Source organism: Pyrus communis, chromosome 5 (assembly GCF_041283825.1).
Source record: "Pyrus communis isolate YQ-2024b chromosome 5, ASM4128382v1, whole genome shotgun sequence".
NCBI classification, from domain to species: Eukaryota; Viridiplantae; Streptophyta; class Magnoliopsida; order Rosales; family Rosaceae; genus Pyrus; species Pyrus communis.
The window spans coordinates 15139852-15280978 of NC_142569.1; the positions used below are offsets into that span (position 1 = coordinate 15139852).

The 141127-nt window shown below is 37.2% G+C and overlaps 7 protein-coding genes, 2 long non-coding RNA genes and 1 pseudogene across 14 annotated transcripts; 2 read left to right on the forward strand and 8 right to left on the reverse strand.

The window, feature by feature from the left end:
- Positions 1-22077: 22077 nt before the first annotated feature.
- Positions 22078-23718, reverse strand: LOC148696857 (uncharacterized). Its single transcript, XR_015962031.1, has 4 exons — positions 23560-23718; positions 23298-23459; positions 23123-23196; positions 22078-22264 (listed from the first exon to the last, which is right to left on the reverse strand). It is a non-coding gene; the product is annotated as an uncharacterized LOC148696857 (long non-coding RNA).
- A 4772-nt stretch (positions 23719-28490) lies between these two features.
- LOC148696858 (uncharacterized) lies at positions 28491-30251 on the reverse strand. Its single transcript, XR_015962032.1, has 4 exons — positions 30093-30251; positions 29831-29992; positions 29656-29729; positions 28491-28797 (listed from the first exon to the last, which is right to left on the reverse strand). It is a non-coding gene; the product is annotated as an uncharacterized LOC148696858 (long non-coding RNA).
- Positions 30252-43612: 13361 nt separating this feature from the next.
- LOC137726999 (putative flavin-containing monooxygenase 1) lies at positions 43613-46139 on the forward strand. The gene is made up of 5 exons (XM_068465954.2): positions 43613-44218; positions 44334-44571; positions 44685-44860; positions 45094-45455; positions 45674-46139. The coding sequence occupies exons 1-5, from the start codon at positions 43781-43783 to the stop codon at positions 46014-46016; spliced, it is 1557 nt and encodes a 518-aa protein (XP_068322055.1). The 5' UTR covers positions 43613-43780; the 3' UTR covers positions 46017-46139.
- A 30446-nt stretch (positions 46140-76585) lies between these two features.
- LOC137724390 (putative flavin-containing monooxygenase 1) lies at positions 76586-79497 on the forward strand. Its single transcript, XM_068463136.2, has 5 exons — positions 76586-77121; positions 77801-78038; positions 78169-78344; positions 78431-78792; positions 78975-79497. Exons 1-5 carry the CDS (start codon positions 76684-76686, stop codon positions 79318-79320), a joined length of 1560 nt encoding a protein of 519 aa, XP_068319237.1. The 5' UTR covers positions 76586-76683; the 3' UTR covers positions 79321-79497.
- A 1170-nt stretch (positions 79498-80667) lies between these two features.
- On the reverse strand, positions 80668-89517 carry LOC137724852 (protein DETOXIFICATION 45, chloroplastic-like; annotated as a pseudogene). The gene is made up of 13 exons (XR_015962144.1): positions 89198-89517; positions 88434-88552; positions 88193-88336; positions 87872-88053; positions 87443-87582; positions 86905-86966; positions 82796-82820; positions 82606-82706; positions 82162-82325; positions 81910-81981; positions 81693-81809; positions 81539-81597; positions 80668-81471 (listed from the first exon to the last, which is right to left on the reverse strand). The product of XR_015962144.1 is annotated as a protein DETOXIFICATION 45, chloroplastic-like (transcript).
- A 7420-nt stretch (positions 89518-96937) lies between these two features.
- LOC137727001 (putative flavin-containing monooxygenase 1) lies at positions 96938-99376 on the reverse strand. The gene is made up of 5 exons (XM_068465956.2): positions 98910-99376; positions 98557-98794; positions 98265-98440; positions 97665-98026; positions 96938-97446 (listed from the first exon to the last, which is right to left on the reverse strand). The coding sequence occupies exons 1-5, from the start codon at positions 99345-99347 to the stop codon at positions 97104-97106; spliced, it is 1557 nt and encodes a 518-aa protein (XP_068322057.1). The 5' UTR covers positions 99348-99376; the 3' UTR covers positions 96938-97103.
- Positions 99377-106900: 7524 nt separating this feature from the next.
- LOC137728344 (uncharacterized) lies at positions 106901-108549 on the reverse strand. The gene is made up of 2 exons (XM_068467156.2): positions 107502-108549; positions 106901-107184 (listed from the first exon to the last, which is right to left on the reverse strand). Exons 1-2 carry the CDS (start codon positions 108547-108549, stop codon positions 107141-107143), a joined length of 1092 nt encoding a protein of 363 aa, XP_068323257.2. The 3' UTR covers positions 106901-107140.
- Positions 108550-114735: 6186 nt separating this feature from the next.
- Positions 114736-120390, reverse strand: LOC137725949 (protein DETOXIFICATION 45, chloroplastic). 3 transcript variants are annotated; one of them, XM_068464794.2, is made up of 15 exons: positions 120173-120390; positions 119483-119865; positions 118700-118818; positions 118459-118602; positions 118129-118310; positions 117696-117831; positions 117149-117245; positions 116960-117060; positions 116508-116671; positions 116247-116318; positions 116016-116132; positions 115830-115925; positions 115591-115712; positions 115258-115315; positions 114736-115006 (listed from the first exon to the last, which is right to left on the reverse strand). In XM_068464794.2, exons 2-15 carry the CDS (start codon positions 119842-119844, stop codon positions 114995-114997), a joined length of 1782 nt encoding a protein of 593 aa, XP_068320895.1. In that variant the 5' UTR covers positions 119845-119865; positions 120173-120390; the 3' UTR covers positions 114736-114994. The 3 variants fall into 3 exon arrangements, with proteins under 3 accessions (XP_068320895.1, XP_068320896.1, XP_088550670.1); XM_068464795.2 differs by having other exon boundaries at positions 114736-115051; XM_088694544.1 differs by having other exon boundaries at positions 114736-115051; positions 119483-119855; positions 120173-120312.
- A 2889-nt stretch (positions 120391-123279) lies between these two features.
- LYM2 (lysm domain GPI-anchored protein 2 precursor) lies at positions 123280-126819 on the reverse strand. Its single transcript, XM_068465019.2, has 4 exons — positions 125957-126819; positions 124263-124383; positions 123975-124165; positions 123280-123673 (listed from the first exon to the last, which is right to left on the reverse strand). The coding sequence occupies exons 1-4, from the start codon at positions 126615-126617 to the stop codon at positions 123570-123572; spliced, it is 1077 nt and encodes a 358-aa protein (XP_068321120.1). The 5' UTR covers positions 126618-126819; the 3' UTR covers positions 123280-123569.
- A 3324-nt stretch (positions 126820-130143) lies between these two features.
- On the reverse strand, positions 130144-134859 carry LOC137726013 (glycerol-3-phosphate acyltransferase 9). 3 transcript variants are annotated; one of them, XM_068464864.2, is made up of 12 exons: positions 134529-134859; positions 134365-134422; positions 133917-134035; positions 133605-133704; positions 132505-132600; positions 132157-132253; positions 131471-131558; positions 131268-131364; positions 131064-131149; positions 130675-130794; positions 130477-130575; positions 130144-130338 (listed from the first exon to the last, which is right to left on the reverse strand). In XM_068464864.2, exons 1-12 carry the CDS (start codon positions 134648-134650, stop codon positions 130290-130292), a joined length of 1131 nt encoding a protein of 376 aa, XP_068320965.1. In that variant the 5' UTR covers positions 134651-134859; the 3' UTR covers positions 130144-130289. The 3 variants fall into 3 exon arrangements, with proteins under 3 accessions (XP_068320965.1, XP_068320964.1, XP_068320966.1); XM_068464863.2 differs by having other exon boundaries at positions 131268-131379; positions 134529-134812; XM_068464865.2 differs by having other exon boundaries at positions 131268-131379; positions 133605-133651; positions 134529-134808.
- Between the last annotated feature and the right edge of the window lie 6268 nt (positions 134860-141127).

The window sequence follows — 141127 nt, forward strand, 5'->3', positions numbered from 1 at the left end:
AAAACGCGTGGAGTTCACTATTCCAACTACCACAATTTTACCGATAAGCGTGGGTGACAAAGCCGCACCCGCACCACTATCTGCTATTAAAATCCCTATATATGTCAACATTCATGGCAAGGCATACATCCAAAACGCCTGACTCTTCTTCCTTGCCAAGAATGCAGCTGCAACCAAACCTCTCAATATACTCAGTTTTCTTCTTCCTTGAAAACACCTATTCAACCAAGTCTTCAAAAGTAAACGTATCTCATATCATTAGGGTCGAAAGCAAGAGTATCTCATAGCATGCCTTTTCCACGTCATTTCCTTTGTTCTTGTTCTTCCCTGCAAGACAAAGAGAAAGAGAGCGATCAGTCGACACTTGGAATCAAGCTTCCCGTCTGGAACCGACTGTCTGGAACCGACTGCCTGGAACCCTTTCCCTGATTGCTTACCCAACACTGCTCTCAAGTACTCATCTTCAACTGTTGATGTACCCCCAAAGAAGATACTAGACGCCTGGAGAACGGATGAGGCAAGAGAAACCGCTACATCATCCGCTACTTCTTATATCATGCTTTTTCCCTGTTTTTTCCTTTGCCCTTGCTCTTGCCTGCAAGACAAGGAGAAAGAAAGCAATCAGTCAGAACCCGAAATCAAACTTCCAATCTGGAACTGATTGCCCAGAACCTTTGCCTGGTTGCTTACCTAGCGTTGCTTTCGAGTGCTCGTCTTCAATTGTTGGTGAGTCTCGAATTCACTCAGCGAATACTTCAAGACAGGTGACATGATGTCGGCTTTTTACATTGAAGCTGCCAAGCATAGATGAATCGCTAAGAAGTGTTGCTTTGAAAGCTCTCAAGAAAAGGCAAAGGGTTGCGCACCACCTCGGCTATGCAAAAAGAAACAAGCAGAGAAGAATGCAGTACAAGTAGCTGGAACAAATCACTGTAGCACGACGCCCTCCCCTGCAGAACCGCATAATCCAGATGAAGGAGTTTAAGTCAAATCCAAGCTCGACATCGTTGTTTTAATCAAAGAGCTCAAGAAGCCTCAACAACCTTCCGCTGGCATCGTCGCCAAAGAACAAAACCTCGCCGCGCGACGCCATCAAATCGCCAGTACTTCTTCAAAAGTAAAAGTATCTCATATCATTAAGGTTGAAAGCAAGAGTATCTCATATCATGCTTTCTCCATGTCATTTCCTTTGTCCTTGTTCTTACCTGTAGGGCAAGGAGAAAGAGAGCAATCAACCGGCACTCGGAATCAGCCTTCCGATCTGGAACCGACTGCCTGTAACCTTTTCCCTGATTGCTTACTTAGCGTTGCTCTCGAGTAGTCGTCTTCAACGGTTGATTCACTTCCAGAGAAGATACCACATTTGCTTGGAGAACAGATAAGACGAGTGATAATGAAACATCAATCTTGTGGATCGTCAGCAAACGCAGCAACTGCACATGCTGATTCATCCCCTAACCCTCTTAAATATGAATTGGAAAGATTGAACAAAGAAACAGGCCATCACCTCCACCTCATGCTTGCTTGCCGTGTGTCTGAATCATGAAACCGCTCGTGGTCCTATTTTCATTCAAGATCAAGCCTTGATGGCCCTTGAAGAAATCACAAGTCCGATTCAAAATCAAATGTTCACCATCCTTGAATCAAATTCAACTCCAGATAAAAGGAGTAAGTTTAGACCTTCGGAGGAGACCAAAAAACCCTCTAGCCTAGTTTAAGATTAAGCCTGTGGAAAATTAACGATTGGAGGAAATTAGAAAATCTTCCAGTCGAATTCAAGATCAAGCCCCGATGGCCCTTGAAGAAATTTCCAGCCCAATTCAATAACAAGCCTCGACAGCCCTTAGATCAACATCTACATTAAGGGACTTCAAAACGCATCTTCTACACGTGACAAACACATGTATACGACGCGCCTTGAAGTGGGGGCATTTGTAGACATTGAAATTTCAGTGAAATAAATGTTGACCAATGTATTAAAAGTACAACCTTTATTCATTTCACCAACCTCACATATTTATTTCACCTACATCACACATTCATTTCACCTACAACTTCCACTTACTTCACCAACCTCACACACTTATTTCACCTACATCACACACTTACTTCACCTACCAACTCCATTTATTTCACCTACAACATCCACTCACTTCACCAAAAAAATGGATGGTGGTGATTCACTCTCAAAGCCTATAAATAGGCTTCTCCATCAAGAGAAAAAAGGGGAAAGGAATTTACATCACACCAAAACCTTGAAGCTTTGGAGCTCTAAAGCTCTCAAGCAAATCCCGAAGGATCAAGAAAGCTCTCTTCGTTCTTCATCAACTCCTCCTTTAAGATCAAGCCCCGACGGCCCTTGAAGAACTTCCACCAACTCAAGATCAAGCCCCAACGGCCCTTTGGATCAACAACCTCAACAAATCCACACATCCAATCGTTCTTCAAGATTAAGCCCAAAAGCCCTTGAAGGTCCGCTCATCCATCAACCTTCAAGATCAAGCCCAAAAGCCCCCTTGAAAATCCATTCATCAACTGTTCATCCCTAGATCAAGCACCGACGACCCTTAGGATCAACATCTCATCCACAAACCCACACTTTACGAAGATAGAATCAGAGGACCAAATTACAAAGAGATTGTAACCCCAAAATCATTAATATAAAATATTATTTTTGTACACATATTCTTGTTTCATGAAAGTTCGTGTTTACACTTCTCATTACCTGCAGGAGTTCCATTGCCATTAGCACCCTTTTTAGTATTCATTGAGCTAATTCCTCATTGTTTTCGCGCATTAAGCTCAGGAATACGTTTATTTGCTAATATGATGGCCGGTCATAGTTCAGTAAAGATTTTAAGTCCACGATTTCATCTTTATCGAATCTTATTATCAGAATAGCTTATATAGTCATGATTCAATTCAAATCTGCTGCATTACTTTTGATTGATTTCTCATTTTTCGGATCTGATTGGAATCGATGACTTACGCCTATTTCTTAGGGCGTTTAAAGAGCGCAACTCTACCCCTTAGTTAAAAATGTCTATTTGATTCAATTCATGAATGGACTATGAGTTTACTGTATTTGCATTTATAAATATATTAAATTATAGATTTTTTATGATAATTATTTATCGTCTTAAAGATGTGAATATATATATATATATATATATATATAGTTAGTTAGTTAGTTAATAGTTTCACGTGGGAGGTTCAGGGTTCGATCTTCAAGTTGGTGAGTCTGCTTGATTATGGTCATGGGCAGGGTGAAACTCCCCATAGTCTCTCTAAGCCCGGAAGGAATGAATAACTGTGACTTACCACCAGTTGTCCCCCTTTTATAAAAAAAAAAGAAAAAGAAAAAAGAAATAGTTTCATTACATTTGAAACCCATATAGAGACCCATGTTTTGCACATAGATCAAACAGTACTCGACCCATTTCTCTATTTTCAATTCAATCATTTATTTTTGTTAAGACCCAATTCTTACATTAATTATTGGGTAAATTACATAAAATTACTTTAACCATGGGTCGAACCACAATCTCATACCTCATGTTTTAAACATTGCAATGTCATACCTCAACTTATGAATTTATTGCAATGTCAAACCTCTGTTAAATTTTCTGTCAATTTCGTTGTTAAGTGATGACGTGGCAGGCCTAGGGCCCACTCTTCACCTAACTAAATTTAAAAAATCAATTAAATATTAATAAATTATGAATTTTTTTATTTAGTAATTAAAACTAATTTAAAAATAAACTCTTACCCTCATTTCTCTCCAAAACGCCTCCTTTCTCTCTAGAATGCCAGTTGTCCATTCTTCCTCCCCTCACTCCCACTTGCCATTATCACCCCCACACTTGCCAAATTGTCACCCTAACTCCCAAACTCGGAAAATCATACTAACCCAAACCAAATCCACAAAATCATACCATCCCATCCTGACCCCAGAAAATAAAATCATACCACATCCCCATCCTCACCATCTCATCTACCTATTCTCTCCAGCCAATTCCGCCATCCTCACCTCACTCTCTCAATCCCAAATCTGATTGGACTCTCATGCTCATTGTTGTTGAAAAGGGCTTTCGTCGATTCTACAATCACAACAGCTATTGAAACTACGCAATCACCAGGAAAGGTGACGAACTCCAACGGCAGGCTCAAAGTGTGATGGTGGTGAAACGTGTTGGATGTTGGATCATAATCTAATGACTATTAGGTCTACACAGTTAATCTAAGAATGGCTTGGAATATAAATAAGATTATGATTTAGTTAATAGCTATAGCTTGTACCACAAGTAAAGTTAATATATTCCGAATTTCCTTGGGAAATAAGGGCTCCTAATTCTATCCTATATGGAATGAGATTTGGTGTATCAATTATCTTTTACTGCAAGGAATCCTAATGACATTATTATGGGAGGATTCATTAGGGTTAAGTCATTTAAATACAAGGCTAAGTTCTCTGCTCATAATACACAGAAACTCAGATGAACGCCCCATTAGTTCGAGTTTAAAAGAGTGTTGAGTGTGCAGAAGACTTTGGTTAACTAACATATTATTTTCATGATTACAATAAGTTATCTGTTATATGAAGAAGTCTGCATATGGTTCATTCTATTCCGCACGGCTCTGTCAAAGATGGTTCATCTTTACTAAATGCCATGTCGACTTCAAGTACTTTATTAATCGTGTATCATCTATGGATTCTTCTAAGTTAGTGTTTTTAGTTGTTTATGAAATATATAAAGTCTAACAGTTGGTATCAGAGCATGTCATACTACAACTAAAGATCTACTCGGTAAACCCTAAAAGTTTAGGTCTTGAATTGATAACATGTTTTAAGTTTTGCTCAATTTTCAAACTCATGTTTCACGGCAAAAGAAATTGGTTTTCAACATGAATTGTGTTCTAACCTAATTCATATTGAAATCTGAGATAGCTATATATATTAAAACTTGTCCTTTGACTGAAGGAATATTACAACCTATTAATTGATATTTCATCCTATTTCGATTTCATTGTCCTATTGGATTTATACATGTTTATTAGCTTTATCACAACTACCTTAATTGAGTCTCCTATATGGTTGTAGACATATAATTTGAGATGTTAAATTAAAAAGTTATGAAAAAGACATTAAGTATATTCGTCATGATCTTGAACTTCTTGAAGTTGACATATATATATATATATATTAAATAGCATGATGACAAACCTTTTTTGCCACATACATATTTCGGCAAAAGGGGTAAAGATGGTTCTTAAACCTATTAATTTTCCTTTTTTATTTTTATTTTGTTGACATACAAAATTTCAAGAATGTAAATGAGCATATATATATATATATATGTATGTGTGTGTGTGTGTGTGTAGGTGTCTCGCAACTCAATATTTAGTTTATTTAACATATGGTTCAATTTGACTTGAGTTCCTTGTTCAAGTTTTTTGATAAATTACTTTTTGGAGATTCTCGGTACTATTAATGCATTGTGTTTCAGGTTATTAGTTTATTCACATACATTGTAAGTCCTGATATGTGTATAAATATATGAAAAATTTGATAGCATCAAAGTGGTAATTTAAAGTGATTTTGATTACCTCTTATTCATTTAAGTTATGTTATATGCTATCATTGGTACTTACAGTCTTACAATTCATATGCACATATGTAAATCTCATGTTTGTCTTTAGTGATATACATAATTTTTCAAGCATGATAAGTCTGGAATGCATTCGGTGAGGTATGCATATGTTTAATCCATGTCTATTTCAATGGATTTTAATTTAAAGGTCATAGCCATGTATGGCTTATTTTTTAGCTTTAACTAGTGATACTTTATGACCTTGAATATATATATATATATATATAATATTGCTTATGTTATGGCCCATGCTTTGGTACTATGAGATTAATTAACTATTGTAACAATAATATGCAGACTATATTATTAACTTAATATCATGAATATAGTATGCAGACTACATTCATTTATTGGAAAATTATACATCTCTTAACATACTTTGCAACATCCCATTTCATCCCATACCAATAGTAGAACGGGCGAATAGTGTGATACAACTTAGTACTTCCCAGGTGCATGGCATACACCGAAATGTGAACTTCATCAATGTCACATCCTAGTCTCGACTCCGTCGTAGCATGATATTGTCCACTTTGGGCTTACCATTCCTTCACGGTTTTGTTTTTGGGAACTCAGACGAGAACTTCCCAGTGGGTCACCCATCCTAGGAATGCTCTAGCCCAAACTCGCTTAACTTTGGAGTCACTTTGCCGTTCGGTGCGGATGTGCCGGTGAGGATGCTGGGTTCCCCTTAAGTAGGGTGGATTGTAAGATTCCACATCGACCAACGACGAGGGGGTGATGTGCCTTATATATAGATGCTCCCTTCCTTATAGCACGAGGCATTTTGGGAACTCACTGACTTCAAATTCCATTGGAACTCCGAAGTTAAGCGAGTTTGGGCGAGAGCATTCTTAGGATGAGTGACCCACTGGGAAGTTCTCGTGCTGAGTCCCCAAGAACAAAACCGTGAGGGAATGGTAAGCCCAAAGCGAACAATATCGTGCTACGGTGGAGTCGGTCTGGGATGTGACAATCAAGAATTTCCTTTTTCACGACTTCATTGTTTTAGGCATAAATAATCGATTTCCCATCGTTAAAGCTCACCTCTCTGGATCCTCAAATCTCGCCACAAACCATTCGACACCTGTTCTTTCAAGTCTGCATACTGTTGATCGTGCTCTTGAGCTTCCAGAACTAGATCCACCAAAACAAGCATAATTTGGAAGTGTGCCAACAATGCTCCCTGTGGATTTGGCGTCACCGCAACATCGATTCCTCTAAGAGCAAACAATAACAGAACATAGATAATTCGCATAGAATCAAGCTGTCCATAGGATTTCTGGCTAAGAGTGTCCGCTACGACATTTGATTGACCAGGATGATACTCAATAGTGCGATCGTAGTCACTAATGAGTTCCATTCACCTTCTTTGTCTTAAGTTTAACTCATTCTGGGTGAATATGTACTTCAAGCTCTTATGATTCGTAAAGATGCGACACTTCTCACCGTATAAGTAATGTCGCCAGATTTACAAAGAAAAGACTACTGCTCCAAGTTCCAGATAATGAGTGGGGTAATTTTTCTTGTGAGGTTTAAGTTGTTTGGAAGCATAAGCGATGACTTTCCCATGCTGCATCAGAACACAACCCAAGCCTGACAAAGGTGCATCCCTATAGATTTCAAACTCACAACCATCGTCTGGAAGAGCAAGGACAGGGGCATGAGTAAGACAATGTTTAAGCTCCTGGAATTTTCATCCCATTCGAATTTGACTCTCTTCCATGTTAATTTAGTAAAAGGCAAGGCAATCGCTGATAAATCCTGCCAAAGTGTTGGTAATAACCGGTTAGCCCAAGAAAACTCCTAACTTTTGTGACATTCCTCGGTTATTTCCACATAAACACTGCAGAAATCTTCTGGGTGTCCACACAAATTCCCTCAGCGGAAACCACATGCCCGAGGAAACTGATTTGGTCCAACCAAAATTAACACTTACTAAACTTCACATACAACAGATGCTTCCTCAACTTCTCCAACACTAACTTCAAATATTTCGTATGCTCGACATTACCCTTGGAGTAAATCAAGATGTTATCGATAAATACAATCACAAACCAATCAAGATACGTTCTGATCCATGAAACAAAATTCACAGATTTGATGACACAAAATTCGTTAAACCAAAAGGCATGACACAAAATTCATAGTGTCCATACCGAGTGCAAAAAGCTATCTTTGGTACATCCTCATTCTGAATCAACAGTTGATGGTAACTCGAACGAAGATCGATCTTAGGCCAACTCCAACCTATGGCCTAAAACCTATAATTCCCCTTCTATTCCCCCCCAATCCATTACAACCCAAGTTCTAATTTGGACCTAAAACCTAAAACCTAAAAAAAGCCAGATTTAGGCCAAGATTAGTGGTGGAGCTCCCACCCACATAGGTGTGTCTCCCACTTGTCTGCCAATAAAATTGAGTCCAACGACTCTTTTGGTTGATCAACGACTCACATTTAAATGGAATGTTGGTTATCCAACAGTCCACATTTAATTTAGTTAACATTTTTGTTTTATATTTATAAATTTATTTAATCCAACGACTGAGATCGAATATAATCAAATCTAATGGTTAAAAAAAAAAAAAAAAAAATCTAACAGCCCAAATTTAAATTCAACTGTTAAAATAATTACAAAAAATTATTTAACTCAAAATTCACCCAAAAACTCTATAAACACCTATATATTTGGTGAAACATCCACACAAAACTCACTTTTCTCCTACAATTCTTCCAATTTTTCTTTCTACCATCTTCCAAAACCATGCTTTTGCTCATGTGTGTTTATAAGCATCTCTATCATGTGTTTCATATTCTTCTATAGTGTTTCATGAGTTTCATTTGTTGGTTTAGTGATTTTTCAATGTTTATCGGAATTTAAATATTTTTGGGTTAAAATGTCCATAAAATTAATTTAGGATAGTCTACATTTTTTTTAAAGTTAATTAAAAAAAAAATTAGCCTAAGTTCGTTCTTTAATAATCTGGGGCTAAAATTTTAGGTTAGAAAAGTTGGAGCAGAAAAGTTGTTTCTAGGTTAGAACCTAAGAGCCTGTTTGGTATCTTATTTGAAATTTTTTATCATTTCTCAAAATATTTCTTAAGAACATTTCTTGAAAACAATTTTCTTTAAAACTCAAAAACTTGAATAGTTTGCGATTTAAAATTTGTATATCTTACGACTTAAACTAGACAAAGAGATCTAAAAAGAGGGGGGGCACAAGAGAGGGAGAAAGAGGAGAGAGGAGGAAAGAAAGTAGGAGATGATTGAAGGAAAGAGAAAGAAGAGAGATGATTGGACGAGATAGAGAGGAAGAGGAGTGAGAGAAAGAACCGAGAGAATGAGGAAAGCGGATTGGAGGAGAGATGAAAAAGGTAAAAAGAAAAAAGAAAAAAGGAGAGAGAAAGAAGAAAAAAGAGAGAGATTTAGAGTGAGAGGGGATGAGGGAAAGAAAAGAAATGAGAGAGTTTAAGTTTAAAAACTCTAAAAAACTTACTTCTTATGTTTTTAGAGAATAGACTATATTTTTGAGTTAGTCTTGAGTTCAATTTTTGAAAATAGTCCTACCAAATAAGTTTTTAAGGCCTAAAACTTGAAAATTGTTTTTGAGTTTAAAAATTTGGATTCAAGTAGAGTACCAAACAAGCCCTAAATTTTCTAGGCTAAAAATTTTAGGTTTTAGGCCAATGGTTGGAGATGGTCTTAGAGAATAGCCAAGCAACCCTCAATTGATCAAACAAGTCATCAATACAATGTAGGGGATGACGGTTCTTCACATCACTCGATTACGTTGTTTATAGACGATGCAGAGTCTTATTGACCCATCATTCTTCCTTACAAATAGTACATGAGCACTCCAGGGAGACATACTGGGTTGGACATAGCCTTTATCCATAAGCTCCTGAAGTTGAATCTTCAACTTCCTCGATTCAGTTGATGTCATTTGATGTGGTGCTAAAGAAATAGGGTTAGTACTTGGAATTAAGTCTATGGTGAATTCAACTTCCCTTGCAGGTGGTAACCTTTGCAAATCTTCAGGAAAGACATTGGTGAATTCTTTCACCACTGGCACATCCTCAGCACATGGAGAAGGTTTACCTTAGGCGACCACATGAGCCAAGAATCCCTCACAACTCTTCAGTAATAACTTCGTCGTCCTGATGGCAGAAATAATACTATTTTGAAGAATCCTTTATTCACCTTGAAATGTGATTGCTGGTCGTCTAGGCTAATCAAATATCACCAATTTATCTATATAACCGACATCTGTATTGTGCTTGGATAACCAATCCATTCCCAAAATGATATCGAACTCCACTAGTTTAAAAGGAATCAAATTGGCATCCATAAGTTTTCCTTTGACAATAATTAGGCAATCCCTAAATTCCCATTGTGCACAAAATAAATATTCAGAGGCAATTGTATAAACATATCAAACCCAAGTGATGTAGGTTGCGGGTTCACAACTTGTGCAAATTATGGAGATATGAAAGAATATGTAGCACCCGAATTAATCTGAACATGAGCCCAATACCAAAAACAAGTAACGTACCCATGATAACTTTGGGATCCTGCTCTGCTTCCCACTGAGTCATAGCATTGATACGTCCGTGGGCCTATCGTCCTGAACCACCATTACGACCTCCATGAGTCCTAGCACCCTAAGTATTGCGGCCTACTCGGTACCCTGAGTACAACTGCCAGAAGTTGCACCAGAATACTGCGATTGTCTCTGAACAGGATTCTAAGTTCTTGAACTACTACTTCCACCATAACCTGAACTAGAAGTAAGATTCTCAAGTGAGCACGTAGTAGTGCAATTACGGGCAATGTGTATAGTGCCACCACACCTGAAACATGTGCCTGCATTTGTAATAAATTCTCCTCGATGACGCCTACCACAACGCGCACAAATCGTGACAGCTAGATTAAAGTGACTGAAAGATTATCTCGTCATCTCATTACCAGATCCCTCATTGGAAGATCCCGAACCTTGACCACAGCGTTTAAATGAAAATGAGAGTGTCTAGGGCTGAAAAAGAAGAAAAAAATGAAAGGCTCCCTTGTGCTTCGAGATCTGAAACCTCAACCCCGCTGATTCTGATTTCGAGGCTGATTCTAGGTAACTCTGTTTTAACGCGACTATTCAATCTTTAAAGCTACCTGAATTGTTTCTTCATAGGATGCATAAGTTTGTGGTGCCAAGAGTTCACATATGTTATCATTCAGAGCAATTTTAAGTTGTACCATCATCTCTCGAGGGTTCCTATAGACCAAAAGGTGGTGTCTCGCCAATCGTCAAAAAGTATTATCCAACCTCGTAATCGTTAAGTTGCCCTGGCAAAAACTTAAGAATTCCCTCTTTCTCAACTAGTATTCGGGGCTCAAAAAGTGTTTACTAAAGAGTCTCTTGAAAGTAGCCCAAGTTATCATCGAGTTAGGTGGCTGAGAGTCCTTCACAGATTTCCACCAAAATCTCGCATTACCATTGAGAAAGTAACCTGTTGCCTTCGCCCACTCAGCCATTGGGCAGGACATACCCTCCAAAGTGTCCTCCATTTTCTCGAACCAATCTTCGACCTTTTCACAAGCACTAACTACATTTAGCTTAGTAACACCGTGGCTCCGAGCAATTTCCATGTAAGTATGACTCTGCCGGCTATTCCTAGGGAAATCATGTTGCAGGGCAGAGGTCAATTGCTGAATTCCACCCATCAAACCATAATGAGGCACATTCCCACCACAAGTATCCATGATTCTGATAAGAGGCAAAAAAGATTTAGAAAGATGAAAAATTGTGGTTGCGTGAAGGATTATGACTACTAAGTGATGCGAGAATTATACGCACACAAATTAAACCCTCTTGTGACAATTGTAGTATAGATATAAGTAGGGATCGTTCTTAACTGGGGATTAGGAGGGATTGCAAAATCACTTGGAAACTGACTCAAAAACGTAAAATAAAGTTTAAAACACTTAACTTACTTAAAGAAAACTCAAAAGAAGTTCACAAGACTCCAAATACTTAAAAACATAAAATAAGATAGATTTGAATGACTAAGACTTAACAAAATATGGGGGGGGGGGGAATTGAGTTTTTGACGAGATTAAATTAAATGGACAGATTATAATTAAGGGCAAAATGTAAATATGAATGCGATGAAAATATGGATGGAATGCTAGCTAGAAGGTTCTTCTCCAAACATGTTACACTTGCATACAAGATTGATTTTTAGTTGGTCTTTCGATAAATTATGAAACTCAACACCCCGGGTTAATTAGGTCCGCTTAAATTAACCGTCAAGTTCTCCTTTAAGTTAATGAATTGGATGGGTTTGCGCAACGCAATTCACAACATTCTCCAAAAGTCCTTTACGTGAAAAACACAATAAAGATACAATCAAAGATCATTAAGCATCATGAAAACTATAAGTGTTGACGAGGCATTCATTACTATGATGAGCATGAAACTAGTGCCAAGAATTCATTTAACGCGATTGTTTATAAGCAACCTCCACTACTTGTGAATATAAGTTCATAACGATTAGGTGAAACTCACTTATATTCTAGCGTCATATTCATGCATGAAAATTAAGCGTGCACTCTCAATAAACATACATAAATAAGTTATCAATCAAACGGCTAAACAAATTGAATCCACAACTTATGAAATTCCAACCAAAGGTAATCAATTCATATTGCAAGCATAAACATGGTTTCGAATCACCCCCTAGCTAAAGGGGGTTTAGTTCCTCATACTTACAAGACAAAGAGAATTGAAATTAAACATTGAAATCAAAGAAACACCTAAACATTCCAACAACTCAAACTTGAATTGTATGAACGTTTAGGCCCTCTTCTCTTCCTCTTTGTTGTGGCACAAGGTCTAAGGAAATGTTTAGGGCTTTAGGTGTATGGAGGAATGGATGTGTGGTGGTAGGATAGTGTTTGCAATGAAGAGAAAATATGCAGAAAATGGAAGGGATATGCACGGCAAAGAATGTGTTTGTGATGGTGTGTTGTGTGATTGATTTGTGGTGAATGGAATGGTTTGTATGAATGCATTGCATGGTTTTATAGGGAGAGAATGGATGGGAGAACATGTGAATGGCAGCTAGGAATGATTAAAGAAGGGAATGCATGTGGAATGACAACTAGGTTGGTTGGTGGAAAGCTGAAAATGCAAATGGGAATGCTGGAAATGCAAGGGATGCACGGCAAGGTGTGTTTGTGATGCATGTGGCTGAATTGTTTGTTGGGAAAGCTTATGAGTGAATGATTAAAGATGCATGTGGATGAATTATACAATGGGAAAGCATGTGATTGACAACTAGGGTGAATGGTGGCTGCAATGATGAAGTGTGATGGCTGAAATTGCAAGGGAGGTGCACGGCATAGAATGTGTTTTGTGGAAATGCAAGGTAGGGTGAATGATGATGAATGCATGTGGATTAAAGAAGAATATGGAAGTGAATAAATTAGAATAGGGCTGCAAGGTTAAAGGGCTAGGGTTTAAGTACATAGAATGGGCCTAAAATATGGTGGTTTGCATGGCAAGGGAAGGGAAATATGGTTAAGCCCATGGCAAGGTTGTGTAATTGGGTTAGGGCCATTGTTTTGTGTCCTCAAGTGCATACAAGGCCTTCAATTTCATCCAACACTTTGGCTCCAAGCATAAGCTATCCATCCTTAGCCCAATAGTGCTCCAAAAGGCTCCAAAATGCATCTTTTTGCTTCCTTAGCCATATGAACCTAAAAACACACGAAAATGGCTTAAACTACTAAAATTACTAAGTACTAGCAACATAAATGCAAGAAAACAAGCAACTAAGGCGCATAAATATGCTCCTATCACTAAGCGGAAAGAATGACATCCTAAGTATGTTCTGATACCAATCTAACACGCTCCGATCCCAGTGTTCAAAGGACAATGGGATTGCCATGTGCTGGTCGACACCCGAGGGTGATGCAAGCCATTTTATGAATGCATATGCTGAGAACATGTGAAACATGCATAATAATTTTGCATCTAACTACGCAATATAATATTCAAGTACAAACCTTAATAAAATATAATATTCAACTGCCAATAATTTAAAAGTATAATGCATGACATGTTAAAAGCATACTACTAATTCGAATACAAGCGAAAGGAATATTAGAAAGTGCGATTACAAGAGATGTCCTACGCATAGAGGAAGACACAAATTCATTGATATGGGAATGCCTCGTAGCTCGAGTCGTATGCCTCATTCCTAGGTCCTGAGGGGACAAAAAACAAAGTATGAGTGGACAAAGTTTATAAATAAGTAATACTAAAACAATTACTCTTCAAATGTACTAACCCCCAGTTTTAGAAAAACTCATATAGCTAATAAGTAATAGGTTTTTTGAAAATCCTATTATGTCGTAAAACCTTCATAAAACATATATCGTATATAGTGTGCTTCGAAGTGGTATCATAATCGCCCGAAGGCATATATAAATCTTCCGCCCAAAAGCCTTACATCGCCTGCTTGAAGGTATATATATCTAAATATCCACTAAGCATAGAAAATTATAAACATAATAATTCCAAAATATATCTCATCAGAGCTCAATATCTCAAACATCATATCATAAATCATAATCTTAAATATCTCAATAACGTAAATTTGATATAAAGCATGATATTTCATAAAGCGTAAAACCGATAACTTAATAAATGTTTCATAGAACGTAGTCATAAAATCATGCTTGTCTTGTATGCATTTCTAGTAATGAAATCATGCATTTTGGAAAGGGTCCACTCACAAATACTTCATCGCCGAAGAGTCGTTCGAACTAGGGAGGATGGAAAAGCCACTAACAAATGCACCTAAGCATATAAAGGGACCAATTAATAAAACTCTACTAACACGATTGAACTTGGGAAAACGGACATTGTAATCAGATTCAGAACGTCAAAAAACCTAAGGGGGGACCTCGGTTTCCCCCACGCGCCGCCATAGGGTGGTGGCCCGAGAGGCCATGCTCCTAGATGGGTCGCCAGAAAAGTTGTCGAAAAATTCGCCGGCGTTGCAGTAATTGCTGCCGTGGATGGTGACAGAGCATAGTACCTCCGGCAAAGATGCGTGTGCACTACGCGCTGGCCATGGCAGCCCTCTACGCGCACCCATGCTCGGCCTACGCGCCACCTTCGAAACTCTAGGAATTTCTAAAAATTTTCTCCTAACTTCAAGAGCCTATTCCGAGCTCGATACAAGTCCAAATCGAGTGATTCAAAAGCCAAAATGTAATTAGGAATGTGGAGAAGATATTTTTAGCAAGTTGGGATAGAATGGTGGCTAGATTTGGCCGGAAAAATGGCTAGAAGATGGCCAAATGACCAAGGCTTAGAAAATTCCAGATTTGCATAGTGACTTTCTTTGAGCATTTCTGTGTTTGTACACCACCAAAACCACCCAAAAACTTACTAATCGGGAACCTAGACATGATCTACAATAATAGGGACCAATTTTGATCGTCAGAGATGCCGAGAAATCGTCGAAGAAGTTCCTTGCACAGTAAATGCACTGTGCAACACGGGGAGAGTTTTCGAATGGTTTTTTCTTCTATTTTCTAGTTTAAAAATTTGTAGGGACTACAAGGGAGAGTGGTGGTGTAGGCATGGTTGTTTTTGTGTGCTTTTGGTACCCTCAGGGAGGGCTGGTTTGAGAGAGAAATGAGGGGGCCGAGAGAGAACTTAGAGTAAGAGGGATATTTTCAAAAAATAATAAAAGGAAAAGAGGGTCATAGGGAAAAGGGAGGGGATTAGGAGACAAGAATCTATTGTGGGCCCCAATGGCTCACACATTAAGGTCACTAAAGACAAAACATGAAATATTCGAAAAACATTCGACGTTTTGTAACGTAGAATCTTCATTATAACTCCAAATTCGAATCCGTTCACACCCACGTGTTCGTGGTAATGAGTATAATAAGAATAAACTAAGAAAATTAGTAATCCACGTCACAACTATATGGTCAACGAAAGTCAACGTTCATGCCTTAAGGGCAATTTGGTAATTTCATACGTTTGATAAAATAAAATACGACAAATTTAGGATGAGGTATCACAACCTTCATTTGGCAATTAGTTGTCGCAGGCTTCACATAATCCATACTTTACACTAAGCCACTAGTAATCAAACCAGTAAGACTAGTTGCACTGTTGTTTGGGGATATAGTCATATTGTTATGACTTCTAATGCAATTCATAGCAGCCCTTAAATCAATAGAAAGGATTTGTTGTGTCCTATTCACCCAAGAACATCTCAAAAACATTGATCTTATCATAACTTTTTGCATGTCTTAATAATAAAATTTTCTATCCAAGAGCATGCTTATTTAGTAAAGTTAGAGAAAACATACAATTTTCCATTTTAATTAGACGCCGTGTTTTAAAACTTGTGAAACTAAATTCATCTAGGATCTTAACCATGCATTAGTTCTATATATGCATGATACGAAAAATAGCTGCTATAGAATTGAAATACTGAAAGCAATTCTAGCATGATTTATGCAAAATATTAGGCAACAAAAATATTGATATATTGTTAGACTACGTGTGAATGACAATAAGATAACAACTAGATTTCTTGGATTACACATAAACTCATTGTGCGAGTTGTGTGGTTGAAGGAATCTGAGATCCTTGATATAATGGGAGTTGTGGAGTTTAATTATTGTGCAGCCAATCTAAAGGGAGTACTTATCAAGTATTTATTGAGAGATAAAAATCACGATGGGACTTGAATTTGTTATGAGGATAGAGTTTATCACTACTACTGATAATAGGCCGGTATTAGTGGAACTTTGATAGGATAATTTAGTATATATATACATATTGAAGAAGTCCCTGCTTCCACACAATAAGACTCTCAAGAACTAAACCCTATTTACTAGTAAAGGTCATCGCTGTGTGCTGGAAATAGAAGACTGATTCACTGTTCATTCAATGGCAGCAACATCAGGTAAGTCGCTTTTGCATATTGCATATAGGGTTATGTATTGAGGTTGTTCGTGGATGTAATCCTATCACTACGTTGATTGAGTTGATGGTTTGTGTGTGCATATTAATTCTTACATGTGGTACCAGAGCCACTCAACGTGGCTAGGGTTCTTCACTCTCATTAAAGACTATGATATAGTTTTGATAAATACAAAACCATGTATGATCCTGGAAAAATATCGCTTCTACCATATGTTCTTGCGTTATCAATTTGTGGCTTAATTATCAATTAAAATATAATGATAAGCTACCTAGTTTTCCTTGAGTAGTTGTTTTCTATGTTTTGCAAGTAACCTATTTCATGCAGATGAGGACAACGCTGGAAAAACCAGCAATAACAGAAGACCTTTTGGGTTCATAATATGCTTGTTAATACTGAACTGACAAACATAATATGAATTATAAACAAGGATTACGACATCTAATCTGCTCAAAAGTGTTTGGATTGTTGTTTTTGGCTTGTTGATCAACTAAATATATACGTGGTTTATTTGTATTAAGTGAATAATAATTTGCTCAAAAGTGTTTATTTATTCAAGTCAAACAAGTAAATCAATGTATAATGAGTCATTAAACTGACAAGATTGCACTCTTCATCTGCTCGAAAGAGTTGAAGTTGTGTAAATTGCCCTTGTGTTTAATGACTCAGTTATACAAACATAATACAAATGGTTTCTGTCTAAAGATGATACCATGTTTATATGACTTTGGATTGGGAAATATTGTAACAATAGTTTTCCATGTTTGATAAACTAGCTACTGAATAATATTGTTTTCGTGATCTTTTTCAACACCTCACATGATGTCTCTCAACTTCAATAATATAGAGACTTTGACTAGCTCCAACTTCAAGAAATGGAAGGAGGATGTCGAGACTGTGCTCGGTCTCATGGATCTTAATCTGGCACTAAGGGAAGAAAAGCCTGAAGCCATCACTGCCGAGAGTACTGCAGATGAAAAGATAAAGCTTGAAAAATAGGAGAGGGTGAATCGAATGTCCATGATGATCATGAAGAAAGCAATGGCTCAGTCAGTCAAAGGGGGAATTCCTAAGACTTACAATGCAAGGGAATTCTTGGTTGTCGTAGGGGAGAAGTTCAAGGAGTCAGAAAAGGCAAAAAATGAGACCTTCCTTACACAAATAACATCAATGAAGTACGATGGTGTGGGAAGTGTCAGAGAGCACATATTGAAGATGGTCGATCTTGCCCAGAAATTGAAGGATCTTGAGGTACCTATGACTGACCAATTTTTAGTCCACATGGCTTTAAATTCCTTACCTTCTAAATATGGGCAACTCAAAGTCTCATACAACACTCAAAAGGATAAATAGGGTATCGATGAACTGATTTCAATGTGTGCTCAAGAAGAGGATCGGCTCAAAAAGGACAAGGTTGTGGATGTGATTTTCGTGCAAGCTAAAAAATGCAAAAGAGACTCTACTTTTGGTTCAACCATACCTGCTGGTAAGAAGAAGAAGAAAGAAAACTTTTCTTCATTTAAAAGTACTAACCCCTTTAAAGGATCTCACAAAATTAAGCCTGTTAATGCCGAGATTGAGAAAGAAAAAGAATGTTATTTTTGCAAAGAGACAGGTCACTTAAGAAAGAATTGCAGTGGATTAAAAAATTGGCTTGTCACTAAAGGTAAAATCATAAATGTTTTTGTATGTGTTGAGTCAAATTTAGTTTTATTCCCCCTCAAAGTTGGTGATTTGACACTGGGTGCTCCATTCATATAACTAATTCCTTGTAGGGATTCTCAAAAACCAGGGAGATAAACAATGAAGTCTACAATGTTTATGTAGGAAATGGGAGCAAAGTTGCTGTTGAATCCATAGGGCGAGTCGAATTAGTCATTTCATCTGGTTTTGTTTTAGAATTGAGTCAGTACTTTATGTACCTTCCATAAGAAGGAATTTCATTTCTGCATCTAAGCTGGTTAAGTCAGGTTTTATCTTTGTTGGTGATAAGCATTGTGTGAAGTTTTACCATTTGAATGATATTAATAAATTGATCGGGAAAGCTTATCTTGAAATCGATATGTGGCAACTAGACTGTTCATATAAAAATGAATGCCTTAGTGTTCAAGCTGTCGGTTCAAAGTTATCGTCCATTTCTGAAAAATCCTCAATGCTTTGGCATAAAAGGTTGGGACACATATCTAAAGAAAGAATCATCACCTTGTCAAAACAAAACATGTTGCCACAACTTGATTTTAGTGATTTCAAAGAATGTGTCGATTGTTTTAAAGGAAAACTCACCAACACTAGAAAGTTAGGTTCAAATCATAGTAAATCCCTATTAGAAATCATACATACTGACATATGTGGACCTTTTCCAAACAAAACCATTTGTGGAAAATCTTATTTCATATCCTTTATTGATGATTTTTCACGTTATGCATATGTTTATCTCATCTCGGAAAAATCTGAAGCCTTGGAGTGTTTTAAATCTTTTCATTTAGAAGTCGAAAAACAACTTGAAAAACAAATTAAAATTGTGAGATCCGATAGAGGTGGTGAGTATTTTGGCAAGTACACTGAGGTTGGACAACACAAGGGGCCTTTTGCAACTTATCTAGAACAAAATGGCATCGTAGCACAATATACCACTCCAGGGACCCCTCAACAGAACGGGGTGGCAGAAAGAATAAATCGTACTCTCAAGGATATGATAAGGTCTATGTTTGCACACTCACATCTTCCTATTTTTCTCTGGGGAGAGGCATTGAAAACTGCAACATATATTTTGAACCAAGTGCCGAGCAAGTCGGTTAACTTGGTGCCATTTGAAGCATGGACTGGAAGAAAATCGAGTTTCAACCATTTCTATGTTTGGGGATGTAAAGCCGAGGCAAGATTCTACAATCCAATGGAAAAAAAAAAACTTGATCCAAGAACTACAAGTTGTAGGTTTATTGGATACTCCGAAAAATTAAAAGGGTTTAAGTTTTATCGCCTTAACAGTCATTCCAGAATTATGGAGACACACAATGCTAAGTTTCTCGAGCATTTGGATGGAGATGATGACAACTCTTCACATTCAATACTATCAAATTTTGAAGAACTGCCACAAGAAGGTAAGTTGCTTGAGTAGTAAGCAATTGTCGTGTGCATTCCTTTCGAGCCATAAACATTTTCTAGACTTGATAGTCTCCCTGAGCAGCAAGTAGATGGAATGATGAATGATCACCAAATTCCCCATGATGAAGAGCAAGGTCCTAACATTGTAGACGTAGAAGATAATAATATTGATGATCACATACATGGCATAGCTGCTGCACTGATTCGGGCACCAGTCAGAAAGTCACAGCGAGTTCGCAAGGCTGTTACGTTACGAGATTTTGTATATCTTAATGAGGCAGAATATAACGTAAGGGGTGATGATGATCCTACATCCTATCATCAAGCAATCTCAAGTACAAGATCAAGGTTATGGAATGAAGCCATGCATGAAGAATTACAATCTATGGAAAAGAATAGAGTGTGGACCTTAGTACCAAAACCGACGAGGGTTCACAAACTCGTTTGCAAGTGGGTCTTTAAAACAAAGAAAGACTCGGAAGGTAAAATTGACAAACATAAAGCAAGACTAGTGGCAAAATGCTTTACACAAAGAGAAGGAGTCGATTACAACGAGACATTTTCTCCTATCTCAACCAAAGACTCCATGAGAATAATACTAGCCTTCACAGCTCATTTTGATTTAGAGCTTCATCAGATGGACGTTAAAACAACCTTTCTTAATGGGGATCTTGAAGAAGACATATACATGAGTCTACCACCAGGATTTGTTGAAATGGGGAAAAAATTAATGGTTTGTAAGCTGAACAAATCGATCTATAGGCTGAAATAGGCTTCGAGGCAATGGAACAAAAAGTTTGATAGTGTGATGGAGAAGTCAGGTTTTTAAGAGAATAAACTGGATGAGTGTGTGTACTTTAAAGTCTGTGGTACCAAGGTAATATTCTTGGTATTGTATGTAGACGACATATTAATGGCGAGCTCAGATATGTTTTTATTGCAGTCGACCAAGGGCATGTTAGCTCAGAACTTTGATATGAAAGACTTAGGAGAGGCTCGGTTTGTTTTGGGAATATAAATCATTAGGGATCGTGCCAAGAGATCCCTTGGTCTTTCACAAAGACAATATATTGATAGGGTGACTAAAAGATTTAACATGGATAAATATTCAAATGGAGAGCTACCTATTGGACAAGGAGACAAGTTGACTTATAAGCAATGTCCCAAGAATGATCTGGAGAAATAAGGAATGAAAGACAAGATGTATGCATCTTTAGTAGGGAGCTTGATGTATGCACAAGTATGTACAAGACCGGATTTTGCCTTTGCAGTGAGTGTATTAGGCAGGTTTCAATCAAATCCTGGTGTATCTCATTGGGTTGCAGCCAAAAAGGTCTTAAGGTATCTTAAAAGAACCAGGGATTTTATGTTGACATATAGTCATGTGGACAAACTTGAGTTGGTGGCATTCTCCGACTCTGACTTTGCAGGATGTATAGATGATAGGAGGTCAACTAACGGTTATATCTTCCTGCTAGCTAATGGGGCAGTTTCATGGAAGAGTTCAAAGCAAAAGAGTATTGCATCTTCTACAATGGAGGCTGAATACATGGGCTGTTATGCATCAACTCAACAAGCCATTTGGCTTAAAAATATGATGAAAGGATTGGTGATTATTGACAACATTGAAAGGCCTCTTAAACTTTATTGTGATAATAAAGCTGCAATCTTCTTTTCGAAGAATAATAAGAGGTCTTATGCGAGCAGGTTAATGGACATAAAGTTTCTGAAAGTGAGAGATGAAGTGAAGAAGAGGATTATTGATGTTGAGTATATCAACACGAGTTTGATGGTTGCTGATCCAATGACAAAGGCCTTACCAGTGGGAGTCTTCAAGAGGCATGTTTTTAACATGGGAGTAAGAGAGTCCTTTGATTCAGTTAATGAGTGGGAGTAAACACTCTAAATACTGTGTTGAACTTGTTTTTATTTGGTTGTTTCTTTTGATGTCAGTAACTAGTTGCAGAACAATGCTATGATTTATTATTGTTTTGACAATCTATGCAATTTGTCATTTCAAACAGTTTTGGTACTAAAAGTAAATTTCAGTTTGTTTTGAGGAATCAGCGTATTGTTTGTCGATTCTCGACATCGTGATTCTGGTAGTAACATAGTGTTTCATGATAAATGTGTATGTAATTATAGAGTATCAAGTACAGGTTATTCGTACTTGGGATTTCTATGGTTCTGCATTTTCTTGGAATGACAGGTTACTAACTAGAGTGGCAGCAAGCTTTTGTAAACTCAATGATCATCATGATTTATGTTGTATTGAGGAATATCATTGACATTCAAGTGGGTGAATGACACACCCCGTCCCGAAGGAGGGCATGCTGGCCGTCACGTGAGAGTGACGTAACCATTTACACAGTTCGGAAGCTTTAAAATATACAACTTCTAAGATGAAACACCCGAAGGTGAGTCCTCATTTGGTCCATTCTGTCAGAACACCGTTGAACTTCCTCGTAGTCACCACACATTTGCAATTCTTGAACCTGGAGGGGTGCAAAACAAAGTTGAGTGGGTCAGCAAAACAATTCTTTTCCAAATCCAAACACTTCTCAAAACTTTGTAACCCCTCGCCGTAAAACAAGTATAGTTTCCCAGAAAATAACATATATACGTATGTATGGATATGCCAACATGCTCAAGGGTATATCATTCATGCTCAAGAATATGCCATTCATGCTCGAGAATATGCCACATCAATAGAGCTCCACGCTCAATAAATGCTCAAGCGTAATCCACATCAATAGAGCTCCACGCTCAATAAATGCTCAAGCGTAATTCACATCAATAGAGCTCCACGCTCAATAAATGCTCAAGCGTAATTCACATCAATAGAGCTCCACGCTCAATAAATGCTTAAGCGTAATTCACAACAATAGAGCTCCACGCTCAATAAATGCTTAAGCGTAATTCACATCAATAGAGCTCCACGCTCAATAAATGCTTAAGCGTAATTCACATCAATAGAGCTCCACGCTCAATAAATGCTTAAGCGTAATTCACATCAATAGAGCTCCACGCTCAATAAATGCTCAAGCTACTACTGAATACAAACATGAATACCACTTACCTGGCACTTACCTGTGCGTCCACAGCACCAAATACACATATATAAATGTATACTACTACTAATGCATGTGATGATGTATTTCATACGTATATCAAATGTATTTCAAATGTAGCTTACCTGGGCCTCCTCAGCACCATGCAACAATATGCATAATTATGGTAATGCACATATTAAAATATGATGCATATATGACAGGATATTTAATTCGTATTTCTTTTAAAATACGTCAAGCATACGTATATATATATATACTGAAAAATAACTGCCCACTCACATATCACATCGACGTCTCGTAGGTCCCTGAGCCTCCCCTAGATTGGTTACACTCTTCTTTTGTATAATTTTCACCTATACAAAAAGTAACCAAATTGACGTTATTTAACGCACATACACCAAACATTCGTCCATAACTTTCTCATACGTTATTCAATTTGGGTGTATGAATATACCACGGTGATCTACACGACGTCACGAACGCGTGACAATTTTTAGAACTCAATTTGGAGCTCTCACGCGCCCCCACGCGCACTGTTCACGCGCTGCCCACGCGCGCGTCTTCTTCCTCGCGTCGCCGGACTGGTTTCGCCGGAAATAGTGTTTTGCCGGAATTTCTGGGTAAATTTCAAAGTGTCATAACTTCTTCATTTCTTAACCATTTTCAACGTACTATATATCAAATTGAAGGTATTGACGAGACGAACACATCCATACCTGTCTCGACCCCTAACTCGCCGTGGTTTCACCGGAAAAAGCCCCGACAGTTCCGGCCAAACTTTGAACTTGTCGTTCTCCGTGTTCCTACGTCCATTTTTCACGTAATTTATACCAAAATGAAGCCCTAATCATAATCTACCACGTTGGACTAGTTTTATGGCCTAAAAACAACGGAATCAAACTTTTCCAAAAATACGAAAATTCGGCCAAACTTACAGTTCGTGATCCCGATGTCCAAATCCTTCAAACGAAGCACTCCGAGCTTCCTTAGGACCTCACCAAGCTTCCTACAAGCTTCAAAATCCCAGAAAACATCAAGTTTTACGTGTGCATGAACAGTGCACACGCACAGTGAAATTGAAATCCAGGTTTTCCGAAGTGAAACTCACCTGAAATTGGTACCATCGTGTTCGTGTGGTCTTCAGGAGTACGATGGTGGTCTTAGATCCTTCGTTGGTATAATTTTGGGGTGGTTTGTGGGTGGTCTGTGTGAGTTCGAAGGAGAGAGAGAGAACTCTCAGAGAATGAGAGATTTGTGAGGGAGGAGAGAGAGAGAGACAAGGCACGGGAATGAGGGAGAGATTTGAGGGAGGTGGGATCCTACCCAATCCCCAACTCATCAAGTTACAACATATTTTACGCCCCTTAGTCCCGTTTAAGGGCATTTTCATAACTTCACGTCCTCGGAATTAAAATTCCGGGACGGGTTGTGACAACCTTCCCTCCTTATAGAATTTCGTCCCCGAAATTCCAACAACCAACTTAATCATCTAAACTCATACAATAGCTTCGGGTAAATCTCTCTCAATACATTCTTTTTCCAATCCAAAGTCGTCCTTGGTTCCTCAACCAGTTTAATCCGGATTAATTCTCAACAGTTGCACCGGAACTCCATGTGACGAATCTGCCACCTAGTGACAACACATCGAAATATAATACATTATGCACCTTAGCCAATTTTGAAGACATCACCACTTGTATGCAACTTCATCGATTCCTTTAGTGGTCAAAAACGGTCTGATGTGTTTAAGACTTATTTTGTCTCCTTTCCAAATCTCACTATTTCTTTTCGTGATGAAATTTCTAAAAATGTTGAATCATGAAACACATCATGCTCTTACAATAACTCTGGAAGTAAATCAAGCAACTTCACTTACTCTTCGATGATCACATAAGGTCCGAGGTACTTAGGACTTAATTTGCTTTCCTTTCCAAGCCGTATCATACTTTTCTAAAGTGAAAACTTCAAAATTATAAGATCATCTACGTTAAACACTCGATTAGTGACATGTTCAACTATTAATCTCTTTTGCCATTCCTGGCTACTCTCAGGTTAAACTTAATCACCTGAATACTTTGAGAAGACTCATCCATAGTTTCAGGGCCTACCAAAACTCTTTCGTGATCGAATCTTCTCTATCCAGAAGTATTTCTTCCACAATTCAACAAAAATCGACACATTTCACGGTCCTTATGGCGTTACTTTGGAAACTGTGCAACCAACATACTTAAGAAACTCAGCAGTTCCGTAACTCAAATCTCTTCTCCATAAAACTTATAAGTACTGTTGTACTGTGGTTGTTACTCAACACTGGAGTAAATGTACTAATTTGGTACATTGATCAACTATCACCTCAAGTTCAATCATAACCATCCTATTCTCGAACTCAGCAATCTTTCTTTTTCCCTTCTTTCTTTACCTTGGTTAATTCTTAATTTTCTTCGTTAACCATTTGAGTCTTGAGTACGACCTTACTAAAAAGACTTAACTTGAAAATTAGTAATTACAACTTCTTCTCAATCTTCCATTCTCAACTTTACTTCAGTTGATTTCCAATCCACAAGAAGACAATCTTGGCAAGCGTGCCAGACATCAACTCTTATCACCGTCTTTTCACCAAGTGCATCAGCTAGAACAATTTTACGATCACCCTGGTCGTACAATCATGTTCATTAAACAATTCAATCCACCTTCGCTGCCTTATATCAAAATCCTTCCAAGTAATGGATATTGGAGACTTTTTTTTTTTTTTTTTTTTTTTTTTTTTTTTTGATTCGTAAAAATCTTGCATTCTTACCAAATATAATGTCTTCATAACTTCACAGCAAGAATGGTAATCATGACTTCCAAATCACCAGTAGGGTAATTCATTTCACGAGGTTCCTTTTGTCGTGAAACGTATGTAATCACCCTAACATTTGCATCAACATGCATCCAATACCATTCAAGAAACATCACTAAAAATTTATGATTACCACTATTCTCTGGGAATACTAAATTACGTGCATGAGTGAGGAAATGCTTCAGTTGTTGAATCCTTTACTCACAATTTCCTTCCCACTCATACGTAACCTCTTTTCTCAACCATCTCGTCAATGACAAAGCAATGACTGAAAAATCTTTCACGAACCGTCCATGATAGCTTGTTAAGCTAGGATAACTCCGAATCCCAATCACGATTCGTGGTTGTTCTAAATTCTCAATTTCTGCTACCTTTTATGAATTCACTTGAATACCTGAAGCAGATGTAACATATCTCAAAAATACTACTTGATTCATCCAACATTGGCATTTGCTAAACTTAGCATACAATCGACGTTCCTTCGATCTTTGCAATACCAATTTAAGATGTTTAGCATACTTTGCTCTAGTCTTATCAACCCTTTCAATAGCAACAACAACAAATCGGTCTAGATATCATTGGAATACTTTATTCGTCAAATTCATAAAGTAGTAGATGCATTCGTCACTCCGAATGGCATCACCAAAACTTGAAATGACCTTAACGAGTCCTGAAAGTTATCATAAGGGCATCCTCACCGATAATCTTCAACTAATAATATCCAGACCTCAAGTCAAACTTAGAAAATACACAAATACTTCTGAGCTGATTCATTAAACATCAGTACACCATCATGGATCACGGTTCTCAATCGTTACCCGATTCCATGGTCTATAATCAATGGATAGTCTTTAAAGTCCATTTTCTTTCTCACCAATAAACTGGGGTTCCCCCAACGTAATGTACTAGGTTGAATAAAAACCTTTATCAACCAATTTCCAATTCTCTTAGTTCAAAAGGCACATTCTATAATATATGGTTTGTACCTGGAGACAAATCCATAGTGAACTCTACATCTTTGACTGGTGGCAATCCAGGTAAATTCTCAGGGAAAACGTCAGGTAAATGTTTGACTACTCCCACTTCTTCCACACTACTAGAAGTGACATCACTTAGCACCACATGATATAAATATCCTTGGCAGCCTTTTGATAATAATCTCTTTGCTCTCACAGCATAAATAACGGCCTGCCTCACTCCACTTTGCATACTTACAAAAGTAATCTCTAGTCATCCAGACCGATGGAAAATAACTGGTTTCCCGTAGTAATCTATCTTGTCATGATTATAAAGTAACCAATCTATGTCTAGAATAACATCGAATCTACAATCTAATGGAACAAAAGTAGCTAGCAACAATACATACTCTACTAATACTGAGCACTCTGAATAAGTACGATACTAACATAGGATAACCTACCGGTTTACTTGCTTAACGAATCCACGAATAAGTTATTAATATTACGGTCTGCAGCCCGCAATACTGATAAATCATCGTTGTCTCGATAAGTAAGCAACAACTCTTGAGGGTGTAATATTACTATTTTGCCACTCATTAGGAAATACATACCCACGTCTCAACCGCGTTTATTTACTACCTTCAAGGCAATAACATTAATAACGTAAAATTTCTACATTATTAACAAATAGACTCTAGCTAAGTCATTAAGAATAATTATCGTACCCCTAATCAAATCCAAATAATTCTGAGTATCTTGCAGTGATGTGTGGTTAACACATCCCTGGACTTGTTGTTGTCTCCCACAACCTCTATTAGTGTAAATACTTCTTTCATGTACACCACGACATAACTGACCATAATTAATAGATCCAGGAACTTGCTGGATCGGCGCCAGTTGTGGCAAAGAAAACTGCTAGGGCTTCTGTTGGCTTTGGACATAATTTGCAGTTCTATGTCCCATCTATCCACTTGTAAAGCGTCCACTGCTTCCTCGCCTACATTCTCAAAGGTGTCCATTATTGTACCTACAGCCCAAAGGTACATTTCTTTTACCAAAATCACCTTGTCTCTGAGATCTGGGATTACCAATACATCTATCACTTCGCCTCTGGTCAATGGCATTAAAACCTTTGCCAAAAGAACTAGAATTAGCTTCACTTCTTTTGAAGTTCCGAATCTTTCTATATTCTTGATATGACGAATCATTAACTTTATCGTCCTCTTTTGATTCCCATTCTTTTATCATTCTTCTTTACTCTCGCTGAACATGTTCTCAGAGTCCTTAAGGCTCAACAACATCTTGTATACTCCTGATAAGAATTACAATGGATAGTGGTCACCCAAAATACCATTGCCTTATGCCACCCAGCCTAAAACAATATAACACTTCAATCAAAATAGCAGCAATATTCAAGTGGGACGAGGCAAGTCTGAGAACTTTCTATAATACTCATTGATCGTCAGCTTTCCTTATCTCACATTTACAAACTCTTGCTTTCTACCATCATAAGATGCCAAAGGAAATAATTCTTTTCTTTAAACAAGTCCTTAAACAATTCTCAATCGGCTGTTTCCTTCGGTGACAACGAATTATACTCCTGTTTCCACCAGGATACAAGTTCATAACTCAAACCAGGTAGTCGTCTCAACCCTTCTGTCAAAAGGAAGATTCCTTTGACTTGCATAATCTAAAACATATTTTCCAATTGGTTAATCCATCACTTTGCTCCCTCAGGTTCATCATTTCATAAGGTGATTCAAACTCAACTCATAACCCATCTTAAAATGTCCCTTTTTGATAATATACTGAATCACCAAAATAATAATTTCCCCCAACAGCTAAATCAGGGAGACTAAGTTCCTCTAACTACGTGGTTTGCTACGAGGCGGTGTAGTTCTGACAGAATTCACTAGAACTTCTCAAGATGTCCAAGATTGAAACTTAGGCTCTGATACCAACTGACACACCCCGTCCCGAAGGAGGGCATGCTGGCCGTCACGTGAGAGTGACGTAACCATTTACACAGTTCGGAAGCTTTAAAATATACAACTTCTAAGATGAAACACCCGAAGGTGAGTCCTCATTTGGTCCATTCTGTCAGAACACCGTTGAACTTCCTCGTAGTCACCACACATTTGCAATTCTTGAACCTGGAGGGGTGCAAAACAAAGTTGAGTGGGTCAGCAAAACAATTCTTTTCCAAATCCAAACACTTCTCAAAACTTTGTAACCCCTCGCCGTAAAACAAGTATAGTTTCCCAGAAAATAACATATATACGTATGTATGGATATGCCAACATGCTCAAGGGTATATCATTCATGCTCAAGAATATGCCATTCATGCTCGAGAATATGCCACATCAATAGAGCTCCACGCTCAATAAATGCTCAAGCGTAATCCACATCAATAGAGCTCCATGCTCAATAAATGCTCAAGCGTAATTCACATCAATAGAGCTCCACGCTCAATAAATGCTCAAGCGTAATTCACATCAATAGAGCTCCACGCTCAATAAATGCTTAAGCGTAATTCACAACAATAGAGCTCCACGCTCAATAAATGCTTAAGCGTAATTCACATCAATAGAGCTCCACGCTCAATAAATGCTTAAGCGTAATTCACATCAATAGAGCTCCACGCTCAATAAATGCTTAAGCGTAATTCACATCAATAGAGCTCCACGCTCAATAAATGCTCAAGCTACTACTGAATACAAACATGAATACCACTTACCTGGCACTTACCTGTGCGTCCACAGCACCAAATACACATATATAAATGTATACTACTACTAATGCATGTGATGATGTATTTCATACGTATATCAAATGTATTTCAAATGTAGCTTACCTGGGCCTCCTCAGCACCATGCAACAATATGCATAATTATGGTAATGCACATATTAAAATATGATGCATATATGACAGGATATTTAATTCGTATTTCTTTTAAAATACGTCAAGCATACGTATATATATATATACTGAAAAATAACTGCCCACTCACATATCACATCGACGTCTCGTAGGTCCCTGAGCCTCCCCTAGATTGGTTACACTCTTCTTTTGTATAATTTTCACCTATACAAAAAGTAACCAAATTGACGTTATTTAACGCACATACACCAAACATTCGTCCATAACTTTCTCATACGTTATTCAATTTGGGTGTATGAATATACCACGGTGATCTACACGACGTCACGAACGCGTGACAATTTTTAGAACTCAATTTGGAGCTCTCACGCGCCCCCACGCGCACTGTTCACGCGCTGCCCACGCGCGCGTCTTCTTCCTCGCGTCGCCGGACTGGTTTCGCCGGAAATAGTGTTTTGCCGGAATTTCTGGGTAAATTTCAAAGTGTCATAACTTCTTCATTTCTTAACCATTTTCAACGTACTATATATCAAATTGAAGGTATTGACGAGACGAACACATCCATACCTGTCTCGACCCCTAACTCGCCGTGGTTTCACCGGAAAAAGCCCCGACAGTTCCGGCCAAACTTTGAACTTGTCGTTCTCCGTGTTCCTACGTCCATTTTTCACGTAATTTATACCAAAATGAAGCCCTAATCATAATCTACCACGTTGGACTAGTTTTATGGCCTAAAAACAACGGAATCAAACTTTTCCAAAAATACGAAAATTCGGCCAAACTTACAGTTCGTGATCCCGATGTCCAAATCCTTCAAACGAAGCACTCCGAGCTTCCTTAGGACCTCACCAAGCTTCCTACAAGCTTCAAAATCCCAGAAAACATCAAGTTTTACGTGTGCATGAACAGTGCACACGCACAGTGAAATTGAAATCCAGGTTTTCCGAAGTGAAACTCACCTGAAATTGGTACCATCGTGTTCGTGTGGTCTTCAGGAGTACGATGGTGGTCTTAGATCCTTCGTTGGTATAATTTTGGGGTGGTTTGTGGGTGGTCTGTGTGAGTTCGAAGGAGAGAGAGAGAACTCTCAGAGAATGAGAGATTTGTGAGGGAGGAGAGAGAGAGAGACAAGGCACGGGAATGAGGGAGAGATTTGAGGGAGGTGGGATCCTACCCAATCCCCAACTCATCAAGTTACAACATATTTTACGCCCCTTAGTCCCGTTTAAGGGCATTTTCATAACTTCACGTCCTCGGAATTAAAATTCCGGGACGGGTTGTGACAGTGAATGTTAGACTACTTGTGAATGACAATGAGATAACAACTAGATTTCTTGAATTACACGTAAACTCATTATGCGAGTTGTGTGGTTGAAGGAATATGAGATCCTTGATATAATAGGAGTTGTGGAGTTTAATTATTGTGCAGCCAATCTAAAGGGAGTACTTATCAAGTATTTACTGACAGATAAGAATCACAATGGGTCTTGAATTTGTTATGAGGATAGAGTTTATCACTACTACTAATAATATGCCAGTATTAGTGGAACTTTGATAGGATAATTTGGTATATATATACATATTGCAGAAGTCCCTGCTTCCACACAATAAGACTCTCGAGAACTAAACCCTATTTACTAGTAAAGGTCATCACTATGTGCTGGAAGTAAAAGACTGATTCACTTGTTCATTCAATGGCAGCAACATCAGGTAAGTCGCTTTTGCAGATTGCATATAGGGTTATGTATTGAGGTTGTTCGTGAATGTAATCCTATCACTACGTTGATTGAGTTGATGGTTTGTGTGTGCATATTAATTCTTACATATATAAGAATAGTTTTTCTAGTTTTAGTTATTTATATCAATTGTTTTCGGTTTCATCATATATATTAAATTGAAACTGTTAACCAGTCCTAATATAGATTGAGTGTGCAGTAGCATGTCATTTTATAAAACAAATTGCAAACAAAAATCTGGGTAGCAGATTAAAAACCTGATACATGTCTTATTTCATATATAACTTATGAGTTTAATACGATATATCCCTTGATTGTGCAAGGTATCTTTTAACATGCATTTAGTCATATGTCTCAACTAGCACGTTAATACAACGATAATAGATATCCATGAAACAAATGTGATTTAGACACGTTGCAGGGATGTACTTACATTTAAAACTTGTCGGAGAACTTGTGTGTACAGTTATTTGGGGGCTTATTCGTTACCTTGAGACTATTTCAGCAGTATTGACATTATTTTTCAGTTTACTTGCACAGTATCCTGCGGTTTTACAAGAGTTGACGGTAAGTTCTCATCTTATGCATCAATTTCATTAATCTTCCTAACTCCTCTCTGTCATTATAATTAATTATCATCAGGCTGAGCATGAGGCACTGCTAAAAAATAGAGAAAATCCAAATTCTGCACTTACGTGGGACGAATATAAATCAATGACTTTTACCCACCAAGTTAGTTCTCTTAACTCGTGTTTTTTTCTACCTTGAGCATTAGTATAGAATAAATGTTATAACTTGCTGGACTTTGGGAAAATATAGGTTATCAATGAAACTCTTAGGCTGAGTAATGCTAGCCCAGGCTTGTTTCGTACAGCATTGAAAGATATCCCGGTAAATGGTAAGTCCTCAATTAAAATTGGTTAGGCCCCTTGTTGGTTCCTACTTAAAAATACTAGTTTAGTTAGTCAATAAAATGTTTGTAAATGCTTTCAAGGATACAAAATACCAGCTGGGTGGACGATTTTGCTTGTTACCACTGCTCTTCATTTAACTTCCGACACGTTCAAAGGATCACTTGGAGTTCAATCCATGGCGTTGGAAGGTACATGTCTGTCTTTGAAAATTGAGTATCTGATCACAATCACAAAACTATCTCACAACGCTAACTTTGTTTGCGTATTTATGTTCTGTATGTTATTAGGACCTTGATTCCCTTGTTATATCTAAGAACTTCATGCCGTTTGGTGACGGATTAAGGCAATGTGTTGGGGCTGAGTACACCAAAGCGTTCTTGTCCACCTTTCTTTCATGTTTCAGAATCCTTGGATACACTTGCATCTAATGCCTCAGAGTTTATTCCTTCCCCTACACAGATCTTACATGTTAATCCTGACTCCTCTACACAGTATCCCATTCCTGTGGATCCTGATTTTCAACAAGAGAACCTGCAAGTTCTAATACACATTCCTATGAATATTCACCCTATGCAAGCAAGGTCCAAAAAGTGGTATCTTCAAACGCAAGGTTCTTTCTGCCTCTCTAAGCTCCTCTCAGGCATCCATCACATAACCAAAAACTTTCAAGGCAGCTTCAAATATATTAGAATGGCAAAAGGCTATGAAAGAAGAAATTAGTGCTTTGCATACACAACAGACTTGGTCTCTGGTTCCGTTGCCACCTAACAAGAACCTCGTTGGTTGCAAATGGGTATATAGGATTAAAAGGGATGCATGGTTGTATTGCTCGATATAAGGCACGTCTTGTTGCCAAATGATATAGCCAGGAAGAAGGAATTGACTATGGCGAGACTTTCAGTCCTGTGGTGAAGCCTACTACCATAAGATTGATCCTTGCATTAGCTGCACAATTCAATTGGCCTCTCAGACAAATGGATGTCAAAAATGTTTTTTTGCATGGCATTCTCCAAGGAAGTGTATATGGCACAACCTCCAGGATTTCAAAGTACAGCACATCCTCCTGATTATGTTTGTAAGTTACAAAAGTCTCTATACGGTCTGAAACGAGCCCCTCGAGCTTGGAATGATCGATTTACATGTTTTTTACCTGGCTTAGGATTCAAAGCTTCCCAAGCTAATCCCTCCTTGTTTGTTCAACACTCATCCAAAGGCACTGTTGTCTTACTCTTATATGTCGATGATGTGATACTCACTGGTAGTAGTTCTGAGTTAATCTCAGCTGTGATTATAGGTCTCACAGACGAATCTGATATGAAAGACTTAGGGCAACTGAATTACTTCTTGGGGTTACAAATCAGTTATACACTAGGAGGTCTGTTTGTTTCCCAAACAAAGTACATTACTGAGTTGGTTGCAAAGGTTGACTTGCAAGATTGTAAACCGTGTGCTACACCTTGTTTACCATGTCATCGATTACTTAAGAACGAGGGAAAACCATATCAGAATCCTGAGCAGTACATAAGCATTGTTGGTGCACTTTAGTATCTCACCTTTACAAGACCAGATATAGCATTCTCAATGAATTAAGCCTGTCAGTTTATGCACAATCCTATAGAGTCTCATGTTATTGCAGTTAAATGGATCATACGATATCTTAAAGGAGCCTTAACCTTTGGCATTCAGTTTCGGCCAAGACCAATCCATTTACAATCCTATAGTGATGTAGATTGGGTCGGGGATCCCAATGATCGCATATCTACTTCAGGTTTTGTTATATTTCTTGGTTCAAATCCGATTTCCTGGTCATCCAAGAAGCAACACATAGTTTCTAGGTCCTCCACGGAGGCTGAGTATCGAGCCTTAGCCATTACAGCTGCAGAATTGGCTTGGATTTGACAGTTGTTTTGTGATTTACATGTTCCTATTCAAAGTCCTCCACTGATCTATTGTGATAACATCTCAGCAATTGCCCTTTCCACGAATCTTGTTTTTCATGCCAAGTCTAAACACATTGAGATCAACTATCATTTTGTAAGGGAATGGGTCATTCGAGGAGATCTTCTAGTTCAACTTGTCTCTTCTGCTGAACAATCAACCGACATACTTACAAAAGGGTTGTCTGCTCCTTTGTTTCAACATCACTGTGGCAATCTCATGCTCAGTTCCCTTGAGCATCCGATTGAGGGGGGATATAAGGATCCAAGTGAAGAAGAAAACAGCTATCCAAGTGAAGAGAAGATCAAGGGTCAAACTAAATGACACTTGTCAATAGATTAAGGAGATAAGTTGTTATAAGTAGTTAAAAGCTCTTAGAATTATAGTTGAGATAAAGAGGTGAAAGATTAGCAGCTAAGGAAAGTGAGAATATGTAACTGAAGTTGTAATCATAACAAATTAACAAGAAATCAATGCATTTCTCTCTCTCTCTTTCAATCTCTCTCTCTTCTTCCTCTACATTCTGTGTAACTCTCAAGGACATATTTGTTGAAGCTTTCTTAATATTTACATATTTCACCACTCCCCTCGTATTTTGCTCTCAGCATTAGACTCCTATGTTGGCATTCGGGGATGGCGCTCACATTAAGTTCTCTGAGAAGAAAAACAACTGAGATGTTATTCTGATTCTGTATGGAAAATATGAAAAATGTAGTTGGAATAATTTAGGGTTGTCCCTAAGCAGGTGGATGCTAAGAGTTTGCATACTAAAGTGCCGTCCTCTAGTTATAGAATGTACTAGAAAATTGTCCTCGCGTTGCTCGGGTTTTGAAACCATAACATAAGACAGGCATGAATAATTTCAACAAAAAGACGGAGGATGTGAAGTTTCTATACTGAAGGTTTCTATTCTTGTACAACCAAACAATAAAATGAAGAAAGAGAAATTCACCAAAAAAATCGAAAACCCTTGCCCAAAAAAACTCACTAAATTCAAAGCATAGCATCTACACTGAGTTACTAACATACACTGCTCAGTTAGGACTATGTTATTCTCATCATCCCTGATCAATATAATCATGTTTCACAGCTACACTCCCCCTTGATATACACTGACATAGCATCTACTTTTTTGCTCACTTTATTTGCTCAGTTAAGCAATAACCAACATACACAATCTGACAATCATAGCAGCTACACCAATCATCCAACTCGAATGTCGTTTGGAACAAATACACCAACCATTCAATTCGTTTGGGGGTTTAGAACAAATACATGCTTAGTTATCTCAAGCTTTACATAAATGGACAAATACATACACACACACAAATTAGAAAGAAGCCCAGTTCCAGTTCTAAGTTCAAACGAACAAAATTGAATTATACAATTTAAAATCCAAACATGAAAGGTTTACAAGGATAAATTAAAAAATGTAAATAACTAATTAGGCTTTGAATAACAATGAGGGTGTATAATTATATACCTCAAAATGGCAAGGAAACAACTTCTTCCTCCAACAATCCAAATTTCTGAAATTTCCAAACAAATCCGTTAGTAAGTCAAAGACTTTCATAATCAATGACCAAATCTAATGGAATTTTAGTTAAAAAAACCAAAGCCACACCAAAAAAAATGAAGAAGAGATTTTAGAAATATTGTTGAATCCAATAAAACTAATTTGGTCTAACGAAAAACATGAAAGCTTAAGGCCTAGGTGAAATGTTCAGTAAACTGCAACGGGCCTTGGCCAAGGCCATAATTGAACATCATGTCATACAACTCACAATTACTTTAATACATTTGGATATGAAGGAAAATTAAATTTATTCAATTTCGTTATAAAGAAAATTACTTAATGCAAGAACTCCATTTGTGCTTAATGGCATGAGAAGTAAATAACCAAGTTTATATACTACAGTTCGGATAACAGAATCATAAACTTCACCTAACCAACATGACATGACATGAAAAATGAGTCCATTACATCAGTTTTAAATAATCTTGTGCCAAACAACTTTTGCTAGTATGCCATCTTATGTTTAAGGAGCAATTGAGAGAAAATAGTTCATGAACATCGCGCTTCTGCTAGTAGCGCAGTGCATCGAGCGGATTTGACTTCACAGCAGTAACAGTCAAAAAATCAAATAATGTAATGGAAGAAAAACAAAGATTAATAACCATACACCAATCCATTTTCTCTTGTAAACAAAATTTGTCATTTGCACCTAATTTAAAATCATGCTTGTTTAGATATAAAATCATTTCAAATGGAAAGACTAAATCCATTGCTAACATCATCAACCATAATTTTCTACTAAAAAGAACTTAGCTCAATAAATACTTAGTAATTAGGATGCCTAAGACAATGATTTAATCTCTTGGAAATCAAATCAAAGCTACAAAGTCATTCGCTTTGAGCGATTGACACATCAGACTCAGTTCGAGTTCACCAGTTGCATTCAGATATATACTCAAAACAATGCATTCACATTCTGTTGTTTTGGCACTTAATCGGCGAAGGATGCCACAATCACTCAACCAGCTCCTAGACAATGTCCGTAAAGTCCATGTGTTTTTTATACCATAGTTAATAGTTTCATTAAATTTGAAACCCATACAGAGAACCATGTTATGCACATAGATCAAACAAGAGTACCCGACCCATTTCTCTATTTTCATTTCGATCATTTATTTTTGTTAGGGCCCAATCTTACATTAGTTATTGGCTTATTTTTAGTTACAGTGCCTGAAACTCAATTTTGATCTCAGTTTGTTCCTTGAAATTCAAAAATCGTCACTTTGCATGAAACTCAATTTTGATCTCACTGTACCCTTTAAAACTCAAAAGTCGTCACTTTACTCCCTAGAACTCTATTTTGATTCCACTTTGCTTATTTAACTCAAAACTCGCTACTTTACTCATTAAAACTCAAAATTCACGTTACATTGCCTTGTTTCCATTTTTTAAAATAAGTTCATCCATACAAAATTTATAATTGGTGATATGCCAAATTTTCAACTGAAATAAATGAATAGTATAGAGGGGGGGGGGGGAAGGCGGTGGTCGAAGAGATGAAATCCAGGAATTGTTTTGCTATTCTTACTTCTTTTAGTATGCTATACAATGTTTGAAAACCATTTTTTGTTTTACTCTATGTGGTACTATTTGATTGGACATGTGAACTTTATACTTGTGTTATGTTAGTGAGGATCTTTAAATCGCATCAGTTTATCGTAAATCGTGCAGTTAAAAATCATTGTAAATTTTTTATTTAAAATTTGAATATAAACAGTACCTGACGAAAACTGACCCACGATGTAAGATGAACGGATGTGATTGGAGGATCCTCGAGACCCTCAATTATGCCACATTAGTAAACTTAATGGTTATGTAATGAATACATGAAACAAGCCAAAAGTGTAGTAAATATTGAGTTTTAGGGAGTAAAGTAGCAATTTTTGAGTTTTAGAGGGCAAAATAATATCAAAATCAAGTTCGAGGGAATAAAATGGCGACTTTTGAGTTTCTTGGGGCAAATGATCAAATCGAGTTCCATGGAGTAAAGTTGCGACTTTTGAATTTCAAGAAGTAAAGTGTGATCGAAATCGAGTTTCAAGAAGCGTACAACCACATAATGTGGTATGCAAATATAATAATAATACGTGGTATTCCTAGCATTTTCTATTGCATTTTTAGTGCAATTCTTCTTGAGCAATAAAATTGCATATAGGACGTGCAAAAGTAACACATTACAAAAACCAAAAGATTTCCACACCCATCAAATTATGATTTTCTACATACAGCGAGCCAAGTATTTTCCATCCATAGAAGTTGAGGCCATGATCGGTATGGCTGATCACCACGTTGCAAATTTCTAATAAGCGAAAAGATAATGTAGGGAGACTAAATTTCTGAATTAAATTTTGTAAAATAAATAATGTTTTTGTTGATTATTAGACTATTAATTAAATGTAAATATACTTATTTCTTATTGTGACATATCATTTAATTTGCAAATTCAATATAAAATTTTAATTTCTCTATCGTTACCCTATTGAAAAAGACAACCTTTTTTTTTTTACTCGCTATAAAAAAGACAGCCTTTTGAAAATGTTTATCTCCATTCATGTATTTGAATCTTCTTAATTTCTTTATCGCAAATCCATCATATCAATCAAGGTTGTTCATGTAGCTTAATCATCTTTTGAATCTTTTCGTAGGTAACAACAATCAAAGGAGTGCATATTGCTCAAAATACTGATTTTGAAATAAATAAATTATTAAAAAAACAAAAAAAAAGAAAAAGAATCATCTTCTCTTTTTACCAGCCACCTTCGTTAAAAACATAAGAACATAAGATATAATGAAATCAATGAAACTGATGATAACTAGGGTGGCTGGAGATCGAGGGAGAAAGGATTTCTGTATAGGCAATTAGTTACAGCCACCACGTTGCAAATTTCTAATAAGCGAAAAGATAATGTAGGGAGATTAAATTTCTGAACTAAATTTTGTAAAATAAATAATGTTGTTGTTGATTATTAGACTATTAATTAAATGTTGATATACTTAATTTTTATTGTGACATATCATTTGATTTGCAAATTCAATATAAAAATTTAATTTCTCTATCTTTACCCTATTGAAAAAGACAACCTTTTTACTTGCTATAAAAAAGACAGCCTTTTGAAAATGTATATCTCCATGCATGTATTTGAATCTTCTTAATTTCTTTATCGCAAATCCATCATATCAATCAAGGTTGTTCATGTAGCTTAATCATCTTTTGAATCTTTTCGTAGGTGACAACAATCAAAGGAGTACACATTGCTCAAAATACTGATTTTGAAATAAATAAATTATTAAAAAAACAAAAAAAAAGAAAAAGAATCATCTTCTCTTTTTACCAGCCACCTTCGTTAAAAACATAAGAACATAAGATATAATGAAATCAATGAAACTAATGATAGCTAGGGTGGTTGGAGATCGAGGGAGAAAGGATTTCTGTATAGGCAATGAGTTACAGCCACCACGTTGCAAATTTCTAATAAGCGAAAAGATAATGTAGGGAGACTAAATTTCTGAACTAAATTTTGTAAAATAAACAATGTTGTTGTTGATTATTAGACTATTAATTAAATGTTAATATACTTATTTCTTATTGTGACATATCATTTAATTTGTAAATTCAATATAAAAATTTAATTTCTCTATCGTTACCCTATTGAAAACGACAACCTTTTTTTTTACTTGCTATAAAAAAGACAGCCTTTTGAAAATGTTTATCTCCATGCATGTATTTGAATCTTCTTAATTTCTTTATCGCAAATCCATCATATCAATCAAGGTTGTTCTTGTAGCTTAATCATCTTTTGAATCTTTTCGTAGGTGACAACAATCAAAGGAGTACACATTGCTCAAAATACTGATTTTGAAATAAATAAATTATAAAAAACAATAAAACAAAAAGAATCATCTTTCTTTTTACCAGCCACCTTCATTAAAAACATAAGAACATAAGATATAATGAAATCAATGAAACTGATGATAGATTCAAAAGATCAAAGGCAATGAGAAAGGATTTCTGTATAGGCAATGAGTTAAAAAAGAGAGAGGAAGAGGGGGAGGGGGTCGTAGAGATGAAATTGAGGAATTGTTTTGTTGTTCTTAACTTTTTTTTTTTTTTTTTTTTTTTTTAAATATGTTATGCAATGTTTGAATTATTATTTTTTAAATCTATGTGGCACCATTTGGATACGTGAGCTTTAAACTTGTGTCATGTCACAGCCATAAGTGATCTTAATTATTCCACAAAAGTAAACCTAATGGTTATTTAACAAAATACATAGAAACAAATCAAAGTGTAATGAAAATTGAGTTTCAAAGATTAAGGTGACAACTTTTGAGTTTTAAGGGAATATGATATCGAATCGAATTCAAGGAGTAATGTGTTGACTTTTGAGTTTCAGGGGGCAAAATGTGATCAAAATTGAGTTCCACTGAGTAAAGTAGCAACTTCTAAATTTCAGAAGGTAAAGTGTGACTAAAATCGAATGATCCCCATTCATAGGTCCGAGATCCACATCTATGAATTGAAAGGTCCGAATGATCAAAGTATCAGCAACAACCGGTTTTATTACAGGACAACTCATGATGTTTATATCGATCTATTATGTGCCTCTGAATCTAGCATTGGGTAGACCTCATACAATAATTGTCCTAGCTTTAACATATCTTTTGTTTCATTTATTCTGGAACAATCACAAACACTTTTTTTTATTATGGATCTACTACCAGAAATTCAATGCGTAATCTTAACATTCAATGGTTATTCCTGAATAATCTCATTTTTCAATTATTCAACCATTTCATTTTACCAAGTTCAGTGTTAGTCAAATTAGTCAACATTTATATGTTTCGATGCAACAACAAGATGTTATTTGTAACAAGTAGTTTTGTTGGTTGGTTAATTGGTCGCATCTCGCCCTTCTTCAGAAGCCTTTGCAAGTCCATCTCAGTAGGCCTCCGGAGGTATTTTGCTGTGTAGATAGATTTGATTGCTCGGCAAAACCTCATCAAGGACTCAAGAATGGTTGATTTCCCCATCCTTGCTATCTCATCCACTTGGTCTGCAGATGCTCCATATGCAAGCATCTGCAAGGTAGCAGTAATTTTTTGCTCAGGAAGGAGACCTATAACACCAAAAACATCATTCTTTTGCACAAAGTAAGAATCATGGTTGCAAACAAAAATCATGATTTTGTTGAACAAATGTTGTTCCATTCTAAAACGACGTCTAAAGTACGTATCAGGGAATGCACTGTTACGGACAAATAATCGTTGCCTGCTTCTATCAATGTTTGCAGAATGGCTGGGCTTGCAGATCTGAGCCACAGCTTGGATGACTCAACGGGAATGTGAGGCTCTTGCCATTCTTGCTTCGTCATCTCTCCTTCTGCGCTCCTCATCCTCTTCCATCTCATTTTGGACCACCTAGAGATTGAACATTCCTTTTGGTTGGTTAAACAATTTTTCCTCTTACTGATCGATTTCCCGCATCATCCTTGAAGAAAAAGACATTGTAAGAAAGAATGAGAAACTATGAATAATGATACAGATTTTGATTTTGGTGAAGAATGAAGCAGAAACTATGAACAATGATAGAGATCTTGAGAAATTTGGTGTGAGATTTCTGTGGATAGATGATGGATTATATGAAGGATTCAAAAAGGATTAGGTTGTAGATAATGCCACGTGGCATGCTATCATTTGTTAAAAATCTGATCGAAATCTATCCTCAAAGATTGTAAACAGATTGTGACACATGACATGACATGATTGGTTAAAAATCTTATCGGAAATCTATGTTTAACGATTCTGAAAAAGGTAACAACACGTGGCACGATGGCATTGGATAAAAATCATATCGAAATCCATCACAAATAATTATCTTTTCGAATAATGACATGTGTCGCAACGAGAACAATTAAAAATCTTATCCGAAATTACAAATAAAATTATTTTGTATTATTTTATAAATAAAAAATACTAATATTTTATTGCCTATTGCCAGAGTTATTCAGTGTAAGGGTGGAAATGCAAATGTCTGTTACTATTCATTAAAAGAAGTTACTGTTTACTGAATGGATTAATAATGAATAGTCTTAGGAGGCCGTAGCAACGATAGAGTTGCTTTCAATGGAAACAAGATGCTTTTTTATTTTTATTTTTTATTATTTTTTTATGCAAAGGGCATGAAGAAGATGAAGTGGCCATTTTAAAATTTGAGATGAAACGATAGCGGCTTAATATTATTCTAATATCCAAATTTGACTAAAGCTGTTTACTATATTTATATTTGTATTATTATCATCCGCAACCCTTGGCTATTAATTCATAAATTTAATTTCATAAGCTGTTGAGTAAAGCTGTTTACTCTATTTATACTTGTTTATTATGATAACGTGACGTTATCATCATCATATTATTATTATTTAAGTTCTTTTTGCAGACCCTATCCATGGGCATTAATTCATAAATTCAATTTAAAATTCTAATCTCTTTATTATCACGAAGAAAACTAACTTTTTTTTACTTGTTTATCTCCATGTATTTGAATCTTCTTTATGGCAAATCCATCATGTCAATCAAGTTATGTGCCACGTATTTTCAATTTGGGGACAACAATGTGATGCCATTACTAAAAGGGCCAAGGATCCTCATCATGGATATTTAAAAGATCAATCAATCGTATATATTCATCGTATGTTGCACTGTTAATTTTCGTTAGGTAATATTTATATTCAATTTTAAATTTTAAATTTTAAATAATTTTTATCCGCATGATATACGATAAACAAACATGATTGATTGATCATCCGGATCCCTACAAAAAGAATTCAAAGAGGATCCTATTCCTATTAAAAGAAATTGTATATAGTATATACATATGAAAAGTCAAATGGCGTGATATGACTATTAATTTGTTGCAGGGCCGTTCTAGAGATATTTTAGGCCCGGGTGACATTGAAAAATGTGCCCTAACTTCACACGTAAAATTTCAATAAAATTATACTTAAAAAACACTTCAAACTCAATAATTAAGAAATATAGAAAATATAATTTATTTTGTTCGAGAGAAGGGAACTAAAAACTGTGGGCTTACAAGTAGATAGATGAGGAGCTTTGTTTTCATTCTATCTAAACTTTACAGTGTTTTTATATAAATCGTGATGTGTCTTTTCTTATTCACTAATCTTGTCAATATGAAACTACAATGACGTTTTCGAGTCTTTAATTGATATGCATAAGCAGTGAATGAACACTAAATTAAACCTATCGGTGGCATGTCATATGATTTGCAAATTTGGTCTATGCATTACTCCTTGTTGAAGGTTAGACTTGAATTGGAACGAATGTTTAAAAATTGCAACCCACATAGCTACTAGCTAGTAATTAAAAAGAAATTAACAACTGAATATAAATTCGTAAAATGTGAAGGGAATAAACATGCATATAGCATTTCGAACTCAAGGACCTCTCGTTAATTTCATACTTAAAAAAAAAAAAAAAAAAAAAAAGTTTTATGAAATAAAATAAAATAACCAAAACAGTACTGAAACCAAAATTGAACAAAACCAAACCGAAAAAAAAAAACCGAACCAAAGTTTCGGTTTAGTTTTGGTTTTGACAAAAAACCGAACCCACCCCTATAACTGGATCCTTTAATCCTATTATTTCATCGTGCATCGTGCAGTTAGAAATTATTTTAAATTATATTATTTAAAATTGAACACAAATAATACCTGATAAAAATTAATGAAAAAATATAAAATAAACGAACATAATTAAAAAATTTCCAAAATTATCACAAACAGAATTTGGGCGAAGATCCTGTCTCAAGTGCGTGGAAATGGAGAGGATGCGGATGTTTTATTTATGGCCCAATCACATCAACAAAGAATTTAAATAGGGACAATACTTGGGTACCAAAGGAGTACCTAGTATACTGACAATCCTATCGAAAACAAACCGTGTCATTTTGAAATTGCACACATCTAAAATTCACGTCGGCAAGAAATTATTTTTAATTACATCCTCCCATTTATTAATGAATACGGTATAAAATCAAAAGCATACGGTGACTGATATCCAACAAGTTCAGAAATGGGAAAGCAGGTGGCCGTTGTAGGAGCTGGGATTAGTGGCCTCCTTGCCTGCAAGTACACACTTTCAAAGGGATTTCAACCTATCGTGTTTGAATCTACGAGCAGCATTGGAGGAGTATGGACCAAAACTGTTGAGTCTACCAAGCTCCAAACTCCTAAACCGGTCTACCAATTCTCAGATTTTCCATGGCCATCTTCAGTGGAAGAGGACTTTCCTAGCCAGCATCAAGTTTTGGATTACATCCAATCATATGCTCAACATTTTGACTTGCTTAAGCACATCAAATTCGACACCAAAGTGTGTGGCATTGAGTATGAAGGTGCATCTGAGGATGAGATGCAAGCTTGGAGTCACTGGGGTGGAACTGGAGAGCCTTTCAGCTCCAAAGGGAAATGGAAAGTTGCAGTAGAAGACAAACATAGCCGTTCAACAGAGGTGCCTTCTTGTTTTTACATGCATAGATCTATGTATACATCTTTTCGAGTTTAATTATGTTATGCTGTTATATTGTCAATTTTTAAGTCATACTGATCTGATCATGCATAAGCAGGTTTACCTTGTGGACTTTGTGATCCTCTGCATCGGGCGGTTTAGTGATGTTCCAAACATTCCTGAATTCCCTTACAACAAGGGCCCAGAAGCATTTGATGGGGAGGTTATACACTCAAAGGATTATGCCGCAATGGATTACGAAAGAGCGCGTAACATCGTGAAAGGAAAGCGTGTAACAGTTGTTGGATTTCAGAAATCTGCACTGGACATTGCAATGGAGTGTTCGAACACAAATGGTAACTAGTTTCGTGAAAATTAATTGATTGTCACATGGCATGTACCCAGAATATTGTGATCATTTTGTTCGTAGTTTGTACCTATTCCTCTTAATTAATCAGTTGGTTTGCAGGGATTGAACATCCATGCACAGTAATTTACAAGACAGAGCATTGGACTGTTCCTGACTATCTTCCATGGGGTGTGCCCCTGGCATACCTATACCTTAATCGCTTCTCGGAGCTGTTGATTCATAAGCCTGGTGAAGGCATTCTACTTGGTCTCCTTGCAACAATTCTTTCACCTCTGGTAAACTTTTTTATATTTATTTTCTATGAATTTTTTATAAGCAATCATGTTAGTAGGTTAAATAGTTGTTAGGGGAGAGGAATCAGTGAGGATCAAACCCTCGCCGTGGTGCATGACATGCTTACTTTCCACCACTCCGGTAAAGCATCATTAGCTTATTTTTTATGAACTTAGTATTAATCAATTTGTAAAAAGAGGAGTTTATTAAGAATATATTTGGTGAATTTTAACAGAGATGGGGATTTTCAAAATTTGTTGAAAGCTACATAGCTAAGAAGCTTGGGTTGGCCAAGTACGGAATGGTACCTAAGCATAGTTTTCTTCAAGAAATCAGTTCTTGTCTGCTCTCAACAATACCAGAAAAGTTCTACGATCGAGTCCAAGAGGGAAGCATCATACTGAAAAAATCCCCCAGCAGCTTCAGCTTCTGCCAGGAAGGCATTTTGGTTGAAGGGGAAGCATCCCCTGTGAAGACAGATTTGGTGATACTCGCTACTGGGTTTAGAGGTGATAAAAAGCTCAAAGACATCTTTGTGTCTCCTACCTTTCAGGATTATATAGCTGGTTCGCCGGAGGCCATATTACCCCTCTACAGGTTAGCTTCTTTGAAAGCACATTGGGGCAAGTTTATGCTAAATATACCATATTTGTTGATCACATCTCTCACATAACTCTAGTCCGAGTCCCATCTATCTAGCTAGGTCTTAATTGTGCGAGACATGTGATCAGTAAATGCGGTGTGCACATGTCGATTTATTTGGTCGTTTTATTAACTGCTGCAACATTTACATATGATGGCTTATTTTCAATCAGGGAATGCATACATGGACGAATTCCACAACTAGCCGTAATTGGATTTTCTGAGAGTGTTTCAAACTTGTACACATCCGAGATGAGATGCAGGTGGGTAGCTGAGCTTCTTGCAGGCACATTTACGTTACCAAGCATAAAAGAGATGGAGAAAGATGTGAACAAATGGGACGGATTTGCAAAGCGATACGCGGGCAAATACTTTCGGAGATCATGCAACGGTACCCTTCATATATGGTACAATGACCAGTTGTGCAAGGACATGGGATGGAACCCTAAAAGAAAGAAGGGACTATTTGCTGAATTATTTGAGCCTTATGGACCATTGGATTATGCTCCATCTTAAAATGTCCATAGTGCTTTGACTTATAATTCTACCTTTTCTTTCCTTTCAGATAAGTGTAACTTAAAAAGTTACATCTGTTGTGCCCTACTATGTAATAATATTCAAGGAGAAGAATTTTTGATATATTTGGTCATAACACTCTTTTTTATTTTGTTGATATTCACCATTCATGCTTTTAGATTTTTGCGGCAGAATCTTTTTACATCTGCTATGATTATTTCTCCCTCCACCAACTCATCCCTATTTCAATTTCGACATAAAACAACATGCATTGAAATAATCTGCCCATTCTGTGAAATGCAGTGGACTGTGCTGTCCCTTTTTATTTGACCTTTTATTATAACTTTCTATTCTATATAAATAATTTATAGTTTACCATTTATTTATAAAATTGTTATTAACATTCTAAAAATCTCATTCTACACTTCTTACAAGTTTATTTTTCATTCTAATAATAGAAAATTTGAAATGTCAAATAAATTTTTTAAAGTTCTAATAATAATTTTCTTTATTTAAAAACATTTTAAACTTTAGTCGGATGTTAGAAGACAGTCAGATATTCAAGTGAGGGCGTAAAAAGAAAAAGGAGTCCATTGATAAAAATTGAGTGTGGTCAAACTTTTATTCTAATTTATTAATAGTTAGCAATTGAGAGCTATTGGGAAAGTTAATTTGTGTGGACCTAAAGACATTGAATCAATGAGCAAGTCTCGGTGTATTTCTAACTAACTGATACGAAAAGTGGTTTTCTTGTCAGAGTTTTTGTTTTTTGTATCATGTGAGTTTGATTATGATGAACAATTAAAGATTGCTTCAAGTACGTAAATAACTATATTATCTTTTAAACGTTATTTGCACAGACATCGATCTCGTGCTTTGTGAATACAACGAAACATAACCTAACGCTTCTTGTTTATAAAAATTTTGCACACTTCTGAGACAAACCTTAAGCGCACAAGAGATAACAATAATGCTCAAGATTGTCTAGAAACTGAACTCCATAAATAAGTTTAATTGAGCATTGCTCTTCTATCATTTTTTCTGTCAAGCCTCGTATGTCTTTTGACATCTCTTCTATCTCTTTGTCGTTCTGCATTACTAACATTAGTACTTTTGGTCAAAGATGGAGGAAGGAAAATTATGCTATTGGTTCTTCATTTTTACAAAAATCTTCCTTATATAGATATTAATGTGACTATACCATTCAAATAGGCCTTCATGCATCTCTTCAAGGAGCATTCAAATAGGCATAAATTTGTTCAAACTTCTTGAATATTTAAAAGCTACATTTTCATTTGACTTACGCCTCTGTAAGAAGTGTCTGTACCTAAAATATGCACAATTTTACTTCATTGGTTTAAAGCTAAAATATGATATCTTGGGGGATTAGTGTGCAAATAGACTAAAAGTTGCATGTGGGAATGTTTCTCTGGATGGTTAGAAGCAGTGGCTTTATTGCAAGTAAAGATGTTGGCAGACTTAGGAGATGGACATGTGGAGAAAAGAAGCCAACTTACTTCTTTTAAATATTAATCCATTGCAAGTGAGATTAATGGACAGATGGTGGAAAACCAACTTACTTCTTTTAATATTATTTCATATGCAAGTTGGCAGTGGAGCTTCTCTGCACAGGTTCAATGTCATCAGCAAATTGGCTCTCTCAGTTCTCTATATAAAGAAGCAGAGGCAAAAGGATTATGGGCACTCAATCAATCAATCAAACAATTCAACTCAGTTCAAGCTATGCACCCTTTTTAATACTTCAATTCAGCAAAAGCCTTATATTTCCTTTTAAAGCTCTACTATTCTTCCGAGTAGTATCAATTTCCTTGTATTCTCATTTACATTTATGTTCCCATTGTATTTACTCATTTCACTTACAGTATTTACGTCTCCAGTGTACTTGCACTTACTTTCTTTACTTTCCTCTACCAGCTACACTTCCAGCAAACTTGTCATTTACATATTGTTATATTTCTCTATATAAGTAAAGTCCTTATCGTTAAGACAAAGAAAAACTTTGATTTGAGCCATTCCCACTCAATAGCGCAATCTCTTGGTTAAAAGTCGAATTTAGGCTCGATCTCAATCATTCAAATCCCGTCTACTGGCGGCAACAAGTAGTGTCACGATCGCAATCACCAGTCTCTTGTTCGAGTAAATTATTGACATGCATGTCCGACCCATGTTTAAATTAGGGGGCGAACAAAAAGGACATCATTTTAATGAACTTAATCTTATTTATGAATATTGCCTACATATATGCACGAAATTCAAATGCATTGGAGTCCAATAATCACTTCATGTTGATTCAATTCTAGTACAAAATTCTAACCCAATGATACGGCCAACCAATTGCCCGGAACAGAAATCCGACCCGTCTCCGTATCATGACCCAACAGTTGCCTTTGTATTTTTATAAACAAAATTTCAACCCTTCCAATCACAATCAGGCTTTCCACTTACCATCACCCACATTACATCTCAATGACCATTGCCACCACCACCCATCACCGCTATTAGGGCCGTCATGCCGATGCCGCTGCCGCTACCACTCCCCACTACCATTGTTATCATATTTGTGGAGTAAAAAATAATCCCAAAAATCATGGAACTGACACGTGAATTATTTTTCAAGAAAAACAAGATTGCCCCTATTAAATGAGCAGTGAGCATTCTCATTCACCATGCGCAACTGAGGTAGAGCAGACAGAGAACCACAACTGCTCAAGGCACCTGTGCCCGTAGGAAAAGTCAAAGATATTTAATATTTATGATAGAATAATTACTTTTTCCTATCATAAATACATTACTAATAAGAGAAGACCTCTTTCAAGTAATTAATCATAATTTCATTTATTTAGGATATTTACCTAATTACTCTAAGATATTATTTACACAAATATCTTAGAATATTCCCACTTAAATACAAACCTAAAGGGCTGACCACCCCCTAAACCTTAGAGGGCCGGCCCCCTCTCCTCTTCTCTCGTATAAATATCCACTTTATCTCCAAAATTTAGAAAGCCTTTCACTATACAGAAAAGCCAAACACTCATTCTCTCAAAATTTGTGACTTGTAAGTGAGAGGTTTAAGTTCAATTCTAGCCAAAGGAAAATTTGAACCACATTATTGCTAGTCCATTGTGAGGCTAATCTCACTCCCTGCTCTTAGTGTAAATAATATCGCTTGTCAAAAAAATAAAAATAAATAAATAAATAAAGCATCGGATGTCCTTTGACCAACCTCTCCCCCCCCCCCCCACTCATCGTGGATGCATGAGGTTTTTGGTATTTGACCAAATGTGTTGATTGTTTTGTAGATGCAATTTCGTCAATCAAGGGAAAGCGAAAATTTGCATCGACAATCTCCACCGCCGTCACTACCATCATCATTGTGGAGCAAAAAAATAATCCAAAAAGTCATGAAGGTGACACGTGGACTTTTCGGTGAAAAAAACAAGATTACCCTTGAGGCACATCGGGATTCCCACGTGCATGCAACAGACAATAACAACTCAATCAAGGAAGAGTCAAAGGTGATCAATAAGATATTTATTCAAATCCCTATCATCACTCCTCATCAATCCCTTATTGATTTTATTCAAAAGGTAAATCCCAAAACTTCTTGCACCTCTCATCACTCCTCATAAACTCCTAAACACATTTTTTTTTCTTCAGAATTCTAACTTTGGCATCAAAGATTCTTTGGCCAAAGCTCCCCTCATTCATCGTCGGCAAGTGAGGCTTTTGGCCTTAATCTTAGATTTATTATTTTGCAGGTGCATTTTGGTCAAAGGAGAAGATAACGGAAATTTGCATCCACAAATTGGTGTTTTCATTGAGAGTTTGATTCACATGCTTGAAGAAGACTCTGGCATTCAAAGTTTCTTATTTCTTGTTTGATCATAAATTTTTCGTACTTTCTTATTCCTAGAATTTTTAATTCTTTGAATACAGGTAAGGGAAAAATATAATGATGGGAAATTCGGAAACCATGACAAACGAAACTTTCTACGTTCAAAGATCCGGATCAAATGATGGAGGACGAGACATAACCCCACCACGACGATCCACGAGGCTTAACACGACTGTAAGAGGAGCAATTTTACCACCACGGAGCACCACCACCATAGTAGTCATAGGGACCACCGTGGTATTGGGGCTCTTTGGCAGCAAGTTCACGGACAACAGGGAGCAACTACGCTAGCAGCTCACGAGCTAGCCCAAGCCTACACGCCTCTATTCAGCGGTCGGCCCAAGCAGCTGCGGCAAATGGAGCAGCCCAGCATTCTCGAGCTTAAGGCCAGTATGAACCCAACGCACTCCAAAGCCGAACGCAGGCTCAGCACCCATATGCACCGCAGCGAGGTAGCCCATGCACGTGGCCTACCTAGCAGCCTAAATAGTCCAAGATCGGTTTAACCATCCCGACTTATGATTTCTGGATTGACGATTGAATGGGGGTATTTTCACCCTATTTCTCCGCAGATTTGACATTTTCTAACTCAAATCTCGCTTCCAGAGTCCATTACACTTCCATTACTCAAGGAGATACATACCATTCCAAGCTCTTCTAACCCAAATGGTGAACAATACTTGTCCCTACAAGTCGTAGAATTGACAAGCGCCATCGCTCAACAAACAACCTTGGTGATAGGAGCATATTTATGCTATTTAGTTGTGTTGTTTCGTTACACTTAGTGAGTTAATTACTATGTATTTCAGTCTTTTAAAGTATTTTCGTGTGTTTTTAGGTCCTAATGGCAAAAGGAGCAAGAAAGTGCATTTTGAGGCTATTTGGAGCATTTTTAGGCATGGAGTGGATAGCTTAATCATGGAGCAAAGAGGATGGACGAAATTGAAGACTAGAAGAGCTAGGAAAGGCTACAAAATCTGGTGGAAGAAGTTCTATTCCAATGAAGATAAGGAAGAAGCAAGAAACAAGGGATCTTATCCAAACCTTATCTTATCCAACCTTATCCATACATTATCCTATCCTATCTCTAACATTATCCTATCCTATCCTATCCAAATCAGATTGGGACCTAAACCTAGCTACTTAGGGAGAATCAATTACACATTTAAACACCTATTCCAGTTTCTAGAAGACTCATCCATACCAATGCCGCAAATCACCATTCCTTGTAGGTTTAGGAATCACAATCCTTTTCCTACTCCTATATCACATGTCCTAGGCCCTTTAGGATTAGGAAATCTGCCTTAAACACAGTTTCTAGAACACCTAATCCTATCCCTACATGTGTGCCGCACCTAGCCTTCTAGAACTCCCTAAATCCTAGCCGAATTCCCTATTCCAAATCCCACTTAATTTCTGCCTTGAGTTAACCTTTTTCCAATGGGATTAGGCAATCCTTTTCCTACACTAAGTGTGCCAAAACTAGCCTCTATAAACAGCCTTGCCGTGCCATTTAATCATCACCACCCCTTCACACAACATTCATACATTCCTTCAGAAAACACCCTTTGCCGTGACCTTGCATACACCCATCCATCATTCCCCTACTTCCATACATCCATCCCAACCTCCATACACCACCATAACCCCTTGCCGCACCACCATATATACCTAAAACCATCAAAAATCCAGAAAATCGTCCACAAACTCACCATAGACCCTTGTGCCGTGACCTAGCAAGGAGGAGGAGAAGGAAGACCAAGCCTTGGGCGTTTGTACATTCAAGTTGGAGTGTTGGACGTGTCTAGGTGTAATCTATCTTTTATTTTCAATGTTTAAATCTATATTGCTTTGTTTTGTCATGAACATGAGAGGCTAAACTCGTTTTAGCCTAGGGATGCTTTGAAACCATGATTACAATTATAATATGATTTGATTAAGTCCAGTTGTGATTTCATAAGTCGTGAACGCAATTTGCTTAACCGTTTGATGGATAACTTATTCTTGTATGTTTATTAGGGAGGCCTACTTAATTTGCATGCTTGAATTTGGGGCTAGAATATAAGGGTGTTTCACATAATCGTCACAAAACTTATATTCACAAGTAGTTAAGGTTGTTTTCACAATCATGTTAAGTAAATTCCTAGCATGCGTATCATGATGTCATAGTTACAAGTGCTTTGTCAATACTTATGATTTCCATTGAACGTAATGATCTTTAACCGTATCTCTATTATGATGTCATGTAGGGGACTTTTTGAAGAATGCTTTGGGTTGTCGTATGATGTCATCCAATCCACTAACTTAAGGGAAATCTGAGGGTTAATTAGTGATGTCACGGTTAATCTGGGGTGTTGAGGTTCATGGTTTATCGGAAAAGCAACTGGAAATCAATTTATGTTAGAAAGTATCATGTGTGGAGAAGTATCCCTTGGCTATCCCATCATCCATTAGTTTTTCTAAAATTCGTCCAAAATCTGTTTTAAAGTTTTAAGTTACTTGTTTTCTTTTAAATTCGTCCAAAATCAAAACCCCCTTTCTTATTTGGTCCAAATCTGTCCAAAAGAGTCTTTTTGAGTCTTTAGAGTCAAAACCAAGTGTATTTTCGTCCAAATTGAGTCCTAAAGTCTAAATTGAGTCTTTTTGGTTGTTTTAAGTTGTTTTGAGTCATACAAGTTAGTAAGAGTGTTTTGAGTTTATTTAAAGTGTTTTAAAGCCTATTTTCACTTCTTTGAGTCAATTTTCATTAGGTTAGCAATCCCTCCTAATCCCCGGCCTAGAACGATCCCTACTTATATCTATACTACAATTGTCAAAAAGAGGGTTTAATTTGTGTGCTTATATAATTCGCATCAAATTTTTGGCGCCGTTGCCGGGGATTAGCAATTTTGCTAATCCCTCGTTGTTTCTTTTTGTTTCTTTTTATTTTCGTTTTGTTTTAGCTACTGACCTAATTTCTTTTGGTGTGAGATTTCTGTGGATAAGACACACTCTGATAATCAACATGAGCAACCTTATAGGCAAAGTGTTCGTTTGCCGCTAGGTCCGCAAGGAACATTATGGACTGAGAGAAGCAATCACTCAATCCAAGTCAAGTTCAACCGACAGCCTACAAGTAATTCGCTCATTTGCTAGGATGTACCACATGCACCGCAGCCGCGACATAGATGAACAGAACACATGGAAGAGCAATCTAGACAAGCAGGTCACGATCAGGGCCAGCTGAGAGCTTCGCTACCCTAACAAAAGAAAATTTTAGGAAAAAGTAGAGAGGCTGTTGACCAAGCGATTGCGCGATTTCTAACGCTACGAGGTTACTAACAAGGTACTACAATGGGACATGACCAACATAAGCAGGTCACTCTTCACGATTGAGATTGAGCAGGCAGAACCTCCATGCAAATTTAGCATGCCACATTTCACATCCTTCAAATGAGATTGAGACCCAGAGATGCACCTAAAGCACTACCAAAGTGCAATGATCCTTTATCGAAAGAACGACGTTCTCATGTGTAAGATATTCGTCGCCACTTTATAAGGCGAGGCGCAAGATTAGTTCCAGACTCTGCTACCACAATCTATCTAGCGTTTCGATGAACTTTCTTTAGTTTTCACCAAAAAGTATTCATCATATCGCTCAATTAAGAAGAAGTCCGACCACTTGTTCAACATCAATAAGAACCCAAAGAAGTCACTCCGCGACTATATGAAGAGGTTCAAAGCAAAGAAGGCTTAGCAATGGCAGCATTCACAAATGGGCTTCCCACGGAGCATCATTTATTCGAAAAATTGATCGTGGAAGAAGAAATGACCTTGTCATCTTCGTATGCTTTGGTGGATAAGCATGCATTATGGGATAAGGCTAAGTAGTCTAGCAGAAATGAGTCAGAAAAAAGGCACATGAACCGTTCCCCGATCAAAGAAGACATAGTGCCCGAAACATTTACCAAGTTCACAGCTTCAATTGGCCAGATTCTCCGTAAGCTCAAGAATGAACCTTGGTTTGCACTGTCGTCACCCTTAAAGGGCGATCTTACTAGCTGGATCAAACAAAGTATTGCACATTCCATCAATGACCAATCCACACTACCAATGGCTGCTTGAAGTGGAAACTATACCTTGAGAAGCTGACAAAAAAGGATTGGTGCACGAGTATCTTGACAAGTCAGCGACACGGCCTACACAAGTAGCGGAAGCCAACACTGAACCCTCATCAAAGACAATGCGGATTAATGGCATCTTTTTCAGGTTTGAGCACTTTCAGGATACGAATAGCTTCGAATAAAGGAAGCATCCGACTTTCATCAAGTAGTAACATGAAGTAGTAACATGATAGAATGCTGGGGAAATGTCTCATCACTCCCTGAACCCCGTTCAAGCTTATCCAAATAAGTTCAAAATCTCAAATAGCTCGACGAACAAGACCTTGCAAGCCAAGGATTATCCAGTTGTTATAAAGTTTCTACTTTCCAACACAGTTGATACATTTCTTTATTCTCAACGAAGATTCAAGAAATTATTCATAAGCTTGGCTCAACTACTGTCTACAACAATAACTCAAACCCATATTTAGGTAAGCTCTCTAGTACGAGAGGGTAAACTAATTGCTCTCTAGTGCGAGAGGGTAAACCAATCACCCGACACCCATATGGGAAAGCTCTCTAGTGTGAGAGGGTAAGCTAATTACTTTTAAGCGCGAAAGGGTAAACCAATCCCCTGATACCCATCTGGGTAAGCTTTCGAGTACGAGAGGGTAGACTAATTGCTCTCCAGTGCAAGAGGGTAAACCAATCCCCTGACACCCATCTGGGTAAGCTCTCCAGCATGAGAGGGTAAACTAATTGCTCTCCAGTGTGAGAGGGTAAACTAATCCCTCGACACCCATCTAGGTAAGCTTTCCAATGTGAGAGGATAAACTAATTGCTCTCCAGTGTGAAAGGGTAAACTAATTCTCCGACACCTATTTAGGTAAGCTCTCTAGTGCGAGAGCATAAACCAAATCTCTAACACCTATATGGGTCTACTCTTCATTGGAAGGGACAAACTTCTCACGAATGTCACACAACTATTCAATTTGATGTGATTAGTTAACGATTTTCATATTCCACAGATCTTTATCATGTTATGATGCAAGTCACACAACTTAAAAGATAGAATAATTGAATACCAGCTAAGCAATAAATGGCTAGAGGACAGCAGTCAACGACAAATTCAACAGCTCAATGCCCCAAGAAGCCAAAACTCACGGCCAAAGTGGCTTTGTGGGATCGTTAACCTTTTTCAAAGCAATGTGCCCAACCGACGGTTCTATGGCTAAAATTTTTGCAAAGTGCTTCAAGCAAGCAAAGTTTCAAGAAAAACAAAGATGGAGTAAAGCTAAAGCAGTTTATTAAATTTCTAAGCATCATGCCTTCATCAGCCACTTCGCACTCAGCAGTTTGCTCACCCGACACTTCATTTTCAGCAGCTCCGATCTTGGCAGCACCATCATTAATTGCTCCATCTACAACAGTTGAAAAATCAAACCCAGGGAGATTCCTCCTTCTTGGCAAGTAGCCCAAACGTGGCAACCCAAGCCGTGGCCCTTGCCACACCAATTCCTTGGCCCATGCCGAGCTGACTCTTAGTCCCTGCCAACCGACGTGTTGCACCACCTCACCGACTGCCCTGTGGAAGCACCACTCAAGAAGAAGATAAAGAAAATTAAGTTTTTGTTACTTTGGTGTGGCACTGAGAAGACAAAGAAATCAACTGAAGATGGTTCTTTGCACAGGCAAGCGAAGAAGAATGTTAGGGGAAGAAGAACAAATATCCCCTAGCTTTCTCTTTTTCTTGTAGGGATAAATAATTGCCCTCCGAAGTTGATTTAATCCCCTACTTAATGTAGGCTTAAATAGGCTTTGGTTGTGATTTATTTCCCTTTCCTAAAAGAATCTAATTTCAAGTTCAAGTGGGAATCTGCATCAAAGTTGAAGATCTCTACACCTACTGCCTTTTCCTGCGAATAGCCCAGTAGGTATAAAGGCGTTTGTGGAGCAAAAAATAATCCAAAAAATCATGGAGGTGACACGTGGACTTTTGAATGAAAAAGACAAGATTACCCTCGACGCACACCAGGATTCCCACATGCACGCAACAAACAATAACAGCTCAATCAAGGAAGAGTCAAAGGTGATCAATATAATATTTATTCAAATCCTTCTCATCACTCCTAATAAATCTCTTGGTGATTTTATTCAAAAGGTAACTCCCAAAACTTCATATTTAATTTAGGAATAATTGCCATGTTAACTGCAAGATATTATTTCATATAATATCTTGCAATTATTCTCCAAATACCACCGTATATGGCTGACTATTCTCCATCTGAAGGGTCGGTCACTCTCCTATAAATACTCCTATTATCTCACTAAAATGCTAAGTCATTTGCCACCCACAAACTCCTGAACACATTCTTCTCAGAATACTAACTTCGGCATCAGAGATTTTTCTACCAAAGCCCCCCTTTTCATTATGGGCGTGTGAGACTTTTGACCTTAATCTTAAATGTTATCATTTTTCAAGTGCATGACGAAGAGATTTACATTCACTATCATTGCTTCCCAAATGCCACCACCCTTACCCCACCATCAGCGTCACCATCTTGAAGTTATATGACCAAAGAAAAACACTACCACCAACCCCAAAGCTACTATCATTTTCTTTTTAGATCTCGTTAATAGACACATTTTCAATATTTTCTTCCACAAACGATCAGTCTCGAATCAAACCATCACAAACGGTCATTCTCATATGATAAAATTGAAGGAAAAAAAAAAAATATATATATATATATATATATTATATATATCAATTTCTTATTTTTGTTTATTTTATAAAATTACCAGAGGCCCTTTATCTTCTTGATAATTTCAATTTGACCTTTATCTTTTTAATAAATTAATTTTCACAAAATGGTAGGATTAGAATTCTTTCATGTCTAATCTTTTCTTACGGGTCAGAATGAAAGCATTTACTTCCACCTTTATACACATTTTGAATTGTATAAATCCAATTCAATTCAAATGTTGTTGAAGACATTGTTGAAACTTATGAAACTTGTGGGATCTTTAGTCCCACATCGTCCATTCTTCTTTTGAAGATCTACTTTATAAGTGTGTTCCCACACTTATGGTTTGAAAGAAATTGAGCTAAACCCGTGGACCTTGGACCTTAGACTTGGAGGATTTGGGTGCATATATTAAATGCCAAAGAAGGCCTTGGGGCTCTTGGACTCTGATAGACGAAAAACACAAGTATCATTTTTATGTTTTTAATTTTTGCATTCAGTTTTTTCTCGGATGGATGAAAAACACAAGTATCATTTTTACGTTTTTTATTTTTGCATTCAGTTTTTTCCGAAAGGATAAAACTGATCACGTGAACAGTTACAACCGTTCTTAAAGATAAACATGAACGGCTATAACTACTTCATTACGCCATTATAAATATGGCCGTAAGATCAGAGACCAAACAACAATTTCATTGCTTCTTTTTCCATACTTCACAAAGAAACACCAAAACCAATTCGCCAAGAATTCAAGTTCGGGTGCAAGAACTTGGATTAGATAGTTGTATCCTGCAAGATAGACATTCGTTGAACTACTGCACTGGTGTAGGGGCGAATTTCTGTCTTAGGAGATTGCTACTGCAAGCCTCTATCTTTCTAACCAAGTCAGTGTTTTGTGATTCGTTATTCAATTTTATTAATTGTTCATATTGTGAGATATATTATATCTTTGTGAAATTTCTATTTGAAATAAACTATGCAATTGTTATATATTATATACTTGACATTTGATTGGTTATAATAGACATAAGAGCCCTATTATATACTTGAGCCCATGAGCCCCACTCTTGGGCTCCGATAGACGAAAAACACAAGTATCATTAAGGAAAAAGCTGATCACGTGAACAGTTAGAACCGAGCTTGGATGGATGAAAAACACAAGTATCATTTTTACGTTTTTGATTTTTTTCATTCAGTTTTTTCCGAAACGATAAAACTGATCATGTGAACAGTTACAACCGTTCTTAAAGATAAACATGAACAGCTATAACTGCTTCATTACGCCATTATAAATATGGCTGTAAGATCAGAAACCAAAAAACAATTCCATTGCTTCTTTTTCCATACTTCACAGAGAAACACCAAAACCAATTCGCCAAGAATCCAAGTTCGAGTGCAAGAACTTGGATTAGATAGTTGTATCCTGCAAGATAGACATCCGTTGAACTACTGCACTGGTGTAGGGGCGAATTTCTGTCTTAGGAGATTGCTACTGCAAGCCTCTATCTTTCTAACCAAGTCAGTGTTTTGTGATTCGTTATTCAATTTTATTAATTGTTCATATTGTGAGATATATTATATCTTTGTGAAATTTCTATTTGAAATAAACTATGCAATTGTTATATATTATATACTTGACATTTGATTGGTTATAACAGACATAAGAGCCCTATTATATACTTGAGCCCAAGAACCCCACTCTTGGGCTCCGATAGACGAAAAACACAAGTATCATTAAGGAAAAAGCTGATCATGTGAACAGTTAGAACCGAGCTCGGATGGATGAAAAACACAAGTATCATTTTTACGTTTTTGATTTTTTTATTCAGTTTTTTCCGAAATGATAAAACTGATCATGTGAACAACAACCGTTCTTAAAGATAAACATGAACAGCTATAACTGCTTCATTACGCCATTATAAATATGGCCGTAAGATCAGAAACCAAACAAAATTCCATTTCTTCTTTTTCCATACTTCACAGAGAAACACCAAAACCAATTCGCCAAGAATCCAAGTTCGAGTGCAAGAACTTGGATTAGATGGTTGTATCCTGCAAGATAGACGTCCGTTGAACTACTGCACTGGTGTAGGGGCGAATTTCTGTCTTAGGAGATTGTTATTGCAAGCCTCTGTCTTTCTAACCAAGTCAGCATTTTGTGATTTATTATTCAATTTTATTAATTGTTCATATTGTGAGATATATAATATCTTTGTGAAATTTCTATTTGAAATAAACTGTGCAATTGTTATATATTATATACTTGACATTTGATTGGTTATAACAGACATAAGAGCCCTATTATATACTTGAGCCCAAGAGCCCCACTCTTGGGCTCCGATAGACAAAAAACACAAGTATCATTTTTACTTTTTTGATCTTTGCATTCAGTTTTTTCCAAAAGGATAAAACTGATCACGTGAACAATTACAACCATTCTTAAAGATAAACATGAATGACTATAACTGCTTCATTACGCCATTATAAATATGGCCGTAAGATTAGAAACCAAACAACAATTCCATCGCTTCTTTTTCCACACTTCACAGAGAAACACCAAAACCAATTCGCCAATAATCCAAGTTCGAGTGCAAGAACTTGGATTAGATAGTTGTATCCTACAAGATAGACGTCCGTTGAACTACTGCACTGGTCTAGAGGCGAATTTCTATCTTAGAAGATTGCTACTGCAAGCCTCTATCTTTCTAACCAAGTCAGTGTTTTGCGATTTATTATTCAATTTTATTAATTGTTCATATTGTGAGATATATAATATCTTTGTAAAATTTCTATTCGAAATAAATTGTGCAATTGTTATGTATTATATACTTGACATTTAATTGGTTATAACACACATAACTCATCATCGGGCTGTCCAGATTTGACTGAATCCATTGCTTGTATTATTATATGTCGTCATCAATCTTGGCTCTCAGTCTATAAAATACACGGCAAAACAGACGTGCCGGTCAGCCCACCTCATCATTTCTGGATATGTACTTCTTAACTGGTATTTTTTTTTTCTTTTTTCTTTTTTGTTTCTTTTTTCTTTTTTGTTGTTGTTGATTAGCAATATTTTGTGGTTAGGCATGTACCACCCCCAGTCTAATTATTTTTTCTTCGTAAAGTTCTAATTTCAGCTACTTAATGGCATTCCTATAATGATAGATAAAGTCTAATGTTGAATTTTGAAAATTGAACAATCATCTTCCTAACTTTACTTTCACTTTGTGGTATTTGGATCCTATGTTTCAGTTTTGAGCTTCCATTCGGAATTTTAGGACTGGACAAGACTAATGTTCATCTCATGCATCTTCTATGTTCTTCTGGATTTTCCTAGCAAACTTTAGATTTCAAGTCATTGTATGAGCGTAATTTGGTTAATGGCTGCCACTTGACCTTTATGATAGGTGAAGATCCGAAGGTTGGATCAGAAGAAAGAATGCTTTTCAATGAATTATTTTATTTCATATCAAAACAAGGTATATATACAACCCTATACAGATATGGGAAAGAATAAGGGAAAGAATAATTACATCCTAAACTAGGAAACCAATTGCAGTAGGAATCCCACAATTATAGGAATCCTAATACAAGTCAACAGGATCGTCATGAAATTATAATATGTTGTTATGTGTTTAATGTGAGGCTCTTAGGAATTTACGAATCACAAATCTTATGACACGCCCCGATCCTGGTATTCGAAGGACAATGAGATGGCCACGTGCTGGTCAACACCCGAGGGTGATGCAAATCATTTAATGAATGCATATGTCGAGAACATGTGAAATATGCATAAAAAAATTCGTGTGTAACTATGCAATGTAAAATTCAAATGCAAACCTAACAAAATAATATAATAAAATTCAACTGCCAACAAAATAATAGTGATAATGCATGACATGTTTAAAGCATACTACTAATTCAGAATACAACGAAAGGTAAAATAGAAGGTGCTATTACAAGAGATGTCCAACGCGAAGAGGAGGACACAAGTTCACTGATATGGGAATGCCTCGTAATTCGGATTGTATGCCTCGTTCCTATGTCCTGAGGGGGGCACAAAACAAAACATGAATGGACCAAGTTTATATATAAGTAATACTAAAACAGTTATATATCAATGTACTAACCCCCTAGTTTAGAAAACTCATATAACATAATAAGTAATAGGTTTTCCGAAAACCCTTGCATGCCATAAAACCTTTGTAAAACATATATCATATAGTGTGCTTTGTAGTGGTATCACAATCACTCAAAGGCACTACATCTCTCGACCGAAGCCATGTATAAGCATCTTCCGCCCGTAGGCACTACAACCCCCTGTCGAAGCCATATATAAATATCATTCGTCTGAAGGCACATAGTATGAAAAACCACTAAGTAAGCACATAAAATCATGAACATAATATTCCCAAAATATATCTCAATCGGAGCTCAATAGCTCAAACATCATATCATAAATCTCAGTAACAATTATTCGATAAAGCATAATATTTCGTAAAGAGTAAATTTGATTACTTCATAAATGTTTCATAAAACGTAGTCATAAAAGCATGCTTTTCATGTATGCATTTCTAATAATAAAATCATGCATTTTAGAAGGGGTCTACTCACAGAGACTCCGTCGTCGAAGAGTCGTACGAACTAGGAAAAACGAAAACGCCACTAACAAATGCACCTAAGCACATAAAGGGGCCAATTAATAAAACTTTACTGAAATAGTTGAATTTCGGAAAACGGATATTATAAATGGATTCAGGACGTTGAAAAACCTATGGGGCAACCTTGGGTACCCCCACACGTTGAGTTGGGTTACCGGAAAGTTGGCCAGAAAAGTCGACGGCACCGCCGTGGACGGCGACGGAGCATAGTACCTCCAGCAGAGGTGCATGTGCTCCACGTGCCTACCAAGACAGGTGCCCACGTGCAAGTCCACATGCGGACCCACACGCTGATTGGAATTTGGGATCCGACTGGGTCGAGTCGGATATTGGTCGAATTTAGGTTCTAGTTTGGGCTTGTTTTTGGGTTGGGCTTGGTTGCATGGCCCAAGGTTTGGGCTGGGTAGTAGTTGGGTTCTAGATCCAGGTTTAAGGGTATCGGTTTGGGTCGACCCAGGTGCCCACGTGCAAGTCCACATGCGGACCTACACGCTGATTGGAATTTGGGATCCGACTGGGTTGAGTCGGATATTGGTCGAATTTAGGTTCTAGTTTGGGCTTGTTTTTGGGTTGGGCTTGGTTGCATGGCCCAAGGTTTGGGCTGGGTAGTAGTTGGGTTCTAGATCCAAGTTTAAGGGTATCAGTTTGGGTCGACCCAATTGGAGGTCGTGGATTGGCCAGTTTCTAGGTAAAACTTCAAAAACTCATAACTTCCATAATACTCAGCCAAATCAAGTGATTCAAAAAAAAAAAATCATAGTTCTCAACGGGATGAAGAGAATGGTACCTTGCACAATGGCTAACTCGCTGTGCTTTGGCCAAAAAATGGCCTGGAAGTCACAAGTTCTCGCTGGAAACTGGGGAAAGCTCACTCCAAGTTATTTCTACGTTTAACAAAAACAAGCATTGTTCTAACCTTAAAACACATCCTAAAGGTTTCTAGGAACTTACCCACGTTGAAAAAATCACAAAAGTCATTGGAGCTCGTTGGAGGAGGGATGCACCGTGACTGACACTGTTGATGTATCAAGTTTTGGCCTGGGGTTTCGAGGTCCTACATCCAAGCGGTGAGTTTTGTGGTTGTTGTTGTGTGAGTGAAGCTTAGAGAGGAGAGGGAGAGTTTGCAAAGAAGAGAGAGCTTGAGGTAGTCTTACGGGAAAAGAGAGAGAAAGTGATAGGGAGAAAGAGAGAGAAAGAGAGAGAGGGGGAGATAGAGAGAGAGAGAGAGAGAGAGAGAGAGAGAGAAAAAGAAAGAAAGGGATAAGAAAATCTAAAAAGGGAAGGGGATGGGGACAAGGATAAGGGGACAATAATCCCCATGTAGGTCCCACAGTTCACAATCTAAGAACACTAAAAACGAAATACCCGAAAAACGTTTGACATTTCGTAACGTAAAATCTTCGTTATAAATCCAAACTTGAATCCATTTGTGCCTACACGTTCATGGCAATAAGTAAAAAAATAATAGACTAAAATAATTAGTAATACGCGTTTGGATGAGATGGCCAACAAAAGTCAACTCAAGGGTAATTTGGTAATTTCATAAGTCTAATAAAACAGAATATGATAAATCAGGGACGGGGTTTCATATTTTATGTGTGGATCTTCCAGATTGATTATGTAGGGTTGTTGGCCCTGCCAATGATTATTTGCGGCACACGTCAATCCTTAGATTTTAAGGACTCCAAAATTATAGGAAATCTGATGGTTCCTTGCTGGATTAGGTTTCCATATCTTGCTGAAAAAGTGTGGTCAATCTCAATGAAATCGTCTGACTTTGCCTCCTAATTTTGGAGCAGGATGATGTTGGCATCACTGCTCCGTTTATGCAACGGAGGCTATTGAGTCCATGATCAAATCTCTGAGGTATGAGTATTCCGATCCGCTTTACTCTGGCCCTGAAAAATCATGGTCCCACAAAGTCTATTTATAATAACTTTTGGAATGATACTTTTCAGTCTACTACATAGATATATTGAATTTATTATATTATGAAAAATAGTGAAACATTGAAATGAAAAACAATAGAGATATGTACAATTAAAATGAATAAGAGATTATATATTAGTATTTAAGATATAGTATTTATGGATGTGTACTTTTTTTTTTCTCTCTATTTTGATAAACAATAATAATTTTCAATTTTTTTAACAGAAAACATTTTTAGTTGAAAACGAGAGATATTAAGTTTGACTCTCACCATGTGACTTAGTTAAACCTCTCACCTCATTGTGTAAAATATAATATTGTTATATAAAAAAGGATCTTATACTCATGTAAAATTGACCCCCCCTCCCCCCACCCGAACACCTCCCATGACAAAATCTATGGCTCCACCATTGACCTTCACACTGATCGGTTAACTGATTTGAGGGCAATCCATGAATCATGCCTTCTTGATTCAATCTCTTCAAACTTTGAAAGTTGATGTGTCCAAGTCTTATGTGCCTTAACCAGCTCAATTCTTATGTGGTAGCTTTCAAATTAATGGCATTCATACACTAAAGAGTTAATGGAAAAACTCAATTGCTCTTCATCTTCACTTTGGTTACCAAGTTTGTGAGATTTTCTGTCATCAAAAATGTCTGCTTCATCTTCTCCAAACAATACCCAGCACCCATTTTCATTTATCCAACATTCAAGAGGTTTTCTTCTTGACAGGATTGTTTGTCATTGTGGCTATCAAGCCGTTCGTAGCTTAATCAACTATTGAAACTGGATTTGAACTGTTGGTTTCAGACAAAATTCTCTGTCAGCAGCTCAAATTCTAGCCATCCATTGGCTTTTAATCAGGACCAAAAGTAATTACCTCCTCCCATTTACATCAAACACAAAGTACTCTATGTCAAACAATTAATTATCAAAAATGGGAAAGACAGTGGCCATTGTAGGAGCTGGGATCAGCGGTCTTCTTTCCTGCAAGTACACACTTTCATAGGGATTTCAGCTCATTGTGCTTGAATCTTCAGGCAACATTAGTGTAGAACTATGACTCCTTAAATTAATCATGTACGATGTTTACAATATTATAGGATTTGAGAAAACTCATATGTGGTAGGAATCCTAAATTAATTACAATTGATATTGCATTCCATGAATCATGGAGATGATTCCAGATTATTTACTTCTATTCTAACTCCCAGCCGCAAATTGAATGATCCTTAGCGGACAAGTTTCGTACAAAATACACCATGAAGTGGTTGATGAAGAGCTTTTGTAAGAAGGTTAGTAGGCTGATTGACAGAAGACATGCAGCAAACGCGAAGACTACCGAGAGCCACATTTTCACCAACAAAATGATAATCAAGTCCAATGTGGCGAATATGAGCATGATGAACTGGAGTAGTAGCAAGATAGGTGGAACTAAGGTTGTCACACTGAAGTAAAACAAGAAAACATAGATAAACCCCAAGCTCACAAAGAAGAAAACAAAGTCTTGTAGTCTTGGCACAAGAATTACCAAGAGACCGGTATTGAGATTCACCACTAGATGGGGCCACTGTCGATTGCTATAGAGCACCAAGAGATGATATTTGTGCTAAGATAAATGAGGTAGGTAGTGGTGGAGTGATGAGTATTTGGATAACCTGCCCAATCAGCATCAAAATAAGTAAATAATTTTGCAGAAGCAAGTTGATGAGTCAAAGTGATGCCAAAATCCATAGTACCTTTGATGTAATGGAGAATCCGTTTGGCAACAATCATGTGAATAGTGTGAAGGGAACTCATAAATTGAGCAACATTATTAACAGCAAAAGATCTGTCAGGGCTAAAGTAAGGTATTGTAAGGAGCGAACTAACTCACAATAAGACATAGGAGAAGCAAGGAAAGACCAAGGTTCTAAACAACGCTAGGTGTTAGTCGAGCGACTGGTTGTGGTCTAACGCCTAGGCGGACTAGGCAAATTTAAGTGAATTTATTATATATTGTATAAACAAGTGCCTATTTATACTTAATAAACACATAATTGTATATATAAATTGCAAAATAAAATGACATATAGATTATAAAGTATCATAAATATTGAAACTATAGGGAACAAGTGTATAACGAGTGTTCATCCAAATGTTCAACAAGTCCCTGACATTTTATTGAAAAAATAAAATGCAAAATGAAGATTACCGATTTTCAATCTAAGTGAGAGTAGCTACGTAGGCAGATGCCTGGACGGGTTTAGGCCAGTTAGGTGGGATAGGTGGATGCCTAAGCAAGTCTAGGTGCACCTTCTTAAGTTTCAAATGCCTAGGGACTAATCAGGAAGCTGACCAGCCGCTTAGCGCCTCGACGACACTAGGCAGGACCTAGGCAGTACTAGGTAGGGATTTTTAGAATAGTGGGAGGGACCCATTAGACGCCGTGAGAAATACCTTAGCAGTAAGAGGCTTGGAAGTAGGTTTCCAGGAAACCATGTCAAATATTTGAGAAAGATCATGAGCATACTTTAGTTGATAGATGTGAAGACCAGTGGAATCACTAGTGACCTAAAGGCCTAAAATATAAGTGAGAGAACCTAAATCTTTGATGTCGAACTACTATCCAAGACGAGCGGTGAACTGAGTGAGAAGCTCTGGAGACTTATAGTGATCACAATATCTCCGACATACAATAATAAATAAATGGTGTAGCTAGGAAGCACATTGATAAATAAAGAGGAAATAATCAACTCAATGTCACATCAATATATGCGGAAACATGTAATTTACGATACCAAATGTAACCACTAACCTGAAGATGATGACATGTTACTAAGATTAGAGTTCTTGTGCAGCTCTCCTCTTCTGTATGCGAAGCCTCAAGAATGGGTTTAGGTTTCTGTAAGCTTGCGTGTTTAGAGAGAGTGCAGGGACCTTAATATATACCATACACAGTGGTAATCAACTAGGACTCTGCCATTAAGTAGTCCTAATTGATCTTAACCTTATCACTGTAAATTCCTTTATTTATATCAGCTAGAAAGACTTCTAGAAATATCATAAGTGTTCAAGCCAATGATTCCTAATATACATATTCCTTATCAGCTCACAAACATTGTCAATGTTGATCTCTACTATTCCCATGTGAATAACAAGTGCTAACCAAGTGTATATGTAACGCCCAGACCCAAAAAAAAAATTATTTTGGAAAATAATTGCGGTGATAGGCCAAATTAAACTCTTGTTTATTTAACTACCATAATTCATAATTCATAATTCTTTATCTAAATTATTAATCACTCACGAAATGTATAACCAAAATTTAAGGGTAAAGTACAAAAAACTACCTCAACTATTGGTGTTACGACACTTTCATATCTCATCTTTTAAAATCAACAATGTCATACCTCATCTTTAGAATTTGGTCCAATGTTATACCTTCCGTTACTTGGCTGTTTACTTTTCAGTTAAATATTGACGTATCTTGATTTGGGGCCCACTTTCTATTAAAATATTATTAAAAACTAAAAAAAATTTATTTAATATTTTTTAAAATAATAAAGAAAAGTAAAAATTAAAAAATCCCTCTTTTTGTCCCTTCCCCTCCTCTCTCCCCATCTTCATCTTCTTTCCTACTTAATCTTCAATCAAAAAAGAAAAAAAAAAATTTTTGAAAAGCCTTCAACCCCCTGAAGAAGAAGAAGGAGAAGGAGAAGGAGGAAGAAGAAGAGGGAAAAAAATGAGAAGGAAGAAGAAGTAGAAGAGGAAAAAAAATAAAAAAATAATCTAACTTAACCCAGTTCGCCCCCCTGTAACCCAGAAAGAAAAAGAAGGAGGAAAAAGAAGAGGAAAAAGAAAAGAAAAAAAAAAAAAAAAACAACCCAACCCAGTTCGCCCCCCCCTTCAACCCGTTGCAACCCAGAAAGAAGAAGAATGAGGAAGAAGAAGAAGAAGAAGAAGAAGAAGAAGAAGAAGAAGAAGAAGAAGAAAAAGAAGAAGAAGAACCCCAACCCAACTAGTTCGTCCCCCCCTCCCCCCCCCCCCCCCCAAACTCAACCCTCTGCCAACCCCAAATCGACCACTCCCATCCATTCTCCACATCATCTTCCGCACCCATCCTCCACCTTCTCCGCGCACCCATCTTCCCACCGATGGGATCTGGGTTTTAGTTATTTATTTATTTTTTTTGGGTTGCATGAGGGAGAAGAGAGGGTGAGGAGGGGGGAAGACAAACCGAGGGTGGGTGTGGGGGGAAGACAAATTGGAAATTTATTTATTTTTTTATTTATTTATTTTTTTGGGATGTTGCAGGTGGGGGGAAGAAGATGAAGATGGGGAGAAGAGAGAGGGGGGAGGGAGGGGGAGGGACGAACGAGGGTTGTTCCCTTTTCTTTTTTTTTCTTTTTCTTTTTCTTTTTTACCTTTTTTTTATTTTAATATTTAAAAATTATTAATTTTTTTTTTTTAGTTTTTAATAATATTTTAATGATTTTTTTAATAAAAAGTGGGCTCTGAATCAAGTCACGTCAGCATTTAACTGAAAAGTAAATGGCCAAGTAACGGAAGGTATAACATTGGACCAAATTCTAAAGATGAGGTATCACATTGTCAATTTTAAAAGATGAGGTATGAAAGTGTCGTGACACCAATAGTTGAGGTAGTTTTTTGTACTTTACCTAAAATTTAATTACCAAAATATAAGATTTAATTTTACAATTAATCACCAAATTTCTTTTCTTAATTCAAATTTCCAACAAAAGATTAATCTTGATTATTTTATGGCTGCATTTAACCTTCTTGTTAGACTGCCTATGTACCCTACGAAGAAATCAAGCTAATCGTAGTTCACATTTCATTTTCAATCCATTTTCAAATATATTCAAATCACTGAAATAACCAACATTAGCTTTAATGACGAAACACATCAAATGGATACCAAATTCATATTTAAAATATTAAAACTTGCACAAAACGGCAGCCCCGACTTGCCAGAAAATTTAACTATTTCCAAAAATTACCAGATTTTGTACAGGAACATTTTTCATACCTGGGCCGAAGTCCAATTCGGCCGAGAAACACCTTAAATCGCCTTCAAACTGTCGGAAACCCTCGAATTAGGTGCTCTTGATTCGACTCCAAAACAACTTCGACACCCCAACTAATGCATGGGCTTTGTTCCAGACCTCAACGGGAGTCTAATGGTGGTGGTAATTAGAGGAAAACATTTCAAAATTTGATAAATCTTCACACAAACCTATCACAACCACTGTGCGGGTTTCATTATTTTAAAACCAAATTCCATCAAATTTGGGGTGAAATGGGTAGAGGGAAGGTCTTAGAGTGTTTCCCAAGTGGTTTGGTGGTTTAGATTGCCAGAAAACCAACGAAAAAGGGCCGGGAAGGAGGCGGTATGGGTCAGGCCCAAGGGTTTATACGAGTCGGCCCATTTCTCCCTTTTTCTTCTTCTCTCATTTCCCCTCATTTCCCTCTTTCTGATTCGTCCTCCCTTTTACTCCCCCCTTCTGATTCGCCCACCCCCACATTTTCTCTCATTTCCTCTCCATCACAGCCACACACGTGGCAGATCCATTGCTCCAGAAAATCTAGAGCCTTCCAGATGAAGGTTAAAATTACAAAAATATCCCTGACTTTCAACATTAATAACTTCTTCGTTATAACTCCGTTTCACGAACGGTTCATGCATACACGTTCGTGAGATCGAGCTCTATTCAAACATATAAATTGTGACCTCAAAGGGTCTACGGATTTTAGATAATTAATTTCCAAGCTTCAAACTTCGTAACTAGTTTAATTTAAAACTCAATTCAAATAAATTAATATAAATTCTCGAAGAATAATATAAAATCTCAATAATACAAATACGTAAATTATACTAATTTCCGGTAACAAAATTTTAAAATTCCTCAATTAAATTTTCATAACCATAAATCGATTTATTTTCGATTTTCTCCACATATTCATAATTATGAATATTCTATTCCATATATTTAAATTTTCAAGGTATTACAATACAGCTCTCTTCAGAACTTACATTCTCCCACTAGAGCTACACTTAGTTAACCATTGTACCTTAATGCGAGATTCTCCTTAAATGGCCACGAGATCAATATTGACACAAATCATGATTCCAGGCCTAGGTCATTAACCAAAATCTGTAAAGGACTACGGGGTAACATATTCTTTAACTTGAATAATATCCCCATAATCACATTTACAAAGCTAACCAACACATTAAACCCCAACAAGATATGAAAATTATTGTATTGAAAAAGTCCGCATATGTATTCATCATCATCTCAATACATGGTCCTCTTTCGAATTGAAAAAACAATTCATCTTAATGGTTATTAACCCTAATAACAATTGCACAGATTGTCATACCATTATGCATATAAAATATATACAAACATTCTCAACTAAACTGCATATTTAAGGGAAAACTTTAACAGCCTCATATATAGTTTCAACTTTATTAGTCAAGAATCCTTAGTAGTCGTTGAATAAGATAAATAAACAAACTTGGCAACTAGAAAACAAGAAAACAAGAAAATTCTTTAAATAATACTTAGCTCCCACTAGTCAGTTGCATTGAATCTTGCCAAAACTCTTATCTTTGTGACATGCTTCTTGAAAACTGAAACCGATATAGTCTTTTTCAAGGGTTCAGTAACATAGCCCTAGTCTCTTTTGTTATTCTTGGTGAAGAATATGGTTGCATTATTGTCACAGAAAAGCTGAATTGGTCTTGAAATTGAATCAAGCACTTTTAGACCTGAGATGAAAATTTTCAATCAAATAGCTTGATCAATGGCTTCACAACAAGAAAGATACTCAGCCACCATGGTTGAAGCTACCATTGTTGCTTGCTTTATAATTCTCTATGAAATAGCACCACTTGCGATTGTGAAAACAAACCTAGATACCCAACGAAGTCTGAGTCACTGTAACCCTCCAATGTAAGATTATATGTGCTTCTATAAACCAATATGTGTTCTTTGGTCTTCAGAAGATATCTTAAAACTTTTTTTGCTGCATTCTAGTGAGCTTCACCCGCACAAGATTGAAATTTGCCAAGTACACTTATTATGAAGGCAAGATCAGGTCGTGTGCACACTTGTGCATACATCAAGCTTCCAACAAGTGAAGCATATGGTCTTTCCTCCATGTTTATCACTATTTGAGATCGGCATTTCTGTGGCTCCACAAGAAGACATGTTGAACCTTTTAAGAACTTTTCGATATATCCTTTTTGTGACAACCTAGTAATCCTCTCCTTCTATCTCTTTTAATTCAATTCCAAGGACATATGTTGCTACCCCAAGGTCCTTCATTTCAAAATTCTTCTACAGAAATGACTTAGTTTCATCTAACAAACATGCAGCATTTGTGGCAAGGAGAATGTCGTCCACATAAGGAACAAGTATAATAAAATTGCTCCCACTGATCTTCATGTAGATGCAACCATCAGACGGGTTTTCAATGAAACCATACTCTTTCACCACCCTCTGAAACTTAAGATACACTGTCTCGATGCTTGCTTGAGACCATAGATAAATTTCTTCAATTTTCCCATTAGTTTCTCCTTTCCTTCTTCTATAAACTCTTCTAACTGTCTCATATATATATTCTCATCTAAATCACCATTTAAGAACGCAGTTTTAATGTCTATTTGGTGTAAAATTAAATCTTAATGAGCACCAATCGCCATCATCACCCAAAATGCATCATTAGTAGACACATGGCTGAATGTTTCCATGTAATCGGCATTTCCATTCGAATCCTTCATCTTGAATACCCACTTACACCTTATTGGTTTCTTTCCTTCCTTTTGTTCTACTAATTCCTATACTTTATTGTCCTTCATCGAAGTTAGCTCAGATTGCATGGGTTTTATCCACTTTTCAGAGTTAACACTTGAAATAGCTTCTTTAAAGGATTTGTCTTAGAAGACCAAGTCTATATCATTCTCCAATTTGATTTCCTCAAAAATAGTGGAAACACACCGACTGATATGGCTGGTGCATCTAGTTGGTGGTCGTTCAAAATGGCTAACTACACGTGCCCAGGATTTATTTCTGTTTGCCGCTGCAGTCTGTCGTCGCTGCCACGCGGGTGCCAATTTTATCAGGTGTCAATTCCATGTACCCTGCATGAATGTTTGCATGTTGTTGCAATCGGTGCAGTCGGTGCTCACTGCTGCTGGCCACGTTTGTTGCTGGCTGTCGGTGATCGCAGCTGCCACTCGCAGTTGCTGAGTCATCATGGTTTGCATGACCATAAGTATGTTGCTCATTGAGCAACAACACATCATCGGTGCTTTGGTGTAACAGTTACATCCCCAGGTATTTGATGGACATTCCATTAAACAAATATAAAATATTAGAACTCAATTTTCGTAATTTAGATGAATTTAATGTAGTTATCTTTTTATTTGTTAGACAAATAAAAAATCTCTCAATAATCCCTGCCCTTAAATAGCTTATTTACAGGCTCACAAAAAAACATAATCATACCAAGTATATTTAAGTTACCAAAAACATTGAAGGAAAACCAAAATTTTCCTTACAACACAAGACTAAAATCAGTTGTTTTTTTTTTTTTGGAAACTGTCTAAAATCAATTGTTTTGACCTATTCTTCAATTTAATCTTGTGATTCTAGTAATTCATTAATTCAGTTTCTAATTCAAGCATAATTTCTACAAAAAAAAAAAAAAAAAAAGTCATTTCAGTTTGAGTATTTCCTTGAACATTTCATTTTTATCAAAAATACTGTATTTGTTTATTTATTTAGTCCATATTAAAATAATTAAATGCTTTTGGCTTAAATGAATTTGCGTATGGATGGTTTTTCAACGAAAACATAAAAATGAACCGTGTAAATCGTAAGATACAATGTAGAGTAAAAACGAATAATTAATACTGTGTTAACTTAGTGCCTAAGCTTTTAAAATGCAAGTATTATCAGGTGAAAAATAATTGTGTTTGTCTCAAGACAATGGACTGAATGGGCTATGCCGCTATAGCCTCACTTTGTCTGTCCTTCGATCCGAAAACAGGATTTCCACTTAGCAATGCGCTTTCACTGTTGATAAGTTTTCGGAGTTGCCATATGTTGAGGTTACAGATGTCACAATCCTGACAGATTAAACACAGAGTGCTGAGGAATGCAGATGGAGTGGCCTGAGGGATGACGATTGTTAGGTTGATATAATAGGTATATTTTTGTATCTCTTTTACCTATTAATTTAGTCATGGTTCGATATAAAACAGTTGGATTTGATGTGTTTTGTGTGAATATTATATGGAATTTATTTTTGGGAGAAAATTGGATTTTTAAGAAGAATTACAAGGAAAGCACGAAAGAAAATCGAAGTGAGGTGCGGTTATGTGAGATTTGTGCTAGTACAAAATTGTCTAACTTGTGTAAATTGGAAAGTCCAGAGTTCTAATCTAAAAGGTGGGCCGGTGCTTATTTAATTTCCGAATTCAAATTGGTTTGCTCTCCTTTGACAAAAGGAATTAGGGTGAATTCCTGGCGGCTAGAGCTTGGGGATAAAAAGGCACGGCATAAATTGAAAGGGGGAATATAAAAAGGCACGGCATAAATTGAAAGGGGCCTCTCCATCATCAGGCACACACATACATGCGACAATTTGGCGAGAACTCCAGAGAGCTCCAAGTTTTTCCCAGCGCATACACACACTTAATTACGAAGTTGAACTTCAAGTTTTATTCCATGTTATCGAATTCATTCATGTTTGTTATTAGTTTGATCATGAATTAAGTCATTTTGCTATAATTAGGGTGTACTCTTATCATGAATATATAATTCTCGTTATTATATATTAACATCAATTATTTTCCATATTGAGTAATTGTTATTGTGCCTTGTCATTATCAAATAACTGGTCATTATTTGTGTAAATAACTAAATTGTGATTGATAGGTTGAGTTTAGTAGATTGCTTCTCATAACAATTACCATAAATTACATAATTGAGTAGACATACTGGTTATGATTTGTGTAGTATCGTATAATTATCTATTGAGCGTAAAAGATTTCGGTTATCTATATATGTGGCTAGACATAGCATGGGTAGATAGTTAGAAACACGGTTAGTATATTCTGACAGGAAATATTGACAAATCAAGGGATAATCGCTAGCAACATGGAAATAATTTGATGTTAATATGAATAAAAGGATTAGATGGGATTGAGAATGAGGAACCTGATGTCCCAGTGCTTCCATATATTAATCTTGCATAATTCATTCACTTTTACTTCGTGTTCAATCAATTATTATTTTTACTTTCGTTTCATTTCTTTGCATATTTAAAGTTGTCATCGTAATCTTTCTTTTATTTAAGTTTAGTTTGAAGCTAATCTCAATAGTAAATTTAAATTAATCCAATTCTTGTTTAAACAACACTATTTATCATTATATTACTTGAATGATACTGTACACTTGCAATTATCAACAGCAATGATGAAGCAACTCATCAAAAACAATATTATCTCCGAGCTGTACAAATTTGACCGGTAACATTACTGTCTTTGTATTATTATCATCATCAATTCATCAATCTCAATGAATATATTTATATATGAGTAGTGTATTTTGTTGGGTGCTAATTAAAAAATTGTTGATGAGTACATACCACCAAAAGTCGAATATGTTTGATAGGGTTTAGAGTTTAGGGTTGATGAGTAATTACCTAATGCTAAAATGTTGCCCAGTTCACATGGGCTGCACATTAACCCAATTCCCAAGCACATTTTAGGAGAAATCCTCATGTTTTACTATAAACTCATTGATCATATTTTTCGCTCAATTAACTTCTCATTATGCCCTTCAGTTGATGGGTTAACTCATATTTAACCCTAATTTGTTTTTAATGTAATTTATGGCCACTTTTATACTAAATATCAAACAAAACCGTAATCCGAATAAATTAGCAAGGTCAATTTTCACACTAAATAGAATGTAAGGGTCATCTTCTTTGTATTTAACTCTTCTCTAACTTGATTCAAATGATGACATGGCTTATCATGTATCAACGTACATATAAAGTCTTCCCTTTATATTTTCTACCTGTTGCAATCCATTTAGCAGGTTTTTATTTTTTTTATTTTTTTAGCACTAACGATATTATTTACACTAAAGGAATGGAAGAGTGTTAAATTTCACAAGGCAAGCCACAATAATCTGGTTCAAATTCGTTTTTAGGAAGAATCGAATTTAAGACATCTTACTTACAAATAAAAAAAATATCGTTATATCGTATTACTAAATGACCTATTTAGCATGTATTTGGTTATTCTCTATTTTCTTTCATTACAATACGTACAAATTATATATAATTGGTATAGGTAGATAATGATGTCAATCTTCTTCATAAGTAAATAATAGTTTATATCACCGTCATAAATATATAATATTTCATTTCTTTTGTCATAATTGATAACAATTAATCTCCTCGTTATAGGTAGACAATTGTATTATATATATCTATGCATGTACCTTTGACAGGTGCGTTGGGGTGATTGAAAGTGTTGTTTACAAAGAAATGATTAAAAATTCAAAAATCAAATTAAAACAACAAAAAATGCGTAAACTAGGAATTCAATTAATTCTTCTTTTATTTTGTCATGTAATATTATGGTTAAATGATATTTCTCTTCACTTGTAAGTGAGAGATTTTAGATTCGATTCTCGCCAAAGACGAAATTGAACCATATTATTATGGACAAGCTCATTATAAAGCTTAGTTCATTTTCTCACCATCATAGTGTAAATACTATCGTTTGTCCAAAAAACTTTTTATTCTTTTAATTTAATTTAGATGCAGAATGCGCATAAACATCACAATTCAAAAACTAGGTTTTTATTTTATTTTGCAGGTTAACTGGTCTATATCAAAAGATCCATATATAGTTTCATGGGGCTGCACACTAATACATAGCTTCTTGCTCTAATTAAACAATACAAAAAACTCATATTGAAAATTTGACAATATGAAATATAATTTACAGGGTCAACTGTCAATTCAATCTCTTAATTATCATTTTAGTGAAAATTAGAATCTTAAATTATTTTTTGGTAACATAAGTCCTTAAACTAATAAAAATCTGCTAATTACATCCCTTAATATTAAATTTGAAGCTACTTTATTCAATTTTCGTCAATTTTAGTCACATTACTTGCATGTAATAAATTTTGGAGCATAAATTGGTAGTTCATAAATTTAAGAACTTATTTTTCTTTTTTAAGAAGTAGTGTATGGAGTTAACTTTGAAGGATCAATGAGACGTTAGATTCGAAATCCATATGAAACGTTAAGGGCTTATATATGAAAAATGACGGTATTACCCTTTAAAATGTGTCATGTGACTTAAGTTGATGAAAAATTGGATAAAATAGCTTTGAATATAATAGTAGGGATTAGCAATTTTTATTGAATTTAGGAACTTATTTTACACAAAAAATTGTTAGAACCTAAATTTTTATGAGGTAATAATTCAAGGACTAAATGAGCAGTTCATCCTAACTTATCATTTGTGGTTCTACCTCTTGTTATACTAAGGACTTTCGTGTAAAATACTCACACAAGGATCCCGTAGAAAATGTTTATTTTATGCCCAGGGTATTAGCCACATGATGTGTTGTGCATGTAGTATGATGCAAGTTAGAGGATATTATTGGTGTCGTTAGTTGTGGGATAGTGATCCATCTTTCTAAAATCTTAGCATGGTATCATAATCCCTTTGTGAGATTGGGTTGGAATTGGTCTTTATCTTGTCTTGCCTAAGGTACCGAGTTTACTTCATTGCCTTGAGTGTGCCCTTGTTCGACTGATGTAGAATTGGTTGCACATTTGGCCGATTATGTAGTGGTCCCATATGAAGGGCATGTAAACAAGACAACAATCTCATATAAAAAAAATTAATCAAATTAAATATGATTTATGTTACTTTGGTTCAACTTCTAGTCACGCCAAAATTTTATATATCGATATGATTAAGTGAAAGATTTTAACCTATTTATGTTCTAATTTTCTCTGAAATCTTAACACATAAGATTAGTAATAAGTAAATAAGTAGTGCGATTTTGTTGAGAATTTTAAAATCGTTGGTGTTCGATTGGATGGATTCCTAGAAAATTGATTCCCCCTACGTAATTAAGGCCAAAGATAATTAGGTATATAGCCTCAAAAGTTCATGTGGGCAAGACATTAATACTTAATCATTTCCTCCCCTTTATATACACGCATAATAGGACTCCATTCATAGAAACAGAAGATCAGAACACTTGTATCTAAATGGGAAAGCAGGTAGCTATTATAGGAGCTGGAATTAGCGGCCTCCTTGCCTGCAAGTACACACTTTCGAAGGGCTTTCATCCTATTGTTTTTGAAAATTCAAGCAGCATTGGGGGAGTGTGGACCAAAACTGTTGAGACTACCAAGATCCAAACCCCTAAAGAATTTTACCAGTTCTCAGATTTTCCATGGCCATCTTCAGTGACAGAAGGTCACCCAGACCAGAATCAGGTTTTGAATTACATCCAATCATATGCTCAACATTTTGACTTGCTAAAGCACATCAAATTCAACAACAAAGTGAGCGGGATTGAGTATGAAGGTCCATCCGGCGATGAGATGCGAGCTTGGAGTCACTGGGGTGGCACCGGAGAACCGTTCAGCTCCGGAGGGAAATGGAAGGTTGTTGTAGAAGACAAACAAAGCCTTTCAACTAAGGTACATACTTGTATGTGCATATATTCTCGGTACTACAAAATAGAGAATGTACAAAGTAAAGTAAAAAATGGACATCAATCTTCACTATATGAAAATGATGAGTACAACAAGAGTAGTCTTACCAAGCCAAAGACGAGGCTTGATGAATACAAGAAAGTATAACACATATTTTCTATCACTCTAAACTTCACTCACACAATGTGTAGTGGAACACTTTCACTCTCACTCTTGGAGTGGAACTCTAGCTTTGGACTTGATCCTTTGCTACTCACACTTGGTTACTTAATTACAACACTACATCCATATTTATAGGTGAGGGCTTGGCATTCTACTAGTTTCTAGTTCCTTCTACAAACTAGAACTAGTTTCTAGTTTCTAGAATATTCTATCAACCTCTAATTTAGATAATTCTAGACTAGCCACAAAATTGTAGCTTCTAGAGCTTTCCATTTGCAACCAAGGAAGCTAGTACTCTCTAGCTTCTTCCATCAACTTAATAACTTGCTAGAATTGTCTAGCATGTTTCAGCCACCTCACTTGCATACTAGAATAATCTAGAACATTCATCATGGACTGGACCATATACCAACAATTTATATACGTATGCTTTCGAGTTTAATTGTATTATGTTGTCAGACTATCAATATTTCAGTTATACTGATCTAGTATGGATGAGCAGATTCATGTGGTGGACTTTGTGATCCTTTGCATCGGGCGATTCAGCGACATTCCAAACATTCCCGAGTTCCCTCCAAACAAGGGACCAGAAGCATTTCATGGAGAGGTTATACACTCCATGAATTATGCCGACATGGATTACGGAAGTGCAGCTAAATTTGTGGAAGGAAAGCAAGTAACTGTTGTGGGATTTCAGAAATTTGCAATGGACATTGCAATGGAGTGCTCAAACGCAAATGGTAATTATACTAAACTGAGAATTTAAATGCCACATTACACAAGTCCAAGAAGTAGCTCAGCATAATTTGACCATTTTTATGGACTGTTCGTGTTGCATTTTCCCTTAATTCAAGAGTTGGTAATATTCAGGGGTTGAAAATCCGGGCACAGTGTTGTACAAGACAGAACACTGGAATCTTCCTGACTATCTTCCATGGGGCTTTCCCATCGCATACTTATACTTCAATCGCTTCTCGGAGCTCTTGGTACACAAGCCCGGTGAAGGCATCCTGCTCAGTCTCCTTGCAACCATTCTTTCACCTGTGGTAAACTTCATTTTTTGCTAACCCTAATTATGCCTTTTGATTGTGATGCTTATAGATAAACTAACAAAATTATTAGGATTGAACAGAGATGGGGATTTTCTAAATTTGTCGAAAGCTATATAAATAAGAAGCTTGGTTTAACCAAGTATGGAATGGTACCTAAGCACAGTTTCCTTCAAGAAATCAGTTCTTGTATGATCGCAACAGTACCGGAAAAGTTCTTTGATCGAGTCCGAGAGGGAAGCATTATACTGAAAAAGTCTCCCGGCGGCTTTGGCTTTTGCCAAGAAGGGATTCTGGTTAATGGTGAAAGCTCCCCTGTGAAGTCAGATTTGGTCATATTGGCTACTGGGTTTAGGGGTGAGAAAAAGCTCAAGGACATGTTTGTGTCTCCCACCTTTCAGGACTACATCATCGGTTCGCCAAAGTCCATATTACCCCTTTACAGGTTAAGCTCCTTTCATAGACCGTACCACATTACTGATCACATATCTTAGATAACAACTTTATTTGAGTCTTAATTTCGAATGACGTGTGATCTGTAAATATGGCACAAATGTTTCTGTAAGTTACCTTTATTAGCTACAACATTTGAATAGGAAATCTTGTGTATGATTTTACTTCAATCAGGGAATGCATACACGGAAGAATTCCACAGCTAGCTGTGATTGGATTCTCTGAGAGTATTTCGAACTTATACACCTCCGAGATGAGATGCAGATGGCTAGCGGAGCTTCTCGGAGGCACATTTAAGCTACCAAGCATAAAAGAGATGGAGAAAGATGTGGAAAAATGGGACGCATACGCGAAGCGATATGCTTCCAGCCAATACTACCGGAGATCATGCATCGGTGCCCTTCATCTGTGGTACAATGACCAGTTGTGCAAGGACATGGGATGGAACCCCAAAAGAAAGAAGGGACTCTTTGCTGAATTGTTTGAGCCTTATGGCCCCATGGATTATGCTTCCTCTTGAAATGGTCAACAGCAACATAATAAAAGATTAGTTTTCCTTGTATTTTGCTGCATAAAAGCTCATGTTTGAACCCGTCTTTGTATTCAGGCGCTTGTATTTTGTTGCATAAAAGTTCATGTTGAACCCGTCGTTGTATTCAGGCAATGTATCTTTAAACTAAGATGACGGTTTTGTTCCTGATTTGCATTTTATATTTCCAACCGAAAAGAAAGCATGCAAATGGGGTTAAATTCTGTCCCCCTTAGTTTGAAGCAACTCAATAAAGGGTTTGTAGTATTAAAACTCCACCTCCAACTTTGGGGATAAAGGTTAAAAATTTAACCCATAAAATTTTAAGCCATAATCCAGAAAACTGCTTTTTTTTACCAATTCTTATTACTTAAAATTTTAGCCCAAAATTATTAAATAATGATTTTCGCCTAATTTTCTTTTCAGTAACTTTTTTTAAAATAAAATTCATGTAGATTATACTAATTATTTTTATGAACATTTTAATCTAAAAATATTTATATTCCGATAAGTAATTAAAAATCATATTAATACATAGGTATTTATAAAGTTTTAAATTAAATTTGATTTAAATAATTTTCTAAAATTATTTTAGATGTCAGATTTATTTTTAGGCCGTCGAATCCTTTTTCTTTGTAATTTTTTGTGTTAGATTTGATCTCATTTCAGCATGACTGTTAGATTATAAGTAAAAAACAAAAAAAAAAAATGTTTGAAATATAACAGTTTGGTAGATCCAAAATAATTTAAGTCAGGCTTAAATCCTGGTGAGAATCTAGCCCAGAAGAGATATATTTTCTCCCCATGGCTTATTTTAGCCGAATGATTAGAGATGGTTTGGGAGGCTTTAAAGTTTATATTTTAAGCTTTATCTCATGAGTTGGAGATAGTCTTAAGGAATTTTGATGTCTTTTTGTTTTATTTTATGTTGTTTCGACAAGTGCGTAGATTTCAATTGAATTCGCTTTCTAGTTACCAAAAAGAAAGTATGTTATACCATGGTCACGGGGTTTTCGAAGTCTTTTTGTTTAGCTAAGAACTTTAGCACCAGCTTCCAACACAGCTTCCGGTGGCTGGAGCGCCCAACGCCAACGGCATGCCTCGTTGTCAAGCGTTGGGGATTTGGGAGGATCGACAACGGAAGGAGTGAATTTGGTGAAGTCAAGGCCAGGAGAGATGTATCCAAGAAGTAGAAGCTACATTGTTTCCAGCAGAACACAATCATGTCCTCATGAAGACTTTAGCCCCTGGGGTCTTCCAACGGAAACATGACTCACCATGTGTTTATTAATAACTTTATCCCCACGAGGATCACATTAAAAGTACGGTAAACTGGAATTTACAAGAATATATACCAAGTAATATTCAGGTCTTTTTTCGTATCCAAAAAATATCAATGAAAATATAAACTGTAATCACATAATACAAATATTGAAACAAACCCGCAATTCGCAGCTGAAACCTCTCTTCGGCTTGTGGCAGATACTCGGCGTATGATGCCATTCAATCGAATTGATTTTGCCAATCTCAATTGGCTAGCTGGAAAAAGAAGTGGATTATGCAGTTTTAGGCACATTCTAAAAGCTGGAAACATGTTCATAGTTCATATCAAATCGTCTCTCTAAATTTTAAATAAGATTTTGAAGGGGAAAAAAGATGCCGCGGTGACAACATTAACTTTAATACAGCTTCATCGGCATATTCCAACTAGTCTGTCCAAAGCCAGAGTGAAAATATTTTGCAGTTTACGAAAAAATAAAACGGAAAAATACAGCATTAGAAGAATTTTGAATGTCCACAGTCCACTAACCTGAGCTGTCTGGATATCATTTTGCCTTTTCTACTAGAAAAATAAGCAAATGGCGTATTCATATTTAAGCAATAGAAGCCTCAGATATATTATCATCAGGGGTTATAAACCAGCCACTTACTTAAAGTTGGATTGGTTATCGAAAAGAGTATATATTCACGACGAATGTTGATAATCAAAATTTGGCATAGCCTGCGACTGCGCGCAAGCCCATGAAGAGAGTCAAACCAACCCAAACTCCATGAAAGCCAAAAATGGAAGGAGCATATAGCTAAAATGCGCAAGATATTGCCCCCACTACCATGTATTAATAATAGAAATTTTGACAACAACAAAAACAGATTACGTGCACTTTGATAAAGTAATAATAAAGACATGACTGAATAACTTCGGCCCTTCTAATGGAGGCCATCGAAAACAAAAGCTAGAGCACTCAACGGCTGACTAGCACTGACAAACTGTGGAAAATTAAACATCATTACCTATGTTCAAGACATCTGTATTTGCATGAATCTAGACTAATATACCGCCAAACATAAATTTGATTACGTACCAATATCCCAGATCTAACAATTGCTAATACTTCAGGATCGTTGGTGAACAACGTAGCTAGAGAACCAAAAGATACTCCCAAAATTACGGACAAGGAAATAACTCTGAACAATCCTATCTGAAAAAAACATTCACGTAAATTTATCGTATTTGAAATCAAGAAACTGCATATGCAGCGTAACAAAACTACACCACAGATAAGTCAATAAAACAAATACCTTTAGCACAGAGTCAGCAACTTCTTTCACAATTTTGTATTCACCTTTTGATAAATAACTTGCAATCAGGGCCTGCAAATAGAGACATTTTAGCTTCATAACTTTGATGCCATATACAAAGACACAATTCTTCAAAAACTCCAAGTCGAGAAGACAAGTATCAGAGAAGTTTAGTGAAACTATACGTAGGCTTCACATGTTGATTCAATAATGGACTAATGGACTACGATGATAAAAAGAGCGAGTCCATACCTGACCAGATGCAGCCATTGCATCAGTTAAAAGGGATACAGCCAACCATACTTGAATACATATCTGATAAGCAGCCATAGCTACTGGACCTTGACGAGCCGCCATTGATGTTCCCAATGTCAAGGTCGTAAGACAAGCAATAGTTAGTCCAAGAAGAAAGCCACCTACAACATCGCAGAGTTGTTACCAAAAGCAATTAGGTGACAAACTTTGAATATGAAGACAAGAGAATTATCGCTGGGGTAATGAAACAAGTTTAACAACCAACACAAAGACAAAAGAAACATTAATATACACTGCCCCGATACATGTGCACTGAATCGGAAGATAAGGTGAATTACTATGATAGTCTAGAAAATCAACGAATCAGAAAGCTGGAAGAAAGCTGTATATATTCAGATAGATGAGAGAGTAAAACGTTCAATAAAAGGAAATAAAACTAACCGGATTTAAGGTATCCACCAAATTGTAGTGATCCAACCTTCGGAGGCAACAGTATAGCTCTCTTATTTAGAAACCAGATCATTAAAAAGGTGACAGTGTATCTGAAAAACAGAAATTCCATAAAGTTCATTTTCTAATTACAGATAAAAAAAGGGTAATATTGACAGAAAGTCTATTGAAAATCACATACTGAGATATAACAGTGGAAATGGCCGTTGGAAAAAAAACTTAAGAGTACACAACTCTAACACAAGCGTTGGAGAGACAATACAAGTAAACAAATTACTTATATTACACAAACAAATATTACAACACTCTCAAAGGACACTCTTAGAAGCAATGACACTCACTTGCTTTCTAGAGACAAACTCTAGAGCACTCACACTCTTACAAGACTATTCTTTCTTCTCACTCTCACTTGCTTGCTTGCTTACAAGCTTGCTTGCTTGCTTACTTGTTGATTTGTTGATACAAATGGTGTGGATGCCTTCTCCTTTTATAGGCATGGATGGAACCTTGGAGAAGCATGGACACACCATGCTAGAGATATCTAGATAATTCCACTAACTTCCTAAGCTAGAATTATCTACACTAATCTTGCATGTTGGTGGAAACCTCACCATTCTTCTAGACTCTTCCACCAACTTAAGAAACAACATTCTAGTCATTTCTACAAAGTACTACTTTAACTTGGATAATCTAGCTAAACAACCTTAGTGAATGTTCTAGAATTCTTTATTCTAGATTTGTGTAGGTCCTTTAATGAGATGGGGTTGATTTCTTTAACACTCCCCCTCAACACCATCTCATTCTTCTCTCCATGCTGAGTTGACGACGAAACTTTTCAAACTTGCCGGTACTCAAACCTTTAGTGAACAAGTCCGCAACTTGTTCATCTGTATTGATTTGTCTCATCTCAATCTCTTCTTGCAAGACCTTTTCTCTAATGAAATGATAATGTACCTCCACATGTTTAGTTCTTGCATGAAAGACCGGATTTTCCGCCAAGCGAATTGCCGATTGGTTATCACAGTACAATGGTACTGGATAATCTACTGGTTGATGTAGATCACTCATCAACTGTACCAGCCATGCATTCTCTTGAGCTGCCATTGCTGCTGCTCTATACTTTGCTTCTGTGGTTGACAAAGACACCGTTGGTTGTCTTTTGCTGCACCACGAAACTACTCCAGAACCAATTCTGAAGACATACCCAGTGGTCGATCTCCTGGTGTCGTGATCTCCTGCAAAATCTGCATCACAATAGCCAACCAACTTACCATCTTCTCCTTTCTTGTACAAGAGACCATAGTCAATTGTACTCTTTACATATCTTAATATTCGTCGAACCGCTTCTAGATGAGGCTTCTTTGGATTTTGCATGTATCGACTCATAACACCAACTGCATAAGAAATGTCAGGTCGAGTCAAAGTCAGATAGATCAGACTACCTACCAATTGTCGATACATTGTTGCATCTTCCAAGTCTCTGCCTTCATAGGCACACATCTTGGCATTAGGTTCCACCGGTGTTGAGATTGGCTTGCATTCAAGCATCCCAAACTTCTGCAACAAGTCTTTTGCATACTTTTGTTGACACAGAAATATGCCTTCTTGTGTGCGATCAACCTCTAATCCAAGAAAGTGCTTGAGTTGTCCAAGCTCTTTCATCTTAAACCGAACTGACAAATTTTCTTTTGTTCGACAAATTTCAACCTCATCATCGCCAGTGATGATTAGGTCATCCACGTACACCAGCACGATAGCTAACTTTCCTCCATTAGCTTTAACAAATAAGCTGCAATCTGCATGCGCCACTGAGTAACCACTTTGCGTTAGAAATTCTGCAATTTTACCATACCACGCCCTTGGTGCTTGTTTTAGACCGTAGAGTGTTTTCCTCAACTTGCACACGTACTCGGGATGAACTTTACTTTCAAAGCCCATTGGTTGCATCATGTAGATCTCCCGATCTAACTCTCTATGCAAGAAAGCATTATTCACATCCATCTGGTATAGATTCCAATTTTTGTTAGCTGCAAGTGCAAGTAGGACTCGTACGGTTGTAAGCTTTGCTACTGGACTAAACGTTTCATCATAGTCTAGTCCATATTGCTGAGAGAAGCCTCGAGCCACCAACCAAGCCTTGTACCTTTCAACTGAACCATCAGGACGACGCTTTATCTTGTACACCCATTTGCAGGATATGGGTTTCACATCCTTTGGCTTTGGCACCAAATCCCAAGTCTGATTCTGCTTAAGCGCAGTGATTTCTTCTTCCATAGCTCTTATCCATTCAGAACTCTATGATGCTTCTTCAAACACCTCAGGTTCTTTTGGTGCTCCATCAGTTATGGCAGCATTAGCATATTTAGGATTTGGCTTTCGTACTCTTGTTGACCTTCTTAGTTGTGATTGTGGAGTTGATACTTCTACTCTACTAGGTCTAACTTCTTGTAGTTGTTGGTACACACTTGTTTGCCAATGACTCTTAGGTACTTCTTGCTCGACATCGTCTCCAGCAAGCAAATCTTCAGGCTCATCTGGACTTGATTGGATTTGGGCAGCTTGGTCTCCCAGTTTCCCTTGCAACGTATCTTCAAACTCTTTTGGGTCAGGTGACGCCTCATTTTCTGAGCACCAACAAGATGATGCTTCTGCGTCCCATTCTTCCTCCACAGCTAGAGACGCAACGACATCACAATCATCTTCACTTTTCTTCTCTGAGTTGGCGACGTTACTTTCTGCAGGCCTTTTGAACCAGCAATCCTTCGCCATGTGGCCATTCTTTCCACAATTGTAACACTTGCCCTCAAATCTTTTATTATTCTGGGACTGACCACGGTTGCCGTGATACTTCGGAGCTCCCCCTGGCCGAGAACTCCCTCCTCCTTGATGACCTTTTTCCTTGTCACCATTTCTTTTAGATCCACCACTAGCACGCTGCTTAAAGCTGCCTTTACTTTTGGTGTAGAGCGTTTCCTCCTCACCTTTTAACGAGACCCCTCCCATTTGCTTTGCCAAAGCTTCTTGATCGGCAAGCAAATTCTCGAACTCAACAAGTGATGGTTGGGTCGGCCATCCTTGTACAGCGGCAACGAAGCCTCGATATTCGGGTCTCAATCCATGGATAATTATTCTTTTTATCCTGGATTCTACAATGGCAGCACTAGGATCTAATTCAGAAATTTCACGGCAAATAGACTTTACCTTGTGGAAATACTGCGCAATCGTCATGTCCCTTTGGGCCACTGATAACAACTCATTCTCGAGAAGCTGCAGTCTTGTATCGTTCTTCTTTGAAAATAGTGTGGCGAAGGTGTCCCATGCTTCTTTTGGTGTCTTGGCCTCCCGTATGTGCTCTAACATGTCATCTTCAACTGTAGTTTTTAAGGCAAACATGGCCTTACCTGACTTGATCTTCCACTTCCTCAAAGCGCCGCTGGTGTCTTCTTCTGGCTGCATAACTTCATTACCACCGACGACATCCCAAAGATCTTGGCCTTGTAGGTAAGACTCCATACACGTCGCCCACGTTTTGTAATTTTTGTTGTTCAACTTCTTGATTGCTCCAACAACTTGAAGATCTCCCATCGTGTCGGCAGAGCTTCGATAAGCTGAACAAGATTAACCAATAATCTTGCGAAGTACTAAACTTCTCACGATTCTCGGAAGCTTCAATAGAGACGGTCCCTGATCGTACCGCTCTGATACCAATTGTTGGAAAAAAAACTTAGAGTACACAACTCTAACACAAGTGTTGGAGAGACAATACAAGTAAACAAATTACTTGTATTACACAATCAAATATTACAACACTCTCAAAGGACACTCTTAGAAGCAATGACACTCACTTACTTTCTGGAGACAAACTCTAGAGCACTCACACTCTTACAAGACTATTCTTTCTTCTCACTCTCACTTGCTTGCTTGCTTACAAGCTTGCTTGGTTGGTTACTTGTTGATTTGTTGATACAAATGGTGTGGATGCCTTCTCCTTTTATAGGTATGGATGGAACCTTGGAGAAGCATGGACACACCATGCTAGAGATATCTAGATAATTCCACTAACTTCCTAAGCTAGAATTATCTACACTAATCTTGCATGTTGGTGGAAACCTCACCATTCTTCTGGACTCTTCCACCAACTTAAGAAACAACATTCTAGTCATTTCTACAAAGTACTACTTTAATTTGGATAATCTAGCTAACCAACCTTAGTGAATGTTCTAGAATTCTTTATTCTAGATTTGTGTACGTCCTTTAATGAGATGGGGTTGATTTCTTTAACAATGGCTGCACCAGTTGCACCCAAACGAAAATAATAAATAAGGAGGGGCAACAAAAACACAGCTACACAGCTAACGAATTACCAGTACCTGCACGAATAACAATACATCAATTAACTCTAAGGACCACTCAAGCTTGACTAGAAACAAATGGAATCAACAAGTTGGAGACATGACTATAAATACACTGTGCAAGAATAATAGACCAATATTATGTGTGTGTTATATGGGTGCTCTGTGTGTGTGTGTGTGTGTGTGTGTGTGTGTGTGTGTGTGTGTGTGTACACCTTATAGAAAACTAGACTTTCCATCCCAAAATTATTTCATATTCAATCAAAAGATGCTAAAGGCTATTTGGACATGTATCACAAATATATAGCGTTGTAGTGGATAAAAAAGTGTTACACCACTTCCCCAGTGCTCTCCCCTCAGCAAGCTGCTGACAACAATAGATTAACCAGGCATTTCAGCAGTCACACAAGACAAATTCATACTGCTGTCTAGAAAGGGATGTCACTTGAACGTTTAAAATATATATAACCAAAAACTTGCCTAGACATAGTACTGGAGTTTTTGTATCCTTAAATCCACGGAAAACTCCTTGAAGAGCCAAAGATGCTACAACTGCGGGGGCACCAAATGCTCTTAGTTGAAGAAATCGTTGTGCTTGAATGCGCATAGGTGAGTCCTGTGATATTCGGGGGGAAAAAAGATCTTCCTTAAATTAAACAGTCAAATATGAGAGGGGAAACCAGAAAACGTATAAGCTCCCCCCCATAACCAAAAATAAAAAAAAAAAATCAAATTAAGTAACCGCACATGCACAAGACCTAGAAACTTGTATAGTAATTGTTCACATATATATAATTTCATTTATGTATACAAAAAAAGAAAGTTTGTATAATTATGTAAAAAGAAATAAGACAAGCAAGACAAACAAATCAGTATGAGAAGTAATTTTAGATCAGGTAACCTACTGATGATACGCCCATCATATTTAGAAACAACCCAGATCCCAAAGACAGGGCCACGGCCTCAAAGATTCCAATCCCAACTGCTAACAATAAAGCTGTAGACACTGAAGATAGCTGCTTTCTCTCAACGACTCCATCAACAGGTTTGGGTTTACCATTAGTATTGCCGTCTAGATAACCATTTTCTGCAAGAAAATCAGCCAAAATCAGATTCCCAAAAAAAAAAGGTTTTAAGTAATCTCTGCTCTAATTTAGACATAAAGACAGACCAAATATGTGTACAACAAAGATGACCAGGGGAGTAAAACAAAAGTTGAACTTCACCTGAAGTAGAACCTTTACTTTCACTCTTAGCAACGTCTTCAGCAACAAAAGATGTAGCAACACTGAGGAGAGGGATATTAAATATCTTTGAGATATAATTAAAGATGTTCATTGAGATACCAGCTGAAGCCAATTCCACGGAACCTATGAAAAAACAAAAGCAAAATAAATAAAGAGCTCCAAATTCAAATCAATCATACAGTTATCAGTCATTGAACACGTTTAAAGGAGTGAAGCAAACCCAAATTGCCAATGTATGCAGTCTCCATTAGTTTTGCTAATGGATCAATGGCCTGACCCAGAATTGCAGGTAAATAAAGCATCAATAGCTCGCGTTTGACATCTGGAGAATATGTTTCACTGATAGAAATGTTATTCAACTCATTAACCCAAAACAAACAAAAAACAATGCTTAACGTAGGTAGCGAAGTTCATACTCCCCATCAACTGAAAACTAAGAATTTCAGAGACTCGCTGAAATAGACAATTCCCGAAAGCTATTGACAGTAATATTTCTCATATAAGCTTCAATATCAAAATTAAGTGAATAAAATCAAAATTAGCTTGCTTGCACTTATAAACCAAACCACATACGAAGGGAGGGACTAGAAGATTAAGGGATTGGGAGGCTTCCATCAAAAGTAGAAAAATTTATCTAAAGCTATCATGCTCAGTCACCAGCCACCCTACAAACTCATAATTTTTTTTTTCAAACGATAAGTTTCTAACAAATTTGAAAGGAAACATATGAATCTCGTTGCAAGTAAAAGGCGCAGTTCAACATAGACAGATCAATACCAAGCATTTTAGAGAAAAGCAATATGCAACTCCATTAACGCGCCTATTTTATGTTCAATTTTAAGAAGAATTATATAAGACTACAAAAGTAAGAGCGTCAATAAAAGCAGCATTTCAAGAAACTAAAGCAATAAAAGCAGCATTTCAAGAAACTAAAGCAACCAAAAATTTAAACATAACAAGGTAATGTAGGCTATAAGGTCTTACAGGTCACCACTCCCTACACCTATGAGAGCTTCCTCTTCCTCCAAACCCAAATTTCCTTCCACCTCAGAGGATCCCACACCCAAATCCGAACTCAATTGATTAGCCACCACCGGGAAACAGGGTCTTCTGCGGCGTGTCACTAGCGGCGTTCACAGTGCTCTTCGTGTAGCATACAGATTGCATCCCCCCACAGCATTGGCATTGCTCAAATCCTTCCTACCACTTCTTGCTACAATATTACAATCTCCCCTTCTGTGCAATGAATTAAACAACCTGGACTTTCGAGTTATCGGGTTGCGGTCCCTGGCTCCGGCGGTTAATCGTTAGAAAGGGCGCCACTTCTGACCTGGGCGGTTAATCCTCAATTAGATTGAGGAGATCACTCTACGAATTGAAACAATCCGGATGGATGTGGTATAACCGTCTAAATAAATATTTGACAAGTCAGGGTTATGTGAACAACGACCTATGCCCATGCGTGTTTATTAAGAGGTCACAATTCTAGATTTGCAATCGCTGCAGTTTATGATGACAAGATGGAAATAGCCGCGCACTTGAAATCGGAATTTAAGATGAAAGATTTTGGGAAAACTCGATATTGCCTCGGCCTAGAGATCGAGCATTGTTTGGATGGAATCCTAGTACATCAATCAAACTACACCCAAAAAGTGTTTCGACATTTTAATGAGGATAAAATAAAGCCTTCGAGTACTCCTATGGTCGTTCAGACTCTAAATGCTAAACGAGATCCCTTCCGTCCAAATGAGGATGAGGAAGAGGTTTTGGAGCATAAAGTTCCATACCATAGTGCAGTTGGTGCTTTATTGTACTTGGCTCAATGCACCAGACCCGACATCTCCTTCGCTGTTAATCTTTTGGCTAGATACAGCAACGCCCCTACACGCAAACACTGGAATGGTGTTAAAGACATTTTCCGCTACCTCAAGGGTACGACGAATTTGGGCTTGTTCTACATTCACGAATCCTTGAGAAGAGCCGCAGCCCCCTCGGTCCTCGGGTTGATTCACGACTCACTGGTGACGCAGATGCTAGCTATATGTCTGACCCACATAAGGCACGTTCTCAAACAGGTTATGTCTTTACCGTTGGAGAGATAGCTATATTTTGGAGGTCCACCAAGCAAACTCTAGTTGCGACTTTTTTCCAGTCCTTGACCTTCCTACGACGATCTTTTGAAGACAATGCAGCATGTATCGAGCAGTTAAAGAATGGATACATCAAGGGAGACAACACCAAGCACATTGCACTGAAGTTCTTTTATTCTCACTAGCAACAATAGAATCAGAACATTGAAGTCAAGCAAATCCGTTCCCAGGACAACATGGCCGATCTCTTCACGAAGTCATTGCCCAAGTCTACTTTTCAAAAGCTCGTCCAAGGAATCGGTATGCGTAAATTATCTTAGTTGAATTGCTTGTAGGTCCTTGGAAGTTATGTCTAACTTAGGGGAAGTATCCTGAAGCATACTCACTTGATCTTAATGTACTATTTTTCCTACAATTAGGAACATTTTTCCTACTGGGTTTTTGCTACCTCACGAGATTTTGATAAGGCACCCATCCTGGGATGATCATACTTTGTTGAGTTCACTATTTTCATCCTGTTTGACGTTTGTTTTAGACATTATGCATACTTCTCACTTTTCTCCTTAGTATATGGATTTTCCCCATGCCTTGGGTTTTACCATAGCGAGGTTTTGTGAGTTTTACTACCAATGCATACTTACTTTCTTATATCTGAGGCTCGCATTCACCCGTTGTACCAACGACTTCATCAATTATTCTACCTAATATGTTGAAGATCTGATGCGATGTTTTGTTTGAGTACTTACACACCCAAGAGGGGGTGTTGCAGTCCTATCGGATTAGGAATGTAACTGTGTAAATCCTAGTGTATCTAGGAGTACCTTGTTTTTTCCTTTAGTAATTTAATTCCTATTAGAGATGTAATCCTATTAGGGTAAGGATTATACATATCCTACTACTATAAATAAAGGCATAAGGGGGTGATACAACACACACCTTAGAATTAAATCTCTCTCTTCTCTCTGTTGCCACTGGCCCCTCTCCCTCTCTATCCTTTATACAGTTCGGTCAAATAGGCCTACAACACACACTTAATTTTTATACACCTTTTTCTTTATACATCCTCACTTGAATTTTTAACTTTCTTCCGACATCCAACTAAAATTTAAAATGTTCCTAAATAAATCCTAAACTAAAATTATTTATGTAGAATAAAAAGTTAAAATAAAATATAAATCAAATAAAAAGGGGCAGCACAGTTCCAGTGCATTTCGCAGAACGAGTAGATTATTTCAATGCATGTTGTTTTATGTAGAAATTGAAATAGGCATGAGTAGGTGGTAAGTAATAGGGCAAATGACAAGTCATCCACTGTAGTTACTGTTAAGTAGTATGATAAAGCTAAATGTAATCAGTTATGTTAGTTACTGTAATTAGTTAAGATAGTTGAGGGTATTCTTGTAATTAGACTAAGGCAGCTAAAGCTATATATATTCACATCTGTGTAACTGATTATTCATTAAATATAATCAGAAAACTTACAGAGGAAGTTTTCTGTTTCTATATGGTATCACGCCATTCTGCTTCCCAGCACTGATCTTCTCTTCCGCTCGACAAATCGATCGTTTCTTGATCGTTTCTCTCTGATTCTTTGCCTTTTTGTCTTCGATCTCTCTTGAATCTTGATCTCTTCAAGATATGGCTGCTCAATTTGACTCACCACCCACTGGATCGTCTTCTCCGATCATCTCTCCTTCTATCCAAAACCCTAATTCTTCCTCTAATCCCAGTCATTTGAACTCGTATACCTCTCTTACGATTCACAATATTGGCAGTATGGTGCCGATCAAGCTGAAACGATCTAATTATCTGCCATGGCGAGCACTGTTTGCTCCCATTTTCCGCCGCTACAAACTTCTTGGTATCATTGATGGCACTGAGATCTGTCCTTCGCCCTTCCTGCCAGTTCGCTCGATGAACCCTGCCTTTGAGGATTGGTATGAAAAGGATCAAAATCTTTTGATTTGGCTTAATTCTACCCTCTCCGAAGAAATCATTCCGTTCACAGTTGGTGTTTCTTCTTCTCGTGAGCTCTGGGTAAAGCTTGAACAGCGCTTTGGTGGTGTTTCGGAGGCTCATATTCACCAATTGCGATCGCGGCTCCAGTCAATTCAGAAAGGCTCTCAATCCATCTCTGATTATCTGCAACAAATCAAGGAAATTGCTGATTCCTTGCAAGCTGCTGGTGCCTCAGTGTCCGATCGTGACCTAATTGCTGCTACACTTCATGGATTGCCTGATGACTTCGAATCCTTTATTGATTCCATTATGTTGCGGTTATCTTCTACCTCCCTTGATGAGCTCCATGGTCTCTTACTCACCAAAGAGTTATCTATGGCTCGTCGCCGGCCTATTATTTCTTCTTCTGCTCCTGAGCCTTTTCAAGTTTTTTCTGTCCACTCTCAACCTCCCCTGCTTCCTACTTCATCTGCTTTTGCTGCTCAACATCAACCTCTTCACTCTGCTTCTAGGTTTAACTCAAACCGTGGTAAGCCATCTCGAGGTCACTTCTCTTCTAATCGCAACAGTCGCAATTTTCACAATTCTCGTGGTACTTTTTCTACAAATCGTGGCAATCGCAATTATCAAGGATCTCGCCAATTTCAAGGTTCTTCCACCTTCAAAGTTCCGTGTCAGATCTGTGGTTTCACCAGTCATGAGGCACTTGACTGTTTTGATCGTATGAATCCGGACATCTGTGGTCGAATCCTTCCAGCCAAACTTGCTGCTATGTGTGCGCACAATTCAGTCAAACCATCTCAGTCTTGGTTAATTGACTCTGGTGCCACTTCCCACATCACCAATGATGTAGCCAATATTTCTTCTCCTACTCCCTACACTGGAGAGGACAAAGTCTACATTGGCGATGGTAAAGGATTGTCTATTCATCATATTGGTTCATCATCTCTGCACACTCCCCATAATTCCTTTCAACTGAGCAATGTTTTGCATGTTCCTTTTATGAAACACAATCTCCTATCTGCATATCAGTTTCTTAAGGATAATAACTGTTCATTGACTCTTGACCCTTATGGATCCACTGTCAAGGATCGCATTTCGGGGAAGATGCTTTTGCACGGCCCTGTTAGGGATGGTTTCTATCCTCTCCAAGGTTCCACAAGTCTTCATCCATCTCCCTCAGCTCTTCTCAGCATCAAAGCACCTGTCACACTATGGCACAAGCGCCTTGGCCATCCTTCCTCCTCCATTTTCCGAAGGGTTATATCTACTAATAATCTTGCACTACAAGGCAAGAAGAGTGTTGATTTTTTCTGCTCAGACTGTGCACTTGCCAAGAACCACAAGCTTCCTTTTGGAGTGGCTTCTTCATCAACAACTCAAAGTCTCCAACTTCTGCATTGTGATCTATGGGGCCCTGCCTCTGTTACATCTAATAGTGGTTTCAAGTATTACCTACTTCTTGTTGATGACTTTAGCAAATATAGTTGGTTTTTTCCATTGAAGTCCAAATCTGATGTATTTTCTACATTTGTTACTTTCAAAAGCTATGTAGAAAATTTCAGTGGCAATAAAATCAAGATTCTGCGCTCAGATTCAGGGGGTGAATTCACCAGTCACTCTCTTGCTTCTTTTCTTCGAACACATGGCATCTTACATCAATTTAGTTGTCCACATACTCCTGAACAAAATGGTTGTGCAGAGAGGAAGCATCGCCATCTTGTTGAGACAGCTCGAACATTACTTGTTGCCTCTCATGTTCCTCAAGTGTTTTGGGTTGAAGCCTTCTCCACTTCCATCTATCTTATTAATAGGCTTCCTATTTCTGGTCTTACACAGTCTCCTTGGGAACTTCTCTTCAAGCAACATCCAGATTACTCTAAACTGAAAGTTTTTGGCTGTCAATGTTATCCCTGGCTTAAGCCTTACGTTCCTAGCAAACTGGATGCTAAAAGCAAAAGTTGTGTGTTTTTGGGGTATAGTCTACAACATAAAGGCTATAGGTGTCTTGATCCCGTGACCAACAGGATCTACATCTCTCGACATGTTGTGTTTGATGAACACTCTTATCCATTCCAGTCCCTGCTGAGTAACAGTTCAACTTCAGAGACTTCCTCTTCAGCCTATTCTCCATCCTTGGATCTTCACTTCCGCAACTATGTCTCAAGTTCTCCTACACCTAGTACCTCTTCAGAATCATCATGTCCATCTACCCCTCCACCTCTACCTCCACCTCCACCTCAGCTCTCACTTTCACCTGCAGTTCCTTCATGCACTCAGTCAGTGGATCATTCTTCTAGTTCTTCCAGTTCTGTCTCTCTCAGTAATTCCTCTTTTGTGCCTCTTCAGCCAAGTCATCCACCAATTTCTAAGAATACACATCCTATGATTACAAGATCTAAGGCTGGAATAAACAAGTCTCGAGCTTATTCAGCCACCAAACATCCACTCCCTATTGATCTTGACCTTGTTCCTAGTACCTATCTGCAAGCATCAAAACATGCTCACTGGAGAGCTGTCATGCAAGCTGAATATAATGCTTTAATCTCCACATGAACCTGGTCTCTTGTTCCTCCTCATCCTTCTCAAAATGTAGTTGGTTGTAAATGGGTTTTCCGGGTTAAGAAAAATCCTGATGGCACTCTTGACAAACACAAAGCCCGCTTGGTGGCAAAAGGATTTCATCAGCAAGAAGGGGTTGATTTTCAAGAAACCTTCAGTCCTGTTGCAAAACCAGTTACCATTCGAATTCTTCTTGCACTTGCTGTCCAATTTAATTGGTTCTTGAATCAGTTAGACATTAGCAATGCCTTTCTTCATGGTGACTTAAAGGAGGATGTTTACATGCAACAGCCTCCAGGTTTTATTGATTCCAATTCTTCCCATTTTGTTTGCAAGCTGAAGAAATCCTTATATGGTCTTAAACAAGCTCCTCGAGCTTGGTTTGATAAGTTGTTTCATGCCCTTCATACCCTTGGGTTTCACCAATCCCAATCTGATGTTTCCTTGTTTGTCCTTCCTGGTCCTCAGCAAGTCATTGTTCTTGTTTATGTGGATGATATCCTAGTCACTGGCCCTGATTCTCAACTCTGTCAACATTTTATCCAGCAACTTAGTAATCTGTTTCCAGTGAAAGATCTTGGCCCTTTACACTATTTCTTGGGATTGGAAGTTCACAGGTCTTCCAATGGCCTCTTTCTTCATCAGACTAAGTACTTACTTGATCTCCTCAAGAAAACAAATATGGAAGGTGCCAAACCTTGTTGCACTCCTCTCGGGTCTCAGAAGCTGGACCACAGTGGGCCTCTCTTATCCAATCCCACTGAATATCATTCTATAGTTGGTGGACTACAATATCTCACTTAGACTCGCCCGGATCTTGCATTTGCTGTTAATCAAATATGTCAGTTTATGCATGCTCCACGAGAACAACACCTTCAAGCAGCAAAAAGGGTTCTCAGATTTCTTAAAGGTTCTCTGTCTCATGGGTTATGGTTTACTAAAGGTACCCTCGCCCTTTCAGCTTACTCTGATGCTGATTGGGCTGGCTGCACTTTTGACAGGCGGTCTACCAGTGGATATTGTGTTTTTCTTGGCTCTAATCTCATCAGCTGGAGTGCAAAGAAACAAAGCACTGTTGCTCGTTCCTCTACAGAAGCTGAATATCGTTCTTTAGCTCATACTGTTGCAGAACTCACTTGGGTTTGCAAAATTCTCAAAGATCTTCATTTCCCTCTTTCTACTCTACCTACCCTATGGTGTGATAATATTTCTGCAATCTCTTTAGCCTCTAATCCTATTTTTCATGCTCGAACCAAGCATGTTGAGATTGACTATCACTATATCCGAGAGTTGGTTCTTGCAAATCTCATCAAAGTTCAATATGTTTGTAGTGAAGACCAATTGGCTGATCTTCACACCAAATCTTTGTCCAAGAACAGGTTCTCTTTTCTCTGTTCCAAGCTTCCAATTGGAATCCTCACTGATTCCTCTTTTAGCTTGAGGGGGTGTAATAGGGCAAATGACAAGTCATCCACTGTAGTTACTGTTAAGTAGTATGATAAAGCTAAATGTAATCAGTTATGTTAGTTACTGTAATTAGTTAAGATAGTTGAGGGTATTCTTGTAATTAGACTAAGGCAGCTAAAGCTATATATATTCACATCTGTGTAACTGATTATTCATTAAATACAATCAGAAAACTTACGGAGGAAGTTTTCTGTTTCTATAGTAAGGAGTCAAATAATACTTGTACTGCTATAAAATAGTTACAACAGTTGTAACAAACTGCTTGCGTTAGTTAGGAACTTGTCTGTAATTAGCTAGGTTAACTAAGGGTAGAAAGGTCATCAGATTTGTATCTCTATATATACCATAACGTACACTGAAATTATTTATGAATTGAAATCAAGATATTTTCTTGCAATTGCAGTTTTCTCATAAGCTAAGCTTTCTGTATGGTATCACTCGCCAACCGCCTTACGGCTTGTTGACATCTCAATTCTTTTCCGCTTTTCTGTTCATCGAATTCTTGCTGGAATTCATCTCTGAATTCCAAATTTCTCATTGATGTATTTCTTCATCTTAAATTCTCATATTCATTTATGACAAAAATAATCGTGACAGATTTTACCACAAAATTCTAAAAACATGAATAATAAATATACGCAAAACAGAAAAAAGTGATTATCATTTCTCAAGAAAATATATTAAAAATTATTCTTCTCGAATATTATTACATAGTAGCGCACAACTGGTGTAAGCTTTTAAGTTACACATATTTGAAAGGAAAGGAAAGAAAATGTTGATTTATTTTTTAAGTCAACGCACTATTGAACATTTTAAGATGGAGCATAATCCAATGGTCCATAAGGCTCAAATAATTCAGCAAATAGTCCCTTCTTTCTTTTAGGGTTCCATCCCATGTCCTTGCACAACTGGTCGTTGTACCATATATGAAGGGTACCGTTGCATGATCTCCGATAGTATTTGCCCGCGTATCGCTTTGCGAATCCGTCCCATTCGTTCACATCTTTCTCCATCTCTTTTATGCTTGGTAACGTAAATGTGCCTCCAAGAAGCTCAGCTACCCACCTGCATCTCATCTCGGAGGTGTACAAGTTCGAAAGACTCTCGGAAAATCCAATTACGGCTAGTTGTGGAATTCGTCCATGTATGCATTCCCTGATTGAAATAGAAGCATAATGAGGCATCAGATTTAAATGTTACAGTAGTTAATAAAACGACCAAATAAATCTACATGTGCACGCCGCATTTACTGATCACTTGTCTCACAAAGTTAAGACCTAGCTAGATAAAGATGGAACTCGGACTAGAGTTATGTGAGAGATGTGATCAGCAATAGCATAAACTTGCCGCAATGTGCTTTCAGAGGAGCTAACCTGTAGAGGGGTAATATGGCCTCCGTCGAACCAGCTATATAGTCCTGAAAGGTAGGAGACACAAACATGTCTTTCAGCTTTTTATCACCTCTAAACCCAGTAGCGAGTATCACCAAATCTGTCTTCACATGGGATACTTCCCCTTCAACCAAAACGCCTTCCTGGCAAAAGCTGAAGCTGCTGGGGGATTTTTTCAGTATGATGCTTCCCTCTTGGACTCGATCGTAGAACTTTTCCGGTATTGTTGAGATCAGACAAGAACTGATTTCTTGAAGAAATCTATGCTTAGGTACCATTCCGTACTTGGCCAACCCAAGCTTCTTAGTTACGTAGCTTTCAACAAATTTTGAAAATCCCCATCTCTGTTATAATTCACAAAACATATTCTTAATGAAATCCTCTTTTTACAAATTGATTAATACTAAGTTCAGAAAAGATAAGTTGATGACTCTTTACCGCCGTGGTGGAAAGTAAGCAATTCATGCACCACGGTGAGGGTTTGAACCTCACTGATTCCCCTTCCCTAACAACTAATTATTTAACCTAAAACATTATTGCTTATAAAACAATTTCATAAAAAATAAATATAAAAATTTTTACCAGAGGTGAAAGAATTGTTGCAAGGAGACCAAGTAGGATGCCTTCACCAGGCTTATGAATCAACAGCTCCGAGAAGCGATTAAGGTATAGGTATGTCAGGGGCACACCCCATGGAAGATAGTCAGGAAGAGTCCAATGCTCTGTCTTGTAAATTACTGTGCATGGATGTTCAATCCCTGCAAACAAACTAATTAATCAAGAAGAATAGGTAATACAAACTATGAACAAAATGATCACTATATTCCGGGCACATGCCATGTGACAATCAATTAATTTTCACGAAACTAGCTACCATTTCTGTTCGAACACTCCATTGCAATGTCCAGTGCAGATTTCTGAAATCCAACAACTGTTACACGCTTTCCTTTCACGAAGTTACGCGCTCTTTCGTAATCCATTGCGGAGTAATCCTTTGAGTGTATAACCTCCCCATGAAATGCTTCTGGGCCCTTGTTGAAAGGGAATTCAGGAATGTTTGGAACACCACTAAACCGTCCGATGCAGAGGATCACAAAGTCCACAAGGTAAACCTGCTTATGCATAATCAGATCAGTATGACTTAAAAATTGCCAGTATGAAAGCATAACATAATTAAACTCGAAAGGATGTATACATATATCTATGCATGTAAAAATAAGAAGGCACCTCCGTTGAACGGCTATGTTTGTCTTCTACTGCAACTTTCCATTTCCCTTTGGAGCTGAAAGGCTCTCCAGTTCCACCCCAGTGACTCCAAGCTTGCATCTCATCCTCAGATGCACCTTCATACTCAATGCCACACACTTCGGTGTCGAATTTGATGTGCTTAAGCAAGTCAAAATGTTGAGCATATGATTGGATGTAATCCAAAACTTCATGCTGGCTAGGAAAGTCCTCTTCCACTGAAGACGGCCATGGAAAATCTGAGAATTGGTAAAGCGGTTTAGGAGTTTGGAGCTTGGTAGACTCAACAGTTTTGGTCCACACTCCTCCAATGCTGCTCGTAGATTCAAACACAATAGGCTGAAATCCCTTTGAAAGTGTGTACTTGCAGGCAAGGAGGCCACTAATCCCAGCTCCTACAACGGCCACCTGCTTTCCCATTTCTGAAAGTGTTGGATATCAGTCACTGTATGCTTGATTTTATACCGTATTCATTAATAAATGGGAGGATGTAATTAAAAATAATATCTTGCCGACGTGAATTTAGATGTGTGCAGTTTCAAAATGACACGTTTCGTTTTTAGAAGATTAGTCAGTATAGTAGGTACTCCTAATGTGTACCCAAGTATTGTCCAAAAAATAATGAACATGCTATCTAATTTTTTTGGACTTTAAAAAAAAAAAGAAACACTTAGCATTTTTTTATTGGGTGGGTGAAATTAGAAAGTGTGTGTATAAAGTACTTACTAGTGAATATTAAGGTATATTCTTGTTCTTTCTTAATATACACGATATTATCGACAGTTACAGGTGTGGGAGTAAATTCAACCTCATAATGGGTTAATCATAATAATTTAGTTCATATTCGACTTTGACGAAAATCGAACTTAACTAAGACCTTTTATTTACAAATAAAAATAAAATTATAATTATACCATAATACTAAGCAGCTATCCTCATTCTTTTAACAAACTAACTTAAACACACTTAAGCTAAACAAAATACAATTAACTTAACAAGCAGTTTGTGATTTAATTCCAACACATTAAGGTTTGGCGCCGACCCCAATCTGAGACAAGAGTCGGCGGCTAGGATTTTCTACTTTGAGGGTTTTTATTCCCACGGGAGGGAGCTTTTTTACATCTTACATATATTCATTAACTTTAAATAATGCTGCAAAATGTTTTTGTTAAAAATAAATCAATAAATAATTAGTGTTTTTTGTTTAGTGTACAGTCTAGTAGTATTCTTCTTCACTTGTAAATGAGAGATTTTAGGTTCGATTTTCGCAAAATGAAACCTTAAATTACATTATTGTGGCTAGCCGAGTGTGTGGCTTAATGCACTCTCTATCCACTTCCTGTAAATAATATATTTTGTTAAAAAAATAGTTGAATGAGTACTTGCAACCAAAATTTAAATATGTTAGCTTGGATTATTCCTAGGACCTCGGTTCTCTCGTATAATTAAATATGTACTAGCCTTCATGCACGCACTCATTCGAGTGCAGAAGGTATTTTTTGAATCACAGCATGCTACGTGTGACTTACACGTTTTAAATCATGTTAGAAGAAAAGTCAAATATTTGAAGTAAATGAATAGTCTTAGATCATGCTAGAAGAAACCTCTCATAAACCAATTAAAGTAGTTGAATTCACATAATAAAATCAGTTTTTATAGAATTTATATTAAGAATAGAGAAAATAATATTTAATAAAAAAATTGATTGAATCACATTATTGTTAGCCTATTGTGAGGCAAAACCCACCCCCTCTCCTTTAGTGTAGATAATATTGTTTGTTAAAAAAAAAAAAAATCATTTGATAACTAATTTAATCACATTATTATCAATGACTATTTTATAGCCGGCATTACAGGTCTCTTAAGATGTTTTGAACGTGTTTAAAATAGAGAGAATAATATTTAATAAACAACTAATTGAATCACATTATTGCTAGCCCAATATGAGACTAAGTCCACCTCATTTCTCCTTAGTATAGATAATATCGTTTGTTACACAAAAAAAAAAAAAAAAAAAAAAAACAATCATTTGACAACTAATCTAATTACATTATTATCCGCGTGCAAATTTATAACCAGCATTACATGCCTCTTATGGTATTTTGAAAGTGTTTAAAAATAGATAAATTAAATTACATTATTGCTAGCCTATTGTGAGGTACTAATTAAAAATTAAAAATTAAAAATTAAAAAAACCCACAAAATCATTAATTACTAAAAAATTCTACTAAAATGATGAAAATGCCATTTCCTTATTTGATGCATTATTTTGGAATGCCTTTGAAGTTTTTTGTTTTGGGGGCATTTTTATCCAATTTTTTTGGTAAAGATTATGACACCAAAACACTATTCACCTTTTGTGTTCTTTTTATATATAATAGATATGAAGCCTGCAAATTGTTACCCATAAATGATTCATATAAATATAATTGGCGTATCATCAATCCAAGTGTTTTAAGCATTTACCCAATGGACAATTTCTTTTGGACGACGTACGTCAAATAAGGTGGCAAATAGATTGGCGAGGCTGGGTCTCACTCTTGATACTCCACTTACTTGGTCGAAGAATCCCCTATGGCACATAGATTGGTGAGGCTGGGTCTTACTCTTGATGCTCCACTTACTTGGTTGAAGAATCCCCTGATGTGATTTCTAATCTTCTCATTGAGGATAGTAACGCTTTGTAATCTATTATGGTGCGAGACTTTTTTTCCCTTAGACCAGGTTGAAATCCCCGACAATATTTTTTTTCGAGACTCATTGTATGCACCCTATTCTCAATTATTGTACGTATTCTATTGCTTATCAATGAATATCGTACTGTTTTCAAAAAAAAAAAATGATAATTACTTGCAACCATAGGTTATTCTCAATGATTCATATAATTTTGGTTCTCTCCTATATAAAATGTATCTGAGATTCTGAAGCCTGCAAAATTGTTAAAGTGTATACCCAAAAGTAATTACTTCCTCCCATTTATATCAAACACAAAGTACTCTATATCAAACAATTAATTATCAAAAATGGGAAAGATGGTGGCCATTCTAGGAGCTGGGATCAGTGGCTTCCTTTCCTGCAAGTACACACTTTCATAGGGATTTCAGCTCATTGTGCTTGAATCTTCAGGCAAGTACATTAGTGCAGAACTATGACTCCTTAAATTAATCATGTGCAATGTTTACAATATTATAGGATTTGAGAAAACTCATATGTAGTAGGAATCCTAAATTAAGTACAATTGATATTGCATTCCATTAATCACGGAGATGATTCCAGATTATTTTCTATTCTAACTCCCCACCGCAAACTGAATGATCCTTACGGACAAGTTTCAAACAAAATACACCATGACGTGGCTGATGAAGAACTTTTGTAAGAAGGTTGGCAGGCTGATCGACAAAAGACATGTAGCAAACGCGAAGACTACCAAGAGCCACATTTTCACCAACAAAATGATAATCAAGTTCAATGTGGCGAATATGAGCATGATGAACTGGAGTAGCAGCAAGATAGGTGGAACTAAGGTTATCACACTGAAGTAAAACTAGAAAACATAGATAAACCCCAAGCTCACAAAAAAAGAAAACAAAGTCTTGTAGTCTCGGCCCAAGAATGACCAAGAGACCGGTATTCAGATTCACCACTAGATGGGGTCACTGTCGGTTGATATAGAGCACCAAGAGATGATACTTGTGCTAAGATAAATGAGGTAACTAGTGGTGGAGGGACAAGTATCTGGACAACCCACCCAATCAGTGTCGAAATAAGTATATAATTTTGCAGAAGCAAGCTGGGGAGTCAAGGTGATGCCAAAATCCATAGTACCTTTGATGTAACGGAGAATCTATTTGGCAGCAATCATGTGAATAATGCAAGGGCAACTCAGCAACATTATTTACAAAAGATATGTCAAGGTGCGTTAAGGTAAGGTATTGTAAGGAGCCAACTAACTCACAATAGGACGTAGGAGAAGCAAGGAGAGACCAAGGTTTTAAACGACGCTAAAGGCTAGTCAGGTGGCGGGCTGGGATCTAGCGCCTAGGTGGATTTAAGTGAATTTATTATATATTGAATAAACAAGTGCCTATTTATACTTAATAAACACATAATTGTATATATAAATTGCAATATAAAATGACATATAGATTATAAAGTATCAAAAATATTGAAACTATGGGGAACAAACATATAATGAGTGTTAATCCAAGTGTTCAACAAGTCCTTGACATTTTATTGAAAAAAATAAAATGCAAAATGAAAATTAAATATTTTCTATCTCAATGAGAGTTGCTACCTAGGCAGGTGCCTAGATGGGTTTAGGCGGGTTAGGTGGTAGCCTAGGCAAGCTAGGCGGATGCCTAAGTAGGTCTAGGCGCACCTTCTTAATTTTCAAATGCCTACAGACTAATCGGGAAGGTGACCAGCCGCCTAGCATCTAGGTAGCACTAGGCAAGGCCTAGGCGATGTTAGATGAGGCTTAGGAGGTGCTGGGCAGGGATTTTTAGAATAGTGGGAGAGACCCATTAGACGTCGTGAGAGATACCTTAGCAGTAAGAAGCTTGGAAGTGGGTTTCAAGGAAACCATGTCAAATATCTGAGAAAGATCATGAGCATACTTTAGTTGATAGATGTGAGGACCAGTGGAATCATTAATGACCCGAATGCCTAAAATACAACTGAGAGGACCCAAATCTTTGATGTCAAACTACTATCCAAGAAGAGCGGTGAACTGAGTGAGAAGCTCTAGAGACTTATAGTAATCACAATATCTTTGACATACAATAATAAATAAATGGTGTAGCTAGGAAGCACATTGATAAATAAAGAGGAAAGAATCAACTCAATGTAACATCAATACATGTGGAAACATGTAATTCATAAGACCAAATATAACCACTAACTTGACGATGATGACATGTTATTAAGATTAGAGTTCTTCTGCAGCTCTCCTATTCTGTATGCGAAGCCTCAAGAATGAGGTTTGAGTTTCTGTAAGCTTGCGTGTTTAAAGAGAGTGCAGGGACCCTAATATATATACCATACACAGTGGTAATTATTAAACTTGGATCCAATCTATATTTTTGAATAATGATCTGCTGCAATTGCAGCAGAGTTTTATACACAGTTTACTACACACGCATGCAAATAAACAAAACAACTGGAAGTGGCATCCTTGATGTCTATGAAACATCAGTCAGTATACACATGCAGTGGCCTTGCTGTCCACTATGCATGTGTCCTTGTTGTTTAGAATAATCATACATCCTTAACGTGGGAACCATATTCCAATCTGTAAAGCACAGTGGAATCTGTAAAGCACAGTGCACTGCATGTGGAGCATCTTTAACACTCCCCCTCAAGTTGGAGCGTGAATGTCAATGACGCCTAACTTGCCTAGATGCGTTTGAAAAATAGGCGCACGCAGTGGCTTAGTAAACAAGTCTGCGACTTGTTCTCCCATTCCGACATAGGAAGTTTTAATTTCTCCCCTTTCAACCCTCTCACGAACAGTGTGGCAATCGATCTCAATATGCTTTGTGCGTTCATGATACACAGGATTTGCAGCTATGTGTAAAGCCGCTTGGTTGTCACAAAATAACTTTGCCGGTTGGGAATGCTCAACACATAAATCTTTCAACAAATATCGCAGCCAACTTAATTCATAAGTAGCTGCAGCCATGGATCGATACTCCGCTTCAGCAGAGGAACGAGCTATTGTAACTTGTTTCTTGCTTTTCCATGACACAAGTGACTTTCCAAGGAAGATACAATAACCTGTCACTGATCGACGGGTAATGGGGCAACGTGCCCAATCTGCATCACAGTAACCGATTAAATGTAATTCACTTTGGGAAGAGAACATTAAGCCTTGTCCGGGTGCTTCTTTCAGATATTGGAGAAGGCGATGTGCTGCCTTAAGATGGTGAAGTTTGGGTTCTTGCATGAACTGACTGAGATTATTTACTGCATACGTAACGTCTGGCCTTGTAATGGTGAGATATATCAGTTTACCAACCAAACGTCGATATCGAGTCGGGTCCTTGAGAGCATCACTACCCATTGTTGTCAACACTAAATCAGGTTCCATGGGTACCTTGGCAGGTCTCACTCCAAGCAAACCAGCTTCCTCCAATATATCCAAGGTATATTTACGTTGGCAAATGGATATCCCAGCCTTGGACCGTGCAACTTCGACACCAAGAAAATATTTTAATGGTCCGAGATCTTTAATTCGGAAACAACCACTAAGAAACTTCTTGAGTCGACTAATGGCTTCCTCATCATTTCCTGCAATGATCATGTCATCAACGTAGAGTAATACCACAGTAATAGATTGTCCACAGACCTGAGTGAATAACGAGTAATCCGCACGGGACTGTTGGAAGCCAATTTCTTGAATGGCAAATGAAAAACGTTGGAACCAGCTGCAAGAAGCTTGCTTGAGTCTGTATAACGATTTGTGGAGTCGACAACCCATGGTCTCCCCCTGTCGACGATATCCAGGAGGCGGTATCATATAGATTTCTTCATGCAATGCACCGTGAAGGAAAGCATTTTGGACATCCATTTGATGAAGAGACCAGCTGCGAACAGCAGCAACAGTCAAGAGACAGCGGACAGTAATGAGTTTAGCAACTGGAGCAAACGTCTCTTTGTAATCAATCCCTTCGCGCTGCGTGAACCCTTTGGCGACAAGGCGGGCATTGTAGCGTTCGATGGTACCATCGGAATGGTACTTGATTTTGAAGACCCATTTACAGCCAATGGGTCGTTGGTGAAGAGGGAGGGGAACCATAATCCAGGTGTGATTGGCTTCAAGGGCTTCAATCTCAGAGTTCATGGCTGCAAGCCAGTGAGGGTCATGACGGGCCTGCTCATAAGAGGCTGGTTCAACCAAGTGAGAGATGTTGTGGACAAAAGAGCAGTGAGCAGGAGAGAGATGGGAGTAAGAAACATACCGTTGAAGGGGATATCGGGTGCCGGACATGGTGGAAGGGATGACGCTGAGCTGAAGCAAAGCAGCATGATGTGTCTGGTAGTCACGAAGATGGGCAGGTGGGTGTTTAATGTGGTCGGAGCGGCGAAGAGAAGGAGGTTGCGAAGGTGAGGGAGCAGATGCTGGCGAGGGAGGGATGTCTGGCGAGGGAGGGATGTCTGGGGGTGAAGGAGTGATATCGGCAGTGGGAGGGAGGTCAAGAGTTGAAAGGGGTTGAGTTGAGAGGAGTGCAGGAGTGGGATCGTCATGAGGGATAGGTAAGACAGGGAAGTCGAGGTCTTTTTCTGGTGGTGAGGTAGCAAGGGGGAAAATATGCTCATGAAAGATGACATCACGAGAGGAAAAAACGTGTTTGCTATCAAGGTCATAAACACGGTAGCCCTTTTGGCCAAGGGGATAACCCAGGAAGAGGCAGCGACGAGCACGAGCATCAAATTTGTGGGAGGGGGTAAGGTTGGTGGCATAGCATAAACACCCAAAAACCCGAAGATGAGAGTATGTAGGTAGTGTCCCATGCAAGAGTTCATAGGGAGATTTGTGGGAAAGTAAGGGTGCTGGAAGGCGATTGATAAGGAAACATGCAGTTTGTATACTCTCCCCCCAGAATTTTAAGGGTAGGTTAGCTTGAAATCGTAAGGCACGGGCAACGTTCAAAAGATGGCGATGTTTGCGTTCAACTACCCCGTTTTGTTGAGGGGTGTGTGCACAAGTGTGTTGAAAAAGGGTGCCATGAGTGTCTAAAAACGAACGCATAGATACAAATTCTCCCCCATTGTCTGCACGAAGGGTTTTAATGTCACGATGAAACTGGGTTTTGACCCAAGAAAAGAACGAGTGCAACAAGGTTTGTGTATCTGATTTAAATCGCATAAGATGAACCCATGTGAAACGGGTAAAGTCATCTACAATGGTGAGGAAGTAACGTGCCCCAAAGTGTGTATGGATTTTATGTGGCCCCCAAATATCACAGTGGATCAAATCAAAAGGAGCAACTGATTTTATTGAACTGGAAACAAAAGATGAACGAGTTTGTTTTGCTAAAGGACAAACATCACAAACATGTGTAGAATCAAAGATAATTTCTGGGATAGTCTGGGATAAAGAGTGAAGGGGAGCCGAGGATGGGTGCCCAAGACGTTGATGCCAAAGTGCTGAGGTACGTTTGACATGGTGAGCGAGATGAGGGTTTTGTGTTGGAGTGAGGTAGTAAAGTCCATCAAACTGCTTGCCCAGGCCAATCATCCTCTTCGTAGCCATGTCCTGCACAACACAAAAACCCGGGTAAAATATCACAATGCACTTCAATGCCCAGGTCAACTTACTCACAGATAACAAATTCACATGAAATTGTGGCACATGTAAAACTCCATCAAGAGTTATCTCGGGCGACAATTTAATTGACCCAATGGTTTCAATCGCAGCCTGTCCGCCATTTGGTAAACCAACAAAATCATGTTGGGTTTTAGTGTGATTATGGCTGAGTGATAAGTGAGAAACATGATTTGTGGCCCCGCTATCCACGATCCAATACAATGTTGGATCATAATGTGCAAAATTGCAGTTGGGTGTATAGATACCTGTTGCATGTGCAAGGGGCAGATCGGTACCATTCTTATTGCGAAGGAGAGCCATGAGTTGGTTGTACTCCTCAGTTGTGAACGTTGCATCAAATATGTTGGAGGTTGTTGCTTTGGTAGCTGGCGACGGTAATGCTTCAACATTGTTGGAAGTTGGAGGTGCACGTCTATTTCTGGGCTGCACATTCTTCCCGTGCCATTTGTGTCCTTCAGGGAATCCAATAAGAAAAAAACAACATTCGACTGGATGTCCTCCGTCACAGTAGCTGCATTTGAATATCTTCCGTGAATTAGGGTTGTTGGCACCATAGCCTCGTTTTGGTGCTGTCGAATGACTGGTTTGCATTGCATGGGCGATAGGTTCACGTCGATTTACCACATCCAATTGGCGTTCATGTTGAAGAACCAATCCATGGACTCGTCGTGTATCTGGAAGTGGGCTCATCATCAAGATAGAACCTCGTATGATTGAGTAACTCTCGTTCAGACCCATTAAGAACTGCATGACTTTCTCTTTTTCTTCCCTGTCTGCATGTGCCTTGGATCCCTCGCATTCACAGGCAATGGGCCCATGATATGATGCTAATTCATCCCAGAGAGCTTTCAATTTTGTGTAATAATCTGAAACAGATAGCTGTCCTTGTCGGTGTTCGGCAATTTCTTGTCGAATTTGATAGATCCTGGAATCGTTTCCTTGCGAGAAACAATCCTCAAGATCTCTCCATGTTGCTGATGCAGTTTTGCAGTAGAGTATACTGTGGGCAATGTTGCCCTGCACGGATTGCCAAATCCAGGACAAGACCATGTCATCGCATCTCTGCCAAATTGGATACTTGGCATCAGTGGTTGCGGGATTCTTGATTGATCCATCAATGAACCCTAGTTTGTTTTTTGCGCTGAGGGCGATTCGCATAGAACGGCTCCACTGTCCATAGTTGTGTCCATCAAGAAGTTGTGAGACTAAGACAAGGCTTGGTGAGTCTGAATGATGCAGAATGAGAGGATCAGATACATGGGGTATCGTCTCGGTTGGTCTTTCGTCGCCCATGGTGGCTGTGTTTAATGAAGATGGACTGGTTGTGTTTGTGGCGGAAGCAGAATGAGCTTTCTAGAGTCACCAAGATCGGTGCTCTGATACCATATTAAACTTGGATCCAATCTATATTTTTGAATAATGATCTGCTGCAATACACAGTTTACTACACACGCATGCAAATAAACAAAACAACTGGAAGTGGCATCCTTGTTGTCTATGAAACATCAGTCAGTATACACATGCAGTGGACTTGCTGTCCACTATGCATGTGTCCTTGTTGTTTAGAATAATCATACATCCTTAACGTGGGAACCATATTCCAATCTGTAAAGCACAGTGAAATCTGTAAAGCACAGTGCACTGCATGTGGAGCATCTTTAACAGTAATCAACTAGGACTCTTCCCATTAAGTAATCATGATTGATCTTAACCTCATCACCGTGAAATCCTTTATTCATATCAGCTAGAAAGACTTCTAGAAAAATCATGAGTATTCAAGCTAATGAATCCTAATATACATATTCCTTATCAACTCACAAACATTGTCAATGTAGATCTCTAATATTCCCACGGGAATAACAAGTGCTAACCAAGTGTATAGATCTCTTCAGAACTTACATTTTCTCACTAGAGCTACACTTGGTTAACCATTGCTAACCTTAATGCGAGATTCTTCTTAAATGGCCACGAGATCAATATTGAAACAAATCATGATTCCAGGCTTAGGTCATTAACCAACATCTGTAAAGGACTAAAGGGTAACATATTCTTTAACTTGAATAATATCCCCATAATCACATTTACAAAGCTGGCCAACTCATTAAACCCCCAACAAGATATGAAAATTATTGTATTGAAAAAGTATGCATATGTATTCATCATCATCTGGTCCTCTTTCGAATTGAAAAAATTATTCATCTTAATGGTTGTTAATCTTGATAACAATTGCACAGATTGTCATACCATTATGCATATAAAATATATACAAACATTCTCAACTAAACTGCATATTTAAGGGAAAACTTTGACAACCTCACAGTTTCAACTTTGTTAGTCAAGAATCCTTAGTAATCTTTGAATACGATAAATAAACAAACTTGGCGACTCGAAAACAAGAAAATTCTTTAAATAGTACTTAGCTTCCACTAGTCAACTGCATCGAAACTTACCAAAACTCTCATCTTTGTGACATGCTTCTTGAAACTAAAACTGGTATAGTCCTGTACAAGGGTTCAGTAAACATAGCCCCCGTCTCTTTTGTTATTCTTGGTGAAGAATATGGTTGCATTATTGTCACAGAAAAGATGAAGTGGTCTTGAAATTGAATCAACCACTTTTGGACCTGAGATGAAAATTTTCAATCAAATAACTTGATCAGTGGCTTCACAACAAGAAAGATACTCAGCCACCATGGTTGAAGCTAACATTGTTGCTTGCTTTATACTTCTATATGAAATAGCACCGCTTGCGATTGTGAAAACAAACCCTGATGTGAACTTAAGATCATCTGGACACCTAGCGAAGTCTGAGCCACTGTAACCCTCCAATATAAGATTATATGCGCTTCTATAAACCAATATGTGTTCTTTGGTCTTCCGAAGATATCTTAAAACTTTTTTTGCTACATTCCATTAAGTGTCACCTGCGCAAGATTGAAATCTGCCAAGTACACTTATCGTGAAGGCAAGATCAAGTCGTGTGCACACTTGTGCATACATCAAGCTTCCAATAAGAGAAGCATATGGTCTTTCCTCCATGTTTTTCTTCTCTAAATCAGTTTTAGGGCACTAAGACTTGCTTAGTTTATCACCCTTTGAGATCAACATTTATGTGATTCCACAAGAAGACATGTTGAACCTTTTAAGAACCTTTTCGATATATCCTTTTTGTGACAACCCTAGTAATCCTCTCCTTCTATCTCCTTTAATTCAATTCCAAGGACATATGTTGCTTCCCCAAGGTCCTTCATTTCAAAATTCTTTTGCAGGAATGACTTAATTTCATCTAATAAACATGCAACATTTGTGGCAAGGAGAATGTCGTCCACATAAAGAACAAGTATAATAAAATTGCTCCCACTGATCTTCATGTAAATGCATGCATCAGAGGGATTTTCAATGAAACTATACTCTTTCACCACCTTTTGAAACTTAAGATACCACTGTCTCGATGCTTGCTTGAGATCATAGATAGATTTCTTCTATAAACTCTTCTAGTTGTCTCATATATAAATATATATATATATATATATATATATATATATATATATTCTCATCTAAATCACCATTTAAGAACGCAGTTTTAACTTCCATTTGGTGTAAAATTAAATTGTAATGAGCAACAATCGTCATGATCACCCTAAATGCATCATTGGTAGACACTTGGCTGAATGTTTCCTTGTAATCAACATTTCCATTCGAATCCTTCGTCTTGAATACCCACTTACACCTTATTGGTTTCTTTCCTTCCTTTTGTTCTACTAATTCCTATACTTTATTGTCCTTCATCGAAGTTAGCTTAGATTGCATGGCCTTTATCCACTTTTCAGAGTTAACTTGAAATATCTTTTTTAAAGGATTTGTCTTATAAGACAAGTCTATATCATTCTCCTATTTGATTTCCTCAAAAATGGTCGAACCACACCGACTGATATGGCTGATGAATCTAGTCGGTCATTCAAAATGGCTAACTCCACGTGCCCAGAATTTATTTCTGTTTGCCGCTGCAGTCTGTCATCGCTGCCACGAGGGTGCCAATTTTATCGGTGTCAATTCCATGTACCCCGCATGTTGTTACAATCGGTTCAGTCGATGCTCGCTGCTGCTGGCCACGTTTGTTGCTGGTTGTCGGTGATCGCAGCTGCCACTCACAGTTCCTGACTCATCATGGCTTGCATGATCATAAGTGTGTTGGTTACTGAGCATCAGCACATCATCGGTGCTTTGTTGTAACAGTTACATCCCCAGGCATTTGATGGACATTCCACTAAACAAATATAAAATATTAGATCTTCGTTATGTAGTTATCCTCTCGTTTGTTAGACAAATAAAAAATCTCTCAATATTCACTTCCTCTCATACAGCCAATCCTTACAAGCTTACAAACTCACAAAGAATCAAACCTCAAATTCTCTAATCTCTGAAGAAAGGATGCCCCAACACACACGGTGAAAAACTCTCAATTTGACCACAGGAGTAAGCCCTTAAATAAATAGTTTATTTAAAGGCTCACAAAAAAAAACATAATCATACCAAGTATATTTAAGTTACCAAAAACATTGAAGGAAAACCAAAATTTTCCTTACAACACAAGACTAAAATCAATTGTTTTGACCAATTCTTCAGTGTAATTGTCACATCCCGGCCCGGGGCGGATTACTTCCCGAGCCGGGATGTGACAATTGGTATCAGAGCCAATCCCTGGTCGGAAATGTGCCGACGAGGACGTCGGGCCCCTAAGGGGGGTGGATTGTGACATCCCACATCGCCCAGGGTAGTGATCCTTAAATGTATATTCCAATCCCTACCTAGCACGAGGCCTTTTGGGAGCTCACTGGCTTCGGATTCCGTAGGAACTCCGAAGTTAAGCGAGAAGGGGGCTAGAGCAATCCCATGATGGGTGACCCACTGGGAAGTTGCTCGTGAGTTCCCAAAAACAAAACCGTGAGGGAATGATAAGCCCAAAGCGGACAATATCGTGCTACGGTGATGGAGCGGGCCCGGGAAGTAATCCGCCCTGAGCCGGGATGTGACAGTAATCTTGTGATTCTAGTAATTCATTAATTTAGTTTCTAATTCAAGCATCATTTCTACAAAAAAAAAAAAAAAAAAAATTCAGTTTGAGTATTACCATGAAGATTTCATTGTTTATCAAAAATACTGTATTTGTTTATTTATTTAGTCCATATTAAAATAATTAAATGCTTTTGGCTTAAATGAATTTGCGTATGGATGGTTTTTCAATGAAAATATAAAAATGAACCGTGTAAATCGTAAGATACAATGTCGAGTAAAAACGAATAGTTAATACTGTGTTAACTTAGTGCCTGAGCGCTTAAATTGCAAGTATTATCAGGTGAAAATTAATTATGTGTTTGTCCCAAGACAATGGACTGAATGGCCTATGCCGCTATAGCCTCACTGTGCTTGTCTTTCGATCCGAACTTTACTCTCCTAATCTCTCTACTCTTCTATCTTCTCTTATTTGAACGATTACGATTAAACTACGTCAACATCTTATATTAATTTTTTTATAAAGATAATAAGATAAAAAATAATATATGAGATGAAGGGATAAAAAAAAGATAAGAATAAGAGAATAGAGAATTCCCCTGCAATATGCAATAGAATTTCCACTTATCAATGCGCTTTCAGTGTAGATAAGTTTTCAGAGTCGCCATATGTTGAGGTTACAGATGTCACAAGCCTGACAGATAAAACACATAGTGCTGAGGAATGAAGATGAAGTGGCCTGAGGGATGACGATGAAGCGACTCATCAAAACCAATCTTATCTCCATAGTGCCCAGCTGTACAAATTTGACCGGAGGCATTGCCGTCTTTGTATTATTATCATCATCAATTCATCAATCTGAATGAATATATTTATATATGAGTAGTGTATTTTGTTGGGTGCTAATTAAAAAATTGTTGATACACCAAAAGTCGAATATGTTTGATAGGGTTCAGAGTTTAGGGTTGGTGAGTAATTACGTAATAGTAAAATGTTGCCCACTTCACATGGGCTGCACATTAACCCAATTCCCAAGCACATTTTAGGAGAAATCCTCATGTTTTACTATTAAACTCATTGATCATATTTTTCGCTCAATTAACTTCTCATTATGCCCTTCAGTTGATGGGTTAATTCATATTTAACCCTAATTTGTTTTCAATGTAATTTATGGCCACTTTCATACTAAATATCAAACAAAACCGTAATCCGAGTAAATTAGCAAGGTCAATTTTCACACTAAATAAAATGTAAGGGTCATCTTCTTTGTATTTACCTCCTCTAACTTGATTCAAATGATGACATGGCTTATCTTTTATCAACGTACATATAAAGTCATCCTTTTATATTTTCTACCTGTTGCGATACATTTAGCAGGGTTTTTTTTTTTTTGTTTTTCAGCACTAACAATATTATTTATACTAAAAGAGTGGAAGAGTGGGTTAAACCTCACAAAGTGAACCACAATAATGTGATTCAAATTCGCCTTTAAGAAGAATCAAATATAAGATCTCTTACTTACAAGTAAAAAATAATATCACAAAACCATAGTACTAAGTGGCCTATTTAGCATGTATTTATTTATTCTCTATTTTCTTTCATTACAATACGTACAAATTGTGTTTATATGTAATTGTTATAGGTAGATAATGATGTCAATTTTCTTCATAAGAAAATAATAGTTTATATCACCATCATAAATATATAAACCATTATTTTGCTGTTAAATCAATCGTTAACTGACGTTGAGGGACACTTTCATTATTTTGCTATTAAATTAACCGTTAACTGATGACGTATTACGTGGACAGTGACGGACAGTGACTAGACGCCACGTGTCATAAGGACCCACATAAATAATTTAAAATTTAAAAAAAAAAAAAAATGTTTATGGACTGTCCCCTCCCTCCCTTCGCTCCTATGCACACCCTCTCCACATACACCCTCAATTCGCTCTACCAAACCCTCAACGCCATTAATCTCCACTTTCTTTCTTAACGAATGTATAAAAATGTCCTAAAATTATAACTTTATGTACCACTCTAGGATAAAAAAAATTATTGTATTAAATGTTGAAAATCAAGAAACTTTAAGATGATAAACTGAAATTAACCCTGTATTTTATGTTGTTTCAACAAATAAGTGCGCAAATTTCAATTGAATTCGCTTTCTAGTTACCAAAAAGAAAGTATGTTACGCCATGGTCACGGGCTTTTCGAAGTCCTTTTGTGTAGCTAGAAACTTTAAAGCTTCCAACCCAGCATCCACTGGCTGGAGAGCCCGACGGTATGCCTCGTTGTCAAGCGTTGGGGATTTGGGAGGATCGACAACTGAAGGAGTGTGAATTTGGTGAAGTCAAGGCAAAAGATGTATCCAAGAAGTAGAAGCTACATTGTTTCAAGGAAAACAATCTCATGAAGACCTTAAACCCTGGGGTTTTATAACTAAAGTTTGGAATCGGACCGTATTTGCTAACATGACTCACCACATGTGTTTATTATGACTTTTTCACCACGAGGATCACAGTAAAAGTATGGTAAACTGGAATTTACAAAAGGAATTTCAGGTCTGTTTTTCGTACGCAAAAATTATCAATGAATATAAAAATGCATAATCATATAATACAAATATTGAAACAAATGCGCAAATTGCAGCTGAAACCTCTCTTCGGCTTGTGGGAGATACTTGGCCTATGATGTCATTCAATCGAATTGATTTTGCCAATCTCAAGTGGCTAGCTGGGAAAAGAAGTGGATCATGCAGTTTTAGGCACATTCTAAAACCTGGAAACATGTTCATAGTTCATATAAATCCTCTCTCTAAATTTTAAAGGAAAAAATAGATGAGGCGGTGACAACATTAACTTTTAACAGCTTCATCGGCATATTCCAACTATTCCGTCAAGAACCAGAGTGAAAATATTTTGCAGGTCTTACAAAAATAAAAACAGAAAAATGCAGCATTAGAAGAATTTCGAATGTCCACTAACCTGAGCTATCTGGAAATCCCTGTGCACGAACCACCACGGGCCTGATTTTGACAGATATCTGAAAGGAGAACAGAAGAAAAACAAAGATACGAATAAGCAGCAACAGAGATAGCGATGATGCTGATAAACGTAAAATCCAGACCTGAATAATCATTATGCCTCTTCTACTAGGAAAATAAGCAAATGCCGTATTCATATTTTAGCAATATAAGCCTTAGATATATTATCATCAGGGGTTATAACTTGTAAACCAACCACTTACTTAAAAGTTGGATTGGTTATCGAAAAGAGTATTATATTCACGATTAAAAATTTGACATGTTATATTATTACCTGGCATAGCCTGCGACTGCGCGCAAGCCCATGAAGAGAGTCAAACCCAGCCAAACTCCATGAAGGCCAAAGATGGAAGGAGCATATAGCAAAAATGCGGAAGATAATGCCCCCACTACCATCTATTAATAATAGAGATTTTGTCAGCAACAAAAACAGAAATATGTACACTTTCATAATCAAAGCAATAATAAAGACATGACTGAATAACTTCGGCTCTTCTAAGGGAGCAAGCTTACCATGGAGCGGGCGGCATATGCAAAATCTGAAACACCATAATGGAGGCCATCGAAAACATAAGCTAGAGCATTTAAAGGCTGACTAGCACTGACAAACTGTGGAAAATTAAACATCATTACCTATGTTAAAGACATGTTGCATAAATCTAGACTAATATACCACCAAACATAAATTTGAATACGTACCAATATCCCGGATCTAACAATTGCTAATACTTCAGGATCATTGGTGAACAACGTAGCTAGAGAACCAAAAGATACTCCCAAAATTACAGACAAGGAAATACCTGTGAACAATCCTATCTGAAAAAAAAAAAAACATTCACGTAAATTTATCATATTTGAAATCAAGAAACTACATAATCATATGCAACGTAACAAAACTACACCACATATAAGTGAAAAAAAAACAAATACCTTTAACGCAGAGTCAGCAACTTCTTTCACAATTTTGTATTCACCTTTTGATAAGTAACTTGCAATCAGGGCCTGCAAATAGAGACATTTTAGCTCTTCATAACTTTGATGCCATATACAACGACACAATTCTTCAAAAAACTCCATTCGAGAAGACAAATATCAGTGAATTTTAGTGAAATTATACGTAGGCTTCACATGCTGATTCAATAATGGAAACAAGTAGATACAGACAACGATGATAAAAAGAGCGAGTCCAACCTGACCAGATGCAGCCATTGCATCAGTTAGAAGGGATACAGCCAACCATACTTGAATACATATCTGATGAGCAGCCATAGCTACTGGACCTTGACGAGCCGCCATTGATGTTCCCAATGTCAAGGTTGTAAGACAAGCAAGAGTTCGTCCAAGAAGAAAGCCACCTACAACATCGTAGAGTTGTTACCAAAAGCAATTAGGTAACAAACTTTGAATATGAAGACGAGAGAATTATCGCTGGGGTAATGAAAGAAGTTTAACAACCAACACAAAGACAAAAGAAACATTAATATACACTGCCCCGATACATGTGCGCTGAATCAGAAGATATAGTGAATTACTATGATAGTCAAGAAAATCAATGAATCAGAGAGCTGGAATAAAGCTGTATATATTCAGAATCTCAGATAGATGAGAGAGTAAAACGTTCAATAAAAGGAAATAAAACTTACCGGATTTAAGGTATCCACCAAATTGTAGTGATCCAACCTTCGGAGGCAATAGTATAGCTCTCTTATTTAGAAACCAGATCATTAAAAAGGTGACAGTGTATCTGAAAAACAGAAATTCCATAAAATTCAGTTTCTAATTACAAATAAAAAAGGGTAATATTTACAGAAAGTCTATTGAAAATCACATACTGAGATATAACAGTGGAAATGGCTGCACCAGTTGCACCCAAACGAAAATAATAAATAAGGAGGGGCAACAAAAACACAGCTAACGAATTACCAATACCTGCACAAATAACAATACATCAATTAACTTTAAGGAGCATTCAAGCTAGACTAGAAAAAAATGGAAAACAAGAAGTTGTAGACAAGACTATAAATACACTGCAAGAATAACAGACCAATATTGTTTGTGTGTGTGTTATATGGGTGTTTTGTGTGTGTGTGTGTGTGTGGGTGTACACCTTATGGAAAATTAGAGTTTCCATCCTAAAAGCTTCAAATTATTTCATATTCAATCAAAAGATGCTAAAGGCCATTTGGACATGTAGCACAAATACATAGCATTGTACTGGATAAAAAAGTGTTACACCACTTCCCCAGTGCTCTCCCCTCAGCAAAGATGCTGATGACAATAGATTAACCAGGCATTTCAGCAGTCACACATGACAAATTCATACTGCTATCTATAAAGGATGTCACTTGAACGTTTAAAAATATATAACCAAAAACTTGCCTAGACATAGTACTGGAGTTTTTGTATCCTTAAATCCACGGAAAACTCCTTGAAGAGCCAAAGACGCTACTACTGCGGGAGCACCAAATGCTCTTAGTTGAAGAAATCGTTGTGCTTGAATGCGCATAGGTGAGTCCTGTGATATTCGGGGGGACAAAGATTTTCCTTAAAATAAACAGTCAAAGATGAGAGGGGAAACCAGAAAACGTATGAGCTCCCCTCATAACCAAAAATAAAAAATCAAATTAAGTAATCGCACATGCACAAGACCTCGAAACTTGTATAGTAATTGTTCACATATATATATATATATATATATATAATTACATTTATGTATACACAAAACTAAAGTTCATATAATTCTGCAAAAGGATATAAGACAAGGCAGACAAAAAAATCAGTATGAGATTTAATTTTAGATCAGGTAACCTACTGATGATATGCCCATCATATTTAGAAACAACCCAGATCCCAAAGACAGGGCCACGGCCTCAAAAATCCCAATCCCAACTGCTAACAATAAAGCTGTAGACACTGAAGACAGCTGCTTTCTCTCAACAACTCCATCAACAGTTCTGAGTTTACCATTAGTATTGCCATTTAGACAACCATTTTCTGTATGAAAATTAGCCAAAATCAGATTGCAAAAAAAAAAAAAAAAAAAAGAGGTTTGAGTAATCTCTGCTCTAATTTAGACATAAGGACTGACCAAATATGTGTACAACAAAGATGACTGGGAAGTAAAACAAAAGTTGAACTTCACCTGAAATAGAACCTTTACTTTCACTCTTAACAAGGTCTTCAGCAACAAAAGATGTCGCAACACTGAGGAGAGGGATATTAAATATCTTTGAGATATAATTAAAGATGTTCATTGAAATACCAGCTGAAGCCAATTCCACAGAACCTATGGAAAAACAAAAGCAAAATAAGTAAAGAGCTCCAAATTCAAATCAATTATACGGTTATCAGTCACTGAACACATTTAAAGGAGTGAAACAAACCCAAATTGCCAATGTATGCAGTCTCCATTAGTTGTGCTAATGGATCAATGGCCTGACCCAGAATTGCAGGTAAAGAAAGCATCAATAGCTCGCGTTTGACATCTGGAGAATATGTTTCACTGATAGAAATGTTATTAAACTCCAACCCAAAACAAACAAAAAACAATGCTTAACATAGGTAGCGAAGTTCATACTCCCCATCAACTAAAAACTAAGAGTAATAATAAATATTTCAGAGACTCGCTGAAATAGACAATTCCCGAAAGCTATTGACAGTAATATTTCTCATATAAGCTTCAATATCAAAATTAAGTGAACTAAATCAAAATTAGCTTGGTTGCACTTATAAACCAAACCACATACGAAGGGAGGGACTAGAAGATGAAGGGATTGGGAGGCTTCCATAAAAAGTAGAAAAATTTATCTAAAGCTATCATGCTCAGTCACCAGCCACTCTACAAACTCATAATTTTTTTTTTTTTCTTTTTTTCCAAACGATAAGTTTCTAACAAATTTGAAAAGAAACATATGAATCTCGTTGCAAGTAAAAGGCGCAGTTCAACTTAGACAGATCGCTACCAAGCATTTTAGAGAAAAGCAACATGCAACTCCATTAATGCGCCTATTTTATGTTTAATTTTAAGAAGAATCACACAAGATTACAAAAGTAAGAGCATCAATCAAGAAAAAAATAGGTTACACAACAATAAAAGCAGCATGTCAAGAAACTAAAGCAACCAAAAATTTAAACATAACAAGGTAATGTAGGCTATAAGGTCTTACAGGTCACCACTCCCTACACCTATGAGAGCTTCCTCTTCCTCCAAACCCAACTTTCCTTCCACCTCAGAGGATCCCACACCCAAATCCGAACTCAATTGATTAGCCACCACCGGGAAACAGGGTCTTCTGCGGCGTGTCACTAGCGGCGTGCACAGTGCTCTTCGTGTAGCATACAGATTGTATCCCCCCACAGCATTGGCATTGCTCAAATCCTTCCTACCACTTCTTGCTACAATATTACAATCTCCCCTTCTGTGCAATGAATTAAACAACCTGGACTTTCGAGTTATCGGGTTGCGGTCACTGGCTCCGGCGGTTAATCCGTTAGAAAGGGCGCCACTTCTGAACTGGGTAACCGCCATTTTCACCAGTTCTTGGAATTCCTTCAAAATCGAAAGGAAAATCCAAAATTTATCAGAATTTCCGAACACCAAGGCTTACCACCAGTAATTAAACCTCAATTATGCAAAAAGAAACGAAATTTGCACAATCAAACAATCAGTTCCCACTTTTCCGAAACAAAAATTTAAATTTGTGAAACCCACAATCCGTACAGCACATTTGACAAAAACGAACACAAAACTGCGAAACATTTAAAGCGGCGCCCGAACAATCTGTTTGGTTCCCATGAAAATTTATAAAAAACAGGGGAAACAGAGAGAGAGAGTAAAGAGAAAATAGAGGAGTTACCTTTGTGCAGAGAGAGAGAGCGAGATTATTGGGGTTTTGCAGTGAGGAAGAAGAAGAGAGAGGGAGAATTGAGTGCGTGAGTGAGAGAGAGACAGAGAGAGAGGGGCCAAGAGTGGTCCGTGGTTGGGTTTACATTTACATGGCTGATGGGCACGGATGCGAACGCTGCTTCAAATAATCGTGGGGAAGGGGGGCTGGTCACGAGGTTTGCGTTTCCCTTCGTGCAATCATCGCTCTCAGGATATTAAGCACGTGCCACCTCATGAAATGACACCTTTTTATTTTCCCTTAAATTAATGAAGAGTTATGTGAATCATCATTTTACTCTTCCGTATGCTTCATCAAAAATTGATTCTTATTTGATTTAGGGATGTGCTATACACACATCTCATTTTACTTCTTACATGCTCTTGATAATTTTTGTTCGTTAATTTTCTTCAATTTATCCGATCCGACGGTCAAAAATTAAAAATGTATGTGAGAAGTAAAATGAGATGTGTGGATATCACACCTCTTGATTTATTATATTCAATGATTAAAAAAAAAAAAAGTTTCATGAAGTGAAAAATAATGTGTATAATCTTTTTAAAAAAATGTGTATAAATCTTTTCTCTAAAAATAACAGGAGTTTGCAGCAAGAGAAGGGAATTTAAGTAGATACCATTTCTCTTGTTTTGTCCCAACATGTTACTTCACTTCACATGTGTGTAGGAATCTTTTTCCTTTTTGTTGACAAAAGATGGGATTTGATTGATTATATTCAAATGGAAAGATTGGCGTGTTCCGCCATTACCATATGGGAGAGCATGTTTAGTAACTGCGTATAAGAATCTTATTTGGACTCAACTACTTTATGATAAAAGCGAATTAATATGTTGTAAATGCAAATCAGAGTTTGTATGTATGTAAAATCTATATCCTATCACTGAGAAAGTACATTCAGTGTGCTTGTGAAAACCTAGCACTACTCATAATTGCTCAAAACACGATCGGAATTTGATGCAATGGATGAACAACCAACCTCCCACAACAGATGGAAGTTGGCTAGCATTTAAATGAATTCCATGCTCATAGATAATACGTTCTAAGTTCTGAGGATAACTGGTTGGTGGAAGAGTTTGTTTAACCAAAAAATACCTTTAAAAATAGACTAACTGATCGTACACATGACAATTTAACGATAATATTAATAGACTTTTACTATTAGGAATTAAATTGCAGAATTATGCTCATCTCATAAAATATTTTCTCTAATTAGCGTATCCTATTCCAAATAGGAACACGAAAGTAAAACTTAAAAAGTTATTCCAAAATTTAAATGGAGAGCAAAATCAATCGCGTGTATATACAATCACACAGTCGCAAAATTCCCTCCGTTAATTTTCCATCTTCTTGTTCCCCAATTCGCTCACTATCGCGAACCGTGAATTCTCACGATGATGGTTGACGTTGCCTCTTTGGGACCCTTCAAACGAAGGCAGCTCATCGGCGCCGTCGATCACACCGCCAACATCGACCGTGTTGTGCTAGGATAGCACCAAACCAATTGGAATCAACTCAAGATAACCCATAGATAATATATCAAATGAAATGCATGAACAAAATATAAAAGACACCAAGATTTTAACGAAGTTCCTCAACAGTCAGTGTAATTGGAGTACGTCCTCGGAGTAGTAGGGGCTCACCAAATAATCCACTATCAACCAGATGGGAGTTTACAAAGGGTTGGCAATCTCACAACCCAAAACCCCAATACACCCAATAACTCTCACTCAACAAAAAAAACAAATAGATAAGGAAATATAGTGAATAATTTCCTCTCTATATAAAGCTCAAAGTTAATACACAAATACAACTTTGATTAAATGGGGCTGCGGCAGTGGCTCTTTTTTCTTCCCTGTGCTGCTCACTGTTTTCTGTTGCAACGAAGACAAGATGGGCAGCAGCTGCTGCCAATTGAAAAACCCTACAAGCCACATCACATGGCTTCCACGTGGGTTAAATAAAAGGCCCACTGAATGGGCTATTGGGTCAATAAGTGGCCCACTACAATTCGGCCACCAATTCAACAGGCCGTTCTACGACTTCACCACAGAGGATTACTACCGCTTTCAGCGCCCGCGACAGCAAGAAGACAAGCTCCTCAAAACGCAGAAGATTAGAGAGGCAGAGGACGCAAAACGCAGGTCGACGATCACAAAGGCGGTGATTAGGGTCAGGTTTCCGGATAACCGCACAGTGGAGGCGACCTTTCACCCGTCGGATAAAATCCAGAGCTTGGTGGATTACCTGAGGAAAGTCATTGCTCGGCCGGAGTTACCGTTTTACTTATTTACTGCTCCGCCGAAGCAGGTGATGAGAGACATGTCGCAGGATTTTTACTAGGCTGGATTTGTTCCCGGCGCAGTAGTGCATCTTACGTATGGTGTCCCGAACTAATGTGGACCAACGGTACAATGCGCCAATTGTGGTCACCATTGTCCTTGTCGGGATTTTGTTTTCTACCCTATGATTACATGATGTTTAATGGAAATAAATCTTCTTGTTTTATGAACTAATCCATATGTGTAAAATCTCTGTTGCTCATATGATGTTTTGTGAGAGTCGTTTTTCTTTTGCGAGTTTGAGTTTTTTTGGTTTGAATTTTTCAAATTTGAGTTTGAAGAGTTCAAAGAAGTGAAGTGGTGGCGTCCCGTTTTAACAATGACATGTGTAAATTTTTCAACATATGACACTGTATTATTGAATTGAAATATCATGTAACGATGAACCTATTTCATGTAAGTTGCTCTATTCTCAATAACATTAATAGTTAGCTATATTGATTAAACATTATGTGAAATATAAGCATATAGTTAAGGAAGCTTTAACGAAAAACTTCCGGTACTGTTCACTTTAACGAAAAACCACATTTTTCCACTAAAAAATCAATCCTGGTACTATTCACTTTACCTTTTATTTTATCATTATCATTAATTCATTAGTTTTCCTTATAGTTAATGGGTAAATAATGGTTGGGATTGGTCCAATAAAACTAGTTATGTAAGGTTTCGGTGGGATGCATCATATAATTGCAGGAATTATTCTCCAAAATTCAACAAACAAAATAAGAACAACCAACATCCAAACCAGCAATTTTTTAGCATAATAATGTTATCCGAAATTACCAAAATAGAAGGGAAATAAGTTACATGAAGTTGAACGTCTTTGATTCGATTCCTAGCGATCGTAAAACATAGAAATCTACTCTACGAAAGGCATGGGCACGGCTTTGCCAATACATTTGATATTTACTCGCACATTAGGAGATGTACAGAAGAATTACATTATAATTTGGTTCCCTCATCCTCTTAGAACAAGCAAAAGGTGGACGACATTGTAGAGACTTACCAACATCTCATTGAAGAACATGAAGAAAGAGAAGCACCAAGTGAATTGCCACGAAAAGGAAGTTCCAACTCGAGCCTTGCAAACTCATCTTTGAAGCGTTATTGTTATTGTCTGTTCTCCAACAAAGAAAAAGATGTCAGTTCGAGTTGATGATAACCACTGTTTGCGTAGATGTGCAACTAAATCATCATAGGCAATTTCAACCCGCTAAACACGTAATTGCTGACAAAATTTACAGAATGCATATGTCGGAGCTGTGTATGACTAGTTTCTTTTCTTCTAGTCATCCGGTATCTGTCAATTCATATCAAAATTGAATCTGGTCCCGGACTCCGAGAGAGAAATGAAAGATTTCTTTACCGCTAATAGCATGTTTAGTTGTTACACGTGAAACGGAGTAAAGCGAGCTTACCTGAACAAGTGGAGTGTGTTACCAAGGTTGTAAGAATCTTGGTCTGGTTAGTATAACCAGCATAGGCACAGGTTGTTTGATTGCAACCGGATGTGCTGTTGCCAAGTAATAGCTTACTAGTCAGACTTGAATCCTCGCATTGCATCGCAGGGCATACAGTTAAGTTAAAGGTGGATGGCTTGCATTGTAAGCTGTACAGATATGAAAATTGACATAGATTGTTAGAATCCACCAATGGTAAAAGAAAACTGAGTACAACAAAACCAAACCAGTAAGCAATGCACTTACGTCCAATTGTTTGCAGAACTGCATTGGCACTTCACGCAATCGTTGGCAGTAAAGACGTAGGTGTTATTAGAAACCAGTAAAGGGGCGTCAGATGATTCATTGGATACGGAAGACGAACAAGCTGCCAATTAAAATTGCAACATCAGTAAATCTATAACTAAAGCATTGATATTCTGCAAATAATTCAAATACTAGATCAAGGAAGCGTCAGGTGAACTAAGGTATCGTTTGGTATGCAAACGGGACGGGACGGGACGGAACGGAACGGAACGGAGCGGGAGCAAAGATGCCCTCGGATGGAAATAAGGAGGAAGAAGAAGGAGACAGAGAGGTTATAATTTTGTGTTCCACAGATGTGAAACGAGTCGTTTCAGGGGGGTGAGGTGGAACGAAAATTCACCCAAAACTCATTCCGTGGAACAGCTCGTTCCACCCGTTTTAGGCGCACCAAACGTGGGACGGAACGCCTTGTCCCACTCTGTTCCGTCCCGTCCCACGTACCAAACGGTACCTAAGCGATCACCACAGTGAGCAGACTTAGTTTAACTATTAGCACGGTAGCACCTAATCAACGGACAATGGTCTTACAAGCAGCCTGAAGCATGAAATCAGTAATCGACGAGTTTTTTAGGTCAAACTACATGATCAATCTGAAACTTATGTTCGGTAAATGAGAAATGTGGATGATGGAAAGGAAAAAGCAAACTCTTTTCATATTAATTTACCTTGTAAACAAGTATGATAAAGTAAAATAACTTTCCCAAGATATCTCTCGAGTCTACCCCGCTTTTATCTTCTCTGTATCGTTCCAATTTTATCGGATATCCCAAAGGTACCCCCTCTCTGTTATCTTTCCACCCTACCAAACAATTCAAGAGATGGAAAGTCCTCCTTCACACTCTCCTATCCCTCCTACCAAACATAGTCAAAGCATCTCTTTGAAATTCTTGAACACATACATAAATAGTACAATATTGCAATTAAAATACGAACCTAAAAACACGACGGTGGATGTTCGATGTTTATTTAGTTTTAAATTAAAAGCACAACTAATGAGGAAGACATAAACATTTTAAATAAATCCACCCCCGAGCAACAACTGGCATCTATTTTTTGCTCTTTTACAAAATAATCAAATTCCATCTAACTTCAGAAAATAAATTGAAAGCCTATCCAAATTTCCAAATCTCAACAAAGTCACCATGATAATGATTTAACTTAATTCTAGTTATAATAATCCAAATGGGTGTTCATTTTTAATCTTTAAAATGATTCTCTAGTCCTTAACAACTATTTAATAAAATGATGTCACGTCGTTAATTATTGTCACCAACAAACATACCAACACACAATCAACATTTATATAATTGAAGTATCGAGTATCGCTGCCACCAATAATATGAAGGATAAATCCAAGGTCAATAGCTTTTTAGATTGCTTTTTCACTAATCTTAAACCCAAAAAAAAAAAAATAATGAAAAGAACTTGAAAATTTTGAGTTTTGACGATAAAAATAAAATAAAAAATAAAATAAATAGTATCATATTTGATTTTTTAATATAAAAATATAATTTTCTATTAAAGTAAATAGTATCACGGTTTTTCGTTAAAAAAAACCCAACCAAACAACAGGCAAGTTAATGATTAAGTTAAAGACATAAAAGGTTAAAAGAAGGTGAAAAGCCAAAAAAGACCTTTGAGAGGAACATCGAGGACTTGATTGGCCTGAAGGGTCTTCGGATCCGATATCCCATTGATCCTCAGCAGAGTCTCCTGGGTCGTCCCGTACTCCGTCGCAATCGCCTCCACCGAGCTCCCAGCCGCCACCACGTGTCCGTAATGGACCACCCTCTCACCGTCCACTTCATCGCAACTACAAGGTAGCGGAATCCACAGCTTCTGCCCGATCCGAATCAGACTGGGGTCGGATATCTTATTCACCGCCGCGATTTCCTGGTACGTCACAAGCCTCGAGAACAGGACGGTGGCTATGTGGTCGAGGTTGTCGCCGGACTTGACTATGTACTGGGGCCGCTTGTTGGAGATGCCAGTGCCGTTGCGGCAGAGGCAGGTGAAGGGGATGAGGACCTTTTGTCCGGTGGGGACGGGTAAGGCCGGGTCGGTGGTGATGGGGAAGTTGTTGGCGCCGAGCAGGGTGCGGAAGTGAGTGACGTTGAAGAGGGTTTTGATGGAGTTGAGGGTGGTGGAGTTAGGGGGGATGTAGGCGATGAGGGAGCGGCAGGTGGTGGAGGCGGGGGCAGAGCAGTTGAAGGTGGCGGAGGAGGTAGGTATGGGGAGAAATGAGAGGAGGGAGACGGTGAGGAGAAGTGCGAGTGTGAGGGCGGAGAGAGACATTGTTTTGGGTTTTTGACTCCGTTGTGGTGGTGGGTTTAGGATTAAGAGGAGGGTTTAAATACAAAGAAGAGAGGGAAGAATAGTAACAGGTGGTGTGGACTGAACTGCTTGAGAGACAGAGAAAGAGACAGAAAGACAGATAGACAGACACGGAAGAATAGTAGTAAGAGAGGTTTATGTGGTGGTGGTGGTGTATTCGTGTGTTTATACTTTTTTTATGTTGGTACTTTTATACCTTTTTTTTTATTTTTTTTTATTTTTACAAACGATATCATTTATCTTAAAAAGAGAGACTTAATCTTATAATAAACTAGTAATAATGTGGTTGGAATTCGTCTTTGGCGAGAATCCCCTAAGACCTCTTACTTATAAGTAAAGAGCAATACTGCTAGACCATAGTACTAAATGGTTGGTGTGTTTATACTTAAAACCTAGTTATAAACTTACTTTGTATTACGGTCTAGTGATATTTCTCTTTACTTGTAAGTGAGAGATGTTAGATTCAATTCTCGTCAAAGACGAATTTGAATTACATTATTATGGAAACTCATTGTGAGACTTAATTCACTGAAAAAAAATCGACAGCATCAACATCGTATGCATATAGAAATTGTATGGGTAACCCTGTGAAAAATTTATCCATGACATTTTGCTAGGTGATGAATAACGTGTGCCACCTATACTATTCAGACCAAAACGCAAGCCCAAAAAACGCCATGCCCCCACGAGGACCATTGAAATTTTCTCCAAGTCAGCTTAACTCCTCGTTTATATGCCCAAAAAAAAAGAAAAAAAAAAGCCGTTTGCTTGAAGATGATGGTGTGAATGAAACGATGAAGTCAAACTCTACGCCTTTTTATTTATGTGACCCAATAAAGGTGCGACTAAAGTTGTGCATCACATACGGAACGGCATTTTGCTCCCCGCGGAATCAACCGCAAAGAAAATTCACATTTTGACCTGTATTTCGTTGACCGGTTAGTAGCTAGCTTCTCTCCGAGTAATGATTTCTGCATACATCTTATTTTTCTCTTGTAAATATCTTCATCAATCGTCTCTTTATTATGTTTTACTTTATTTGATACAAATGTACGAGCGTACATAAACAAAAAAAAAAATATGCGTGGAAAATAGAAATAATTTCCCTTTCGTCAACAAGTATAAGAAGTCAACGCTCTCCCATTCCATGAAAAATGAAAATACTTTCTCATACAAACATTATAAAACATTGTACCAAAAAACATAAGATGATGGAGAATCCATGAAGAATAGAATCTCCTTCGCCCTCAGTTTAATTGCCAAAGTGGAGATTTCATTTTACGACACTTGGGAATCAAGGGACGAAAAGGTAAAACACAATAAGAAAGGAGCAAGACCAGAATATAAAAACTAATCTAAAATCCGAGACCAAGGCATCTAATCATCAATTTCACATAAAGGTACATACTGATAGGAGCATATTTAGGCGACTTAGTTGGCTTGTTTTCGTACATTTATGTTGTTAGTTCATAGTTATTTTAGTAGTTTAAGCTATTTTCGTGTGTTTTTAGGTTCATATGGCTAAGGAAGCAAAAAGGAGCATTTTGGAGCAAAATTGGGCTTGGAATGGATAGCTTATGCTTGGAGCAAAAGGAATGGACGAATTTGAAGACCTAATGATGTTAGGATTCCTAATGACAAGAGGATTCCTAATCACAAGAGGATTCCTAATCAAAGAAGGATTCCTAGTCAAAGAAGGTTTCCTACTTGAAGTAGGAAAGTTAAGCCAAGGTTTCCTATTTTTGTTTGACATTTCCTAATCCTAAATATTCCTAAGTTCCAGCAACTTTGAAGGTATCTTCTGCATTTTAGGACACAAACCAAAGATTCCTTGCACTATCCTAGTCTATGCCGCACCTTTCTTACCCTTTTCTTCCAAAATCTGCCATATATCTTCTTTCCCCTTTTATTCTAGTCAATGCCGCAACTTTCCTTCCCTTTTCCATTGGGATTCTGATTTGTTACCCTTTTTCCTTGAGGATTTGGAGCTAAAAACCTTCCCAAATTAATTCCTTATTGCCTTAACCTTTCTTCCTTTATATATACATAATCTGCCGCACTTATGGGGGATTAGAGACATCCATACATATCCATACAAATTATTCCTCATTCTCCCCATTCATTCAGCCATCATCCATCCTCTACCACTATCCAACCTATCCATCTATCACCATAATTCATACCCAAACACCCTTGTGCCGCAACAAAGAAGGAGAAAGAAGAGAGGAGAAGCCTTGGACATTTTGGCCATTCAAGCTTGGATTGTTGGAGCGTTACTAGGTGTATTCAATCTTTGTTTTCAATGTTTAATTTATATTCTCTTTGTTTTGTTGTAAACATGAGGAACTAATTTTGTTTTGGCTAGAGGAGACTTTGAAACCATGATTATATTTGCAATATGAATTGATTAATTTCAGTTGTGATTTCATAAATTGTGAATGCAATTTACTTAACCGTTTGATGGATAACTTATTCTTGTTTGTTGATTAAGGGTGCACACTTAATTTGCATGCTTGAATTTGGTGCTAGAATATAAGGGATTTCACATAATCGTTACAAACTTATATTCACAAGTAGTTAAGGTTGTTTTCACAATCATGTTGAGTAAATTCCTAGCATGAGTATCATGATGTCATAGTTACAAGTGCTTTGTCAATGCTTATGATTTTCATTGAACGTAATGATCTTTGATTGTATCTCTATTATGATGTCATGTAGGAACTTTTGAAGAATGCTTTGGGTTGTCGTATGATGTCATCCAATCTAATAACTTAAGGAAAATCTGAGGGTTAATTAGTGATGTCACGATTAATCTGGGGTGTTGAGGTTCATGGTTTATCGAAAAAGCAACTGGAAATCAATTTGTATGCAAGTGTGTCATGTGTGGAGAAGGACCCTCTAGCCATCTAATCATCCATCGTTTTTCCCAAATTCGTCCAAATCCTATTTAAGTCTTTTATTTACTTGTTTTTCTCTTAAATTCGTCCAAAACCCAATCCCCTTTACTTACTTGTTTCAAATCTGTCCAAAAGTGTGTTTTTGAGTCTTTTGAATCAAAACCAATTATATTTTCGTCCAAGTTAAGTCCTAAAGTTCAATTTGAGTCTTTTTTATTGTTCTGAGTTGTTTTGAGTCTTTTAAGTTTGTTTTGAGTCATATAAGTTTAGTTAAGAGTCTTTTGAGTTTGTTTAAGTGTTTTGAAGCATATTTTTATATCTTTGAGTAAATTTTCATTAGATTAGCAATCCCTTTTAATCCCCGGCCTAGAACGATCCCTACTTATATCTATACTACAATTGTCAAAAAGAGGGTTTAATTTGAGTGCTATTATATATCACATCACATACATGTTAAGATGTGTACTCAATTAGCGACACAGCACTAGACCAAGATGTTTCAACCAATGACAAGTTTCTACAAAATTTCGAGCAAACCCCGCGGAAATCAAAGCTTCATACATGGTTTGTATTCAAGAAACAACTTGGCATTGAGAAAGTAGTTCGTTTACTTCTTTTATAGAAAAGGCAGCTTCTTATCGGGCATCATAACCAGTTACTCTTATGAAGAGGAAATTGAGTGCAGAACATGCATTACGTGCTAAAGTAAATCAACTAAGAGAGTGAAAAACATATTTTACTTTTCCTCTAGGCGTCGTAGCATAGTCTCAGCAAAGTTTTGTTGCCTGCACACACAGAACAACCAATAAGCATCAGGATTGTGAACTGCATGTGTTTTAATCTTTTTTTTTTTTTTTTTTTTCGTTCATTTGCATAATCACTTGGGGAGAGAGAGAGAGAGAGGTAATAGAAGTTTGATTTACCTTCGCTCTCTGTGCTTTGGGCTGGGCCGAGAGTATTTCAGGTATCCGTCCCACGGAACCATCTTAAGTCCTGCTCGAACAGAAATTATGTCCCTGACCCTGCATAGAAAGCATCCAAAATAGTGGAGATAAACAAGACCATACCAACCAAGGGTTGGCATGTTGTCACTGATTACAAGTCCAAAAAAGACCATTTACCTCTCTGCAAATTCAATGGCGGTTTCCCCAGGCCTAATGTTTTGGGGCTCCAAATACCACACATCACAAACAACAGCCCATGCCGTCATAAGTTGTAGCAGATGCACTGTGAAGGACTGCCTGCAACACAATCATATCATATAACCCTTCTAGTATCACAACAGCCCAACGGCCCCCAACACCTTGGTAGATGTTTCCTAAATTACAGATAAGCACAACCAATGGCCAAGTTCTATGGAATGGAATCAAAGTATAATTACTATGTTTAAGCATCATAGAACATTTTAAGCCTTCAAATAGCGTTCAAGGTGAATTAGACACTTTCAAGCAAACACACAAGTCAAATAAGGAAAAATTTAGAACGTCGAAGGATCGAATTCACTCCTTACTTTTTGCTGTTCCAAAAAGCATCGACGAAAATTTTGTTGTACTTGATTGCGACAGGGCAAACTGAGCAGCCAAGCTCAAATGCACCCTAAGCAAAATATAAATTGAAAGTTAGAGTAAATAACAAATACCAAGCAATAAATATAAACTAGTCGTGAATATCAAACAAACTTAAATGAGCAAAATTTAAACTAGAACACAGTTACCTTCTTAAACATAACAGTGTAGTGATTGTTTACACACGTTCCTTCAGGAAATATAAGGAGAGGGTTGTTGTCTGCCCCCAGCACATGGTCCCTTAATCTGAAAAAAAAGGAACTGTACTAGACTACTAGTTCATATAACAATGACATGGACGATGGTGTGAAAAAAAAAAAATTACTACTATGGACTTTCGGTTTATACTTACTTCTTTGTTACAATTTCCCGATCCTTTGCCTCTGAACGATTGAACCAAATGCACCCTACGCTCTCCAAAATAGTGCTTTGCAACAATCCTTCACAAGAAGCATAAACAAAGAGAATTCTCATTGGATTCTATTTCTTATTATAGAAAAGACAAATTCGGATTTTTGTCAATCTTGACTGTATTAAAGATTCACTCTTTGTGGAAAGCAACAATAGAACAGTGCTGACATTCAAACGAACCAAGCACCCCTCCTTCAAAACATATAAGAGTCATCAATGATCAATGCACAACAAGAAAACTTATCGAGAGTATACATTTTCAGTCAACGAAATGGTATCACTATTACATTGATATGCTAACCTCGGCAAATGATAAAATTGCACAAAGTCAGAAAACTTCTACTCCATGGTCTTAACAACTTACACATCTATAATGGATCATTATTGTACAAGAACTGCATAAATTGGATAAATCCAAAATGATACATGCGTGCTAATGGTTCATTTTCATGGATAACACATAAAAGTGTGCTTGAAATGTTTTGAACTTTTGACAGCCACACTTCCAATAAAGATATAAGCAATAATTTATGATAAGGTTGCAATAATTCAATTCTAAATATCCATGTAAACCTATACTACTCTGATAATTGATTACAAAAATGTAAAAGCTACATTGACACTTACCAACCCATCCAGGATGCTTTTGCATAATTACAGCAAATGCGGTCATTTGTTCTAAGATGATGAAATCAATCATGGAAGTATGATTGGCCACAAAGACCTGCGCAAACCATGAAAGATATCACAAGACAGACATTTAAGAAACAAATAAAAATTTATTATGTAAAAGATGGGAGCTTTAATTGGTCCTCAAAAAAATCATCTTGCAGTCCTGATTTATAAAAACATAAGCGAGAAAATATAAGTGGAGCAGTACAGGATGACATTTTGGAGTGCCGATAACAGCTCCCAAAAAGATGGAAAATACTGGATGAAGTTTTAAAAAGGAATTATGAGACTAAAAAAATGTACCTGCTTAGGCCGCATGCTGGGCCGTGGTCCATGGTACTTCACAACCCCAGTCCAAGATGCAACAAAGAAGCTACAAATTAACTCTACCAAGAGCCTCTGAAAGGAAAACAAACATCACAGCTTAATAACTACATGAAGGCCATTACAGAAAGCAAACAGTGAAATGAAGGAGCATTGAAACATAAATGTAGTTTGTTAACTGTTACACTATACCTGAGATATCCACCCTTGAGATTATGCATATGTAATTGCCAGAAAATCCTATGAAGAGTACAATGACCACCTTTCATTACCTTATTACTCCAAATTTTTTGCGGACAGTTCTCAGATAGCTAAAAGGTGTATTAATTGTGCCAGATGAAAATTTTCTGATTTAGAAAAGTTTAGTGGAGGGGAGGCTACCCCATCCCACCGCCAGGGCATACCACAAGCCTCTTTGAGGACTTACACAGGTGGTCTCAGCCCCTTTTTTGGTTTTTACAGATCACCCACCAAGAGGGATTGCCGGCAGCGGGATTCAAACCTAGGCCTTGGTCTAGCGAAGAAACGATCCTTACCAACTCAACCAACCCTCGTTGTCCAGAGGATAATCTTTGCACTTTATAGTTTGTGGTTCATTTTATAAGGAGAGGTAGTTGGGGTGGATGTAAGAAGATTGGGTTACCAGTCAAAGGTTTGTTGGTAGCTGGACAACTTATGCGATCATACATAATTAATAATACATAGAAGAAATACAGGCCATTGCTTCCATTTTCGAAATTGGATGGATTACTCATAAATTTTCCAGTCAATGTAGGTGGCATGCCATACATCATTGTTCTAACCAGTGTGAAAGAAGAATAGCGTTCTTTGCAAAGACACATTTCAACTATGTTTGAGCATGCTTAAATAGATTCTATATGCATATAGCCAACCATATGACTAGAGCAGTCGTTAATAAATTATGCAAATACAAACGTCATTTGACCTCATGCCTAGAGGGGTCCAATATCGTTATCAGAAGATACGAAAACATGCAATGCTGATTAATAAAAACTGAAACCAAATATTTTGGATAGAAACCAGTCAAAGGAAATGAAGTCATAGATAAGAATGTGCACCTCTAAATTCTTTCTCAATTTATCATGGCCCTTCAGCAGGAAGTGCACTGGAATGAAAGATGAAAGGAAAATTATCCATCCGATTGTCAAAACGAGAACCCTGTAGAATTAATTGAGCCGCTTTAAGAGACTAAAGTAGAAATGATATAAGAACCCGTAACCATGGTCCATGGACAGCATAATCAACGAGAATCAGTCAGACTATGCATTGCAATTCCGATACCCACAAACCAGAACATGTAAAGCTATTGCGTGATGCAATGAATGCATGAAACAATTGAAGTTTTTCAACCAAACATAGAAGATTCTAACCTCGCAGGAAACAGAATGAAGTACCGAACCACCACTCCAAAACACCACAAAGGGAACAAATACACATTCCAGTTCCACGGCTCCGGAGGATTGGACTTAAAGCACCTTGTGAACGAGTCCTGTTCATTCGAATTCATGATCATCATACAAATTCATACAGTCCTTGCGTAAAATTCGATAAAATCACAAAGCTTTCAACTCAACAGAAATTGGTGAAAATAAAGCAATCCAAAGCCAATTAATTACTCAACCGGCTAGCTTACAGTTCAACAAAAAAAAAAGTTCAATAATTTACACAAAGATTGAGTAAAATTCCACAAAATTGCAAACTTTAGCTAGCTTCCAGTTAAAATTTTCAATACTTCACTTTCTCCCAAAACAATTAGAACCTTATCAGATGATGCATTCCACAATCAAATGAGAAAGAAACTGGAGAGCGAGGACTTACATCGATAATGGCACCAGCAGCCTCGGTTAAGGTGGGAGATATGTCAAGCAAATCACGCCTGAGAAGCAAAATGAGATGAGAAAATTCTCTCAATTTTCCCACAGTTTCTCAGGTACCAAACAGAGAATAACAAGAAAGAGAGAGAGGGACTGCATAAAACATACAGGCGAAGCTTGCCGTGGGGTTCCTGCTGGATGGAGGTGCCGGAAGGAAGGTAATCTTCGAGGTTGGGGCGATCGAGGTCCAATTCGGAGCTTGAGGAGTGGAGCTTCCCGGGGTCACCCATGCTTCTCTGCTTCTCAGCTCCTCCTCACTCTCTCCTTCCTCTTCTTCTACTCAGATTGGATTGGATTCGTTGAGTTTGTGTTACTGATGTTTTTTATTTTTATTTTTATTTTTGTTGAGTTGTTGATGTAGTTATGAAACAAGCGTAGCAGGGAGCCTACATGACCCTCACGCAATCCCAAACAGCATTTCTTCTGTTGGCACACGCCTGACGCCTCTTCACTTGTAAAAGTAATATACTAGATTTAACCTATTTTTTCATTTCTTTCGTAGGCAATATCGTTTATTTAAAATATTGATTTTATAGTTATTTTAAAGATTTAAAGAAATAAACAATAAATATGCCCCACGCTAAGTGCGAATCTTTTACTTTTTATTCAAAATTTTTAATTAACATTTTTATTCGATATTTTTATTTTAACATTCTAATTTGAAAGGTCATATTTGAAAGCTTCATCATTTTAAAGTGCTAGCTTTGGACAAAGGTTGTCTATCCTCCTGTTTTGTGTGGTCACGATTAAGACACGTCAATATTTTATATTATTTTTTATAGAGATAATAAGACAAAAATGAATAGTAATATAAAATGTTGATATGACTTAACCGTGACCACACAAACGGGAGGGCACCAGAAGTGGAAGGGCAGACAATCCTTGTCCGCTAGCTTTATATATATAGATTAATTTCTTGTGGTGTTTTAATTTCTGAAAAATTCCAAAATTTTGATAAAATAGTATCCAAATTTTATGTATATTAGTGAAGAATTGGTCTAAATAACTTGTATTAAGCGTAAAAAGTACGTAAGTGTGTGTATCATACATTGAAGTTTTAAAAATTGTGCAATTTATCGAATTATTAAGATGTGTATTGAACGGAAATATTTTTTAAAAACACGTATGTACGTGCATAATATGCATATTATACACGAATTTACTAACAATGTTCTAAATACAATCTTATATAAGGAATTTTGGAAAAATTATAAAATAAAAAAAGGAAAACTAATGAAAAGGGCTTGAAAACTTTGAGTTTTAATGATAAAGACAAAATAAAGGGTAAAGTGAATAGTACAAGGATTGATTTTTTAGTGTAAAAATGTAGTTTTTCGTTAATGTGAACAGTACCGAAAATTGTTCGTTAAAGTTCCTAAGAAAAAATTTAGACATTTTGAAGAATTTGAGTCCATTATTTTTGTTTTTGAATGAGTACTAAAAACTGGATACAAAATGAATACCAAACAACTCCTTAATCACCACAACAGATTCGAGCTTTGATAGAGAGGGTTCGAGCGTAGCTCGAGAAATCTTGAGAGGGTTTCGCGCATTACTCGAGTAGAGATTGATGACTCGAAAGGCTCCGTTTGTCAATTTGAAAAACACAAAATAATAATAATAATAATAATAATATATTATTAAATGGTTATTAAACAAGAAACCAAAAATAATAATATATATTATTAAATGAAAATAACACAAAAAGTAAAAACTAGAAACCAAAAATCAAATGGTTATTAAACAAGCGTTTCACTATTAGCATTTTGTTTCCATAAATTCTTTTTCGTTTCTTCCCCTCTCCTGCAGAGACAGCAGCTCCCATTGTACTAAGGGAGTTTTAACGAAATATTTCTGGTATTGTTCACTTTAACGAAAAATGACATTTTTACTCTAAAAAATCACTCCTGATACTATTTACTTACAATATTTTTTTGTTATTTTAATTAAACTCAAAGTTTTCAAATCATTTTCATTAGTTTTCATTTGTATTATTAATGGAGTACTATCAAATTCAAAGCTGAGATTTGTAATGCGGTAGCAATGGACCAGTCACCTATCCAGGTGCCTGTATAAGAGATTGGTGTGGCCGCCTAAAAGTTTATAGGATTAGGATTGCATTGGTTAAGCTGTTTACAACGACAACCAAACCAAACCAAACACCAAAACATTAGGCCAATAAGCCAGTACTCTTATGTTTTAAGCTTATCAACTTGTTACTTGGGGGACAATTTTCAGCGTGTCCATATATCATATGTCATTATATACGTGGAGGGATACTTAGAAAAAAGAAAAAAAAAATGGTCCCTTTACTTATATAATAACATATAACTTACGTCCTCATGTTCCATGCACATTAGAAAATTTGTCGTTACTTGAAGAGATGACCAACTTTTGGCTTTGTGGGTGAACCAATTGTTAACACAAGGTCCTTCCCAATCCCGACAAGCCCAAAGAAACATGAAGTAGGATTTTTTCCCCTTTTTTTTTTTTTTTCTCCCTTTCCCTCCTATCATATTTACGATCATAGTTAAGTCACGTTAATATCTTATATTAATTTTTTTACAACAAAAGAAAAACAAAATAAAAGAATATGAGAGAAATGGATGGAAAATCATAGTCCAAGAAACATAAGTCCAAAAGGATGTAGGCCTAGAGGAGCACAGGTCAATAGGAAAACCAAGGAACAAGGTGGCATCTAACAAATGTTGGGCACAAAGCACCAAGAGCAGGGGATGGTAGGCATATGCAAGTGTCGACCATGAGCCATGTGGCGGTTAAGCAAAGGGACAAGGACCTATAAAAGAACGTAATGATTGACAGGTAGGGCGTTCGAATGCGAACTCACCAATATAGAGTCGAGCTTGGCGCTCGACCATGTCATCCCAAGAAAAAAAGAGATTTTTTATTATGACAGGAACATAGATAGTATATTATGTGTTTTTATGTAAGTGGTAAATTTTTTTTTTTAAATTATTAACTTTTTAATACATATATCCTACTATTTGTATAATGACATGTAATATATCATCTCGTTTTCCGATCACACTTAAATATCTTTTCAAAAAAGCATCCAAGTGGATCCGCATAAAAAGAGGAGATATATGCATTACGCGCCTTAAATGCCAAGAAAGTGATAGGTCCAAGAAAATGATAGATTATCTACCCTTCTAATATCTCTACCCTTCTATTACCTTTTATTTGAACGATCACGGTTAAGTCACGTCAACATCTTATATTAATTTTTTTATAGAGATAAGATAAAAAACAATGTGTAAGAGAAAAGAATGAAAGGAGATGAAAATAGGAGGATAGAAAATCCTCCTCCCAATATAAGGAGGCAAAGGACCCCTTGAATGGGGTCAAACAATTGGAGAAATAGAGATATAGTTTTAACCAAGCGCTATTTGTAACTCAGTTCATCATTAATGAAAAAAAACTTAGTGATCGATCGTAACCAAATTTTAAAAGGTGAACCACTTAATTTTTGTCTCCATTTTTCATTAGTTGCAAAGTTGCAAGGCCCAAGTCTATCAACAGTCATCACTTGATCCATTCAACTTTTGTTAGCCTAATCGGTTTTGAGTGCTAACACCAATCAGCCAACATGCATGCTTTAGATCATGGTTATGGAAAAGCCGCAAAGAAAAGTAGAAGGGAAAAACACATATCTTGGCATTTAGGTTAATCCAACAGACTCAGTAAGACCCGTTTTAGGGATCTTTATCTTGAAAACATTTTGGTTTCTAAGCGTTTCTAAGCGTTTCTATTAAAAGTGCAGTGCACTTATGATAAACCTGTAGACATTTTTATCAAAAGTCCAAATGTCTAGCAAGTTCATCTCCAAAATGCACTTATGACTTATATTTTTCAGGACCAACAGGTGTATGAATATTGGATTCATATCTTGCTATTGTGGTGAAAGCTCAAATTATTTTTTTTTAATAATTGGAACAAATTAATTTACTTCCCAATTAATGAAATATATATATATATATCACAAAATGGTAAATTTTTGGTATGATATGAATACAATTAATGCAATACAGCAGTTTATATATTTATGTTATTTCACTTTTTCTACAACTTTTAATTTGGAATAAATTTATGGATTTGGGAAAGTGGCATGAGTGTAAATAAATTGTATTAGGAGGTCAATAGTGTTTCGATGTGGCTGTAGATTTTAAATTTGGGCTTTTATTGAAGCTTATGACGAGTAAAACAAAACCTTACCACTTTCAAGCCCTAAAATTCACAGGATCTCGCTGGAGAAGCCTCAATAATCCGGCCAAAACTTGAAACTCACTAAACTCGACTTCTTGACGTCCAAAACACCTCGTTTTTCTTCTCCGAGTTCCGTTAGAGTGTTCTAAAGCTTCCTAGCAACTTAGAATCTCCCAAAAACTTCACATTTACATGTGCATGAATAGTACCTCAAATCGGAGATCCTTGGTTCTCGGGTTTCCAAAGGTTTCACGTCCTAAAAATGGTATAGATGTACTGAGGAGCTTGCAAGGAACATGAAATCCACCTTCAAGGTCTCGATCCATGCATAAAATGGTTGATTCGAAGGTTGTCCGTACGACTTATACCGAATTTGCAGAAAAATCCAAGAGAGAGAAGAGAGAGAGTCAACGGGGAAAGCGATTGGTGTGTGTGAGTGTGTGGTCCAGATGGCAGCCAACCAACAAAAACAAATCACCCAAGACACCAATTAATGTCCAAGGGTAAAATCATCATTCCACGCTATCGAGGATAAATTTTGGGACGGGCTATCACATATACCGTCGTTCTCCTGGTTTTTTTTTTTTTTTATCTACAAAAACGAAACATAAACTTCAAATCGAAGTAATTAAGCGATACATCCAAAATTGTTTTTCCAAAAATATAAATGTTATATTCACAAAAGCTTAATTATTACCTTTCCTAGATCCTTCTTCCTTGCATCACTTAGTTGTAGGAGCAGCGGAATCGGCCATCTCACCAAAATTAAAACAAGAGCTTGGGATTTAAGGGGGTTTTGGGGATAAAGAAAACGGGAGGAAATTTAGGGTTGTTGGAAAACCAATGTGAGAAAAAGTTAAAGTGAAACTGTGCTTTTAAAAAACTTGTGAGACCTTGCTCGACAAACATTTGGTCGCACAACATAGTCTCAAAAACCTTGCGTGACAAATCCTTTGTCGTGTAAAGTACGTAGTAAATATGATGATTTCAATGCGAACCAACCATTTCGGAGTCTCTTTAGGCGACAAAATATTCATCACGTAATGTTTACTTGAAGGCTTTTGCGAATTTTTGGGTGACGAAACATTAAATATTTATTTTCTTTCGTATCGAAAACAGATTCTTAAAGTACTATTATTGACAAGTCATCAAACTTTGGAGTTAACTAGCTTCTTCAAGTAGCACAAATTTTGTAAATCTGTGAGAATCTGTCAATAATAGTACTTTGAGAATCTGTTTTTGAGACGAAAGAAAATAAATACTTAAAGTCCATATTAAGTCACTATTCCTAATAGAAATTAAATAATTATCTAATGCTATTGTCCACAAATACATAATTATAAAACTAATTTATTCATCCATCACATCAAAAAAAAAAAAAAAAAAAGAAACTACTCTGCTGATGGTGCTTCTCCATATAGGGCTACATCATACTTCTATTGCCGGTAACACCTCTTGAATGTATCATCCATGGGTAATGCTAAGGAGACCAAAATTTTAAACCAAGTTTGCAACCAAATTATGTGTCACTAATAGGAAATAAGCATGTGTTAATTAACACTTAAGTAATAATCCAATCATCAACAACCACATCATTTGGTTTAAAAAAATTGGTCTCCCTAGCATTATCCATCATCCACAAAACTCATCAGGTTCGACTCCGTTTCATCAATAATATACACTTCTTTTTTTTGCAAAATTAAACATTATAATATATCATATAACAAAAATAATTACTAATATATTAATTCCCACTTACTGCTAAGTCATCCAACAGAGACTTCTTCAGAACCTCATGCACCTTCTTCCAAGACGCCTACTCGGCCGTAGGACATTTGTTCCGCACTACACTACCCAATCTCATGCGCAAGTTTGGCATGCGCCTCCCTTTCATATCCCTTGAAATCATTCACGTTGATTCACTTGCACCCACCATTATTTCCTCTTCTAACACGTGTATGCGTAATCTTTGCCTTCTTTTTCCTAGATCCTTCTCCCTCACACCCTTTACTAGGACAACTAGCGTAATCAACCATCGTGTGAACTGAGATATGTGGGGTTTGGGGCAAAAGAAAACGAGGGGAAATAGAGGATTTTGGGGAAAACGATGTGAGTAAAAGGGAGAAAGAACCTGTCAATTTTCGTCGCGCAAGGGCCACAGTAATTACATTGACCGAAATGCTCAATTTGCCTTTTTCAAAGCACATTGTGTGACGAATGGTTCATCGCGCAAGTTGTTGGTGTCAAAAATTCTTCTTACCCACCTTTTTCCTTTCCCTTTGCGCGACAAATGGTTTTGTTCTTCGAGCAAAAAAACCTTGCGAGACAAAATCCTTCGTTGCGTAAAGTTTTCACCATTTGCATAATGAATTCCTAGTTTTATCACGCAAACGGCCTTTAAATGATGAAATTATCGTTGTTGTGCAAGCCGTTTTTGCTACTAGTGAAATATTAGCCAAAAGTATATACAAATACAATCCAAC

Coding starts and splice junctions, on each gene's coding strand:
- LOC137726999 (XM_068465954.2), top strand. CDS start 43,781: ATGGGAAAGCAGGTGGCCGTTGTAGGAGCTGGGATTAGTGGCCTCCTT. Junction 44,219..44,333: donor AACATAGCCGTTCAACAGAG/GTGCCTTCTTGT, acceptor ATGCATAAGCAG/GTTTACCTTGTGGACTTTGT. Junction 44,572..44,684: donor GGAGTGTTCGAACACAAATG/GTAACTAGTTTC, acceptor GTTGGTTTGCAG/GGATTGAACATCCATGCACA.
- LOC137724390 (XM_068463136.2), top strand. CDS start 76,684: ATGGGAAAGCAGGTAGCTATTATAGGAGCTGGAATTAGCGGCCTCCTT. Junction 77,122..77,800: donor AACAAAGCCTTTCAACTAAG/GTACATACTTGT, acceptor ATGGATGAGCAG/ATTCATGTGGTGGACTTTGT. Junction 78,039..78,168: donor GGAGTGCTCAAACGCAAATG/GTAATTATACTA, acceptor GGTAATATTCAG/GGGTTGAAAATCCGGGCACA.
- LOC137727001 (XM_068465956.2), bottom strand. CDS start 99,347: ATGGGAAAGCAGGTGGCCGTTGTAGGAGCTGGGATTAGTGGCCTCCTT. Junction 98,795..98,909: donor AACATAGCCGTTCAACGGAG/GTGCCTTCTTAT, acceptor ATGCATAAGCAG/GTTTACCTTGTGGACTTTGT. Junction 97,447..97,664: donor GCCATATTACCCCTCTACAG/GTTAGCTCCTCT, acceptor TATTTCAATCAG/GGAATGCATACATGGACGAA.
- LOC137728344 (XM_068467156.2), bottom strand. CDS start 108,549: ATGGGCGACGAAAGACCAACCGAGACGATACCCCATGTATCTGATCCT. Junction 107,185..107,501: donor GCCCCTTGCACATGCAACAG/GTATCTATACAC, acceptor TGTGTTGTGCAG/GACATGGCTACGAAGAGGAT.
- LOC137725949 (XM_068464795.2), bottom strand. CDS start 119,844: ATGGCGGTTACCCAGTTCAGAAGTGGCGCCCTTTCTAACGGATTAACC. Junction 118,819..119,482: donor GGTGTAGGGAGTGGTGACCT/GTAAGACCTTAT, acceptor CATTTCTATCAG/TGAAACATATTCTCCAGATG. Junction 116,133..116,246: donor TTGCTGACTCTGCGTTAAAG/GTATTTGTTTTT, acceptor TTTTTTTTTCAG/ATAGGATTGTTCACAGGTAT.
- LYM2 (XM_068465019.2), bottom strand. CDS start 126,617: ATGTCTCTCTCCGCCCTCACACTCGCACTTCTCCTCACCGTCTCCCTC. Junction 124,384..125,956: donor CCTCGATGTTCCTCTCAAAG/GTCTTTTTTGGC, acceptor TTTAATTGGCAG/CTTGTTCGTCTTCCGTATCC. Junction 123,674..123,974: donor AACACACTCCACTTGTTCAG/GTAAGCTCGCTT, acceptor GTTGGAGAACAG/ACAATAACAATAACGCTTCA.
- LOC137726013 (XM_068464863.2), bottom strand. CDS start 134,650: ATGGGTGACCCCGGGAAGCTCCACTCCTCAAGCTCCGAATTGGACCTC. Junction 132,254..132,504: donor CCAGCATGCGGCCTAAGCAG/GTACATTTTTTT, acceptor TGGTTTGCGCAG/GTCTTTGTGGCCAATCATAC. Junction 130,795..131,063: donor GCTTTTTGGAACAGCAAAAA/GTAAGGAGTGAA, acceptor ATTGTGTTGCAG/GCAGTCCTTCACAGTGCATC.